Source organism: Coregonus lavaretus (genome assembly GCF_964263955.1).
Source record: "Coregonus lavaretus genome assembly, chromosome: 27".
Lineage (NCBI taxonomy): Eukaryota > Metazoa > Chordata > Actinopteri > Salmoniformes > Salmonidae > Coregonus > Coregonus lavaretus.
Genome location: NC_140014.1, coordinates 38,396,274 through 38,501,558, shown reverse-complemented (window position 1 = coordinate 38,501,558; position 105,285 = coordinate 38,396,274). Strand labels below are relative to the sequence as shown.

Below are 105,285 nucleotides of genomic sequence, written 5' to 3'. Positions count from 1 at the left end.
CTTTCAATAATGTGTTCCAATGGGCGACTTTGTCCTGTTGGCCCGGTGTGTCTAAGTACTGTAAGTATGACAACCAAATATGTTTATAATAATAATAATAATAATATGCCATTTAGCAGACGCTTTTATCCAAAGCGACTTACAGTCATGTGTGCATACATTTTTACGTATGGGTGGTCCCGGGGATCGAACCCACTACCCTGGCGTTACAAGCGCCGTGCTCTACCAATTGAGCTACAGAGGACCACAGGCTTCCTCTCCTCAGGTTTAAACAACTATTGAGACCTTTTCATTGTTTTGAAAATGAGAAAAACATTGTTCATAGTATTTCAGGTTTCACAGTCCTTACTGCTGCTGATAATAATGTATTTATTTGAAAGTCTTTCTCAATTCGTTTTTAATTAGTTAGTAATGAGTTCACTCATAGCTTTAGTGTAAACAGTTAGTATTGAGTTAGTTCATTCATTAGGTTGGCAGAGGAGGGCAGTGCCCCTGAAGATCCAGTGAGTAGGACACTCTGAGGTGGGTAGAGACACAGCTGTGATGAAGTTAGTAGAGATGCCTGAGGAGGAGAGGAAGCCTTCCCGCTTGAAGGTACGGTACAGGGGACAGTCATAGAACTGGAGATCCCCAGGAGACTCTGTAGTAGGCACAGCCACAGCATCATCAGATACCTGGCCAACCAAACACAACATAGGGATGGTCAAATAAGCTACTTTAAATAAATAAAAATCATCCTCTGATATCCCGAGAATAAAACTCAAAGTTTATGTCATGAACATATAGGAAATCGTTCTCACCAGAGCTCTCACAACAAAAACAGCAAGACGGTCCAAGACAAATATGCAGACAATGCTAGATCCACTGTATGAAGAACGGTGGGTAATATGCTGAAGTGATATTCAGTGGATTGAACGGTTAAATGAGAAGGTGAGCCCTCTACCTGGCAGGGTAGGAAGTGTATCTCAGGCACAGGGCAGTGTTTGATGTTGTGTTGGAGCTCCTGCAGGGTGTGGGAGACAGGGTCCCAGCTGGCTCCGTCAAGGTACAGCCCATACACCAACACGCCCTCATCTGGTGGAGCTGGGCCCTGGGAGAAAGATGGTATACCAATTCTCACCGTGGATCTAACGTACAACGTTAGAGGGATAGTTCACCCTGATTACAATGTCAGATGTTTCCTGACCCTGAAAATAGTAGTAGACCATCTGATTAATGTTGTCTTTTGGGTGCGCTATCCCTTTAATTGCTACCAACTATTTCTAGATTGGTATTACTAAATTATGTACCCAGTCAAACTTTTAGCTACTGTAGTTACCTCAAAAAGGAGCTTAGTTTTGTCTGCCACTTTGCTCCAGTTGATGGAGCGCTCATCCATGGGTTGAACATGATAGGTGAAAGACAGAGAGTCCACAGGCACATTCTTCTGTCGAGCACTGTTCTGGAGAACAGCTGTCAGAAAACCTATAGGGAAGATGCATTAACTAAATAAGTCAAAACGCCTCTTTCAGAATATTACAGAAATTAAGTTATATTATTAGAATTTCGAACTCAAATATGTAAGGCCGATATAATTCAAAGTGTGGTAGCCAGGGCATCAAAACAGTGGAGAAGAACGCTCTTAGTTGTTGCAGAAATTGGCCCACTATGCGGTTTATTTTCTGCATCTAGTTCTTAGTAGCTAGCTAACTAGCTTAGTATCAATCAATCAATCAATTTTATTTTATATAGCCCTTCTTACATCAGCTAATATCTCGAAGTGCTGTACAGAAACCCAGCCTAAAACCCCAAACAGCTAGTAATGCAGGTGTAGAAGCACGGTGGCTAGGAAAAACTCCCTAGAAAGGCGAAAACCTAGGAAGAAACCTAGAGAGGAACCAGGCTATGAGGGGTGGCCAGTCCTCTTCTGGCTGTGCCGGGTGGAGATTATAACAGAACCATGCCAAGATGTTCAAAAATGTTCATAAGTGACAAGCATGGTCAAATAATAATCAGGAATAAATCTCAGTTGGCTTTTCATAGCCGATCATTAAGAGTTGAAAACAGCAGGTCTGGGACAGGTAGGGGTTCCATAACCGCAGGCAGAACAGTTGAAACTGGAATAGCAGCAAGGCCAGGCGGACTGGGGACAGCAAGGAGTCACCACGGCCGGTAGTCCCGACGTATGGTCCTAGGGCTCAGGTCTCTCAGTTGGCTTTTCATAGCCGATCATTAAGAGTTGAAAACAGCAGGTCTGGGACAGGTAGGGGTTTCGTAGCCGCAGGCAGAACAGTTGAAACTGGAATAGCAGCAAGGCCAGGCGGACTGGGGACAGCAAGGTGTCATCATGCCCGGTAGTCCTGACGTATGGTCCTAGGGCTCAGGTTCTCAGAGAGAAAGAGAGAACGAGAGAATTAGAGAGAGCATACTTAAATTCACACAGGACACTGGATAAGACAGGAGAAGTACTCCAGGTATAACCAACTAACCCCAGCCCCCCGACACATAAACTACTGCAGCATAAATACTGGAGGCTGAGACAGGAGCGGTCCGGAGACACTGTGGCCCCATCCGAAGAAACCCCCGGACAGGGCCAAACAGGAAGGATATAACCCCACCCACTCCGCCAAAGCACAGCCCCCGCACCACTAGAGGGATATCTCCAACCACCAACTTACAATCCTGAGACAAGGCCGAGTATAGCCCACAGAGGTCTCCACCACAGCACAAACCAAGGGGGGGGCGCCAACCCAGACAGGAAGATCACGTCAGTAACTCAACCCACTCAAGTGACGCACCCCTCCCAGGGACGGCATGAAAGAGCACCAGCAAGCCAGTGACTCAGCCCCTGCAACAGGGTTAGAGGCAGAGAACCCCAGTGGAGAGGGGAACCGGCCTGGCAGAGACAGCAAGGGCTGTTCGTTGCTCCAGCCTTTCCGTTCACCTTCACACTCCTGGGCCAGACTACACTCAATCATATGACCTACTGAAGAGATAAGTCTTCAGTAAAGACTTAAAGGTTGAGACCGAGTCTGCGTCTCTCACATGGGTAGGCAGACTGTTCCATAAAAATGGAGATCTATAGGAGAAAGCCCTGCCTCCCGCTGTTTGCTTAGAAATTCTAGGGACAATTAGGAGGCCTGCGTCTTGTGACCGTAGCGTACGTATTGGTATGTACGGCAGGACCAACTCGGAAAGATAGGTAGGAGCAAGCCCATGTAACGCTTTATAGGTTAACAGTAAAACCTTGAAATCAGCCCTTGCCTTAACAGGAAGCCAGTGTAGGGAAGCTAGCACTGGAGTAATATGATCAAATTTCTTGGTTCTAGTCAGGATTCTAGCAGCCGTATTTAGCACTAACTGAAGTTTATTTAGTGCTTTATCCGGGTAGCCGGAAAATAGAGCATTGCAGTAGTCTAACCTAGAAGTAACAAATGCATGGATTAATTTTTCTGCATCATTTTTGGACAGAAAATTTCTGATTTTTGCAATGTTACGTAGATGGAAAAAAGCTGTCCTTGAAACAGTCTTGATATGTTCGTCAAAAGAGAGATCAGGGTCAAGAGTAACGCCGAGGTCCTTCACAGTTTTATTTGAGACGACTTTACAACCATCAAGATGAATTGTCAGATTTAACAGAAGATCTCTTTGTTTCTTGGGACCTAGAACAAGCATCTCTGTTTTGTCCGAGTTTAAAAGTAAAAAGTTTTCAGCCATCCACTTCCTTATGTCTGAAACACAGGCTTCTAGCGAGGGCAATTTTGGGGCTTCACCATGTTTCATTGAAATGTACAGCTGTGTGTCATCCGCATAGCAGTGAAAGTTAACATTATGTTTTCGAATAACATCCCCAAGAGGTAAAATATATAGTGAAAACAATAGTGGTCCTAAAACGGAACCTTGAGGAACACCGAAATGTACAGTTGATTTGTCGGAGGACAGACCATTCACAGAGACAAACTGATATCTTTCCGACAGGTAGGATCTAAACCAGGCCAGAACTTGTCCGTGTAGACCAATTTGGGTTTCCAGTCTCTCCAAAAGAATGTGGTGATCGATGGTGTCAAAGGCAGCACTAAGGTCTAGTAGCACGAGGACAGATGCAGAGCCTCGGTCTGACGCCATTAAAAGGTCATTTACCACCTTCACAAGTGCAGTCTCAGTGCTATGATGGGGTCTAAAACCAGACTGAAGCATTTCGTATACATTGTTTGTCTTCAGAAAGGCAGTGAGTTGCTGCGCAACAGCTTTTTCTAAAATTTTTGAGAGGAATGGAAGATTCGATATAGGCCGATAGTTTTTTATATTTTCCGGGTCAAGGTTTGGCTTTTTCAAGAGAGGCTTTATCACTGCCACTTTTAGTGAGTTTGGTACACATCCGGTGGATAGAGAGCTGTTTATTATGTTCAACATAGGAGGGCCAAGCACAGGAAGCAGCTCCTTCAGCAGTTTAGTAGGAATAGGATCCAGTATGCAGCTTGAAGGTTTAGAGGCCATGATTATTTTCATCATTGTGTCAAGAGATATAGTACTAAAACACTTAAGTGTCTCTCCCGATCCCAGGCCCTCGCAGAGCTGTGCAGATCCAGGACAGCTAAGCCCTGGAGGAATATGCAGATTCAAAGAGGAGTCCGTAATTTGCTTTCTAATGGTCATGATCTTTTCCTCAAAGAAGTTCATGAATTTATCACTGCTAAAGTGAAAGCCATCCTCTCTTGGGGAATGCTGCTTTTTAGTTAGCTTTGCAACAGTATCAAAAATAAATTTTGGATTGTTCTTATTTTCCTCGATTAAGTTGGAAAAGTAGGATGATCGAGCAGCAGTGAGGGCTCTTCGGTACTGCACGGTACTGTCTTTCCAAGCTAGTCGGAAGACTTCCAGTTTGGTGTGGCGCCATTTCCGTTCCAATTTCCTGGAAGCTTGCTTCAAAGCTCGGGTATTTTCTGTATACCAGGGAGCTAGTTTCTTATGACAAATGTTTTTCGTTTTTAGGGGTGCAACTGCATCTAGGGTATTGCGCAAGGTTAAATTGAGTTCCTCAGTTAAGTGGTTAACTGATTTTTGTCCTCTGACGTCCTTGGGTAGGCAGAAGGAGTCTGGAAGGGCATCAATGAATTTTTGTGTTGTTTGAGAATTTATAGCACGACTTTTGATGCTCCTTGGTTGGGGTCTGAGCAGATTATTTGTTGCGATTGCAAATGTAATAAAATGGTGGTCCGATAGTCCAGGATTTTGTGGAAAAACATTAAGATCTACAACATTTATTCCATGGGACAAAACTAGGTCCAGAGTATGACTGTGGCAGTGAGTAGGTCCAGAGACATGTTGGACAAAACCCACTGAGTCGATAATGGCTCCGAAAGACTTTTGGAGTGGGTCTGTGGACTTCTCCATGTGAATATTAAAATCACCAAAAATTAGAATATGATCTGCTATGACTACAAGGTCTGATAGGAATTCAGGAAACTCAGAGAGGAACGCTGTATATGGCCCAGGAGGCCTGTAAACAGTAGCTATAAAAAGTGATTGAGTAGGCTGCATAGATTTCATGACTAGAAGCTCAAAAGATGAAAACGCCATTTTTTTTTTGTAAATTGAAATTTGCTATCGTAAATGTTAGCAACACCTCCGCCTTTGCGGGATGCACGGGGAATATGGTCACTAGTGTAACCAGGAGGTGAGGCCTCATTTAACACAGCAAATTCATCAGGCTTAAGCCATGTTTCAGTCAGGCCAATCACATCAAGATTATGATCAGTGATTAGTTCATTGACTATGACTGCCTTTGAAGTGAGGGATCTAACATTAAGTAACCCTATTTTGAGATGTGAGGTATCACGATCTCTTTCAATAATGGCAGGAATGGAGGAGGTCTTTATCCTAATAAGATTGCTAGGGTGAACACCGCCATGTTTAGTTTTGCCCAACCTAGGTCGAGGCACAGACACAGTCTCAATGGGTATGGCTGAGCTGACTACACTGACTGTGCTATTGGCAGACTCCACTAAGCTGGCAGGTTGGCTAACAGCCTGCTGCCTGGCCTGCACCCTATTTCACTGTGGGGCTAGAGGAGTTAGAGCCCTATCTATGTTGGTAGATAAGAGGAGAGCACCCCTCCAGCTAGGATGGAGTCCGTCACTCCTCAGCAGGTCAGGCTTGGTCCTGTTTGTGGGTGAGTCCCAGAAAGAGGGCCAATTATCCACAAATGTTATATTTTGGGAGGGGCAGAAAACAGTTTTCAACCAGCGATTAAGTGCTGAGACTCTGCTGTAGAGCTCGTCACTTCCCCTAACTGGGAGGGGGCCAGAGACAATTACTCGATGCCGACACATCTTTCTAGCTGATTTACACGCTGAAGCTATGTTGCACTTGGTGACCTCTGACTGTTTCATCCTAACATCGTTGGTGCCGACGTGGATAACAATATCTCTATACTCTCTACACTCGCCAGTTTTAGCTTTAGCCAGCACCATCTTTAGATTAGCCTTAACGTCGGTAGCCCTGCCCCCTGGTAAACAGTGTATGATCGCTGGGTGATTCGTTTTAAGTCTAATACTGCGGGTAATGGAGTCGCCAATGACTAGGGTTTTCAATTTGTCAGAGTTAATGGTGGGAGCCTTCGGCGTCTCAGACCCCGTAACGGGAGGAGTAGAGACTAGAGAAGACTCAGACTCAGACTCCGACTCGCTACATAATGGGGAAAACCGGTTGAAGGTTTCTGTCGGCTGAATGAGCGACACCGGTTGAGCATTCCAACAGTATTTCCCTCCAGAAGCCATGAGAAAGTTGTCCGGCTGCGGGGACTGTGCGGGGGGATTTATACTAACGTTACTGTCTGTACTTACTGGTGGCACAGACGCTGTTTCTTCCTTTCCTACACTGAGATTACCCTTGCCTAACGATTGCGTCTGAAGCTGGGCTTGTAGCACAGCTATTCTCGCCGTAAGGCGATCGTTCTCCTGTATATTATGAGTACAGCGACTGCAATTAGAAGACATCATGTTAATGTTACTACTTAGCTTCGGCTGTTGAAGATGTTGATGAACCATGTCCAGATAAAGCGTCCGGAGTGAAAAAGTTGAATAAGGGAAAAAAGTTGCGATGGAAAAAAGGAAAATAACGTAAAGTTGGCAGCTAAAACGCACAGGAAAATGACTCTTCTGTCTCGGGATAAACGTCCGGGGTGAAAAAGTTTAACGAAAAAAAGATGAGTGAGGACAAAACTAAAAAGTTGGTAAATTTGTTGAACACAGAGATTGATTAAACGTTTATTAAAAGTAAAACGTGAATAGTTTGGCAGGTAGCCAAGTAGCAACAAACAACACAGCAGCACGGAGACAATGCGGAAGCGAGACGGAAGTCTCAACTGGCAATTAGTAGCTAGCTAACTTTTTGGTTTGGATCCCGCGACACAGTTGGCATCAGTTGCTGGGATTGCTAGTCTCTGTCCAGTGATCCTGCCGACCAAGGACGGGTCTGAGGAGCTATTTGGCGTTGCAGCTAATCTAGCTGCTAGCTAGCAGCATATCAAGGGCTTGAATGCAGCCCGCGACATGGTTAACCATTGTGGCTGGGACCGCGGATTGTCCTGTGTTTGTGGCTGTCTAGATCCCTGCTGTTTGTTGTTTTCAATTATCCTTGTGACCTGCCCTATCTGGAACTGCGAGGAGTAACAGCGTAACCTACGTTGCTAGCTACCATGATAAAGACCAAAGCCGGTGGGAGTGCCGTTGTCAAGGACAGTGGTGTCTCTATCACACGTGAAGCATCTTTTAAATGAACAAAAATAGTTCTACAAGCAGTTGTTACAACAACAAGAAAATCGCTTCAAGTGCTTTGTCCAAATACTGGTGCATTCGACAAATAAAATAATGGACGACCTGACCAGAGAGGTCCAGGACCTAAAGAACAGTTTGCAGTTCTCCCAGGGTCAGCTCGATGAGCTGAAACAGGTGAACGGCAAGATTACAGCAATCTGTAAGTCATTGAGAGAGGTCAGTTCTGTGTGTGAATCCATGATAACAATGACGGATAAATCAGATTATCTCGAGGGACAAACAAGGCGGAAACAGCATGGTTGTGGACGGAATTGCAGAATCTCCACATGAGACCTGGATGGAGTCTGAGGACAAAGTGAGGGAAAGGATCTCTGAGAAATTGAAGATGGACCACAGGAAGATTGAGGTGGAGCGGACCCGCAGGACTGGAAAACTCAACACCGGCCCAGGTGACAGGCCCAGACCGATAGTGGTCAAGTTCCTGAGGTTCAATGGCAGGATAGCTGTTCTGGAAAGAGCCATGAACTTGAGAGGAACGTATATCTTTCTCAACGAGGACTATCCTGAAGCTGTGCGCCAGAAGAGGAAAGAACTTATCCCAGCCATGAAAGCTGCCAGAGCGCGTGGGGACATTGCTTACATCCCCTATGACAGGCTCATTGTCCACCCTCCTTCCCAGAAGCCTGGAAGGGATGAGAGAGCCAAGCCTATGGATTCGTAGCTTCAACCCCGCAGCACACACACACACACCAATTGATTAATGGACTGCTGAATGTACAGTTGAATTTGGAAGTTAACATACACTTAGGTTGGAGTCATTTAAAACTCGTTTTTCAACCACTCCACACATTTCTTGTTAACAAACTATAGTTTTGGCAAGTCGGTTAGGACTTTGTGCATGACACAAGTCATTTTCCAACAATTGTTTATAGACAGATTATTTCACTTATAATTCACTGTATCACAATTCCAGTGGGTCAGAAGTTTACATACACTAAGTTGACTGTGCCTTTAAACAGCTTGGAAAATTCCAGAAAATGATGTCATGGCTTTAGAAGCTTCTGATAGGCTAATTGACATCATTTGAGTCAATTGGAGGTGTACCTGTGGATATATTTCAAGGCCTACCTTCAAACTCAGTGCCTCTTTGCTTGACATCATGGGAAAATCAAAAGAAATCAGCCAAGACCTCAGAAGTTGTAGACCTCCACAAGTCTGGTTCATCCTTGGGAGCAATTTCCAAACGACTGAAGGTACCACGTTCATCTGTACAAACAATAGTACGCAAGTATAAACACCATGGGACCACGGAGCCATCATACCGCTCAGGAAGGAGACGCGTTCTGTCTCCTAGAGATGAAAGTACTTTGGTGCGAAAAGTGCAAATCAATCCCAGAACAACAGCAAAGGACCCTGTGAAGATGCTGGAGGAAACAGGTACAAAAGTATCTATATCCACAGTAAAAACGAGTCCTATATCGACATAACCTGAAAGGCTGCTCAGCAAGGAAGAAGCCACTGCTCCAAAAGCGCCATAAAAAAGCCAGACTACGGTTTGCAACTGCACATGGGGACAAAGATCGTACTTTTTTTGAGAAATGTCCTCTGGTCTGATGAAACAAAAATATAACTGTTTGGCCATAATGATCATCGTTATGTTTGGAGGAAAAAGGGGGTTGCTTGCAAGCCGAAGAACACCATCCCAACCAAATGGGTCTTCCAAATGGACAATGTCCCCAAGCAGACTTCCAAAGTTGTGGCAAAATGTCTTAAGGACAACAAAGTCAAGGTATTGGAGTGGCCATCACAAAGCCCTGACCTCAATCATATAGAACATTTGAGGGCAGAACTGAAAAAGCGTGTGCGAGCAAGGAGGCCTACAAACCTGACTCAGTTACACCAGCTCTGTCAGGAGGAATGGGCCAACATTCACCCAACTTATTGTGGGAAGCTTGTGGAAGGCTACCCGAAACGTTTGACCCAAGTTAAACAATTTAAAGGCAATGCTACCAAATACTAATTGAGTGTATGTAAACTTCTGACCCACTGGGAATGTGATGAAATAAATAAAAGCTGAAATAAATCACTTTACTATTATTCTGACATTTCACATTCTTAAAATAAAGTGGTGATCCTAACTGACCTAAGACAGGGAATTTTTACTAGGATTAAATGTCAGGAATTGTGAAAAACTGAGTTTACATACACCTTAGCCAAATACATTTAAACTTCCAACTTAAACTGTATATTTTTTTATCTTGCTTTGTTTGCTCTTTTCAGTATTATGTCTATCTCTGATAAGCTACCCAGGAAAGGGCTGAAAATATCCCATATTAATATATGTAGCTTTAGAAATAAGGTTAATGAAATCAATAACTTGCTAACATCAGATAACATTAATATATTAGTCATTTCTGAGACTCACTTAGATAATTCATGTGATGATACAGCAGTAGCAATACAAGAATATAACATCTATAGAAGAGACAGAAATGCTTACGGGGGAGGTTTTGCTGTATATATTACGGGCAAGGTTCACTTGCCACATCTAAAGTCCTTCCTTTTGGGGTGTCGCTATAGGCCACCAAGTGCAAACAGTCAATATCTAAACAATATGTGTGAAATGCTTGATAGTGTATGTGATGTAAACAGAGAGGTCTACTTTCTTGGGGACCTGAATATTGACTGGTTTTCATCAAGCTGTCCGCTCAAGAGGAAGCTTCTTACTGTAACCAGTGCCTGTAATCTGGTTCAGGTTATTCATCAACCTACCAGGGTGTTTACAAACACTACAGGAACAAGATCATCCACATGTATCGATCACATTTTTATTAACACTGTAGAACTTTGTTCTAAAGCTGTATCCGTACCCATTGGATGCAGTGATCACAATATAGTGGCTATATCCAGGAAAGCCAAAGTTCCAACAGCTGGGCCTAAAATAGTGTATAAGATACAAAATATTTTTCTATGGCTCATATGTGGATGATGTAAAACATATTTGTTGGTCTGATGTGATTAATAAGGAGCATCCAGACGCTGCACTCGATGAATTTATGAAATTGCTTCTTCCAATTATTGATAAACATTCACCTGTTAGGAAACTGACTGTTAGAACTGTTAAGGCTCCATGGATTGATGAGGAATTGAAAAACTGTATGGTTGAAAGAGATGGGGCAAAAGGAGTGGCTAATAAGTCTGGCTGCACATCTGACTGGTTGACTTAATGCAAATTGAGAAATTATATGACTAAACTCAACAAAAAGAAGAAACTGTATTATGAAGCCAAGATCAATGATATAAAGAATGATGGGAAAAAACTTTGGAGCACTTTAAATGAAATTATGGGCAGAAAGACAAATTCAACTCCATCTTTCATCGAATCAGATGGCTTATTCATCACAAAACCATTTGATGTTGCCAATTATTTTAATGATTACTTCGTGTGCAAACGTAGGCAGGAAATGCCAACAATGAACAGTGAGCCATCATATTCATGCATAAAAAAACAAATAATGAAAGAAAGCATTGCAAGTTTGAATTTTGTAAAGTTAGTGTAGGAGAGGTGGAAAAATGATTGTTATCGATCAATAATGATAAACCTCCTGGCATTGACCATTTAGAGCTACTGAGGATGGTAGCTGACTCTATAGCCACTCCTATCTGTCATATCTTTAATCTGAGCCTAGAGGAAAGTCTTTGTCCTCAGGCCTGGAGGGAAGCCAAAGTCATTCCGCTACCCAAGAATGGTAAAGTGGCCTTTACTGGTTCTAACAGCAGACCTATAAACTTGCTGCCAGCTCTTAGCAAACTGTTGGAAATAATGGTGTTTGACCAAATACAATGCTATTTCTCTGTAAACAAATTAACAACAGACTTTCAGCATGCTTATAGTGAAGGACACTCAACATGTAATGCACTGACACAAATGACTGATGATTGGTTGAAATAAATGTATAATAAGAAGATTGTGGGAGCTGTACTGTTAGAGTTCAGTGCAGCCTTTGATCTTATTGACCATAACCTGTTGTTGAAAAAACGTATGTGTTATGGCTTTTCAACCTCTGCCATATCGTGGATTCAGAGCTATCTATCTAATAGAACTCAAAGGCTTTTCTTTTAATGGAAGCTTCTCTGTCAAACATGTAAAGTGTGGTGTACCACAGGGCAGCTCTCTAGGCCCTCTACTCTTTTCTATTTTTACCAATGACCTGCCACTGGCATTAAACAAAGCATGTGTGTCCATGTATGCTGATGATTCAACCATATACACATCAGCAACCACAGCTAATGAAGTCACTGAAACACTTAAAGAGTTGCAGTCTGTTTTGGAATGGGTGGCCACTAATAAACTGGTCCTGAACATCTCTAAAACTAAGAGCATTGTATTTGGTCCAAATCATTCCCTAAGTTCTAGACCTCAGCTGAATCTGGTAATGAATGGTGTGGCTGTTGAACAAGTTGAGGAGAGTAAATTACTTGGTGTTAACTTAGATTGTACACTATCATGGTCAAAACCATATAGATTAAATGGTTGTAAAGATGGGGAGAGGTCTGTCCGTAATAAAGAGATGCTCTGCTTTTTTGACACCACACTTTAAAAAGCAAGTTCTGCAGGCTCTAGTTTGGTCGAATCTTGATTATTGTCCAGTCGTGTGGTCCAGTGCTGCAAGGAAAGACCTAGTTAAGCTGCAGCTGGCCCAAAACAGAGCGGCACGTACATGTACTCTTCATTGTAATCAGAGGGCTGATATAAATACTATGCATGCCAGTCTCTCTTGGCTAAGAGTTGAGGAGAGACTGACTGCATCACTTCTTCTTTTTCTAAGAAACAATGTGTTGAAAATCCCAAATTGTTTGCATAGTCAACATACACACATCTCTGACACACATACTTACCCCACCAGACATGCCACCAGGGGACTTTTCACAGTCCCCAAATCCAGAACAAATTCAAGAAAGCGTACAGTATTATATAGAGCCATTATTGCATGGAACTCCGTTCCATCTCATATTGCTCAAATAAACAGCAAATCTGGTTTCAAAAAACAGATAAAGCAACACCTCACAACGCCTCTCCCCTATTTGACCTAGATAGTTTGTGTGTATGTATTGATATGTTGGCTACGTGTGCCTTTAAAAAACAATGTGTGTAGTTCTGTTCTAGTCTATTAATGTTCTGTATTATGTCATGTTTCATGTTTTGTTCGGACCCCAGGAAGAGTAGCTGCTGCTTTTGCAACAGCTAATGGGGATCCTAATAAAATATCAAATACCAATTGTAAGCCAAAGACAAATGTCCCTTTCACTAAAGATTGACATTGAAGTTTTGAACTTGAAGTAGTGTCTCTATTATGGCTGCTAGTTTCGGTATGTTTATTCTGGCTGTTATGTACAATACCTTGTGGAAAGAAGAACCCAGAGAGCCAGTAGGAGCGAGGCTTCCTGTTCTTGAGGCTCTGCTGCAGGTCAGTCTTAGGTGGACGGTTCAAAGAGTAGACTCCTCCACTAATCATAGGTATCCTGAATACATAGAGGGCATATACAGGGAATATTAGGGGTTAGGAACATAAGTACTTTAATAACTGATATTTTTTCCATTCACCATGAATGTACAATACTGTATTCAAAAGAAAATTAAGATGCCCATTACATAATTATGAAGGTTTACATTGATTAGAGTTTAAACAATACAAGCTTTAAGTATTTGTATGTCAACTTAGTTAATGTTTTCTACTTTTCTATAAGGTTGATCTTGATGTTGTCTGCCCAGACTCTGAAGAACCACACTCTCTGTTCCAGGTCCAGGATCCACGAACCCAGAGCCTTGCACGACTCATACGAGCAGTGCTACCAAGGCAACAACAAAAGACCGAGAGATTACTTCTTATCCAAGTTGAATCAATTGCTTTTCATTGCTTTGTTTACTTAGAGTATAATGATACCTTGGGCTTGGAGGAACATTTCAAAATGTCTAAACTAACGTGAAGCATGGAATTGGGTTAAAAGATCGAGTTAGATTGAGTGCAATGAGAGCTGAGCTGTGGAGAGTGTTTACTTCAGGGTTGAGCAAACTAGAGCGCATCCAATCCAGCCCGCGGGAGGTTTGAATAAAAAATTATTATTTTGGGTAAAAAAATAAATAATAATCTGTGCAGTTTTCCATTTAATTTTGATATCCTGATGTGGCCCTTGAGCCAAAAAGTTTGCCCACCTGGTTTACTAATATACTGTCCCTTCCAGTCTGATGATGGAGAGCAGGTCAGTGTAGACCTACCATCTAGACTCATGATACTATCATGGTGAGCAGGGCAGTGTAGACCTACCTTCCATTCTGATGGTACTATCATGGTGAGTAGGGCAGTATAGACCTACCTTCCAGTCTGATGGTACTATCATGGTGAGCAGGGCAGTATAGACCTACCTTCCAGTCTGATGGTACTATCATGGTGAGCAGGGCAGTATAGACCTACCTTCCAGTCTGATGGTACTATCATGGTGAGCAGGGCAGTATAGACCTACCTTCCAGTCTGATGGTACTATCATGGTGAGCAGGGCAGTATAGACCTACCTTCCAGTCTGATGGTACTATCATGGTGAGCAGGGCAGTATAGACCTACCTTCCAGTCTGATGGTACTATCATGGTGAGCAGGGCAGTGTAGACCTACCTTCCAGTCTGATGGTACTATCATGGTGAGCAGGGCAGTGTAGACCTACCTTCCATTCTGATGGTACTATCATGGTGAGCAGGGCAGTATAGACCTACCTTCCAGTCTGATGGTACTATCATGGTGAGTAGGGCAGTGTAGACCTACCTTCCAGTCTGATGGTACTATCATGGTGAGTAGGGCAGTGTAGACCTACCTTCCATTCTGATGGTACTATCATGGTGAGCAGGGCAGTATAGACCTACCTTCCATTCTGATGGTACTATCATGGTGAGTAGGGCAGTGTAGACCTACCTTCCAGTCTGATGGTACTATCATGGTGAGCAGGGCAGTGTAGACCTACCTTCCAGTCTGATGGTACTATCATGGTGAGCAGGGCAGTATAGACCTACCTTCCAGTCTGATGGTACTATCATGGTGAGCAGGGCAGTGTAGACCTACCTTCCATTCTGATGGTACTATCATGGTGAGTAGGGCAGTATAGACCTACCTTCCAGTCTGATGGTACTATCATGGTGAGCAGGGCAGTATAGACCTACCTTCCAGTCTGATGGTACTATCATGGTGAGCAGGGCAGTGTAGACCTAACTTCCAGTCTGATGGTACTATCATGGTGAGCAGGGCAGTATAGACCTACCTTCCATTCTGATGGTACTATCATGGTGAGCAGGGCAGTGTAGACCTACCTTCCAGTCTGATGGTACTATCATGGTGAGCAGGGCAGTGTAGACCTACCTTCCATTCTGATGGTACTATCATGGTGAGCAGGGCAGTGTAGACCTACCTTCCAGTCTGATGGTACTATCATGGTGAGCAGGGCAGTATAGACCTACCTTCCAGTCTGATGGTACTATCATGGTGAGCAGGGCAGTGTAGACCTACCTTCCATTCTGATGGTACTATCATGGTGAGTAGGGCAGTATAGACCTACCTTCCAGTCTGATGGTACTATCATGGTGAGCAGGGCAGTATAGACCTACCTTCCAGTCTGATGGTACTATCATGGTGAGCAGGGCAGTGTAGACCTACCTTCCATTCTGATGGTACTATCATGGTGAGCAGGGCAGTGTAGACCTACCTTCCAGTCTGATGGTACTATCATGGTGAGCAGGGCAGTGTAGACCTACCTTCCATTCTGATGGTACTATCATGGTGAGCAGGGCAGTGTAGACCTACCTTCCAGTCTGATGGTACTATCATGGTGAGCAGGGCAGTGTAGACCTACCTTCCATTCTGATGGTACTATCATGGTGAGCAGGGCAGTATAGACCTACCTTCCAGTCTGATGGTACTATCATGGTGAGCAGGGCAGTGTAGACCAACCTTCCATTCTGATGGTACTATCATGGTGAGCAGGGCAGTATAGACCTACCTTCCAGTCTGATGGTACTATCATGGTGAGCAGGGCAGTGTAGACCTCCTCCAGAGCCTCACTCATCAGCACCTCTCCTCTGATGGAGGCGGAGAAGGCGAGGAGGCTGGAGCGCACCACACATAGGAGGTGGTTGAACCGGTCAATCTCCTGTCGCAGGATCACCAGCAGGGCAGAGGAGGCCAAGGCTGTGCGTCTCTCACCTTCAGAGTACACACACATGCACGGATGCACCCGCACGCACGCATGCACGCATACAGACAGACAGATGTCTTTCGGTAAGAACTATGAACAAAACTGGACACAAAGATAGATATATAGAATCTTGCAATGTCACTCTCACCAACTCTCTCACTAACTCTCACTCTTAGGAGTCAAAATAAGAAAAGGTACAACCTGTGAAAAATAATTTCCTTTTCGGAGGACAATAAATCTATTATATTCTAATCTATTCGTAGCCCTTTACACTTGTACCCGTATACGGGTTGAAAAAATTGCTGATAAACACCTAAATTGGAACGCAGTGGCTGTACAGTAACATGCTATAAATGGCGTCAGAGCTCAGGCTCTGAGCTTCACAGCTCTGTATGGGTTTTGACCAACAGCCGTTCTGAACTTGAGCACCACACGTTACAAGAAGTTGCCCCCATCCGTCCCGCTAATTGGACAACTTTTGCTAATGTTTTGTTGCCTGAGTGAGGGAAATGCTGTAAATTAAAATGACTATGTATTTTGAAAGATGAGACGTTGAGGATTATCGAAAATACCGCTTTTATATCATGCAAGTAAGCCAAACACCTGCGAGTCCAAATGTGCACTTCACGTTTCCAAATCATAAAACTCAGGGATGCAGGGTTGTGTTCCAAACAAAACAACTACAAGTGCGCTTGCTCTAGTTCCTCAATGGCTTGAAGACTCTTCTTTGAGTCATAAAAGTGCATTGAAATGACTTAGGAACTGTGCACACTTTGAGAGGTAATTGGCCACTTGGAGACCAGTTAGTCCTCTCACTCAAACTCTTGTCATTTATTTTGTCTTATGGTGCTCCTACCCCATATTTTCTAGGAATATTGTTATTGAATATATCCAGAGTTTTTTCAGATTTTGTAATCAACAAATGCGGTGAAAAGTACAGTAAATGTAAAATGCACATAAAATCAACAGTGTAATGTTTGGATTCAGTCTTGTGTCAGGTGAACTGTTGTGTCCTCAACTTTGGTCTAATCATTTCCCCATAATCTCCAAACTATTCCCTTTCAATTGCTACCATGCATTTGCATATGCTTTTCATGTTTATTCTGTAAGCCCTATCCATATAGGCCAATCCTAACAAGGGTTGAGTATGTAAATTACCCTGGTCACAGGAAGATGATTCAACAAAGTTGACTTTGGCGATGATGTCTCTGAGGAACAGTGTTTTCTCTGTGACACTATCAACCTCCACTGTCTCTGGTAGTTTCTTCAAGATGTTCATGGCCATCTTCAGAACTACACCATCCTGGCACTGTCTGTCTCTGCTCCGCACAAACAAACAGAAGAAGAACAATTCAGCATTTCATTAAGATTTCTTACACTACATAACACAACCAACACCGTTTTTCTAATTCACGTGCCGAAATGAACCATATTGTGCTGCCTTGGATAGTTTATTTTCACCTTGTCCTTTCCAGCACACTGTGGCGGATGCTTAACCATGCCAGCTCTGTACAGCTCCGCTTGGCTCGGCTCAGTATTGTGAAAAGGACATAATGAATACATCTATTTGTGGGTTGTATTTCCCCTGGGAGACCCACCTGACCAGCAGGCTGCTATCAGAGAGCCTGGGCTGCAGCTGGACTATTGTTTGTAGCAGCTGCTGGGTCTGGTTCTGCAGTATCACCATCTCTGCACTGCTGTCGATGCCAAACACCTCCGCCAGGTCCTTGTCTGGCATGTTCTCTATGTAGGCTCTACACTGGGGCCAGCTGGCGTCTTTAGGGAAGGGAGGGTAGCCCTGCCAAGAGAAATACAATATAATGCTCTCAATGAAGACATCAATAATAACAGAAACATACATGTTTTGCTTGAGGATTACGCTTAAGTATTGTCTGTTGTATTTCATCATGTAATGCTTTCACAAAGTATTCATACCCCTTGACTTATTCCACATTTTGTTGTGTTACAGCCTGAATTCCAAATTGATTAAATATATTTGTTTCTTACCCATCTACACACAATACCCCATAATGACAAAGTGAAAACAAGTTTTTAGAAATGTTAGCAATTTATTGAAAATGAAATACAGACATTTTTAATTTACATAACTATTCACACCGCTGAGTCAATATTTTGTAGAAGCACCTTTGGCGGCGATTACAGCTGTGAGTTTTTTGGGGTAAGTCTCTAAGAACTTTCCACACCTGGATTGTGCAACATTTGCCCATTATTCTATAAACAATTATTCAAGCTCTGTCAAGTTGGTTGTTGATCATTGCTAGACAGCTATTTTCAAGTCTTGCCATAAATTTTCAAGCCGATTTAAGTCAAAACTGTAACTAGGCCACTCAGGAACATTCAATGTCGTCTTGGTAAGCAACCAGCATAGATTTGGCCTTGTGTTTTAGGTTATTGTCCTGCTGAAAGGTGAATTTGTCTCCCAGTGTCTGTTGGAAAGCAGACTGAACCAGGTTTTCCTCTAGGATTTTGCCTGTGCTTATAGCTGTATTCCGTTTCCTTTTATCCTAAAAAACTCCCTAGTCCTTGCCGATGACAAGCATACCCATAATATGATACAGCCACCACCATGCTTGAAAATATGAAGAGTGGTATTCAGTGATGTGCTGTGTTTGCCCCAAACATAACACTTTGTATTCAGGACAAAAGTTAATTTCTTTGCCACATTCTTTGCAGTATTACTTAAGTACCTTGCTGCAAACAGTATGCATGTTTTAGAATGTTTTACTCTGTACAGGCTTCCTTCTTTTCACTCTGTCATTTAGGTTAGTATTGTGGAGTAACTACAATGTTGTTGATCCATCCTCAGTTTTCTCATATCACAACCATTAAACTCTGTAACTGTGTTAAAATAACCATTGGCCTCATGGTGAAATCTCTGAGCAGTTTCTATGGTATTATTTTATGTATCATAAAGGCAAATGTAGGGAGAGGTCAAAGGTAAAAAAATTATATTAGTAATAAGCATGGATATGTTGTAAAATTAAAAACCTATATGCCTTAAAATGTTTACGGATTGAGAACCAGTTGAAAGGTTAATACAGAGCAGAGACATTTATGTGTTTTTCATAAAACTCCCTGCAGCTGGTCTGGGAATGTCAATGACGTGATGGCTGTGTGGAGATTGGAGTAACAATGGAACTAGTGTTGTCATTTCTTTATGCTTATGACCTTATGACCTGACACATGGCCACATGCACATAATCTCAGGGGCTGGGGAGGATGATGAATGATAAATGTTTTATAATGTGTTATGAAATGATAATGGTGAAACAGAATGAACATGTTTGATATTTTATAATCCAGATACATGCTTAAATAAGGAATATAGACGTGGAGTATATGCTGTGTTTTAAATGAATGCATGTGTTCTTTCACAGGGGCTCTTAAACTGTGGCCCATGGGCTTGTTATAGACACATGGTATGCATTACATTAGTTTTTTTAAGAAGGGGCCTAAGCATGCAGCCAATAGAATGATAGAATGAGAGGGGTGGTACAGAATTTTAAAAAAGTTAGGAATGTACGCATGTTTTTTCATTTGTGTGGATATAAGAGATCTCTAAGCCAGAGGGAGACAGTTTTGTTCCATGGAGCAAGCTGGGCTTTGTTATGCAATAAAGTCTAATTCTTGAATTCACAAGCTCCAGTGTCTTGAGAGATATTTTTGAGTTGATTATCTATTACTCAAATATTTCTACCACGACATTTCCTTCCTCTCCAGCAACTGAGTTAGGAAAGACACCTGTATCTTTGTAGTGACTGGGTGTATTGATACACCATCCAAAGCCTAATTAGTAACTTCACCATGCTCAAAGGGTCTTTATGGTTGAATGTGCATGAAATGTACTACTCGATTGAGGTATGTGTGGGGTACAGAGATGGATTAATTATTAAAAAATCACGTTAACCACTATTATTGAACACGGAATGAGTCCATGCAACTTATTATGTGACGTGTTAAGTACATTTTTACTCCAGAACTTATTTAGCCTTGCCATAACAAAGGGGTTGAATACTTATTGACTAAAGACATTCCAGATTAATTTTCTTTATACATTTCAAAAATTTCGACAACAAAATTCCACTTTCTTCCAAATACTTTGTTTTTTTTATTACATTTTTGTCATGTAGCAGACAGAGGCAAAGTAGGTAAAAAAAAAACATATGATTTCACAATGACCCTATTCATTGCTTTACCAGTATGTTGAGATGGATCCTGTGACTGTGAATTGTGATGCCAGTGTTAAGTGGAGGGGTGTGTCTGACTCCTACCTGAGCCTGACAGAAGCTGTGTCCGTCCTGCAGGACCAACGGGGTATAGCAGCGGTGGAGAATGGTAAGCAGGCAGCGGCGGTCCCAGGGGTCGGTGACACGCCCGCCGTAGATCACCTCACCTGTCAGGTAGCGCAGGGCCGCCCAGGGCAGCTCCGAACCTTCCGCAGCCCGCAGGAGACGCTCCTGATTCAGCATGGACACCTAAGACACACAGACAGAGCCAAGATCTATGTCATTGTCTTGTAAGCTGAGAAGCTCTGTTGAGTTGGAAACAGTACAGGATGTGTTACGTCATAATGTACCTCCAGATCAGAAGAAGTAAAGGTGTAGGGTATGTTCCACCCCAGAGGGCCGTATTTCTTCCTCTCCTGCACAATGGCGTTGAAGAAGCAGAGGCTGAAGAGCAGAGTCTTCCAGGCTGGGCTGCAGTCCATTTTACAGAAGCTCCTCTCGGTCACCTCTCCACTGGGACTGAAGGTGTGGAGGAGCTTCTCCTTCAGACCCCGAGGAGGCTCCACTGCTATCTACAGGACAGGAAGTGGAATTACTGTATTAGTATCCAAGGCTCCACTGCTATCTACAGGACAGGAAGTGGAATTACTGTATTAGTATCCAAGGCTCTACTGCTATCTACAGGACAGGAAGTGGAATTACTGTATTAGGAACTAAGGCTCCACCGCTATCTACAGGAAGTGGAATTACTGTATTAGTATCCAAGGCTCTACCGCTATCTACAGGACAGGAAGTGGAATTACTGTATTAGGAACTGAGGCTCCACTGCTATCTACAGGACAGGAAGTAGAATTACTGTATTAGTAACTGAGGCTCTACCACTATCTACAGGACAGGAAGTGGAATTACCGTATTAGGAACTGAGGCTCCACTGCTATCTACAGGACAGGAAGTAGAATTACTGTATTAGTAACTGAGGCTCTACCGCTATCTACAGGACAGGAAGTGGAATTACTGTATTAGTAACTGAGGCTCTACCACTATCTACAGGACAGGAAGTGGAATTACTGTATTAGTAACTGAGGCTCTACCACTATCTACAGGACAGGAAGTGGAATTACTGTATTAGTAACTGAGGCTCTACCACTATCTACAGGACAGGAAGTGGAATTACTGTATTAGGAACTGAGGCTCTACCACTATCTACAGGAATGGAATCATTGGCAATGGATTTGTAACAACAACAGACATTGTTGTGTTCTGAAATATAATCTCTAGAAGAGACAAAGCCCCTCAAACGATGGCAATTTGACTGGTTCACTCATGGGTACACCATAGAAATAAAATCCCTAATTATACTTCTATAGGTGCATGGCCCTCTAATGGGGAGCTGTGGTAATGAAGGCCTGGCTGACCTTAATGGCTCTCTGCAGGATGGAGGCAGGGAACACTGGGTCTGGTTCAGAGGACAGCCACAGACGGAAGTCAGGGTCCAGGTCTGAGCCTTTCCACTTTAACCTGAGCAGTAGGGATGACAAACACTCAACACACTCAGGTCTGTGGAGAGGCATCCGTCTCCAGCTGGATCCTGTGGGTAGCGGCACCTGACAGGACAGCACCTAAAGGCATCTCACAGGACCCTCTGTGCTTCAACATGGTGTCAAACAAACGTACTACATCGTATAGTTGTCTCACACGACATTACCCATCAGCATAAAGATTATATTAAGACATAAAAACATGCTAAATAAAAGCTCAAAAGAGCACAACAATATGTGCTCACGAGTTGACGACAGTCTGCAATCTGGGCATAAAGGAGGCAGCCAGGTGGCAGTTCTGCAGGAAGACCCAGCGGCCCTTGAGGACCTGGGCCTTGTAGATGAGCTCCTCTGCCCTGGGGCCCTGGCCCTGACCCAGAGACACCATGTCCAGATGCAGGCTGCTGCCCCTCAGCTCCTGGGCCAGACGCACCAGGTGGGAGGCTGGGTCCATGCCTGGACAGACAGGGGAGAACAAGGACATCAGACATTACCTAAAGCTGCTTGTACACTACACCATATTCTCCAGGAATTTCAAAGGTGTACAATAAGCTTTGAGTGTCCCGGTGTCCATACCAAATCCTACTAGTGGGAGAGAGGGTGGAAAAAGCAGCCTAACCCCCAAGGTTATTGCACACCAGTTTAGGGAGGATGTTTAGTACACAAGACTAGCAGTAGTCTTACCAGGGGAGAGGAGGAATATGATGGGCATGTTGGCAGAGCGGCGTTCATACACCTCTCTCAGGGAGATCTTTCTAACCTCCAGGTACTTAGAACCCATCTTCTCTATGACAAAGGCTTTCACTGCCGTGTTCAGACACTCAGGCCTCAGGATCTTAATCTGGGAGATAAAGACAGCCTCAATAGTTCACAGCTTTTTTGCTTTTGACAGAGTTCATCATATTTATCAAGGAGAATGTTTTGAGTTCTCACAAAGCTGTAACCCACATGCATGCGCACGCACACACCCACCCGCCCGCACACCCAACCACCTAACCCAACCACCCACACACACACACACACACACACACACACACACACACACACACACACACACACACACACACACACACACACACACACACACACACACACACACACACACACACACACACACACACACACCAGGATGATCTTCTGGAAGCCTGAGAGGCTCTCCCAGGGGAAGATGCAGACAAACTTGGTGAGATGTCTGTCCTTCGAGGCTTCTGCTGACTGGGATGACTCTCCTGGACAGACAGACAAACCACATCATGATGTCACACACACATTCATTCATGACATAGGAGGTGAGCTAGAATGAGATTCTATTGGTGAGGGGGAACGAGCTAGAATGAGATTCTATTGGTGAGGGGGAACGAGCTAGAATGAGATTCTATTGGTGAGGGGGAACGAGCTAGAATGAGATTATATTGGTGAGGGGGAACAAGCTAGAATGAGATTATATTGGTGAGGGGGAACGAGCTAGAATGAGATTCTATTGATGAGGGGGAACGAGCTAGAATGAGATTCTATTGGTGAGGGGGAACGAGCTAGAATGAGATTCTATTGGTGAGGGGGAACGAGCTAGAATGAGATTCTATTGATGAGGGGGAACGAGCTAGAATGAGATTCTATTGATGAGGGGGAACGAGCTAGAATGAGATTCTATTGGTGAGGGGGAACAAGCTAGAATGAGATTCTATTGGTGAGGGGAAACAAGCTAGAATGAGATTCTATTGGTGAGGGGGAACGAGCTAGAATGAGATTCTATTGGTGAGGGGGAACGAGCTAGAATGAGATTCTATTTCTGTTGGTGAGGGGAATGTGTATGGCTTGTCATTACCATGAAGAGGTTCTGTGAAATAAGTCAAAGAAATGATACGCTTCAAGGAATAAGTCAAGTAACCCAATGTTCAACAGGGAAGCTTAACATTCCAGTGCAGCAACACCAACCTTCAGTATCAGAACCAGCGTCTCCAGCGTAGGGTTCACTGAGGAACTCATAGAGGTTCCTAGCATGCTGGAACAGTTCCCACTGCACACAGTTGGTCTGGATGGACTTGTAGAGGTTGGTGAAGCAGGGTAGGTGGGCACTCAGGTATTGGCACTGAGCCCACATGCTGTCTGTCAGCCACAGGTGGTCCGGACGCTCGCCCAGGAGCTCCCCTATTGACACAATCACACACAGATGCACTCAGCCATTTTACGGTGGTCATCTCTAGCTAACTTGCATCCATTTCCCCCCTCATACAACACTTTGTTTACACTGTGACGTAAAAGTGAAATAGGGTTATTCATTACTTAGGGTTATTCTTTCAGAGTGAGATTGATAGGTAATGAAATCAATGTCTTAATTACTCAAATGCTCACTCATTCATGGTCTACTTATTTTCCAGCTGAAAGACAGTTTGGAGCCTTTTAAAGACAATCTCTGATTCAATATGTGGCCTCATGTTACTGACAGATGCCTGACACAGCAGGTATATTCTACCTTCCTCCTGCTCAGGTCTCTTTGAGTCCATCATGCTGGCCAGGACAGCAGAGTGTAGGAAGATCTTCCACTCTTCAGCAGGCAGGAACTCAGTGCTGCCCACTATCATGTTGTGCTTGTTGGTCTTCATGATGTTACAACACATCAGGAAGGAGAAAACCACCTGGTGGTCCACAAACAGGGCCAGGGATACTTCCTGGAGGGGAAGGGGGAGAGAGAGAGGGGGAGGGGAGAGGGGAGAGGGGGAGAGAGTAAGGAGGGGAGAGAGGGAGGGGGAGAGAGAGAAGGGGGAGAGGGGAGAGAGAGGGGGGAGAGAGGGAGAGAGAGAGGGGGGAGAGAGGGAGAGTGAGGGGGGGAGAAAGGGAGAGAGAGGGGGGGGGGGGGAGGGAGAGAGAGAGAGGGGGAGAGAGGGAGAGGGGGGGGGGGGAGGGAGAGAGGGAGAGAGAGAGAGAACAAGGAGGGGGATCCACAGCAGAAAGACAAAATAACATTGAGTATTTTACTAGTCTCGCATTTGCACACTTCAAGTTTCATTTTCACAGTGTTTTTAGAACTAACAAATGAAAGCGTGAAAGCCGCACATTTCACCAGTGATGGATTTTACAACAAATATTTCCAAAAGTGGTATATGTTCTTATAAACCTGTCAGCCTGGATACCTGCCACAAAACTACACTACCGGTGAAAAGTTTTAGAACACCTACTCATTCAAGGGTTTTTCTTTATTTTTTATTATTTTCTACATTGTAGAATAATAGTGAAGACATCAAAACTATGCAATAACACATATGGAATCATGTAACCAAAAAAGCTTCAAATAGCCACCCTTTGCCTTGATGACAGCTTTGCACCCTCTTGGCATTCTCTCAACCAGCTTCATGAGGTAATCAGCTGGGATGCATTTCAATTAACAGGTGTGCCTTCTTAAAAGTTAATTTGTGGAATTTCTTTCCTTCTTAATGCGTTTGAGCCAATCAGTTGTGTTGTGACAAGGTGGGGGGGGGGGTACACAGACGATAGCCCTATTTGGTAAAAGACCAAGTCCATATTATGGCAAGAACAGCTCAAATAAGCAAAGAGAAACAGTCCATCATTACTTTAAGACATGAAGGTCAGTCAATACGGAACATTTCAAGAACTTTGAAAGTTTCTTCAAGTTCAGTCGCAAAAACCATCAAGCGCTATGATGAAACTGGCTCTCATGAGGACCGCCACAGGAATGGAACACCCAGAGTTACCTCTGCTGCAGAGGATAAGTTCATTAGAGTTACCAGCCTCAGAAATTGCAGCCCAAATAAATGCTTCACAGAGTTCAAGTAACAAACACATCTCAACATCAACTGTTCAGAGGAGACTGTGTGAATCAGGCCTTCATGGTCGAATTGCTGGAAAGAAACCACTACTAAAGGACACCAATAGACAGAGTGGTGCAGCGGTCTAAGGCACTGCATCTCAGTGCTTGAGGCGTCACTACAGACACCCTGGTTTGATTCCAGGCTGTATCACAACCGGCCGTGATTGGGAGTCCCATAGGGCGGAGCACAATTGGCCCCACGTCGTCCGGGTTTGGCCGGTGTAGGCCGTCATTGTAAATAAGAATTTGTTCTTAACTGACTTGCCTAGTTAAATAAAGGTTAAATAAATAAAAATAAAAATAATAAAAAGAGACTTGCTTGGGCCAAGAAACACGAGCAGCGGACATTAGACCGGTGAAAATTTGTCATTTGGTCTGGAGTACAAATTGGAGATTTGTGGTTCCAACCGCCGTGTCTTTGTGAGACGCGGTGTGGGTGAACGGATGATCTCCGCATGTATATTTCCCACTGTAAAGCATGGAGGAGGAGGTGTTATGGTGTGGGGGTGCTTTGCTGGTGACACTGTCTGTGATTTATTTAGAATTCAAGGCACACTTAACCAGCATGGCTACCACAGCATTCTGCAGCGATACGCCATCCCATCTGGTTTGGGCTTAGTGGGACTATCATTTGTTTTTCAACAGGAAAATGACCCTCCAGGCTGTGTAAGGGCTATTTTACCAAGAAGGAGAGTGATGAAGTATTGCATCAGATGACCTGGCCTCCACAATCCCCGACCTCAACCCAATTGAGATGGTTTGGGATGAGTCGGACCGCAGAGTGAAGGAAAAGCAGCCAACAAGTGCTCAGCATACGTGGGAACTCCTTCAAGACTGTTGGAAAATAATTCCAGGTGAAGCTGGTTGAGAGAATGCCAAGAGTGTGCAAAGCTGTCATCAAGGCAAAGGGTGGCTATTTGAAGAATCTCAAATATAAAATATATTTTGATTTGTTTAACACTTTTTTGGTTACTACATGATTCCATATGTGTTATTGCATAGTTTTGACATCTTCACTATCATTCTACAATGTAGAAAATAGTAAAAATAAAGAAAAACCCTTGAATGAGTAGGTGTTCTAAAACTTTTCACCGGTAGTGTAAATAGAAAAACTCAGTCAAGCTCCACTTAAGATGTGTAAAACCCCGGAAAAAAAATAGCATGTTACCTGTCCATGATTGTGTTACTCTCAATACTGTTACCTTGTATATACTCTCAGTGATGGCGTTCATCATCTTGAGAAGACGAATGTTAAAGTCCCCCATGTTGGGAGCACATGTCCCAGGCACCACCACAGCCCTCCTCAGGCTTTTAGCTCCAGCCGGGCGCAGGGTGCCCGTCACGGGCATGGACACGTCCAGGGTGGGCCACTCCTGGCCCTCTGTAGCCACCTGCAAAGCTTTCACATACATGTCATTGAACCAGTCCAGGGAGAACTGGTACATGTAGTTGATCTGGGTGAGGTCGGCCAGGACAAAGTACAGGTCTGCCCCCCGGTTAGCGATAGGGAGGTACTTCTTGCGGACCTCGTCGATCTCCTTCTCCTTGTCCTTAGCCGTCTCAACCCGCACGGAGATCTCGTTGGAGGTGACTTTGGACTTTTTCAAGTTATCAACAAGGTCCTGGTCGTCCAATATGTGTCCTGAAGCAAGACAATATGTCACATTTTATGTGAAGGGAGAGAATGTGGTCAACTCTTTCCTCTCTTCATCCTCTTGGTAAAAACAATCGTGAAAGAGAAGCTAGAAGCAAAGCCAACAGTCGATCTTGATCAAGATTTTCACGTTACATTTAGGGATAGGTAGAACGGCACAAAATCCATCCATCCTCCTCCCTCCCTCCCTCCCTCCCTCCCTCACCCTGGGTGTCCTGTAGCAGCAGCAGGGATCTGTTCTCCAGCTCGTGGAGGCTGAACAGGTCAGCAGTAATAGTGTGGAGGAGCTGGTTGTGTTGCAGTTCTAGTTCCGGCTGCTGCAGAGACACCACGCTGGACAGCAGCCGCTCCTGCAGACACTCGTACTCTACCGAGAAGTTGATCAGCTTCACCAGGATACACACCGCCGGGAGGAAGTGGGGGTTGGGCAGACAGGTTGCCAGGTAGAGCCTTCAGTGAGAAAGAGAAGAGAGGAGGAGGAGAAAGGAGGAGATGAGGAGGAGAGGAGTTGTGACAACTTATAAGACCTATTGCTATTGCTTCAAATATGAAAATGTAGATTTTTTTTAATGCATGGTAATTTTAAGAAAATAAGGGCTCAATTTAATGTACCTAAAGTTGGGATTGTACTCAATATCAGTGTCTCCAATTTTGATGAATGATTGACCCTCACGTATTGTAAGGTTCTTGATCAGGATTGGCTGAAGACAGGGATCTATGTTCTCAAGAACATCCTGAAAACAGAAGAATGGTCAAAGGGGAGGATCAATAGCATTAAGGACATACTAATAATCCATCTTGATCTCATTTATTACATCAGTCTCATTTAAGCAAACCACTAGCTAGGTTTCCATCCAATTGGCGATAGATTTTCATGCGAATATTCACAAATCTGCATAAAAACAATCCGCATTTTCCCACCAGAGATGTTTCCATCAAACGGACTTGTTGCAGATAAAAGGCTGTGCGCGATGACGTAGTGCACATAAAAATACATTTTGTGGTTAAATTCCTGTGTACCCAATAAAAATTGTTAAATGGGTATCCATCACATTTTCAACTCTACTGATGATTTTGTCACAAAAACTGTTGCGTTATATAGAGAATGTGCCCACTCTGGTTTTGGCACGCGTGCTCTACAACAGTTCGCAGATCCAATGTGGGTATAGCCTACATCAGGGGTGTTCAACTCTTACCCTACGAGGTCCGGAGCCTGCTGGTTTTCTGCTCTACCTGATAATTAATTTCACCCACGTGGTGTCCCAGGTCTAAATCAGTCCCTGATTAGAGGGCAATAATGAAAACACTCAGTGGAACTGGCTTCCAGGTCTAGGGTTGAGTTTGAAAGGCCTACATGATTAAATTATTATGGACAAAATAGCGAGATTATTTTTATTTGTCAAATGGCCAAGCAAGCATCGATCAGAATAAGACCCTGGATATTTATTGGAAACGAGCAAGCTTATCACCGTGAACGTTCACCATCCTGTGAAGTTCATCATAACTTATTTCATCTGTAATCTAATAAACTGCATGTTTTCCCGAGTCGTAGTGGGAGGACCACACAACGTCATCGCGTGACTCCAAGTTTACTTCCATATGATGGTTATTATATCAATATTTGAGCATAAAAGCGTTTCCACCTTGTCTAGCGTATTTTGTTTAGTCGATATTTGGAAAGTTTACAGACAAATTTGCTATTTCCATTCACATGTACTTTACTCGGATGAAAAGGTTGGCTGGAAACCTGGTTACTGTTGGGAATCACAATCTTTGATTCTAAGTTGTAGAATTAAAATCAATCAAATTTGTATATTCTATATTGTATATTTTATAAGGCAATACCTGAATAAGAGATCAACACAGAGGCCGCTGGAGGAAATCTGTCAAATGCTCCCTAAAGAGCAAAAGGGTTTAAGTAGCCTAAGCAAGTACCTGAATAAGGACAGCGTCCCCCATGCGAATGGCCCTCTCCACTGTCTTCATATAGTTGGGGTCTGAGGCCAGCATCTTCCTGAGCCTGACCCCCTCCATAGAGCAGATCCACCTGGTGGCCTGGCCCTGGGGGTCGATCAGCAGGGGCCAGTGGGGACCATTCTTCACGATCACAGCATTCTCTGTGGAGTTCTGATCTGGTGGCAGGCCTGTGTTCTGCCAGTGTCTCACCTGAGGGAGATAAGATTTCCCGATATCATTAAAATGATGAGAAAATAGTTACATCTGCGGCATTAAGGCAATACATGCTAAAACAAAATGTGTGTGTTGTTGTTTGTACATCTAAGAAATATTCTGTGAACATTCACATGAGAATGAGCAGTATGATCCTTCGAGCCGGATATTGCCCCAGAACGCTTTGAATCCACTATTGTGCGGAGCTATAGCTCTGAATTAAATGAGACTAACATTAAGGGATGACTTGCACCACTGAGCGTTGATCAGTGCATTTATGTGTCACTGTCTCTCAATGCTGACAGTTTTCTAAATTGCTTTGGATTAAAAATGCCTGCTAAATGACCACATTACCTGGTTCTTCTCAGTCATGGCTGAGATGAAGGTGTACTGAGGAGAGACAGGGATCTCCATGTTGTGGCAGAAGTCCAGCCACTTCTTCACCATGGCTTTACGGTAGTCAGCCGTCAGAGGTCCACAGTACGTGATGAACGCTGAGGAAACCATGACGTCACCCACTATGTGCTGCAGCTTGTTGTCCAGGTCACACACTGCTTTCTCCCAGCGATCCTGATACACGGAGATACACACAGACATACACAGGGAAACAGGCAGGTCAAATCAACAGAAAGCATACATGTGGCCTCCCGAGTGGCGTAGCGGTCTAAGTGTCACAACAGACTGTGACCGGAAGTCCCATATGGTGGCTTTACTTGGCTCATTGCGCTCTAGCGGCCCCTTGTGGCGGGCCGGGTGCCTGCAGGCTGACTTCGGTCGTCAGTTGAACGGTGTTTCCTCCGACACATTGGTGCAGCTGGCTTCCGTGTTAAACGAGTGGGTGTTAAGAAGTGCGGCTTGGCGGGTCATGTTGGGGAGTTGCAGCAATGAGACAAATTGGGGAGAATAAGGGATACAAATTATTTAGAAAATGCATACATGTAAGAAATCAGCATTCAAAGTATCATTGTAGGGCTGCATCTCTTTCAGAGCTCAATTTGTAAGGACAACAGTGAACTTTTCATCGTATCGGCAGAAATATCGGAATCGGTGTATTTTGACTCGCAAAGTCCCATAACGGTCTGGCTTTATGAAATTCATCAATATTTTACTACTGTATATAAAATGTTTGTTGGGACCTTTTCATTAGACAGGGCTGATATGAGTGAAGCAGCTCTCTGCACTCTGTTTGTGGGACCTTTTCATTAGACAGGGCTGATATGAGTGAAGCAGCTCTCTGCACTCTGTTTGTGGGACCTTTTCATTAGACAGGGCTGATATGAGTGAAGCAGCTCTCTGCAGTCTGTTTGTGGGACCTTTTCATTAGACAGGGCTGATATGAGTGAAGCAGCTCTCTGCACTCTGTTTGTGGGACCTTTTCATTAGACAGGGCTGATATGAGTGAAGCAGCTCTCTGCACTCTGTTTGTGGGACCTTTTCATTAGACAGGGCTGATATGAGTGAAGCAGCTCTCTGCAGTCTGTTTGTGGGACCTTTTCATTAGACAGGGCTGATATGAGTGAAGCAGCTCTCTGCACTCTGTTTGTGGTCAGCTCTTTACGTCTCCCCAGCTCCTGTCTCCCAGACACACTGGCATTATAGAGGTCCTCCAAAGCTTTCTGATGCTCCTCGATCTAAACAGACGGCACAGAACATTGAATCATCAACCAATTAATCAATCAATCAATTAACTGATGAAGCATAAACAGAACGGAGAAACGAGCCCTTGTCATTTGTGTGAATTAAGTATTGCCTAACAGTAAATATCTTACCTTCGATAGTCTTTTCTGCTTTTTTATCAGATTAGATTCTGCTTTTACCAATGCTTCTTGAGCCACGTTTACTTTTTTCTGTTTGGGCTCAATTATCTGGGGAAAATAGGACATCAATATAACACTGTTGCATACATAAATAACAATAATGTAATATTTCCTTCTGGAGAACTAAAGGTCTACAACAGTAAAACGGTACCTTGTAGACATTATGGTAGTACTCCAAAGCCAGTACCCAGAGGCATAGAGAACGACAGGCTATAGACACCATGCCCACCTTGGCAGGACACTCAGAATACCTCCTCAACTTCAGAAACACCTACAGCAATTCAAACATAGTATCATAATATAATATATGCCATTTACCAGACGCATTTATCCAAAACTACCTACAGTGATCTGTGCATACATTTTCCCTGGCGGGAATCGAACACACAACCCTCGGTGTTGCAAGCGCCATGCTGTACCGAATGAGCCACACAGGACCACCGGATGGTTATAGACAAGTATAATAAACAAGACAACATACAGCTAGAAGATAAGCACAAACACATGCAGATCTCAAGGTATGATTGGGGCCTAAATACTGTACCTTCTCTGGCAGGCTGTCTTTGTCCAGGCTGACCAGTCTCTTGAGGAAGCCAGGGTCTCCTAGCAGCTGTTTAGCTGTGGTCCAGTTAGGTTTCTGCTGTAGCAGGATGCAGACTGCATGCATTACTGTCATAACCAGGTCTGGAGGGTTGGTATACACTCTGGATAAAAAGAATGAACAGGAGATCTGCATCAATACATTCAACTGATAATTAATTCAGTATTACAGTGCCTTGCAAAACTATTCATCCCCCTTGGCGTTTTTCTTATTTTGTTGCATTACAACCTGTCATTTAAATTGATTTTTATTTGGATTTCATGTAATGGACATACATAAAATAGTCCAAATTGGTGAAGTGAAATGAAAAAAATAACTTGTTAATAAAAAATCAAAAAAATCAATATTGGAAAATGGTGCGTGCAAATGGATTCGCCCCCTTTGCTATGAAGCCCCTAAATAAGATCTGGCGCAACCAATTACCTGTATATATATGAGATCATGTCACATAATTAGTTAATTAAAGTCCACCTGTGTGCAATCTAAGTGTCACATGATCTGTCACATGATCTCAGTATATATACACCTGTTCTGAAAGGCCCCAGAGTCTGCAACACCACTAAGCAAGGGACACCACCAAGCAAGCAGCACCATGAGGACCAAGGAGCTCTCCAAACAGGTCAGGGACAAAGTTGTGGATAAGTACAGATCAGGGTTGGGTTATAAAAAAATATCAGAAACTTTTAACATCCCACGGAGCACCATTAAATCCATTATTAAAAAATGGAAAGAATATGGCACAACAAAACTGTCAGGAGAGGGCCGCCCACCAAAACCCACGGACCAGGCAAGGAGGGCATTAATCAGAGAGGTAACAAAGAGACCAAAGATAACGCTCTGGATAAGAGCGTCTGCTAAATTACGTAAATGTAAATGTAATGTAAATGATAACCCTGAAGGAGCTGCAAAGCTCCACAGCGGAGAATGGAGTATCTGTCCAAAGGACCACTTTAAGCCGTACACTCCACAGAGCTGGCCTTTACGGAAGAGTGGCCAGAAAAAAGCCATTGCTTAAAGAAAAAAATAAGCAAACACGTTTGGTGTTCGCCAAAAGCCATGTGGGAGACTCCCCAAACATATGGAAGAAGGTACTCTGGTCAGATGAAACTAAAATTAAGCTTTTTGGCCATCAAGGAAAACGCTATATCTGGCGCAAACCCAACACCTCTCATCACGCCGAGAACACCATCCCCACAGTGAAGTATGGTGGTGGCAGCATCATGCTGTGGGAATGCTTTTCATCGGCAGGGACTGGGAAACTGGTCAGAATTGAAGGAATGATGGATGGTGCTATATACAGGGAAATTCTTGAGGGAAACCTGTTTCAGTCTTCCAGAGATTTGAGACTGGGACGGAGGTTCACCTTCCAGCAGGACAATGACCCTAAGTATACTGCTAGAGCAACACTCAAGTGGTTTAAAGGGAAACATTTAAATGACTTGGAATGGCCTAGTCAAAGCCCAGACCTCAATCCAATTGAGAATCTGTGGTATGACTTAAAGATTGCTGTACACCAGCGGAACCCATCCAACTTGAAGGAGCTGGAGCAGTTTTGCCTTGAAGAATGGGCAAAAATCCCAGTGGCTAGATGTGCCAAGCTTATAGAGACATACCCCAAGAGACTTGCAGCTGTAATTGCTGCAAAAGGTGGCTCTACAAAGTATTGACTTTGGGGGGGTGAATAGTTATGCACGTTCAAGTTTTCAGTTTTTTTGTCTTATTTCTTGTTTGTTTCACAATAAAATATTTTGCATCTTCAAAGTGGTAGGCATGTTGTGTAAATCAAATGACACAAACCCCCCCCAAATCTATTTTAATTCCAGGTTGTAAGGCAAAATAGGAAAAATGCCATGGGGGATGAATCCTTTCGCAAGCCACTGTAGATATTGACAGTGTGGCATATTGATTCGTTGCCTCAAATCATTAATTCTACTTGGAAAATGTTTTGATCAGGTATATTTGACAACAATATTGTAACCCCCCCCACCCCCACCCCTTGAAAACTAAAGGCATGCTTAGGTGAAGAATTAAGCATGTTTTTGTTCACTTGCCTTATTTCTGAAATGTCGCTCTTTTCCAGAGCATCTAAAGCTGAAACTGCTTTCTCCAGCAGAGGTAAAACTTTATTCAAATATGCCGTGGCATCCTACAGTTTTACAACACGCAATGGGAACACATTATTTACATAAACAAAATGTTACTCACAGTCAACAGTCAACAGAGACCACATTTATCAAAGGGTATGTGTATGTAGTACTCTCACAAAATATATTTATGTTCACCTCACCTCTGCATATTCATGAACAATCTGTGTTTCTTGCATCATCATCTCTTCTTCCATTTTGACTATGGCTCGGACTTGTTCCACGGCTTGAGAATCCTCTTTTAGTTTTTCCATCAAGATCTCTATTTCCTGTCCAAAACACAATCAATCAGTCTCTCTGTCTCTGTCTCTGTCTCTGTCTCTCAAAATCTGAACACCCTATCTTGATATTCAATCTTCTGTTATTTACCTTTGACTTCTCCTCTATCTGTGGACCCAGAGCTAGCAGTTCCTCTTGCATGACAGTGACTAGAGATGTTGCCTCAGATAATATAGACAGTCCATTACTAAAGCGATCTCTGTGGGAAAAAACAGGCAATATACAGTATATTTAATATTACTCTCCACTCAGCAAACATAATTTCCAGTCACAACCAACAAATCAATCAATCAATAAATCAACCTCCAGCCTTTACCTGACATTATGGAGCTTAGAACCCTCTGAACGACACATCTTGGTGAAGGTGTCTATGTACTCGATGAAGGTGCTGGGCACAATGTAGTAGGGCCTTCTCATCTCCTGCAAGTACTGAGCTGCCATCTGGGTTGAGCTGTAGTGAATATCCACACACACTCTGGCTACCTTGTTCTGCAGGACCTGAAAGGTAGACAACTGGTGTTCCAGATTCTGGACCTAATCCTCATTCAATATGTAAAATTAACCTTCTTTTGTTTTGGGTTTATTTCATGTACATTTCATGTACACATAGAAGTTGAATTGTAGTACACATACAAATAGAGCTAATCTCATTATTATCTGGTGAATGGGGAACTACTGTACCTGTCCGAGCCAGTCAAAGTCGTCAGAGTTGATGTAGGTGCTGCTGGCTACCTGAAGCAGAGCCTCTCTAGACCACTCGCTGTACCAGTCTATGTTACAGCAGGAGAGCAGGGCCAGGTGAGCCCAACAGAACTGTCTCAGACGCATCCCAGCAGGGCTCAGGGCCAGGACGATGTGTAGTCTCTGCTGAACTTGCTAAAGAAGAAGAAGAAGAAGAAGTTGCTTGCAAACCAAGAAAAGTTGTTAAGACTTCATGGTCTGCATCGTGGCCTACATGGGGTCAAATGCTTCTTCTTAAACCATGACCTAAATCAACAAATCTACCGTGTAAATTCTACCGTACTGTACCTCTATGAAATAAGAGTACATCTCCTCTCTATTTTCACCCATAGAGCTCTCCATGGTTGACTTGAGATCCACAGTGATTGAATCAATCTCATCGTTGTCAAACAGGCCAGGGACATCTCCACATTTCAGAATGCAGTTCAGATCCTCAAGGACTGACTCCTTTGAACAAAAAAATAGAAAATATGTCACAGGTGATCAATGGAATGGACTACTTTTACTAACGATACTAATCTAGGGACCAGGCTAGCTAACGACAGTACGGAACAGATATGGACCAGGCTAGCTAATAATAGCACATCTGAACCAGGCTAGCTAATCTTCCTGACCTTGACGATGTCCGAGTCAGTGATGAGCAGCACGGTGTTTTTACGGTGGATCCCGGCCTGTCTGAACACCCTTTTCAGGTCATCTCTGAAGTCTGAGTAGCTGCAGTTCCGGCAGACAGACAGCCTGTAGAGATGGCTCCCAGACACATGACAGGCCAGAGTCACACACTCCTCCTTCCCTGTGCCATCCAGTCCAATCTACACAGAGGGAGCAAAGGGGTCAGTCATTATCACTAACCAATCAATTTATCAATCAATCAAATAGCAGGAAGGTGCAGTAGCCAATTGGGAACCTGAACAACATATTATTGAGCTATATGGTTTATCGTTCAGTTAGTATAGTATTGTTAAATTGTTAAAATGAAAACAGTTCTAATTCAAGTGAACAGGAGAGTCCACGCTACAACGATAACTACTAGAGTGGAGAATGGCAACGAGAGCTATCGTTTGGATCCCTTTCAGAGCCATTTTCCTTTTCCCTCCGACGATAAAACATTGACAACCAATCAAAAACAGGTTCTATTGAAGCGTTCTTGGCTGTAGGTGCACGAGGCTGCTCAGAGGGGAGAGAAGGCAGAGGGCATGGTAAGCTTGCCTGAATAACTGGGCATGTATGGGCGTACTGTTGGCCACATTAATTACATGTACATTGAAGTATTATTTGCAGTTGTCACTGTGACAATGAACACACCCTGAAGCACTGAACGATCTGTGTTACCATCTTATTACTGGGCCTACAGCTGCCACAGGATACGTTGATCAGTTGATTGACCGGTGTACTGCAGAATGATAAACGGTCCGCTGGTGTGGATGCTCGCCAACGTTTACAGTAATTTATCATTTATCGTTATAGTTATCGTCCTTGGTGTGAACGGCCCACTCTAAAAGAGAGCACACAGGCAAAGTGTCTCAGTGACATCAGAGGGCAGAGGTCTGAAAGGTGTGTACAGGACAGGTACCAGCATCATGTGTGCTCCCTTCAATCTGAAAACCCTGGCGGCTCTAGTGATGTGTTCCACTGCCTCCCTGAAAAACACCATGGGGAACTACACGCACACACACACACACACACACACACACACACACACACACACACACACACACACACACACACACACACACACACACGCACGCACGCACACACGCACACGCATCAGATTTACACAATACATTACTCTTATCGAAATTGCACATTGGTAGCTTACTGTACTGTAAAGCAATGTTCAGTGTGGCTAAGGTGAACTGTACCTGGGAGGCTTTTCTTCCATGTCTACCGTGACACTCCTCCAGTACAGCCTGTATCTTCTTAAACTCTGGCAGGTGCTTATAGATCCTAGAAGCAGTCGGGATGCTCATATCCAGGAAGTCTCCGAATGCTATGGGTTCTCTCATCAGTTCCTCCGGTAGCCAGGACACCTTAACAGTCATGCACAAACAATGGGTTCTCTCATCAGTTCCTCCGGTAGCCAGGACACCTTAACAGTCATGCACAAACAATGGGTTCTCTCATCAGTTCCTCCGGTAGCCAGGACACCTTAACAGTCATGCACAAACAATGGGTTCTCTCATCAGTTCCTCCGGTAGCCAGGACACCTTAACAGTCACGCACAAACAAGTTACAAGAAAAAGTCACTGTAAAGTCATTATACACTCAGTGGCCAGTTTATTAGGTACACAACCCCGTTCACGTAAATGGATCGCTCCTACAGACAGTGAGTCATGTGACCGTGGCATGCTATATAAAGCAGGCAGACAGGCATTGAGGCATTCAGTTATTATTCAATTGAACATTAGAATGGGCAAAACGAGTGAACTAAGCGACTTTGAGCGTGATATGATCGTCGGTGCCAGACGCGCCGGTTCCAGTATCTCAGAAACTGCCGGCATCCTGGGCTTTCCACGCATGACAGTGTCTAGGGTTTACCGAGAATGGTGTGACAAACAAAAAACATCCAGTCAGCAGCAGTCCTGTGGGCGAAAACAGCTAATTGATGAGAGAGGTCGAAGGAGAATGGGATGAATCATGCAAGCTAACAGGGAGGCCACAAACAGACAAATAACGGCGCAGTACAACAGTGGTGTGCAAAACGGCATCTTGGAAAGCACAATTTGTCAGTCCTTGTCACGGATGGGCTATTGCAGCAGATTACCACACCGGGTTTCACTACTATCAGCTAAAAACAAGAAGGCACACGATCACCAACACTGGACTATAGAGGAGTGGAAAAACATTGCCTGGTCCGACGAATCCCAGTTCCTGTTGCATCATGCTGATGGCAGGGTCAGGATTTGGCGTAAGCAGCATGAGACCATGGACCCATCCTGCCTGGTGTCAACGGTACAGGCTGGTGGCGGTGGTGTACTGGTGTGGGGAATGTTTTCCTGACACACCCTTGATACTAATTAAGCAACGTTTCCATGCACTGAAGAATTCAGGCTGTTCTTGAGGCAAAGAGGGGTCCGACCCGGTACTAGATGGTACCTAATAAACATATGTATTTGGTTGTCCCACCTATCTATCTGAAGAATGCACTAACTTTGAAAGTCGCTCTGGATAGGAGTGTCTGCTAAATGTAAAAACTAAATAATATAAAAACATGTAACACAGGAATCAAAACGTACATACGCTTGGCAGAAATGGATTACAGTAGAATGAAAAAGTACTCATTCTGAATGAGCTGAAGTATGTCTACGGTATACATTTCAGCATTTGAGTTACTGTGTACATGTGAGACCTCTCTGGACACATAGGCTACCAGTACCTTGAAATAACTGTGCAGCTCGTTGGACAGTATCTGATAGAACAGTTCTCTGTCCTGCTCATTGACCAGGGGGTCGTGGAAGACCCTGGAGGTCTCGTGGGAAAACAGGTAGGCTGCAGCCTCCTCTGAGTTCAGCTCAGAGTCGCTGGCCTGTATCAGGCCCTGAATCACCTATAGAGGGAACACAAAATGCATATCAGACAGTCAAGCACCTCTCTCCTCCGTACCTAAGCTAATCACTGTGTTTAATGAGTAAGGGGAGGTGCAGAATCACTCATCTTGATCACATAATGAGTAGTTATGTGCGGTGCAAGGTGACTTGTAGATCAGTGATTCTCCATCTGACTGTAATGTAGACGATCTTAAACACACACAATAATAAAAAGGCAGTAAAGAAGAGAAACCAAAGAGAATGTGTGTCTTACCTTGGACAGGTCTCTAAGGTTAAATGTGTAGTGGTATTTGGCTGGAGTGGGCATCATACGTTGACACATCTCATTGTAGACAGTGATGGAGGCGGAAACCAAGGCCTCTCTGCATTTACGCACCTCCTTGGAGAAATCTCTGATACCAAAGAACTTCCCGAGTTGGACCTGGTTGATATGGCAGACAGAAAGCATTGGTTTCAGGTACAAGACCTCCCCTAATTTGATATTACATAGCAACACCACTGCCACTTGACTGTCTCCACAGTCCAGAGACCCATATGACTACTATAGCATGTACTGCAGCTAATCCACTAAAGACTGAGGGGCAATGACCTGGAAGATGTGTTGCATGGTGTTGCTAGAGGGGTGTGGCAGCACCAGAACAGAGAAGTGTCTGAGAAGACGGGGGCTGAGGTTCTGACGGCCCCCACCCAGAGGGGCACAGGCCGCACACAGAGTCACATCCTGGATGCCCTGTAGAAACAGATATTTAAAAAATCATTGTTACAGTATATATTCATTATTAAGCGAGACCTGGGGCCTCCCGAGTGGCGCAGCGGTCTAAGGCACTGTATCACAGTTTTGAGGCGTCACAGCCGGCCATGACCGGGAGTCCAATAGGGCGGCGCAAATTGGCCCAGCGTCGTCCGGGTTAGGGGAGGGTTTGGCCGGGGGGCTTTCCTTGGCTCATCGCGCTCTAGTGACTCCTTGTGGCGGGCCGGGCGCCTGCAAGCTGACTTCAGTAGTCAGTTGAACAGTGTTTCCTCGAACACATTGGTGCGGCGGGTTAAGCAAGCGGGTGTTAAGAAGCAGTGCGGCTTGGCGGGTCATGATTCAGAGGACGCATGACTCGACCTTCGCCTCTCCCGAGCCCGTTGGGGAGCTGCAGCGATGAGACAAGATTGGATAGCAATTGGATACCACGAAATTGGGGAGAAAAAGGGGGTAAAAAAATAAAATAATAATACATTTGGGGGGACCTGGAGCTAACACACTGGCATACAAGTCATAGAGAGCACAAGAACATGGTTATGTGTACAGACTAGGCCTATTCATCACGGTTATGTGTACAGACTAGGCCTATTCATCACGGTTATGTATACAGACTAGGCCTGTCAAACAAGGAAGAAAATAAGCCTCTCTAGAACTCAGACAAACTCCATTTGCATCACGCATTACAGGGAAATGGTAGACATGAACTCTAATAACACCATGGCTAATGTATTGTACCTTCCAGGTGAGAGTCTTGGCATCAGATACTCCCTGGAGCTCGATGAACTGGCGAATCAACTCCATGGAAGGCTGGGCGCCATAACTATCAAGTGTTGGCATATTCAAATCATCTACAAACACCAAGACTTGAGGAGAGAAACATACAACATCCAAGCTGATTCTGCATCCATCTTTTGAATCATTTAGAGTACTTAAAATGTTAATTATCAGACATGTTTATGTAATGGCATTTTGCTCACCGACTTATTTTTGGGTGCACCAAGGTTATTTTTGCCTTTCTTGACGAGGTTTTGTAACACGTGTGCCTGTATGTAGGCAGTGCTTGTATGAGCGGTGCACTGGAGGGTACAGGTCAGGATTCCTGAGGATTCTGAGGTGTGGCTGGAACTACGCATCCCGCTCAACACTCCAAACGGCATGCTGCTCAACAAGCCACCTGGGAAATACCTACTTTTTAGCCAATTTCTCAGAAATTAGGTATCAATATTTATGGTTTTAATTATTAGGGCAACAGTAAATTGTTCAGATTAAAAGATTAAGTGTTTTTTCAGGCAAAGGGTTGGATTATAGTCAGACTACTAAGACTATTCACTAGTACTACTCACTAGTTAAGCTCACTACTACTAATGACTACTAGATAGTCCTGACTTATTGTACTGTACTTTGTCTTAACCTTACTTAATGAATCACCGCCTGTAGACTTATCTACATCTCCCCCAAAGACAGCTGTCAGCAAGTTAACATCCTCCAACAAGCTGGAGAAAAGATACAGTACATTAGGTTGCTGGTTCGCATCAGTCTCTCAGCCTCTCTGGGCCTTTCTTACACAATAATACTGTAGCTCACTGTCTTTCTCAACATACTTTTTACAAGATCAAAAATAGAGAATCATGTTTTACGCTAGCTTTACCTGGCTGTCTTGGCTTGGTTGTGTAGAAAGACTTGTCCCAGTATAGTCCCTTGTTTCACCATTTCTCCTCCGTCTTTCTGTAGTTTCTTTAGAATGCTTTGGATGAGAATTGTTTTTCCAACTCCAGAATCCCCTAACAGTCAATACAAACATCATTAACTCCAGAATCCCCTAACAGTCAATACAAACCTCATTAACTCCAGAATCCCCTAACAGTCAATACAAACCTTTTTAACTCCAGAATCCCCTAACAGTCAATACAAGCCTCATTAACTCCAGAATCCCCAAACAGTCAATACAAACCTCATTAACTCCAGAATCTCCTAACAGTCAATACAAACCTCATTAACTCCAGAATCCTCTAACAGTCAATACAAACCTCATTAACTCCAGAATCCCCTAACAGTCAATACAAACCTCACTAACTCCAGAATACCCTAATAGTCAAAACAAACCTCATTAACTCAAGAATCCCCTAAGTCAATACAAACCTCATTAACTCCAGAATCTCCTAACAGTCAATACAAACCTCATTAACTCCAGAATACCCTAATAGTCAAAACAAACCTCATTAACTCCAGAATCCCCTAATAGTCAAAACAAACCTCATTAACTCAAGAATCCCCTAAGTCAATACAAACCTCATTAACTCCAGAATACCCTAATAGTCAAAACAAACCTCATTAACTCAAGAATCCCCTAAATCAATACAAACCTCATTAACTCCAGAATCTCCTAACAGTCAATACAAACCTCACTAACTCCAGAATACCCTAATAGTCAAAACAAACCTCATTAACTCCAGAATCCCCTAACAGTCAATACAAACCTCATTAATTCCAGAATCCCCTAACAGTCAATACAAACCTCATGAACTCCAGAATCCCCTAACAGTCAATACAAACCTCATTAATTCCAGAATCCCCTAACAGTCAATACAAACCTCATTAATTCCAGAATCCCCTAACAGTCAATACAAACCTCACTAACTCCAGAATCCCCTAATAGTCTAAACAAACCTCATTAACTCCAGAATCCCCTAATAGTCTAAACAAACCTCATTAACTCCAGAATCCCCTAATAGTCCATTTAAACTTCATATGAGACCTGTTAAATCTCTTTAATGAAAAACAAGTTGGTTAAAGACAAAAACAAAATCTGTCAAGAATATGATTAGTAAGCAACAGGCATGTATTTGGGGGGGTGGTGGGGGGGTGATCCTATAGTCTTATATAATACAGAGTGAAATCTTGACTGAATCACCTGTGAGAAGTACTGGTTGTTTGTTGAGCAGCAGAAGGCTCATTAGAAATGAGTAGCGGACAGTGTCATTGCTGCAGATGGGGCCTGATCTCAGAAAGCTGGTGGTATATGTTGTGTTAGACTCTCCCAGGACTCCTCCCAACTGCAACGATTCAGAACCTGAGGATGTGTTCAGTCCTGAGGAAATGAACGTATACTGTACAAACACAGTCCCTAGCCTTTAATGCTGTTGTTTTAATGCTTTTGTTTTGAAAGCTGTTGTTTCAATGTGAGAGCTTTGGTGATTATGATTTCCAGTGAAATGACATATGGAAAATAAACTTGAAACTCATTGTAACACTCTTGAACTGTACGATTGAAAAGTGCATGTATGAATGCTTGATGCACTCCAGGGAAGGTAAAGGTGTGAGCAGACCTTTACGTATGAGACTCTCGGTGCTAGGAACCAACTCATCCCAGGAAACGAAGGCACCTGTCTGTAGATCCACAAAGTAGTTGAAGATCATACGATTCCCCGCCGGTAAAGACACACCTGAAATATTCAGAGACAAAATAGAAAATATAATGGACACTATAGCATTATTTATTTTTTAATTCGTCAGGGACCATGTACAACATGTCACTGCACCAGATTTAGCTAGATAGCTCTGTAGTCCCTGGACATTATTCATTATTATATTCACATACCGCAAGGCGCGCCTTCAAACAACTCGTGGATCAGGTTTTTGAATGCGTGTGCAACATTGACGAGGTGACAGCTTTTGTCTTTAGTAGTAAGTGGGGAATCTTCATAGTCATCTAGATGGTTTAGGACTCCTCCCACTGCCCAGGCGTATGAAAAGACAAACAGCTTCCCAAGAAGAATCGTGAGTTTTTCTGGTTTTTTCTGTAGAAACCACTTGTTATCCTCCCTACGACAGATTGGAAATATATAGTAACTTTACCAAAGCTGAACCAAGATAATATAGTAACTACAAACAGCAATAGATTTAATTTACACTTACCCTTTTCCCGTGGACTCAATGTCTGCAGAGGTCTTCCCAATGTCTTCCTCTGACAATGTCTCAAGATTTAGTCCTGTGACACCACAGAATGAAAATTAGATCAAAGTTATTGAAAGTCTACATAAGAAACAATACAACATCCACACGGACAGACAGAGAAGAAGAAGAAGAAGAAGAAGAAAGAAGAAGAAGAAGAAGAAGAAGAAGAAGAAGAAGAAGAAGAAGAAGAAGAAGAAGAAGAAGAAGAAGAAGAAGAAGAAGAAGAAGAAGAAGAAGAAGAAGAAGAAGAAGAAGAAGAAGAAGAAGAAGAAGAAGAAGAAGAAGAAGAAGAAGAAGAAGAAGAAGAAGAAGAAGAAGAAGAAGAAGAAGAAGAAGAAGAAGAAGAAGAAGAAGAAGAAGAAGAAGAAGAAGAAGAAGAAGAAGAAGAAGAAGAAGAAGAAGAAGAAGAAGAAGAAGAAGAAGAAGAAGAAGAAGAAGAAGAAACTGTGGACATCTCTGGGATCTGGATGTTGAGCAGCTTCTGGTGCTTCTTGACAAAGTTCAACCCCTGGGTGATGCTGTTGTCAAAGAGCTGCTGGATGTGGATCCTTCCCTCTCTGCTCAGCTGTCTGGGCAGCTGGGACAGCCAGCGCCTCACGTACGGCTTCCAGCCCAGGTCGACTGGATCCTGTAGTGGCGAAAAAAATAGTTTATATACTCAAAATATTCTAACTTAGTATAACAAACTACTGTAGTTAGTACATTAGATGAAAACCTATAACAGATTGGGGTCCAGTTTCCCAGACACAGATTAGGCCTAATCTTGGACCGGAGGACACTTGCAATGGAGATTCTCCAGGACGAGAATTCATCTGAGTCCGGGGAACCATTCTGAAGAGTAGGTTTGGTTGAACATAATGCATCTTGACACAGTACCATGTAGACCATGGCACAGCGGCTGATGGTAGCAGGGGTGGCCTGGCTGAGAGTATCCACTTCAAACAGGAACCTGATGCCATCTGGCAGGCTGATCCTCTCTCCGTTCGCCAGGCACAGTGTCTTGTTGTCGTCCAACACAGTGTTCAGGTTCTCGACCCACAGGATATCCACTGGGCCGTCCATTATGAGCCAACGCCAGTTGTCAACCATGGAGTTATCTAAGAAATAAGAAAGAGACATTTAAAATATATATATATTTCTGAATGATAACATGGTCAAATGTTGTGTGATACTATACTGTGTGATAAACACAAGCAGAGTTCATTAAGACATACGCTGATAACTGTTGGGTGTGATAAACACAAGCAGAGTTCATTAAGACATACGCTGATAACTGTTGGGTGTGATAAACACAAGCAGAGTTCATTAAGACATACGCTGATAACTGTTGGGAGGTGAGGGTGTAGTGGAATCACTCGAAACATCCTGAAAGGGAAGACAGAGAGCATGTGTGGCCAATGTTACCAGCGTAAATGACAGCATCCTTGGAATGAATGATTATGAACAATGAATAGCAATTAAAACAAATGGTGCTTAACTCTTCCTAGCAATGATTTTAAAGATGCCGGCTATTTTGAGATTTTATTTGCAAGGACTGTGATCGTTGTTTTACCTATTTCAGTTGAATGCCCAACTGAAAGGTAGTTTAGTCTGGATAAGAGCATCTTCTAAACTACTAAAATGTAAATGCAATTAGCACTCACTGAAGAGGAGGTGTTCCTCCTCTCGCTGTCTTTGGAAGTCTTGTTCTCTTGTTTGAAGAGTTGTTTAGCGTAGGTTCTGACTGCAGAGGCGAACAGGCCATCTGACCACTCCAGAGTGTTGGGGTCTATCTGGCCGTACAACTCTCCAAAGCTCACACACTTGGGGTTGATGGTGAAGCTTTCCACATGGACCTCTGAGCTCGGTGCCAACTACCCAACGGAAGTTAAGAGACACATCAAACAAATGAAAGAAGCACAGCAATCAATTACAGGGGTTGGCAAGACAGCACAAACATATTTGGGACCAGGCTATTCAATAAAGGCATAACCTATTTTTAAAGGTGCTATATGCAGAAATCGCTACGCCATTTCCTGGTTGCTAAAATTCTAATAATTTCAGTTTATGTGACAAAACAAAAAATGTATAGTGTAGATAATCATTGTACCATCTGAACCGCTGTGAAATATATTTCAATAACCAAAAATATTGTATTTTTAACTGTTTGAAGCTGGTGTACAATACCAAAAACAAAACTTAAGAACGGGAAGCATAGAAATAAAGCTCATAGAACAGATCTACCTCTTCTTAGACTTGCTTTCAATGAGAATGACAGATCTATAACTCACATTTCTATGTGAATTTGGTCGGGTCACCCAAAAAGTTACATATTGCAGCTTTAAACAACACACACAAACATACTCTCTAACACTTCCATTCTGAAAGGAATCAAATCTACACCAGTTGAGCTGCCGTGGCATGTTCAAACACACTTAAAAACATTCACTGACAAATGTTCCGTTCCCCAGTTTCTGTGTTGTGGTTTGTGTATTTTCATGTGAGCGGCAGGCGAGGTGAGTAGTCATGCTGTACTTCGCTCCGCAGGTAATATGACACATTACATTACAATGGAACGATTTGATTAGTGTAATGTTAGCTAGCTACATAGTTGTATTTGTATCAAAGATAAAGGTGTAGTATAGAGAAACTATCGAGGTTATTCGTTCGCAGCGACGCCGTTTTTCAAACAAAGTCAACACCGCAGCTAGCTAGCCAACACTACCAGCTAGCAGTACTGTAGCAACTAAATACAATATCCTTTTAGCCAGCTACATTCGTTCGCAGCGACGCCGTTTTTCAAACAAAGTCAACACCGCAGCCATTGCTAGCTAGCCAACGCTACCAGCTAGCAGTACTGTAGCAACTAAATACAATATAATTTTAGCCAGCTACATTCGTTCGCAGCGACGCCGTTTTTCAAACAAAGTCAACACAGCAGCCATTGCTAGCTAGCCAACACTACCAGCTAGCAGTACTGTAGCAACTAAATACAATATAATTTTAGCCAGCTACATTCGTTCGCAGCGATGCCGTTTTTCAAACAAAGTCAACACCACAGCCATTGCTAGCTAGCCAACACTACCAGCTAGCAGTACTGTAGCAGCTAAATACAATATAATTTTAGTCAATGAGAATTTTGCAACATAAAGCTTCCCTTTCTGAACATTCGAGATGTGTAGTCCACTTGTGTAGCTAGCATGACTGACTTTGTGCTAGCTAGCCAACGTTTAATTATTGCTGCGTTATGAAAGGAACTAGACACGGACACGAATTATCTGTTTAGTGTGTTAACACACTATTGGTAGTTTGTTGTAACCATGTATTGGTGCTAAACCGTGTGTTATTGGATGCTAGCATGCTAGTTAGCTATGGCGTCATAGGATACGGTGCCCTGGGCGGTTTTCATGGAAGAATACTGTACCAAGTTAGCTAGCTGAATAAAGTAAGTTAGAGTCTATTCCTAGAAACATTGAACCGCTGTAGTTTCCAACAATTATAATTTCTAAAGTGGAAGTTGGGAGAGTTATATTCGGGTGTTTCAGTGAAACAATTATAGTTTCTGAGGTGGAAGTTGGGAGAGTTATATTTGGGAGTTGTGGTGAGCTCTCTCCTTTCCCAGATGTTTAGTTCATTTCATTCCGATCTCCTCTGCATTATTGTAGCCATTTGCTGCAGCCTGTCAACTATGCCTCTGCCTATCCCTGTTCTCTCCTCTCCGCACAGGCTACACAAACGCCTCACACCGCGTGGCTGCTGCCTCTCTAACCTGGTGGTCCCTGCACGCACCACCCACCTGGAGTTCCAGGTCTCAGGCAGCCTCTGGAACTGCCGTTCTGCTGCCAACAAGGCAGAGTTCATCCCAGCCTATGCTACCCTCCAGTCCCTCGACTTCTTGGCGCTGACGGAAACATGGATTACCACTGAAAACACTGCTACTCCTACTGCTCTCTCCTCGTCTGACCATGTGTTCTCGCATACCCCGAGAGCATCTGGTCAGCGGGGTGGTGGCACAGGAATCCTCATCTCTCCCAAGTGGACATTCTAAATTTTTCCCCTAACCCATCTGTCTATCTCCTCATTTGAATTCCATGCTGTCACAGTCACTAGCCCATTTAAGCTTAATATCCTTGTCATCTATCGCCCTCCAGGTTCCCTTGGAGAGTTCATCAATGAGCTTGACAAGTTCCTTTCCTGAGGATGGCTCACCCCTCACAGTTCTGGGGGATTTCAACCTCCCTACGTCTACATTTGACTCATTTCTCTCTGCCTCCTTCTTTCCACTCCTCTCCTCTTTTGACCTCACCCTCTCACCGTCCCCCCCTACTCACAAGGCAGGCAATACGCTTGACCTCATCTTTACTAGATGCTGTTCTTCTACTAATCTCACTGCAACTCCCCTCCATGTCTCCGGCCACTACTTTGTATCCTTTTCTCTCTCGCTCTCCTCCAACACTACTCACTCTGCCCCTACACAGATGGTAATGCACCGCCGCAACCTTCGCTCTCTCTCTCCCGCTACTCTCTCCTCTTCCATCCTATCATCTCTTCCCTCTGCTCAATCCTTCTCCCTCCAATCTCCTGATTCTGCCTCCTCAACCCTCCTCTCCTCCCTTTCTGCATCCTTTGACTCTCTATGTCCCCTATCCTCCCGGGCCGGCTCGGTCCTCCCCTCCAGCTCCATGGCTTGATGACTCATTGCGAGCTCACAGAACAGAGCTCCGGGCAGCTGAGCGGAAATGGAAGAAAACTAGACTCACTGCGGACCTGGCATCTTTTCACTCCCTCCTCTCTACATTTTATTCATCTGTTTCTGCTACTAAGGCCACTTTCTACCACTCTAAATTCCAAGCATCTGCCTCTAACCCTAGGAAGCTCTTTGCCACATTCTCCTCCCTGCTGAATCCAATATAACTTCGTCAACCACTTTGAAAAGAAGGTTGACGACATCTGATCCTCGTTTGTTAAGTCAAATGACACTGCTGGTCCTGCTCACACTGCCCTACCCTATGCTTTGACTTCATTCTCCCCTTTCTCTCCAGATAAAATCTTGCGACTTGTGACTGCAGGCTGCCCAACAAACTGCCCGCTTGACCCTATCCCCTCCTCTCTTCTCCAGACCATCTCCGGTGACCTTCTCCCCCACCTCACCTCGCTGATCAACTCATCCTTGACCGCTGGCTATGTCCCTTCCGTCTTCAAGAGAGCGAGAGTTGCACCCCTTCTCAAAAAACCAACACTCGATCCCTCTGATGTCAACAACTACAGACCAGTATCCCTTCTTTCTTTTCTTTCCAAAACTATTGAGCGTGCCGTCTTCAGCCAACTCTCTTGCTATCTCTCTCAGAATGACCTTCTTGATCCAAACCAGTCAGGTTTCAAGACTGGTCATTCAACTGAGACTGCTCTTCTCTGTGTCACGGAGGCTCTCCGCACTGCTAAAGCTAACTCTCTCTCCTCTGCTCTTGTCCTTCTAGACCTGTCTGCTGCCTTTGATACTGTGAACCATCAGATCCTCCTCTCCACCCTCTCCGAGCTGGGCATCTCCGGCGCGGCTCACTCTTGGATTGCGTCCTACCTGACCGGTCGCTCCTACCAAGTGGCGTGGCGAGAAGCTGTCTCCGCACCACGTGCTCTCACCACTGGTGTCCCCCAGGGCTCAGTTCTAGGCCCTCTCCTATTCTCGCTATACACCAAGTCACTTGGCTCTGTCATATCCTCACATGGCCTCTCCTATCATTGCTACGCTGACGATACACAACTAATCTTCTCCTTTCCCCCTTCTGATAACCAGGTGGCGAATCGCATCTCTGCATGTCTGGCAGACATATCAGTATGGATGACGGATCACCACCTCAAGCTGAACCTTGGCAAGACGGAGCTGCTCTTCCTCCCGGGGAAGGACTGCCCGTTCCATGATCTCGCCATCACGGTTGACAACTCCGTTGTGTCCTCCTCCCAGAGTGCGAAGAGTCTTGGCGTGACCCTGGACAACACCCTGTCGTTCTCCGCTAACATCAAGGCGGTGACCCGATCCTGTAGGTTCATGCTCTACAACATTCGGAGAGTACGACCCTGCCTTACACAGGAAGCGGCACAGGTCCTAATCCAGGCACTTGTCATCTCCCGTCTGGATTACTGCAACTCGCTGTTGGCTGGGCTCCCTGCCTGTGCCATTAAACCCCTACAACTCATCCAGAATGCCGCAGCCCGTCTGGTGTTCAACCTTCCCAACCTTCTCACGTCACCCCGCTCCTCCGCACACTCCACTGGCTTCCAGTTGAAGCTTGCATCTGTTACAAGACCATGGTGCTTGCCTATGGAGCTGGGGAACGGCACCTCCGTACCTTCAGGTACTGATCAGTCCCTACACCCAAACGAGGGCATTGCGTTCATCCACCTCTGGCCTGCTGGCTCCCCTTCCTCTGCGGAAGCATAGTTCCCGCTCAGCCCAGTCAAAACTGTTCGCTGCTCTGGCACCCCAATGGTGGAACAAGCTCCCTCACGACGCCAGGACAGCGGAGTCACTCACCACCTTCCGGAGACATTTGAAACCCCACCTCTTTAAGGAATACCTGGGATAGGATAAAGTAATCCTTCTACCCCCCACCCAAAAAAAAATAACATTGTAAAGTGGTTATCCCACTGGCTATAAGATGAATGCACCAATTTGTAAGTCGCTCTGGATAAGAGCGTCTGCTAAATGACGTAAATGTAAATGTATGTATTTCAGGAAATGGGTTCCTGAAATTCCCCAACAAGCAGCTGATTGGTCAATGAACATTGATGATTGGAGAGCTGACCCCGCGCCCTCGTCAGGACGCAGCTGTCTCCAATTACCAACTCCTTCTGAAGCTATATAAGCCCCAGTTCTGTTGCTCAGAAGGGGGGGGGGGCAGAGATGAGAGAGATGGCTAATGGCTGAAAGTTATAGCATGTTGGTTGTTGCTAAGACATTTGGTATGTACTGTGTAGTTGTTGCTAAGACATTTGTTATGTACTGTGTAGTTGTTGCTGTGAGAGCTGATTGTAATGTTTTGTGTTAGTTTGTTGCTCAGAGAGTTTCTTTAATGTCCTGAGTTAGTTTTTTTCTCAGGTTTTGTTGTGAACCAGTTTGTGTTATTCTGTTTTATTTGTTCCCAAGGGGGGAAGGGGAAGGCACCTAGGGAGTGCTTAGGCAAGAGGCCCCGCGGGCATACATTACCCGTAGAAGTTGACTGTCTATGCACACTAGGAAAGACCTGGGCGGACCATCCCTTGTATTTTGGTTAGTGCACCAGGTGGTGCTAGTTAAGTAAGTAGTGGGTAGGCAGGTAAGGTAGGAGAGGGGGCTTTGATATTTACTTTCTTTGCTTTGGTTCCGTCCAGCCCTTTTTCCCCAAACTTACCGTGCGAAGGAATAAATTCACTGTTAACGGTATTCTCTGCCTTTTGTCATCCTTACTCACACCTACAGTTCCATACCTCTTTCACACCACGGAGAGTTGAGTTGTAGCAGGGGGTTGCGTTCCCTCTTCCGAGAGGAGTGCGTAACAACAGATGTTATCTTTTCAGTAAACGATCTGAAGTGTCTAAAGAGATGTGCAGTACCTGCATAAAGACGCTGGTCCTCCTGTGGACTTCAGACAGAGAGGGCAGCAGGTGTAGAGCGTGCTGCAGGATGAGTCTCACTGTTGTCTTCCCTCCTCCTGTAGGAGCAATCAACATCACCCCTCCTCGAGCCTGCAACATCAACATTTAAGTTGAATGATATTGTATTGTAATCACAATATCAACAGGTCATATTTGTGGGGTCCATACTTAAAAACTCTTGCTTAAACCTCAGGTGTAGTCCTTATGGAATAAAAATGCTAGGTGTTAGCTTTTCCCATCGGAAAACGTGTCACACTTAGCCACTAGCTGACCCGCATTATTATTTCCGTTAACAAATACTGCTTCAGCCAACTAAAGAAGAAGACGTAGTTGGACGTGATTTAACACTTTTTCATGAAAGAGTCCTTAACAGAAGTCATTGGTTGATTCGTTATTTGTTCCCGGAAATACAAGTAACTTGTGGTAGCTAGGCGGCTAATTCTGACATGTTTTCCAATGGGAAAAGCTAACACCTAGCATTTTTTGTTCCAGAAGGTTTACATCTGAGGCTTAAGCAAGAGTTTGAAAGTATGGACCCAGGATGTTTAAGAAACCAAATACTGACCAGAATCTGGCTATACAGCTGTGTAACCTTCTCTGCTTGATTTGGCCATTGTTGAAATCCAAGCATCTCTGTAGCCTTCGCTATGGCAATCTAGAGAGAAGATACAAGTATATTACATTAATTTATACCACAACAAAATTATTGTCAAGTCCAACCAAAACTACATGCAGCCAGGTGATCTAACCAAGTTCCATTTACTTTACCAGAACAACCACCAACTACACCGGACTGTGTGTGTGTACACGTGACAAGGAATTACCTCTAGTTTAGGATGGATCGTTTTGGGATTGACGATGCCAGGAAAGAGATCCTCCATGATGCTTTTAAACAGAGGAACGTCCTCAGGAACCAGCTTGGGTAAGTTAGAGTCTTGTAAAGCACAGATCAGAACGCAGCATTCCTCCTCTGGGGTCAGGCCACACCTGGAATATCACACCGCCTTTACTCACAACGTTTTCACAACAACAACAACAACTCCAGTATGGTTACTGGCAAGTTGAGATGAATGAGAGAAGCAAAGAGAATATGGTAGTGACCAGTGACACAGCCTTTTGGTTGTACCAATTCAAGGGAATGCCTTTTGGCCTCAAGAATGCAGAGGATTCTTGTTTCTTTAATACTTACGACAGCACTGCAAATCTTCTCTTCTGACCAGCGAGAACTAGCACTGACTTTATGGCTCTCATTCCAAAATCATAATGGTCCTAGAGTACAGTAGAACCACAAAAGGAAGGGAAAAAAACACAAAGACAAAATGGAGGACATAAGACATCAACCCAGGAGACTCATTTTGAGCAGGTAATTTTTTCGATTATCGAATCTGCTTTCCCTGTGGTATTAGGTATCCCTTGGCTAGCACTCCACAACCCCACCTTCTCATGGCCGCAGAGGGCTCTCACGGGGTGGTCGCGAGAGTGTCAGGGTAGGTGTCTAGATGCATTCCCCCTGAATACCTCGATCTGGCGCAAGCGTTCTCTAAAACGCAGGCGACTAAATTACCACCTCATCGGGTGGGGGATTGCGCGATAAACCTCAGGGTAGACGCTGTACCTCCCAGGAGACATATATACCCCCTGTCACAGGCTGAAACGGTGGCTATGGAAACATATGTCACTGAGTCCCTGCGCCAGGGGTATATACACGTCCCTCCACTTCACCCACCTCCTCGAGTTTCTTCTTTGTGAAGAAGAAGGACGGAGGTCTGCGCCCATGCATTGATTATCGACCACTGAACAGGGAGACGATAAGATTTAGTTATCCTCTCCCCCTCATTCCTTCGGTGATTGAATCAATGCATGGGGCGCGCTTCTTCACCAAATTAGATCTCAGGGTGCGTACAACCTGGTGCGTATCCGAGAGGGAGATGAGTGGAAGACAGCATTCAGCACAACCACGGGGCATTATGAATACCTGGTGATGCCCTATGGTTTGATGAATGCTCCCTCAGTTTTCCAGTCCTTTGTGAACGAGGTGTTTCGGGACATGCTTGGTCGCGGTGTAGTGGTCTACATCGATGACATCCTGGTGTATTCCTCTACGCGCGCCGAGCATGTGTCCCTGGTTCGCAAGGTGCTGGCCCGACTGTTGGAAAATTACCTTTATGCTAAGGCAGAGAAGTGTATGTTTTTCCAGCAGTCCGACTCCTTCCTTGGATACCGCATTTCCACCTCAGGTGTGGAGATGGAGGGAGATCGCATTTCAGCCGTGCGTAATTGGCCAACTCCAACCACGGTTAAGGAGGTGCAGCGCTTCCTTGGCTTTGCCAACTACTATCAGAGGTTTACCCGGGGCTTTGGCAAGGTCGCAGCCTTTGGCAAGGTCGCAGCTCCCATTACCTCCCTGTTGAAGCGTGGGCCGTCCCGGCTCCGCTGGTCTGCTGAGGCTGACCTGGCCTTCAGCAAACTGCGGGGTCTGTTCACCTCAGCCCCAGTACTGGCCCACCCAGATTCATCACTACCATTCGTAGTGGAGGTGGATGCGTCCGAGGTTGGGATAGGAGCTGTCCTGTCTCAACGCTCGGGTACGCCACCCAAGCTCCGCCCCTGTGCCTTCTTCTCTAAGAAGCTCAGCCCGGCGGAGCAGAACTACGACGTTGGTGATCGGGGGCTGTTGGCTGTTGTCCGAGCCTTGACCATGTGGAGGTAGGCTCTGTCGTAGCCGGCCGTGACCGGGAGACCCATGGGGCAGCGCACAATTGGCCCAGCGTCGTCCAGGATAGGGGAGGGAATGGCCGGCAGGGATGTAGCTCAGTTGGTTGAGCATGGCGTTTGTAACGGCAGGGTTGTGGGTTCATTTCCCACGGGGGGCCAGTAAAAAAATATATATATATAAAAAAATAATAATAATAATAATAATAATGATGTATGCACTCACTAACTGTAAGTCGCTCTGGATAAGAGCGTCTGCTAAATGACTAAAATGTATCTGATTTATCCATGATCATCTGATCTTCTGGGCATACACGTCACCCTCCTCTTGTCACCCAGGTATCGGCCGTACAGTGTGCTGCTTGAGCGGAAAGTACTGGTGGCCTACCTTGGCTAAGGACGTGAGGGTGTACGTCTCCTCCTGCTCAGTGTGCGCCCAGAGTAAGGCACCTAAGCACCTCCCAACGGGTAAGCTACAACCATTACCAGTTCCACAACGACCATGGTCTCATCTTAGTATTGATTTTCTGACTGATCTTCCCCTCTCCCAAGGTAACACCACCATCCTGGTCGTTGTGGACCGCTTCTCCAAGTCCTACCACCTCCTTTCTCTGCCCGGTCTCCCCACGGCCCTGCAGACTGCGGAGGCCCTGTTTACTCATGTCTTCCGGCACTACGGGGTGCCAGAGGATATTGTGTCCGACCGAGGTCCCCAGTTCACGTCCAAGGTTTGGAAGGCGTTCATGGAACGTCTGGGGGTCTCGGTCAGCCTGACCTCTGGGTTCCACCCCGAGTCAAATGGGCAGGTGGAACGAGTAAATCAGGATGTGGGTAGGTTCCTGCGGTCCTACTGCCAGGACCGGCCGGGGGAGTGGTCGGTGTTCTTGCCATGGGCAGAATATGCCCAGAACTCTCTCCACCTCTCCTCTACTAACCTAACGCCATCCTGGATTCGAGGCATCGGGTGGGGTGCCTTCAGTACCTTGTGGAGTGGGAGGGGTACGGTCCGGAGGAACGGTGCTGGGTTCCGGTGAGGGATATCCTCGATCCCTCCTTGTTCGGGCAGTCTTCGGCATTCGTCGTCACTGGAGTACTAACCACTGCCGCCCGAATCATCATCACAATTGTCTTGTCTCGTTATCACACACACCTGGTTCTAATCCCCTAATTAGTCTGTGTATACGTGTTCCCTCTGACCCCTTGTCCTTGTGGGTGATTGTTTATTGTGAAGGTTAGTGAAGCTCGGTGGAGCTCGTGTATTTTGTTCGACGGGAGTATTTTCCTGTGTGCCTTGTATTTTCCAGTGCACCTGTTTTGTGACCTGGAGTGTGTTTGACGCAGTTCTGCGTAAACCTGTATTTTGCGGATTAAAGCCTGTTATTCTGTGATTTACCCTCCTGCGCCTGACTCCTTCAACACCACCTCATCACTGTTCCAGGTAGACCCTCTGTAGAAAGGGTTCTACATGGAACCCAAAAGGGTTCTACCTGCAACCAAAAATAGTTATTCAAAGGTTTCTCCTATGGGGACAGCCAAAGAACCCTTTAAGGTTCTAGATACACTCTTAGAAAAAAAAGGTGCTATGTATGTAAGTCCAACCTGCTGAGACAGCTGCTTGCTGGCGAGCTGGTAGAGGTTGACGATCTTCCTGGACAGTGATTTGGCTGATTTGAAGCCCTCAGAGAACAACATGATCTCAGCAATCAGGTCAAAGTCAGGTACCATCATAGAGACAGGCCGGAACAGGGACTTTAGGTTGTCAGGTAGATCCACTCGACCTTTGCAACTGAAAGAGAGAGGTCAACTGTCAAGAATCCGTTTTCGTTCCTGTCATAAGGTGCTGAAGGTGGGTGTGGTGTAGGAATCAGGCGCAGGACGCAGAGGCTCAGTTCAAAGGCTTTAGTGCAAAATTCACACAAGCAAACGCACAATAAGCCTGAAGGCGAATACCAGGCGCACACAGGCGACAAAATAAACTGCGCACAAAACATGTGCAAAGAAACTACTCCAAACACTGGAGGGAAAATGTAGCTCCAACACGTAACAGAGGCGCAATCACACACAAACACAGACACACACAACGAGAACTAAATAGAACACTAACGAGGACTAACTAGACACAGGTGTACAACATTAAGACCAAACCAAACGAACATGAAACATAGATCGGTGGCAGCTAGTACTCCGGGGACGACGACCGCCGAAGCCTGCCCGAACCAGGAGGAGGAGCAGCCTCGGCCGAAACCGTGACAGTACCCCCCCCCCTTGACGCGCGGCTCCAGCCGTGCGCCGACCCCGGGGACGACCTCGGGGACGACCAGGAGGACGCGGAGCAGGGAGCGCGGGATGGTCCCGGTGGAACTCCGACAGGAGAGATGGGTCTAGGATGTCCCTCCGCGGCACCCAGCACCGCTCCTCCGGGCCGTACCCCTCCCACTCCACGAGATACTGGAGACCCCCCATCCGGCGTCTGGAGTCCAAGATGGACCGAACGGTGTATGCCGGAGCCCCCTCGATGTCCAATGGGGGCGGAGGAGTCTCTCCTATCTCATTGTCCTGGAGTGGACCAGCTACCACCGGCCTGAGAAGAGACACATGGAACGAGGGGTTAATATTCTTATATTCAACAGGTAGATATAACTTATAACACACCTCGTTCAATCTTCTCAGGACTTTAAAGGGCCCCACAAACCGCCGACCCATGTTTCCGGCAGGGCAGGCGGAGGGGTAGGTTTCTGGTAGAGAGCCAGACTCGATCTCCGGGTGCGTACACCGGCCCCTCACTGCGGTGGAGATCGGCGCTCGCCTTGTGACGACGGACGGCCCGCTGCAGGTGGACGTGGGCAGCGTTCCACGTCTCTTCCGAGCGCCTCATCCAATCATCCACCGCAGGCGCCTCGATCTGGCTCTGCTGCCACGGTGCCAGAACCGGCTGGTAACCTAATATACATTGGAAAGGGGTTAGGTTGGTAGAGGAGTGGCGGAGAGAATTCTGGGCCATCTCGGCCCAGGGAATGTAACGCGCCCACTCCTCAGGCCGGTCCTGGCAATAAGACCTCCGAAACCTACCCACATCCTGGTTGACACGTTCTACCTGCCCGTTACTCTCCGGGTGGTACCCCGAGGTAAGGCTAACCGAGACCCCCAAACGCTCCATAAACGCTCTCCACACCCGGGAGGTGAACTGGGGGCCTCGATCAGACACTATATCCTCGGGGACCCCGTAATGCCGGAAGACGTGGGTAAATAGGGCCTCAGCAGTTTGTAGGGCAGTAGGAAGACCCGACATAGGGAGAAGACGACAGGCCTTAGAGAAACGGTCCACAACGACCAGGATGGTGGTATTCCCCTGAGAGAGGGGAAGGTCTGTTACAAAATCCACCGAGAGGTGGGACCATGGTCGTTGTGGAACGGGTAGGGGCTGTAACTTACCCCTGGGCAGATGTCGGGGCGCCTTACACTGGGCGCACACCGAGCAGGAGGAGACATAAACCCTCACATCCCTAGCCAAAGTGGGCCACCAGTATTTAGTGCTAAGGCAATGCACTGTCCGGCCGATACCCGGATGTCCAGAGGAGGGTGACGTGTGAGCCCAGTAAATGAGTCGATCCCGAATCTCGAGCGGAACGTACTTCCGACCCTCAGGACACTGTGGAGGGCTGGGGTCGGTACGCAACGCTCGCTCGATTTCGGAATCGACCTCCCACACCACCGGTGCCACAAGGAACGACTCCGGTAGTATGGGAGTGGGCTCAACGGACCTCTCCTCCGTGTCATACCGCCGGGACAGCGCATCTGCCTTACCATTCTGGGACCCAGGGATGTACGTGATTTTAAATACGAACCTGGTGAGAAACATACTCCATCGAGCCTGGCGAGGGTTCAGTCTCCTCGCTGCCCGGATGTACTCCAGGTTCCGATGGTCAGTCAAAATGAGGAAAGGGTGTTGAGCCCCCTCAAGCCAATGCCTCCACACCTTAAGGGCTTGAACTACAGCTAACAGCTCCCTGTCCCCAACGTCATAGTTACGCTCCGCCGGGCTGAGCTTCTTAGAGTAAAAAGCACAGGGGCGGAGTTTAGGTGGCGTGCCGGACCGTTGAGAGAGAACGGCCCCTATACCAGCCTCAGACGCGTCTACCTCAACCTGAAAGGGTAATGCGGGATCCGGATGCGCCAGCACCGGAGCCGACGTAAACAGGTCCTTCAGTCTCCTAAAGGCCCTGTCCGCATCGGCTGACCACTGCAGTCGCACCGGACCCCCCTTCAGAAGGGACGTGATGGGAGCTGCCACCTGTCCAAAACCCCGGATATACCTCCGGTAGTAATTCACAAAGCCCAAAAACTGCTGCACCTCTTTTACAGTAGTTGGGGTTTGCCAATTACGCACAGCGGACACACGATCCACCTCCATTCTCACCCCTGACGCGGACAACCGATAACCCAAAAAGGAGACCGACTCCTGGAAAAACAGACATTTCTCTGCCTTGACATATAAGTCGTGCTCCAACAGCCTCCTCAATACACGACGCACCAGGGTTATATGCTCGGCTCGGGTAGACGAGTACACCAGAATGTCATCAATGTACACGACCACCCCTTGTCCCTGCATATCCCGGAAAATCTCATCTACGAAGGATTGGAAGACTGATGGAGCATTCATCAACCCATATGGCATGACGAGATATTCGAAATGACCTGACGTGGTACTAAACGCTGTCTTCCATTCGTCACCCTCCCTAATGCGCACCAAGTTATATGCACTCCTGAGATCCAGTTTTGTGAAAAACCGCGCTCCATGCAATGACTCCGTCATGGTCGCAATCAGAGGGAGTGGATAACTGTATTTCACAGTAATCTGATTGAGACCACGGTAATCAATGCACGGGCGCAACCCTCCATCCTTCTTTTTCACAAAAAAGAAACTCGAGGAGGCGGGAGAAGTGGAGGGCCGAATGTATCCCTGTCTCAAAGATTCGGCTATGTAAGTCTCCATAGCTTTTCTCTCCTCTTGAGACAAAGGATACACATGGCTCCGTGGGAGCGCTGCTCCTGCCTGGAGATCAATCGCACAATCCCCCTGTCTATGAGGAGGCAACTGCGTCGCCCTAGTTTTGCTAAACACGAGAGCTAAATCCCCATATTCAGGCGGAATGTGCAGTGCGGGCACTTGGTTTGGACTCTCCACCGAAGTCGCCCCCACAGAAACACCCAGACATCGCCCCTCGCACTGAGCAGACCACCCATCGAGAGCCCTCTGTTGCCACGAAATAGCAGGGTTGTGGGTGCTTAACCAGGGAATCCCCAGCACCACTGGGTACGCAGGAGAGTCGATCAGATACAGCTGTATAGTCTCCTCATGACCCCCCTGCGCACACATCCGAAGTGGCGCTGTGATCTCCCTGATCAACCCCGACCCCAACGGACGGCTATCTAAGGCATGAACGGGAAAAGGTTTGTGAACAGGTAGGAGAGGGATCCCTAACTCAAAACAAAACTTCCGATCAACAAAATTCCCAGCTGCGCCTGAATCTACGAGCGCCTTATGCTGGGAATGAGGTGCAACCTGTGGAAAACACACAGGTATACAAAAGTGCGCAACAGAAAGCTCTGGGTAAGTGGGACGTCTACTCACCTGGGAGGCCCCCCCAGTGCGTGGCCTGTTGTCTTCTCCCCCGGAGAACCCTCCCCAGCACCTGGCCGCAGTGTGCCCTCCACGACCGCACTTGGTGCAGGAGACAGGCCCCCTCGGGCTCCTCCTACTCCGTTCTCTAGCGCCGGCACCCCCGAGCTCCATAGGGCTCGGCTCGGAGAGGCCGGAGAGCGGAATGGACGGACTCCCCTCGGGACGTCCACGGGTGGCCAGCAGGGTGTCCAGACGGATGGACATATCGACCAACTGGTCGAATGTAAGATGGGTATCCCTGCAGGCCAACTCACGTTGAACGTCCTCTCGTAGGTTACATCGAAAATGGTCGATGAGAGCCCGCTCATTCCACCCTGCATCAGCCGCTAGAGTCCGGTACTCAAGAGCGAACGCCTGCGCGCTCCTCCTCCCCTGTCTCAACTGGACTAGACGCTCCCCCGCCGCTTTGCCCTCAGGTGGATGGTCGAACACGGCCTTGAAGCGGCGGGAGAACTCTGCGTAGGTCACGGTGTTGGCGTCCATTCTCCTCCACTCGGCGTTAGCCCACTCCAACGCCTTGCCCGTGAGACAGGAGATGAGGGCGGAAACGCTCTCGTATCCCGAGGGCACCGGGTGTACAGTGGCCAGGTAGAGCTCCACCTGCAGGAGGAACCCCTGACACCCGGCAGCTGTTCCGTCATACGCCCTCGGGAGCGAGAACCGAATCCCCCTGGGTTCCGAACCTAGGACTGGTGGACCGACCGATGGGGTGGACAGAATAGGTGGAGGTGTGGGTACCCGGCTGGCCTCCCATCGGTGCAAGGTGTAGATTACCTCCTGTAGAGCGGTCTCCAGTTGTCGAATCTGGCCATCTTGTCCACGGATATGCTCCTCGAGCGACACAGGCGTCTCTGCCGATCCTGCTGATTCCATTGGGGTGTGTGATTCTGTCATAAGGTGCTGAAGGTGGGTGTGGTGTAGGAATCAGGCGCAGGACGCAGAGGCTCAGTTCAAAGGCTTTAGTGCAAAATTCACACAAGCAAACGCACAATAAGCCTGAAGGCGAATACCAGGCGCACACAGGCGACAAAATAAACTGCGCACAAAACATGTGCAAAGAAACTACTCCAAACCCTGGAGGGAAAATGTAGCTCCAACACGTAACAGAGGCGCAATCACACACAAACACAGACACACACAACAAGAACTAAATAGAACACTAACGAGGACTAACTAGACACAGGTGTACAACATTAAGACCAAACCAAACGAACATGAAACATAGATCGGTAGCAGCTAGTACTCCGGGGACGACGACCGCCGAAGCCTGCCCGAACCAGGAGGAGGAGCAGCCTCGGCCGAAACCGTGACAGTTCCTATTCTGTGGTATTAGCTACGATGTTTTCGAAAGGTTATAACAGGTTATAAAATATTATTAACAGTTATAAAATGTTTTTAAAAGGGTATGAACTTAAACTAAACATGACAGATCATGTTACCCTGGATTCATCGTGATGAAGAATCCACATGAGGCGTTCAGTCGTATATCTCTTCCCTCGAACACAAACCTTTGGTAAAAACAGAGTAAATATCAAATATATTTGACTGCTCAAACTAAACTATTCACCTGTTCAGTTAAATCAATGTAAAATGAAAAACTTCCCAGCCATAAAAATACAAATCAGTCTAAAGAACACAGTAAGTTCCAGAGGCATACCGTAAACTGTGACTATGCATGGCAGCCTTAATGGACTGAAGCTGAGCAGCGATGACTGACAACACCTCCACGTTGATACAGTTAAACTCATCAAAACAACACCAGGAACCAGACTGCACCATGCCAGAGTACAGCTTCCCCATCATCTGGTAAGGGAATGTCACAGAGACATGAAATAAATTACACAACTACTTTATTGATTTCTACATTTGTGCAACTAACTCACAGTATACAGTAAAATGTATACATACTTCCACTCCACTTCTTCAGTCTCTACAACTGATGCAATGAGCTAGAACAAACATATTTCAATGCATCAAAAGTACAATAGCTATAGAGTTATAATGAGAATAGAAATGTCCATGGCTACCTTATAGTCCAGACTGTCAAAACAGTTCAGTACTAAACAGAACTTTCCAAGCGCCTGCAGAGGAAAACAACATCAACATGGTTTTACTTCCTGTAAATACAGTATCAGTTTGAATACAGAGCTACAAGGATGCCAGTGATGGTGGTTTCCCAAGAGTGTGGACATTCTCTTTTTCTACTACTGGCATTTTCAGGTCCACACACCGACTAACTTACTAAAGAAAAATACTTCCCAGGTTTTTATCCTACTTCAGTGACAGGTCCTTACCTTGGCCAGGTCCTTGACCGTCTCTGTCTTGCCAGTCCCAGAGGGTCCGGCGGGCGCTCCCCCCAGATGGAGGCTCAAGGCCCCGGTGAGGGTCAGCCAGCATCGGTCAGTGAGCGGCGTGATGACCAGTCGAGGGGAACAGCCCAGGTACTCATAGCCATACATGAAGGAGGCCTGGGCATGGACCACGTAACACAGAGAGGTGCTGTCATGCCAGTCATAATGGAGCTGCCTGAAACCAACAGAACCAATGACAAAAAAGTGACAAAAAGTACAAATGTTTCATCTGGAGATCTGTTTTGGTTGGCTTACTAGCCAACATTAAGTTGTTCATGTAAGTAAGTCTTGTGCAGCTCTGAAGCTTACCTAAATTATCAACAATCATCTCAAACTCAGTAAAATTGAAAAAACATGCTCAGAAGTCCTAGCCTGATCCTAGATATGTTTGGCCTAACAATAGGAGTTATTCTGATCATAGACAACACAAAAAGATTTGGAACTAGTCTACATAAGGCCAGGTATTTCAAGAAAAATCAATACTAGGAGTAGCAACTATGATCAAAGCTGTGACCTTGTCCACTCAAAGTCGTCGGCACTGGTGATGCGGTTCTGGAGGAGATGGCGGAGGACGTCTCTGCAGTGGACCAGGATGGTCAGCAGGGCCTCTACGGTGGCCTGCTGGTGACAGGGCAGGGGCTCGGACACCAGGTCAGCCAGCTGCTGCTTCACCCCCACCATGCTCTCCAGCTGCCTCTCACTGCTGAAGCTTTCCTGGCAGTTCTTAGTGAACATGATCTGGGTCTAGGGGACAGAGGGAGAAGGAGGGTTTTGGTAGCTTGGGTACTAGTCTGTTTCTGCTCTCTTACCAACTCCTTATGGAAATGTCATGCCAAAATGTTTGGTTTGACAATGACAGCAATGGAGTTGGCAAGAGCACAAACAGATCTGGGACCAGGCTAGTGTTTGGAACACATGTTGGACACAACATCTTAAGATTTACTTGGCTAACAGCCACTCTACATTCATCAGCCTAGTGAACAGGAGCCGGAGGAACTTGCTACACTGTTCAACACATGTTGGGGTTTCTCCAATTGTGTAGATGGATAGTAATAGGTCCCGTCATATTCCTGTTAAACCTTGCAATGGTAACTTAACATGGTGAGAACGGTCATATTCCTGTTAAACCTTGCAATGGTAACTTAACATGGTGAGAACGGTCATATTCCTGTTAAACCTTGCAATGGTAACTTAACATGGTGAGAACGGTCATATTCCTGTTAAACCTTGCAATGGTAACTTAACATGGTGAGAACGGTCATATTCCTGTTAAACCTTGCAATGGTAACTTAACATGGTGAGAACGGTCATATTCCTGTTAAATCTATTCCTTGCAATGGTAACTTAACATGGTGAGAACGGTCATATTCCTGTTAAATCTTGCAAAGGTAACTTAACATGGTGAGAACGGTCATATTCCTGTTAAATCTATTCCTTGCAATGGTAACTTAACATGGTGAGAACGGTCATATTCCTGTTAAACCTTGCAATGGTAACTTAACATGGTGAGAACGGTCATATTCCTGTTAAACCTTGCAATGGTAACTTAACATGGTGAGAACGGTCATATTCCTGTTAAACCTTGCAATGGTAACTTAACATGGTGAGAACGGTCATATTCCTGTTAAACCTTGCAATGGTAACTTAACATGGTGAGAACGGTCATATTCCTGTTAAACCTTGCAATGGTAACTTAACATGGTGAGAACGGTCATATTCCTGTTAAATATATTCCTTGCAATGGTAACTTAACATGGTGAGAACGGTCATATTCCTGTTAAACCTTGCAAAGGTAACTTAACATGGTGAGAACGGTCATATTCCTGTTAAATCTATTCCTTGCAATGGTAACTTAACATGGTGAGAACGGTCATATTCCTGTTAAACCTTGCAATGGTAACTTAACATGGTGAGAACGGTCATATTCCTGTTAAACCTTGCAATGGTAACTTAACATGGTGAGAACGGTCATATTCCTGTTAAACCTTGCAATGGTAACTTAACATGGTGAGAACGGTCATATTCCTGTTAAACCTTGCAATGGTAACTTAACATGGTGAGAACGGTCATATTCCTGTTAAACCTTGCAATGGTAACTTAACATGGTGAGAACGGTCATATTCCTGTTAAATCTATTCCTTGCAATGGTAACTTAACATGGTGAGAACGGTCATATTCCTGTTAAACCTTGCAAAGGTAACTTAACATGGTGAGAACGGTCATATTCCTGTTAAATCTATTCCTTGCAATGGTAACTTAACATGGTGAGAACGGTCATATTCCTGTTAAACCTTGCAATGGTAACTTAACATGGTGAGAACGGTCATATTCCTGTTAAACCTTGCAATGGTAACTTAACATGGTGAGAAGGGTCATATTCCTGTTAAACCTTGCAATGGTAACTTAACATGGTGAGAATGGTCATATTCCTGTTAAACCTTGCAATGGTAACTTAACATGGTGAGAACGGTCATATTCCTGTTAAACCTTGCAATGGTAACTTAACATGGTGAGAACGGTCATATTCCTGTTAAATCTATTCCTTGCAATGGTAACTTAACATGGTGAGAACGGTCATATTCCTGTTAAATCTATTCCTTGCAATGGTAACTTTAACATGGTGAGAACGGTCATATTCCTGTTAAACCTTGCAATGGTAACTTAACATGGTGAGAACGGTCATATTCCTGTTAAACCTTGCAATGGTAACTTAACATGGTGAGAACGGTCATATTCCTGTTAAATCTATTCCTTGCAATGGTAACTTAACATGGTGAGAACGGTCATATTCCTGTTAAACCTTGCAAAGGTAACTTAACATGGTGAGAACGGTCATATTCCTGTTAAATCTATTCCTTGCAATGGTAACTTAACATGGTGAGAACGGTCATATTCCTGTTAAACCTTGCAATGGTAACTTAACATGGTGAGAACGGTCATATTCCTGTTAAACCTTGCAATGGTAACTTAACATGGTGAGAAGGGTCATATTCCTGTTAAACCTTGCAATGGTAACTTAACATGGTGAGAAGGGTCATATTCCTGTTAAACCTTGCAATGGTAACTTAACATGGTGAGAACGGTCATATTCCTGTTAAACCTTGCAATGGTAACTTAACATGGTGAGAACGGTCATATTCCTGTTAAATCTATTCCTTGCAATGGTAACTTAACATGGTGAGAACGGTCATATTCCTGTTAAATCTATTCCTTGCAATGGTAACTTAACATGGTGAGAACGGTCATATTCCTGTTAAATCTATTCCTTGCAATGGTAACTTAACATGGTGAGAACGGTCATATTCCTGTTAAATGTATGCATTGCAATGGTTTTTGGTTTACCACGGTGAGAACGACCTGTCCGGGGTGAGAGAGGACCCATTTCTTAAAGTTCTTCGGATTCCATTCGGACACTCCTAACTTCAAGCGCCTGAAATTATTTGAAACATGATGACGGTATCAGGCTAAAAGTTCACTTGGATATACAGTAGGGGTGTAACGATTCGTTTTAACAACGATTCGATTTGTATCACGATTCGTGGTTGTCGATACGATTCAAGGACGATATTGGTTCATTTAGAACGATACGATCCGAAACGATTCAGTGACTTGAAATCGATTCAGTAACCTTTTAGCCAAAAATTCAACCAGTGTGACTGAAATAAATACCTGGTAACCAGTTGCATTTTAATGGCTGGCAATAGTCTTGATATTTTTAACAGTGTTTCATGCCTCCATGCAGACCATCTGGTATTATGAAACTTACCCATACCTACGTTGACAGCAGCCCCGTCTGTGTCATCCAAGCCTGTGTCCTGGAAAAGTCTCACAAGTCCGTCTGTTATGGCCTGTGCGGTTCGGTCAGCACCCAATTCAATCAGTCCAATAAAGTCCGAAGTAAACTCTCCGTTGCTGGACACAGACACAATGTAAACTATTTCCTGCTCAGTTTTTGTGATGTCCTCAGATCCATCAAAAAGCATTCAGTAAAGGAACATCCTCAGAATAGGAAGACATGGGACGTGCGTGTTTAGCTTTATGCATTTATTCTCGGCTAGCTTTTAGCAATGGCTTGCGCCACATTCGTGTGCTCCTTGCTCTTTTCATGTTGGTCAAATAAAGGATGGTTGAAATTCTTTGAGCCTTTATAAAATGCACCTGTTTTGTCTGCTAGATGTGGATTTGAGCGGCAAATCTTGCACCACATTTCAGTGCGCTCATCGTTAGCTTCAAGCCACTGCACATCTTGGAGCCACTTTTCCGAAAAAAGTATTTTCTTCGGCTCTGGCTCCAGTTGGCGTTTCTTTGTAGGTGGCGAAACACCAAAAAGGCTGCTTAATGTCTGTTGCTTTTTGGACATCCCTGACAGTAGTTGACAAGCAACATGTCATGTGTAAGGTTAGATGAGAAGATCGGTCAAGTACGCAAAGGCGCGTAGTAATTTGTCGCACTTGCGTATCTGCGTACCAGTTATGTGCACCCCTGCATATAAAGTCTGACGTGCTTAAATCCAATGGGTTATTTCCTAGTATCGATACAATCGATTTATTACATTTTAAAACGATATTAGATCGATATATGTTGTCCAAAAGGCCAACTCGCCGCGCACAGATCGATGTAGTTGGATCATATGAATATAAATCGATACATCGATGTAGTAGATGAATCGTTACACCCCTAATATACAGTATCAACACGTTTTGAACAGGAAAGAAAAAGCTGCATGCAAAATGGTTACTGTACCTTTTCACTGTGTTGTACATCGCTGTTTCCACGTTTCCCATCCATTGCTCCACAGGCCCACGTATTTGAACATTTCTAAAGAATTCAAAGAGAAGAAAGAGTTGTTTTGGGATTCTCGGTAACAGAAAAAAAACATGAATTAGGCCTAAATGTAAATGTTTCCATTTGGTTGACTATCAATGATTAGACTATTTACTTTGGCATGGTCACAGTTTCGCCCTCGGCTGAACGTATGGTTGCCACTACGTGGTGGATCGTAGCATGTTCCTGGATGTCCAGGTGACGGATGTTGCTGAAGCATTTTGCAAGATGAGGCTTAAAAGTGTTGTAGAGAATGGATTGAATTAAATTGATTGAATTAACATAAATGTTGTTTGAAAGTTCTGAATAAAAATGTCTGAACGTTTTGTACAAGCTTTTAAAGCCCAGCTAATCTCGTCCACCAGCCGGCTCTCTCTCTGTCGAACCGTCTGGTTTCACAGCGCCTCAGAATGGAACTTCAATGAAAGCCTATGGCAGGACGAAACAGCCACTGGTTTTAATTGGCTGATGTCTCAATTCATCACCATCTAGCATAACCCTCAGAATAACCTTGCACTACATTCTGGACTTCAGAGCACAAGCAGCACAAGGATATAAACAAGGAAGTGAGTTGAGAAAAGCTGTAGGTACGCATCTTAGAAATAGTTTTCACATATACGTTTATATGCTCGAACTCAGAATCAAATTGGGCTTCCCAAAAATAATATGGTCAATGTTCATCATTTTTCAAAGTCCCATCTAATACAACTGTACAGATGTAGGATCTTAATTTGATCACTATTTTGTTGCTGAGAAATTTCCAGTGTATTTGAGGTTTAAACAGGCTTTTAAAGTTTGTAATTTTCACTTAAATATGTCAGACTTCATTTGACATAAAAAAATTTTTAGCAACACCTACAAAAAATTTCCATTAATTACAATCCACATAATAATTCAATATTTTCCTTAAGTAGTAAACTGGCTCAAATTAAGATCCTACATCTGTAGCAGGCTCGCTCCATCTCCCGCCTCGATTCTAACCACACCCCTTTCCCATTTTGAAGCAGTGTTACCCGTCTCTATATGCGGTAGCAATTGAGCCTGGGGACGACGTTACAGCCCAGCTGACCCTACAGACAGGAAATTAAGTGCATTGTGCTTTTGAGAGTCTACTGTATAAAAGTGAAATACTAACTTTCAGCTGCTGCTTATGGTTGGAAACAAAATAGAGTAATTTCCTCTTGGATGGTTAGCCTATAATATGAGATGGGAACCTGAATGGCGTTGGGGTTTTTGCTCTGTGACAGAACATCCAGCAGCTCCTCATTGCTGAGGAAGTAGAATCTTGCGAAAACTGTTCTTTTGGATTCAAGATAATCCTGCAGAAAACGAAACAAACAGTCAAGTGTTGAAATAAACGGCAACTCTGAAAGTAACTAGGATAACATAAATGTTGTTTGAGAGTTGCGAATGAAAATGTGTGAGGTTTTACAGCCCAGCTGACCCTACAGACAGGAAATTAAGTGCATTGTCCTTTTGAGAGTCTGCTGTATCGTGTGGTATGCTAGCCTGGGTTCCAGTCTGCTGTATCATGTGGTATGCTAGCCTGGGTTCCAGTCTGCTGTATCATGTGGTATGCTAGCCTGGGGCCAGTCTGCTGTATCATGTGGTATGCTAGCCTGGGGCCAGTCTGCTGTATCATGTGGTATGCTAGCCTGGGCGCCAGTCTGCTGTATCATGTGGTATGCTAGCCTGGGTGCCAATCTGTTTCTACTCATTATGGAATTGTCATGTTTGAGATGACAATGAATGACAAGGAGTTGACAAGATAGCAAAAACATTATGGCACCCAGGCACCCTAACTCCCTCCAGATAGCAGAAACAGTCTGGCACCCAGGCACCCTAACTCCCTCCAGATAGCAGAAACAGTCTGGCACCCAGGCACCCTAACTCCCTCCAGATAGCAGAAACAGTCTGGCACCCAGGCACCCTAACTCCCTCCTGATAGCAGAAACAGTCTGGCACCCAGGCACCCTAACTCCCTCCAGATAGCAGAAACAGTCTGGCACCCAGGCACCCTAACTCCCTCCTGATAGGGTGCCAGACTGTTTCTGCTATCAGGAGAGAGTTAGGGTGCCTGGGTGCCAGACTGTTTCTGCTAACTCCCTCCAGATAGCAGAAACATTCTGGCACCCAGGCACCCTAACTCCCTCCAGATAGCAGAAACATTCTGGCAACCAGGCACCCTAACTCCCTCCAGATAGCAGAAACAGTCTGGCACCGAGGCACCCTAACTCCCTCCAGATAGCAGAAACAGTCTGCCACTCAGGCACCCTAACTCCCTCCAGATAGCAGAAACAGTCTGGCACCGAGGCACCCTAACTCCCTCCAGATAGCAGAAACAGTCTGGCATTCAGGCACCCTAACTCCCTCCAGATAGCAGAAACAGTCTGGCACCCAGGCACCCTAACTCCCTCCAGATAGCAGAAACAGTCTGGCACCGAGGCACCCTAACTCCCTCCAGATAGCAGAAACAGTCTGGCATTCAGGCACCCTAACTCCCTCCAGATAGCAGAAACAGTCTGGCACCCAGGCACCCTAACTCCCTCCAGATAGCAGAAACAGTCTGGCACCGAGGCACCCTAACTCCCTCCAGATAGCAGAAACAGTCTGGCACTCAGGCACCCTAACTCCCTCCAGATAGCAGAAACAGTCTGGCACCCAGGCACCCTAACTCCCTCCAGTACCTCCAGACACTTCTGTATCTTCTCCAGGTGGATGTTGCCAGCCTGCAGCATCTCCAGGACCCCAGGGGCAGTAGCTGCTCTCAGGGCATTAGGCCTGTCATCTGTCCTCCGCATGATCTCCTTCCATGATTGATCCACCTGCAGGAACACCTTGGCCTCCGCTGGGAGCTGTCTAGTAGAAAGAGGTTCATTCATTTCAAGTCAGAAAATTACATATTTTGGATTACATTAAATCATATTTTTTGTACTATATTTTGAGTCTTCTTAAAGGCCAAGTGCCCTCAAAAACGTGATTTTCCTGTGTTTTATATATACAGTATTTACACACTATGAGGTTGGAATAATACTGTGAAATTGTGAAAATTATAATAATGCCCTGTAAGAGCTGTTGGAAAAGACCGACTGAAATTTCAGCCTGTTTTGGTGGGATGGAGTTTTGGCCTGCCTGGTGACATCGCCATGAAGTAAATTAGTTAATAGACCAATAAGAAAGAGAGTTCCAGTTCACCCCTCCCCACTCAGATCACTCACAGAATTTGCCCTTTGCTAAGAAGCAAAACATTTTGGGGGTACCATTTTAATTGAAAACAATCACAGTAAGGTGCTTAATTGTTACGAAGAAATGATTAGATATTGAGATAGAAACGGCCTCATTGGACCTTTAACCTACTCCAGGTAGATATCTACCCCACATTATATCAGATTAGATGACTACATGTGAAAGTTATGTCTTCAAAGTGCAGTCAAAAGAACAATTTCCAAAATCATCAACCAGAAATATACTGAACAAAAATATAAACGCAACATGTAAAGTGTTGGTCCCATGTTTCATGAGCTGAAATAAAAAGATCCCAGAAATGTTCCATACGAACAAAAAGCTTATGTCTCGCAAATGTTGTGCACAAATTTGTTTACATCCCTGTTAGTGAGCATTTCTCCTTTGCCAAGATAATCCATCCACCTGACAGGTGCAGCATATCAAAAGAAGCTGATTAAACAGCATGATCATTACACAGGTGCACCTTGTTCTGGGGACAATAAAAGGCCACTTAGATGTGCAGTTTTGTCACACAACACAATGCCACAGATGTCTCAAGTTCTGAGGGAGTGCACAATTGGCATGCTGACTGCAGGAATGTCCACCAGAGCTGTTGCAAGAGAATTTAATGTTCATTTCTCTACCATAAGCCACCTCCAACGTCGTTTTAGAGAATTTGGCAGTACGTCCAACATGCCTCACAACCGCACACCACGTGTAACCACGCCAGCCCAGGACCTCCACATCCGGCTTCTTCACCTGTGGTATCTTCTGAGGCCAGCCACCCAGACAGCTGATGAAACTGAGGAGTATTTCTGTCTATAATAAAACCCTTTTGTGGGGAAAAAACGTATTCTAATTGGCTGGGCCTGGCTCCCCAGTGGGTGGGCCTATGCCCTCCCAGGCAACCCCATGGCTGCGCCCCTGCCCAATCATGTGAAATCCATAGATTAGGGCCTAATGAATTTATTTAAATTAACTGATTTCTTTATATGAACTGTAACTCAGTAAAATCATCGAAATTGTTGCATGTTGCGTTTATATTTTTGTTCAGTATAGATGAATTGTCAGCAGCAGATGAAACACAGACAAGACAACACAATAAACAATACAAACCAAAGTGCCATTATACACATCATCTGTAACTACAACACACACAGGTTAAAAAAGCGTCATACACAAGGTCAAACAACAATAGCTGCCTTGCCTCTGAATCCCTCCGGCAGAGAAGATAGGCTCCAGGTGGAGCCATCTCTTCTGACACATGACCCACTCCTCCAGAGTATGAGAGAACTGGTTCAGCTTCCTCTCCCATTCATCTATCAGATACTAAACAAGAGAGAGACCAGACTGACATCACACACAATAATACAAGACAATGTCCATAGGAGTTGGCAAGACAGAACACACAGATCTGAGAACAGGCTAAAGAATACCACCTCGTCCCCCAACAACTGACAAAACTGCAAGATTGAGAGAACTTAACTTGTTTATTTTCTTGAAATAACAGAGTGATTTCATTATTTCCCAAATTCTGCATGAATGGGTTTTAAAGCGAAAGACTAATTTCTAGAATCTATGATATGAAAAGGGGCAATATTTATTCGAATCATGTAATTTTTTTAACGAATCATGACGTCTCTCCAGTCAGATTTGAATGACACCTCACCTTGATAGGCTCAGCATAGCGGGATGCCTTGATGCTCATGATAGTGGTCTGGCTCTCTTCCAGCTGTGCCATGATGTCGTCTGCCGAGGCGATGATCTTCACCGTGGACGTGTCAGACTGGTGGGTGATCAGACGGAAGTCCGTGCTCCTCCACAGGTCAATCACTTTGTACAGGATGCTCTCTAAAGTGGCCTCATTGGTGGCAGTAGTGGAGATGTCCCCTATCAAACCACTTTGCTGAAGAATCTGCATACATGTCACAGAGGGAAATGTAGAATATAATGTTACGTTCAGATTATAGTCATTTAGTAGATGCTATTATCCAGAGCCACTTACAAATAGCGGATTCAACTAAAGTAGATTTAAAAAATAACATATCATGATCGCAATGTTAGAACTTAGAAATGGCCCTGAATGTGATTTCTGAAAGTTTTGCCAGAAATTATCAGAAAAGCTAGGTAGATACAGTGAGGGAAAAAAGTATTTGATCCCCTGCTGATTTTGTAAGTTTGCCCACTGACAAAGAAATGATCAGTCTATAATTTTAATGGTAGGTTTGTTTGAACAGTGAGAGACACAACAAAATCCAGAAAAACGCATGTCAAAAATATTATAAATTGATTCGCATTTTAATGAGGGAAATAAGTATTTGACCCCTCGGCAAAACATGACTTAGTACTTGATGGCAAAACCCTTGTTGGCAATCACAGAGGTCAGATGTTTCTTGTAGTTGGCCACCAGGTTTGCACACATCTCAGGAGGGATTTTGTCCCACTCCTCTTTGCAGATCTTCTCCAAGTCATTAAGGTTTCGAGGCTGACGTTTGGCAACTCGAACCTTCAGCTCCCTCCACAGATTTTCTATGGGATTAAGGTCTGGAGACTGGCTAGGCCACTCCAGGACCTTAATGTGCTTCTTCTTGAGCCCCTCCTTTGTTGCCTTGGCCGTGTGTTTTGGGTCATTGTCATGCTGGAATACCCATCCACGACCCATTTTCAATGCCCTGGCTGAGGGAAGGAAGTTCTCACCCAAGATTTGACGGTAAATGGCCCTGTCCATCGTCCCTTTGATGCGGTGAAGTTGTCCTGTCCCCTTAGCAGAAAAACACCCCCAAAGCATAATGTTTCCACCTCCATGTTTGACGGTGGGGATGGTGTTCTTGGGGTCATAGGCAGCATTCCTCCTCCTCCAAACACGGCGAGTTGAGTTGATGCCAAAGAGCTCCATTTTGGTCTCATCTGACCACAACACTTTCACCCAGTTCTCCTCTGAATCATTCAGATGTTCATTGGCAAACTTCAGACGGCCCTGTATATGTGCTTTCTTGAGCAGGGGGACCTTGCGGGCGCTGCAGGATTTCAGTCCTTAATGGCGTAGTGTGTTACCAATTGTTTTCTTGGTGACTATGGTCCCAGCTGCCTTGAGATCACTGACAAGATCCTCCTGTGTAGTTCTGGGCTGATTCCTCACCGTTCTCATGATCATTGCAACTCCACGAGGTGAGATCTTGCATGGAGCCCCAGGCCAAGGGAGATTGACAGGTCTTTTGTGTTTCTTCCATTTGCAAATAATCGCACCAACTGTTGTCACCTTCTCACCAAGCTGCTTGGCGATGGTCTTGTAGCCCATTCCAGCCTTGTGTAGGTCTACAATCTCTTTGGTCTTGGCCATGGTGGAGAGTTTGGAATCTGATTGATTGATTGCTTCTGTGGACAGGTGTCTTTTATACAGGTAACAAACTGAGATTAGGAGCACTCCCTTTAAGAGTGTGCTCCTAATCTCAGTTCGTTACCTGTATAAAAGACACCTGGGAGCCAGAAATCTTTCTGATTGAGAGGGGGTCAAATACTTATTTCCCTCATTAAAATGCAAATCAATTTATAACATTTTTGACATGCGTTTTTTTTAATTTTTTTTTGTTATTCTGTCTCTCACTGTTCAAATAAACCTACCATTAAAATTATAGACTGATCATTTCTTTGTCAGTGGGCAAACGTACAAAATCAGCAGGGGATCAAATACTTTTTTCCCTCACTGTATTTCATTGCTACCATTCATCTAAAGATGCCCTACCTTTATGTCCAAGAGGTTTCCAAGGGTGAAGTTATCCTCTTTGGTGAAGAATCGTCCGATATAGCTCTGGATGTCTTCCCAGTGTCTCTGACGGAGATAAGGGTTCCTGAGAGCTACGATGATGGGCAGACAAAGCTTGAAGTCCATCACCTTCTGCTTCAGAATGGGAACTATGTTGTTTTCAGGTAAACCTGAATGACAAAGAAAACAATGTTTATCAGTTGTTTCACATAAATTAATTCCTTTACATTCACACGTCATAATTTAACACAGAAATACTTGTGATAACAGAGAACAACCTGAAATGACACGGTGGTGAATCCCAACGATAATGATCCTAAAATATCACTCAGAGACCTGAAAGCCCCACCTTTCTCTAACATGTAGATGGTCTGTGTAAAGCGGCTGACATCATTCTGCAGGTCGTCCACATTGAGCAGCTCGAAGGTGGTGGCTCTCCAAAGGCCGCACTGTTTATCCCACTCCTCCTGCATCCCCCAGAGCATCTTCCTCAGCGTCAGAGCACAGTCCACCTCAGACAGCTCTGCCTCCACTTCGGCAGCGTTTGAACCACGGCCCTGCTTCATGCGGACCACAGTGGAGATCTTCTTCATAGAGAAAGAGTTTCTCAGGAGCTCTCCGTAGCTGGTGTAGCTGTATGCCTTACTGGAGTAGATGGCCACCTCCTCTGAGAGAGCCTGGAGGATCTCATTGGCCACTTTGGGAGACGTGTAGGAGCAAAGCAGGATGGGATTGTTCACCTGAGAAATAAGAGATTTGTGACATCTTTTAGCCCGGTCCTAAATATGTTTGCGGTGTCTTGCCAACTCTTATGGTAATCATTGTCAAACCATTGGCAGTTTGAACAGGTGTGAGACCAGGCTAGGCAGCTTTGTCAGGAAGAGGAAATCACAATCAAGAATAATGACTCTTATTGAGTATTAAGGAGGGGAATAAAGCACAATAACTTCTAGAAGATCAACCGTACCTTCATTTTGACCAGAACAAGCTCAAATCTGAGTTGATTTAAGTGTTTGCCCAGATCAACACTGAACTTGAAGATGTTGTCATCCCTCTTGGTTTCACAGATCATGACAGTGGATTTGAGATGCTGGAAGCTGGGGACGAGGTGCTGGTACAAAGCCAGCTCCTCAGGAGAGATAGCGATCTGGTACTCTTTAGCCATACTATAGAGCTGGATGAGGAGCTGATACTGTCTCTGCAGAGTGGGAATCTGCACAGATATCCGACTCAGGAAGGTCAGATGCTCCACAAACTCTTCCACTGTAAAAATGTCTTTATCCAGCTTCTTAAGAGCTCCTCTGATCACCTGATTGAACAGATGGAGAGGAAAGTATAACCAAAAAGTAGTACCGGTCAAAGCTCCTCAACGCAGTTACAATAACTTCAAAATATGAATAGCCTGAGCATGAAATATGCATGAAGTCTAAAGTTTACTTCATGACTGTAGGTAGAGTATCTGGTATTTACACGAGCTTAAAAAACAACAACAAAAACTATGGTATACTAATGTTCTATTTAACAAACCTCCATCAGTTCGAGGTTCTTCTTCTTAACGATGGAGGGGAGCCTGGAGTGAATGGTAAAGATGAGAGCCTGTGGGTAGGGCAGGCAGTTTGTCTGGTAATGGTGACACCTGACCAGGATCATGTTGACGCGGGTCTCAGTCTCTATCCTCTTCATCAGCCTGATGCTCTCTGTGTGCACCGCCAAGATGGTGTCACGATCGTCTGAAGGAGGAGACCAAAGCGCAGCGTGTTGAGTGAACATGATGACTTTATTTATAAAAGCAACCACGAAAAAACAACAAAAGACGATACGTGAAGTTCTCTATGACACCGACTGAACATAGCACAAGGAAACAAAAACCCACAAACACAAGGAGAAAACACACAGAATATATATGGCTCCCAATCAGAGATAACGAGCCGACAGCTGACACTCGTTACCTCCGATTGGGAGTCATTAACCAATCACCAAAAACACAAACAAATGAAACTCACCCAACCCAACCCCACCAAATGAAATACACCCTGGCTCTAACACACAGTCACGGAGCCAGAGTGTGACAGTACCCCCCCCCAAAAGCGCGGACTCCGACCGCGCCTAACCCAAAAATGGGGAGGGCTGGGTGGGTGTTACTCCACGGAGGCGGCTCTGGCGCTGGTCGTGATCCCCACCCCACCATAGTCATTACCCACTTAATTAGCCTCCTACACATTACCACCCCCCAACTACACCCCACTGGGTTAAGGGGCGGCACCGGACTAAGGGGCAGCACCGGACTACGGGGCAGTACCGGACTAAGGGGCAGTACCGGACTAAGGGGCAGTACCGGACTAAGGGGCAGTACCAGGCTAAGGGACAGCACCAGGATAAGGGACAGCACCAGGATAAGGAGCAACACCGAGCTAAGGGGCAGCACCGGACTAAGGGGCAGCACCGGGCTAAGGGACAGTACCTGACTAGCTGGCGGATCCTGGCTGGCTGGCTCAGGCGGATCCTGGCTGGACGGCTCTGGCGGATCCTGGCTGGCGGAAGGCTCTGGCTGATCCTGTCTGGCGGAAGGCTCTGGCGGATCCTGTCTGGCAGAAGGCTCTGGCTGATCCTGTCTGGCAGAAGGCTCTGGCTGATCCTGTCTGGCAGAAGGCTCTGGCTGATCCTGTCTGGCAGAAGGCTCTGGCTGATCCTGTCTGGCAGAAGGCTCTGGCTGATCCTGTCTGGCAGAAGGCTCTGGCTGATCCTGTCTGGCAGAAGGCTCTGGCTGATCCTGTCTGGCAGAAGGCTCTGGCTGATCCTGTCTGGCAGAAGGCTCTGGCTGATCCTGTCTGGCGGAAGGCTCTGGCTGATCCTGTCTGGCGGAAGGCTCTGGCTGATCCTGTCTGGCGGAAGGCTCTGGCTGATCCTGTCTGGCGGAAGGCTCTGGCTGATCCTGTCTGGCGGAAGGCTCTGGCTGCTCCTGTCTGGCAGAGAGCTCTAGCGGCTCCGGTCTGGCGGACGGCTCTGAAGGCTCATGGCAGACGGGCGGCTTTGCAGGCTCAGTACAGACGGGCAGTTCCTGCGGCGCTTGGCAGACGGACAGTTCAGACGGCGTTGGGCAGACGGGCAGTTCAGGCGCCGTTGGGCAGACGGGCAGTTCAGACGGCGTTGGGCAGACGGGCAGTTCAGGCCCCGTTGGGCAGACGGACAGTTCAGGCCCCGTTGGGCAGACGGACAGTTCAGACGGCGTTGGGCAGACGGCAGACTCTGGCCGTCTGAGGCGCATCGTAGGCCTGGTGCGTGGTGCCGGAACAGGAGGTACCGGGCTGAGGACACGCATCTCAGGGCTAGTGCGGGGAGAAGCAACAGGGCATGCTGGACCCTGGGGACGCACCGTAGGCCTGATGCGTGGTGCCGGAACTGGAGGTACCGGGCTGAGGACACGCATCTCAGGGCTAGTGCGGGAAGCAGCAACAGGGCATGCTTGGCCCTGGGGACGCACATAAGGGCTAGTGTGGAGAGCCGGAACAGGGCATGCTGGACCCTGGGGACTCACATTAAGCCTAGTGCAGAGAGAAGCAACAGGCCGGGCTGGGCTGGCGACGCGCACCGTCTCCCTGGTGCGGGTGGCCGGAACAGGCCGGGCCGGGCTGGCGAAGCGCACCGTATCCCTGGTGCGTGGAGCAGGAACAGGCCGGGCTGGGCTGGCGACGCGCACCGTATCCCTGGTGCGAGTGGCCGGAACAGGCCGGGCCGGGCTGGCGAAGCGCACCTTATCCCTGGTGCGTGGAGTAGGAACAGGCCGGGCTGGGCTGGCGACGCGCACCGTATCCCTGGTGCGAGTGGCCGGAACAGGCCGGGCCGGGCTGGCGAAGCGCACCGTATCCCTGGTGCGTGGAGTAGGAACAGGCCGGGCTGAGCTGGCGACGCGCACCGTATCCCTGGTGCGAGTGGCCGGAACAGGCCGGGCCGGGCTGGCGTAGCACACCGTGGACCTGGTGCTTGGAGTAGGAACAGGCCGGTCCGTACCGGGAACACACACCACTGGCCTCAACCGAGGATCAGGAACGGGCCGGACCGGACTGGCAACACACATCAGTCTTCCACGCCGTGCCACAAACACTTCCCTTCCTCTACTCGCCAATGGCTCCCGTACTCCGTTAGCCTTCTCTCCTTTTCTCCCTGTGGCAGCCTCCTGCTGCCCAGCCGCCCAAGCCATGTGCCCCCCCCAAAAAATTTCTTGGGGTTGCCTCTCGTCCCTCCGACGAAAAACCTGCTGCCGCCGATGCTCCTCTCTCGCCAGGGCCTTGATCTTCCCCCAAGGTCCCTTGCCCCCGAGCATGTCCTCCCAGGACCACGATTTGCCCACCTGGGCCATCGCCAGCCTCTCGATCTCCTTACCCGGCGCCTCCACCCATGTCCAGTCTCTTTGCTCCTGGACACGCTGCTTGGTCTTCTTATGGTGGGTTTTTCTGTCACGATCGTCTGAAGGAGGAGACCAAAGCGCAGCGTGTTGAGTGAACATGATGACTTTATTTATAAAAGCAACCACGAAAAAACAACAAAAGACGATACGTGAAGTTCTCTATGACACCGACTGAACATAGCACAAGGAAACAAAAACCCACAAACACAAGGAGAAAACACACAGAATATATATGGCTCCCAATCAGAGATAACGAGCCGACAGCTGACACTCGTTACCTCCGATTGGGAGTCATTAACCAATCACCAAAAACACAAACAAATGAAACTCACCCAACCCAACCCCACCAAATGAAATACACCCTGGCTCTAACACACAGTCACGGAGCCAGAGTGTGACAGATGGCTTTGATATCCTGGGGAGACCATTTCTCCCCGGCCAAGAACGTATCGATGTCAGTCAACATGGCTGTCTCCACCATATCACAGAACTTCTCTATCCTCTGACAGTGCTTCTCCACTCCCTGCATCCCTCGCTGGACGGTACTGAGGATGTCCGATAGCTGGAAATCAACAAACACATCAGATGTGTATCATCTGTGTCAAGGTCCATGTCATATGTCAACAAACCATATGTAGAATATAGAAAAACATGTCGAACTAGTAATAGGTTAGCGACAAACAACGACACTCTGTACAGTTCTATGGAAAATACCTCTTCAAAAAGTATCTCAATTCATCCCACAGTGATCCCCACAGTGACCCCCCCAGCACTTTGGATTTTAAATGATACAATGACTATGAAGTAAAAGTTAAAGACTTGTGAATAATGATGAGTGGAGAAAGTTACAAAGGGTCAAAGATCATACCCCCCAAAAATGCTAACCTCCCCTGTTATTGTAATGGTAATGTTGAGGGGTTAACATGTCTTGGGGTTATGATATTTGTGCATCTGTAACTTTCTTACTTATCATTACTCACGATTCATTCAGGATTATCCGTAATCATGGTAGCATCCACATGAATGTAGAAGTGTTTAGAAAACATATTCTATTCTTATTTACAATAAAAGCCACTCCAAAATTACACAATACATTATTTACCATTAATTTCTATTGGACACAAAATAATCTGAAACACAACCAACACAACAGCAAATGCATCCAACAAGTTGTACAGTCACAAGCTTAATGTAGCCATTGCGTACTAGGAAAATGGGACCAAATACTTAACTTTTTACTACTTGAATACACATAAGTGAATTTATCCCAATACTTTTGGTGTTGTGAAGATGGCACGACAGCGTCTCTTCCCCCTTCAGGTGGCTGAAAAGATTTGGCATGGGCCGTCAAATCCTCAAAAAGTTCTACAGCTGCACCATTGAGAGCATCTTGACTGGCTGCATCACCGCTTGGTATGACAACTGCAAGGCACCCGACTGCAAGGCGCAACAGAGGATGGTGAGTACAGCCCAGTACATCACTGGGGCCGAGCTCCCTGCCATCCAGGACCTCTGTGTCAGAGGAAAGCCCACGGCAAGCGGTACCAGTGCACCAAGTCTGGAACCAACAGGACCCTGAACAGCTTCTACCCCCAAGCCATAAGACTGCTAAACTAGGCTGCTAAATAGCTAATCAAATGTCTACCTGGACTACCTGCATTGACCCTTTTTTGAACTAACTCTCTTGCACTGACTCTATGCACACACACACTGGTCTCTACCCATACACTCACACATACTTACACTGACACCCCAATACACACACACACACACACACTACTTGTACATACGCCTACACACACATAACATACGCACACATGCACACTGACGACACACACTCACAACATACATTGCTGCTACTGCTCCACATATACTGCTGCTACAGCTCAGTCTATTATCTATCCTGTTGTCTAGTCCCTTTACCCCTATCTACAGTATACTGCTGCTACAGCTCAGTCTATTATCTATCCTGTTGCCTAGTCACTTTACCCCTACCTACAGTATACTGCTGCTACTGTCTATTATCTATCCTGTTGTCTAGTCCCTTTACCCCTACCTACAGTATACTGCTGCTACTGTCTATTATCTATCCTGTTGTCTAGTCACTTTACCCCTACCTACAGTATACTGCTGCTACAGCTCAGTCTATTATCTATCCTGTTGCCTAGTCACTTTACCCCTACCTACAGTATACTGCTGCTACTGTCTATTATCTATCCTGTTGTCTAGTCACTTTACCCCTACCTACAGTATACTGCTGCTACTGTCTATTATCTATCCTGTTGTCTAGTCACTTTACCCCTACCTACAGTATACTGCTGCTACAGCTCAGTCTATTATCTATTATGTTGTCTAGTCACTTTACCCCTACCTACAGTATACTGCTGCTACTGTCTATTATCTATCCTGTTGTCTAGTCCCTTTACCCCTACCTACAGTATACTGCTGCTACTGTCTATTATCTATCCTGTTGCCTAGTCACTTTACCCCTACCTACAGTATACTGCTGCTACTGTCTATTATCTATCCTGTTGTCTAGTCACTTTACCCCGACCTACAGTATACTGCTGCTACTGTCTATTATCTATCCTGTTGTCTAGTCACTTTACCCCTACCTACAGTATACTGCTGCTACTGTCTATTATCTATCCTGTTGTCTAGTCACTTTACCCCTACCTACAGTATACTGCTGCTACTGTCTATTATCTATCCTATTGTCTAGTCACTTTACCCCTACCTACAGTATACTGCTGCTACAGCTCAGTCTATTATCTATTATGTTGTCTAGTCACTTTACCCCTACCTACAGTATACTGCTGCTACTGTCTATTATCTATCCTGTTGTCTAGTCCCTTTACCCCTACCTACAGTATACTGCTGCTACTGTCTATTATCTATCCTGTTGCCTAGTCACTTTACCCCTACCTACAGTATACTGCTGCTACTGTCTATTATCTATCCTGTTGTCTAGTCACTTTACCCCTACCTACAGTATACTGCTGCTACAGCTCAGTCTATTATTTATCCTGCTGTCTAGTCACTTTACCCCTACCTACAGTATACTGCTGCTACTGTCTATTATCTATCCTGTTGTCTAGTCACTTTACTCCTACCTACAGTATACTGCTGCTACAGCTCAGTCTATTATCTATTATGTTGTCTAGTCACTTTACCCCTACCTACAGTATACTGCTGCTACTGTCTATTATCTATCCTGTTGTCTAGTCCCTTTACCCCTACCTACAGTATACTGCTGCTACTGTCTATTATCTATCCTGTTGCCTAGTCACTTTACCCCTACCTACAGTATACTGCTGCTACTGTCTATTATCTATCCTGTTGCCTAGTCACTTTACCCCTACCTACAGTATACTGCTGCTACAGCTCAGTCTATTATTTATCCTGCTGTCTAGTCACTTTACCCCTACCTACAGTATACTGCTGCTACAGCTCAGTCTATTATCTATCCTGTTGCCTAGTCACTTTACCCCTACCTACAGAAGCACCTTTGGCAGCGATTACAGCCTTGAGTCTTCTTGGGTATGATGCTACAGGCTTCGCACACCTGTATTTGGGGAGTTTCTCACATTATTCTCTGCAGATCCTCTCAAGCTCTGTCAGGTTGGATGGGGAGCGTCGCTGCACAGCTATTTTCAGGTCTCTCCAGAGATGTTCGATCGGGTCAAAGAGGCCAAAGAGTTCAATCTTTGTTTAATCCGACAAGAGAATCTTGTTTCTAATGGTCTGAGTCCTTTAGGTGCCTTTTGGCAAATTCCAAGCGGACTGTCATGTGCCTTTTCTGAGGAGTGCCTTCCGTCTGGCCACTCTACCATAAAGGCCTGACTGGTGGAGTGCTGCAGAGATGGTTGTCCTTCTGGAAGGTTCTCCCATCTCCACAGACGAACTCTGGAGCTCTGTCAATGTGACCATCGGGTTCTTGGTAACCTCCCTGAAAAAAACGCTTCTCCCCCAATTGCTCAGTTTGGCCGGGCGGCCAGCTCTACTAAGAGTCTTGGTGGTTCCAAACTTCTTCCATTTAAGAATGATGGAGGCTACTGTGTTCTTGGGGACCTTCAACGCTGCAGAAATGTTTTGGTACCCTTCCCCAGATCTGTGCCTCGACGCAATCCTGTCTCTGAGCTCTACGGACAATTCCTTCGACCTCAAGGCATGGTTTTTGCTCTGATATGCACTGTCAACTGTGGGACCTTTTATAGACAGGTGTGTGCCTTTCCAAACCATGTCCAAACAATTGAATTTACCGCAGGTGGACTCCAATCATGTTGTAGAAACATCTCAAGGATGATCAATGGAAACAGGATGCACCTGAGCTCAATTTCGAGTCTCATAACAAAGGGTCTGAATACGTTTGTAAATGTGATATCAGTTTATTTTATTTTATAAATTAGCAAACATTTCTAAAAACCTGTTTTCACTTTGTCATGATGTGGTATTGCTTGTAGATTGATGAGGGGAAAAAAACAATTTCATCAATTTTAGAATAAGGCTGTAACGTATCAAAATGTGGAAAAAGTCAAGGGGTCTTAGTACTTTCCGAATGCACTGTAGCTACCTCAATTACCTCGTATCCCTGAATATCGACTCGGTACTGGTACTCCCAGTATATACAGTGGCTTGCGAAAGTATTCACCCCCCTTGGCATTTTTCCTATTTTGTTGCCTTACAACCTGGAATTAAAATGGATTTTGGGGGGGTTTGTATCATTTGATTTACACGACATGCCTACCACTTTGAAGATGCAAAATATTTTTGGGGTGAAACAAACAAGAAATATGACAGAAAAACAGAAAACTTGAGCGTGCATAACTATTCACTCGTCCGAATCCACTCGTCCACCGCAGGGGCCTCGATCTGGCTCTCGTGCCACGGTGCCAGGACCGGCTGATAACCTAAAACACACTGGAAAGGTGTTAAGTTGGTGGAGGAGTGGCGGAGAGAGTTCTGGGCCATCTCTGCCCAGGGGATGAACCTCGACCACTCCTCCGGCCGGTCCCGGCAATAGGACCTCAAAAACCTACCCACATCCTGGTTGACACGTTCCACCTGCCCATTACTCTCTGGGTGGTACCCCGAGGTAAGGCTTACCGAGACCCCCAACCGTTCCATGAACGCTCCCCAAACTCTGGAAGTGAACTGGGGACCTCGGTCAGACACAATATCCTCGGGGACCCCATAGTGCCGGAAAACATGGGTGAATAGGGCCTCAGCGGTTTGTAGGGCAGTAGGGATACCCGGCATGGGAAGGAGACGACAGGCCTTGGAAAACCGATCCACAACGACCAAAATGGTGGTATTCCCCTGGGAGGGGGGAAGGTCGGTTACGAAATCCACCGATAGGTGGGACCATGGTCGTTGTGGAACGGGCAGGGGATGTAGCTTACCCCTGGGCAAATGTCTAGGCGCCTTACACTGGGCACACACCGAGCAGGAGGAGACATAAACCCTCACATCCCTGGCTAACGTTGGCCACCAGTATTTCATGCTAAGACAGTGCAATGTCCGGCCAATACCTGGATGTCCAGAGGAGGGTGATGTATGAGCCCAATAAATAAGTCGATCACGAATCTCGAGCGGAACGTACGTCCGCCCCACAGGACACTCGGGGGGAGTAGGGTCGGTACGCAGTGCCCGCTCGATTTCTGAATCGACCTCCCACACCACCGGAGCCACCAAACAAGACTCCGGCAGTATGGAAGTAGGCTCGTTGGACCTCTCCTCTGTGTCATACCGCCGGGACAGGGCGTCTGCCTTACCATTCTGGGACCCAGGGATGTATGTGATCTTAAAAACGAACCGGGTTAGGAACATGTTCCACCTAGCCTGACGAGGGTTCAATCTCCTAGCTGCCCGGATGTACTCCAGGTTACGGTGATCCGTCAGAATGAGGAAAGGGTGTTGAGCCCCCTCAAGCCAATGCCTCCACACCTTTAGGGCCTGGACTACGGCTAACAGCTCCCTGTCCCCGACATCATAGTTACTCTCCGCCGCGCTGAGCTTCTTGGAGTAGAACGCACAGGGGCGGAGTTTAGGTGGCGTGCCGGACCGTTGTGATAGAACTGCCCCAATACCAGTCTCGGACGCGTCTACCTCAACCTGGAATGGTAAAGAGGGATCCGGATGCGCCAGCACAGGAGCCGAGGTGAACAGGTTCTTAAGTTTGACAAATGCCCTGTCCGCCTCAGCCGACCACTGCAAGCGAACCGGACCCCCCTTTAGCAGGGACGTAATGGGAGCTGCAACCTGTCCAAAACCCAGAATAAACCTCCGGTAGTAATTAGCAAAACCCAAGAACTGCTGCACCTCTTTTACAGTGGTTGGAGTTTGCCAATTACGCACGGCCGATACCCGGTCTACCTCTATCTCCACACCAGACGCGGACAACCGATAACCCAAAAAGGAGACGGACTCCTGGAAGAACAGGCATTTCTCTGCCTTGACATACAAGTCATGCTCCAACAGTCGTCTCAACACTCGGCGTACCTGGGCTACATGCTCGGCTCGAGTAGCAGAGTACACTAGGATGTCGTCAATGTAAACTACTACTCCCTGCCCATGCATGTCCCGGAAAATCTCGTCAACAAAGGATTGGAAGACTGAAGGAGCATTCATTAAACCGTATGGCATGACGAGATACTCGTAATGACCCGAGGTGGTGCTAAATGCTGTCTTCCATTCATCCCCCTCCCTAATGCGCACCAGATTGTACGCGCTCCTGAGATCCAACTTTGTGAAGAACCGCGCTCCGCGTAATGACTCCGTCATCGTCGCAATCAGTGGAAGTGGGTAGCTGTATTTAACTGTGATCTGATTGAGACTGCGATAATCAATACACGGGCGCAATCCCCCGTCCTTCTTCTTCACAAAGAAGAAACTCTAAGAGACTGGGGAAGTAGAGAACCGTATGTATCCCTGTGCCAAGGACTCGGCTATGTATGTCTCCATAGCCGCAGTTTCCTCTTGAGACAGGGGATACACATGACTCCGGGGAAGAGCCGCTCCGGTCTGGAGATTTATCGCACAGTCCCCCTGTCTATGAGGAGGTAGCCGTTCTGCCCTCGATTTGCTAAACACAAGTGCTAAATCCTCATACTCGGGGGGAATGCGCAGTGCGGGCACTTGGTTCGGACTCTCTACCGAGGTCGCCCCTATGGAAACAACTAGACATCTCCCTACACACTGGGCAGACCACTCCATAAGAGCCCTCTGTTGCCACGCTATGGTAGGATCATGGGTGCTTAACCAGGGAAGGCCCAACACCACTGGGTACGCAGGAGAGTCAATCAGATAGAACTGAATGATTTCCTCATGACCCCCCTGCGTCGTCATCATCAGCGGTGCTGTGACATCCCTGATCAGACCCGACCCCAACGGCCGGCTGTCTAATGCGTGGACAGGGAATGGAACTTCTACCGGCCGAAGGGGAATTCCTAACCTAGCACAAAATGCTCGATCAATAAAGTTCCCAGCTGCGCCTGAATCTACTAGCGCCTTATGCTGGGAATGAGGTGCCACCTGTGGAAACCTCACAGGAATACTCATGTGACCAACAGAGAGCTCTGGGTGAGTGGGGCGCCTACTCACCTGAAATGACTCCCCAGTGCGTGGCCTGTTGTCACCTCTCCCAGGAGACCCTCCCCAGCACCTGGCCGCAGTGTGTCCTCCACGACCGCAGGTGGTGCAGGGGATGGCCCCCCTCGGGTTCCCTCTCCTCCTCTCTCTAGCGCCAGCACCCCCCAGCTCCATGGGAATCGGCTCGGGGGTGCTAGAGGGTGGACTGGACGACCCCCACTCGGGACGTCCGCGGGTAGCCAGCAGGGTATCCAGACGGATGGAAATGTCCACCAACTGGTCAAACGACAGGTTGGTGTCCCTGCAGGCCAGCTCCCTACGAACGTCCTCTCGTAGACTACATCGGTACTGGTCGATGAGGGCCCTCTCATTCCACCCCGCATCCGCCGCTAGTGTCCGGAACTCCAGTGCGAACTCCTGTGCGCTCCTCTTCCCCTGTCGGAGGTGGAATAGACGCTCTCCCGCCGCTTTCCCCTCAGGGGGATGATCGAAGACAGCCCTGAAGCGGCGGGAGAACTCCGCGTAGGTGATGGTAGCGGCGTCTATTCCCCTCCATTCGGCGTTGGCCCATTCCAACGCCTTGCCGGAGAGACAGGAGATGAGGGCGGAGACGCTCTCGTATCCCGAGGGCGCCGGGTGTATAGTGGCAAGGTACAGTTCTACCTGCAGGAGGAATCCCTGACACCCGGCTGCAGAACCGTCATATGCCCTCGGGAGTGAGAGCCGAATGCCACTGGGTTCCGGTACTGAGAGAGGAGGACTGGCCGTTGGTGATGCGATGTTGTAAGGGTCCTTGGCCACCTCAGAGTTCACCAATCGGCGCAGGGCGTTGGACACCTCGTCCATGACGGTCCCGAGTTGCTGGATCATGGCGTCATGGAAATTGATCCGGTCCAGCAGGGATTCGGGTGCCGCCGCTGATCCTGCTGACTCCATGATGGTGTGTTGTTCTGTCATAAACCGTCGTGGATGTGGTGGAGGAGTCAAGCGCAGGAAGCAGAGGTTAGTCCAACAAGACTTTTAATAGTCTCAAAAGCAAGATTACAAACCCCGACCTCGATAACACGAAGTGGCGAGGGATAATTACGCACACGCGTAAAACACTAAACAAGGAAAAATGACACGGAAAACAAACACGTATATCTACAAAGTGGCAACGGAAAATAACAACACACAATTACCATAGAGCAAAACAAGGAACTTATAAGACACATAATCAACACTCAAACAGACACAGGTGTGACAGACAGACAAAAGCAATCAAACACAGAAACATAGAGCGGTGGCAGCTAATACTCCGGGGACGGCGAACGCCGAAGCCTGCCCGAACCAGGAGGAGGAGCAGCCTCGGCCGAAACCGTGACAGGGTCATTGTCCTGCTGGAAGGTGAACCTCTGTCCCAGTCTCAAATCTCTGGAAGACTGAAACAGGTTTCCCTCAAGAATTTCCCTCTATTTAGCATCCATCATTCTTTCAATTCTGACCAGTTTCCCAGTCCCTGCCGATGAAAAACATTGGTGTTCTCAGGGTGATGAGAGGTGTTGGGTTTGCGCCAGACATAGCGTTTTCCTTGATGGCCAAAAAGCTCAATTTTAGTCTCATCTGACCAGAGTACCTTCTTCCATATGTTTGGGGAGTCTCCCACATGCCTTTTGGCGTACACCAAACGTGTTTGCTTATTTTTTTCTTTAAGCAATGGCTTTTTTTCTGGCCACTCTTCCGTAAAGTCCAGCTCTGTGGAGTGTACGGCTTAAAGTGTTCCTATGGACAGATACTCCAATCTCCGTTGTGGAGCTTTGCAGCTCCTTCAGGCTTATCGTTGGTCTCTTTGTTGCCTCTCTGATTAATGCCCTCCTTGCCTGGTCCGTAAGTTTTGGTGGGCGGCCCTCTCTTGGCAGGTTTGTAGTGGTGCCATATTCTTTCGATTTTTTTAATAATGGCTTTAATGGTGCTCCGTGGGATGTTCTAAGTTTCAGATATTTTTTTATAACCCAACCCTGATCTGTACTTCTCCCCTTGCTTAGTGGTGTTGCAGACTCTGGTGCCTTTCAGAACAGGTGTATATATACTGAGATCATGTGACACTTAGATTGCCCACAGCTGGACTTTATTTAACTAATTATGTGACTTCTGAAGGGAATTGGTTGCACCAGATCTTATTTAGGCGCTTCATAGCAAAGGGGGTGAATACATATGCACGCACCACTTTTCCGTTATTTATTTTTTAGAATTTCTTGAAACAAGTAATTTTTGTTCATTTCACTTCACCAATTTGGACTATTTTGTGTATGTCCATTACATGAAATCCAAATAAAAATCCATTTAAATTACAGGTTGTAATGCAACAAAATAGGAAAAAACGCCAAGGGGGATGAATACTTTTGCAAGGCACTGTAGCCATGTTATTTTTACTCGTTATTGTTATTCGTTATTCACTGTGTATTTATTCCTCATGTCACTATTTATATTTATATATTTTCTTTTTAACTCTGCATTGTTGGAAAAGGACCTGTATAGTGCCATCAGAAAGTATTCACACCCCTCGACTTATTCCACATTTTGTTGTGATACAGCCTGAATTCAAAAGGGATTTAATAAATGTTTTACACACAATACCACATAATAACTAAGTGAAAACATGTTTTTAGAAATGTTAGCAAATTTATTGAAAAAGAAATACAGAAATATCTCATTTACATAGGTATTCACACCACTGAGTCAATACATGATATAATAACCTTTGGCAGCGGTTACAGCTGTGAGTCTTTCTGGGTAAGTCTCTAAGAGCTTTGAACACCTGGATTGTACAATATTTGCACATTATTATTTTTTAAAGTCTTCAAGCTCTGTTAAGTTGGTTGTTGATCATTGCTAGACAGCCATTTTCAAGTCTTGCCATAGATTTTCAAGACGATTTAAGTCAAAACTGTAACTAGGCCACTCAGGAACATTCAATGTCGTCATGGTAAGCTACTCCAGTGTATATTTGGCCTTGTGTTTTAGGTTATTGTTCTGCTGAAAGGTGAATGTGTCTCCCAGTGTCTGTTGGAAAGCAGACTGAACCAGGTTTTCCTCTAGGATTTTTCCTGTGATTAGCTCTATTACGTTTTTTTATCTTAAAAAACTCCCTAGTCCTTGCCGATGACAAGCATACCCATAACATGATGCAGCCACCACCATTCTTGAAAATATGAAGAGTGGTACTCAGTGATGTGTTGTGTTGGATTTGCCCCAAACATAACGGTTTATATTCAGGACATAAAGTTAATTTCTTTGCCACATTTTTTGCAGTTTTAATTTAGTGCCTTATCGCAAACAGGATGTATGTTTTGGATTTTTTTTAAATTCTATACAGGCTTCCTTCTTTTCACTCTGTCATTTAGGTTAGTATTGTGGAGTAACTACAATGTTGTTGGTCCATCCTCAGCTTTCTCCTATCACAGCCATTCAACTCTGTAACTATTTTAAAGTCACCACTGGCCTCATGGAAATCCCTGAGCGGTTTCCTTCCTCTCCGACAACTGAGTTAGGAAGGACGACTGTATCTTAGTAGTGACTGGGTGTATTGATATACCATCCAAAGTGTAATTAATAACTTCACCATGCTCAAAGGGATATTCTTTTTTTTACCCATCGACAAATAGGTGCCCTTCTTTGCGAGGCATTGGAAAACCTCCCTGGTCTTTTTTGGTTGAATCTGTGTTTGAAATTCACTGCTCGACCTTACAGATAATTGTATGTGTGGGGTACAGAGATGAGGTAGTCATTAAAAAAATAATGTTAGACACTATTATTGCACACAGAGTGAGTCCATGCAATTTATTATGTGACTTGTTAAGCACATTTTTTTATCCTAAACGTATTAGGCTTGCCATAACAAATGGGTTGAATACTTATTGACTCAAGACATTTCCGCTTTTCTTTTTAAATTAATTTGTAAATAAATGTCTAAAAATGTAATTCCACTTTGACATTATGGAGTATTGTGTGTAGGCCAGTAATAAAATATCTCAATGTAATCCATTTTAAAATCAGGCTGTAACCCAACAACATGTGGAAAAAGTCAAGGGGTGTTTCTGAATGTACTGTGAGTCAGCATTTCACTGTTAGTCTACACCTGTTATTTATGAAGCATGCGACAAATACGTTTTCATTTGACATGTTGTGTGGTCCTCCCACTACGACTCGGGAAAACATGCAGTTTATTAGGCTACAGTTCTGATGAACTTCACAGGGTGGTGAAAGTTCACAGTGATGAGCTTGATGCTCCTTTCCAATAAATATCCAGGGTCTTATTCTGGTGACATGATGATCGATGCTTGGCTGCCATTTGACAAATACAAATAATCTCCTTTATGGACAATAATTTGTCCATTAAGGAATCTCATCATGTAGGTAGCCTTCCCGCACTGTCTGCGAGATGTTGGCTAGAGCACGCGTGCCAAGACCAGAGTGGGCACATTCTCTATATAACGCAACAGTTTATGTGACAAAACCATCAGTAGAGTTGAAAATGCAATGGAAACCCATTTACTTGTATTTTTTATTCGGTACACGGGAATTTAACTGCAAGCGTTCTTTTTATGTGCATTATGTGATCACACACAGCTTTTAAGTCAATTTGATGGAAACACAATTTGATGGAAAATGCAGATTTTATGCAGATTATTTTTTATTTGCATGAAAATCTGTTGCCAATTGGATGGAAACCTAGCTTATAACTGTGATATGTGGTTGTCGTACCTAGCTACCTTAAATGCACTAACTGTGTAAGTCACGCTGGATAAGAGCATCTGCTAAGAGCATGTAACGGAGAACAGCTCCGCCTCCGACGCGTATAACACGTGATTAGATTATGCTAATGTAGGGTGTGACATGTCATACAGGTGACGTGTGTACGTGTGAGATGTCATACAGGTGACGTGTGTACGTGTGACATGTCATACAGGTGACGTGTGTACGTGTGAGATGTCATACAGGTGACGTGTGCACGTGTGAGATGTCATACAGGTGACGTGTGCACGTGTGAGATGTCATACAGGTGACGTGTGCACGTGTGAGATGTGTATATGTGTCACTGGGAGTGCTGCACAGTTACGTACATCAGATTGGAAAGCGGGATCTGTCCCCAGTAACAGCTCCAGTTCAGGCCATGGTCGGAGGTGTTGGTCTCTTTCCTTCTCCAGCTCCTCGTCAACAGACAGTTTCAGGTCAAACACAGGAGGCGAGTGCAAATCCAGGAGGTTCGGGTCTTGGTTGAAGGATGTCTGTTTGGCTGAGTGAAATCAATGTAATTAATATATAGGGCAAATATGTAACTGTAAAACAGTTAGGGATAATTGTTACTATACAGTGCTTATTACATTTCTGTAGATTACTAATGGCAGTTATTCATTGGGGTGTCCCAAATGGCAACAGATTCCCTATATACTGCACTACTTTTTGACCAAAAAAATACAAGTAAATGGGTTTCCATTGCATTTTCAACTCTACTGATGGTTTTGTCACATAAACTGTTGCGTTATATAGCGAATGTGCCCACTCTGGTTTTGGCACGCGTGCTCTAGCCAACATCTCGCAGACAGTGCGGGAAGGCTACCTACATGATGAGATTCCTTAATGGACAAATTACTGTCCATAAGGGAGATTATTTGTATTTGTCAAATGGCAGCCAAGCATCGATCATCATGTCACCAGAATAAGACCCTGGATATTTATTGGAAAGGAGCATCAAGCTCATCACTGTGAACTTTCACCACCCTGTGAAGTTCATCATAACCTACAGTAGAGTGCATTCGGAAAGTATTCAGACCCCTTGACTTTTTCCACATTTTGTTACGTTACAGCCTTGTTCTAAAATTGATTAAATTGGTTTTTTCCCTCATCAATCTACACACAATACCCCATAATGACAAAGAAAAAACAGGTTTTAGAAATTTTTGCAAATGTATTACAAATAAAAAACTGAAATATAATATTTACATAAGTATTCAGACCCTTTACACAGTACTTTGTTGAAACCCCTTTGGCAGCGATTACAGCCTCGAGTCTTCTTTGGTATAACGCTACAAGCTTGGCACACCTGTATTTGGGGAGTTTCTCCCATTCTTCTCTGCAGATTCAAGTCCGGGCTCTGGCTGGGCCACTCAAGGACACTCAGACACTTGTCCCGAAGCCACTCCTGCGTTGTCTTGGCTGTGTGCTTAGGGTCATTGTCCTGTTGGAAGGTGAACCTTCGCCCCAGTCTGAGGTCCTGAGCGCTCTGGAGCAGGTTTTCATCAAGGATCTCTCTGTACTTTGCTCTGTTCATCTTTCCCTCAATTCTGACTAATCTCCCATTCCCTGTCGCTGAAAAACATCCCCACAGCATGATGCTGCCACCACCATGCTTTACCGTAGGGATGGTGCCAGGTTTCCTCCAGACATGACGCTTGGCATTCAGGCCAAATAGTTCAATCTTGATTTCATCAGACCAGAGAATCTTGTTTCTCATGGTCTGAGAGTCCTTTAGGTGCCTTTTGGCAAACTCCAAGCGGGCTGTCATGTGCCTTTTACTGAGGAGTGGCTTCCGTCTGGCCACTCTATCATAAAGGCCTGGTTGGTAGAGTGGTAGAGTGCTGCAGAGATGGTTGTCCTTCTGGAAGGTTCTCCCATCTCCACAGAGGAACTCTGGAGCTCTGTCAATGTGACCATCAGGTTCTTGGTCACCTCCCTGACAAAGTCCCTTCTCCCCCAATTGCTCAGTTTGGCCGGGCGGCCAGCTCTAGGAAGAGTCTTGGTGGTTCCAATCTTCTTCCATTTAAGAATGATGGAGGCCACTGTGTTCTTAGGGACCTTCAATGCTGCAGAAATGTTTTGGTACCCTTACCCAGATCTGTGCCTCGACACAATCCTGTCTCAGAGCTCTACGGACAATTCCTTCGACCTCATGGCTTGGTTTTTGCTCTGACTGCACTGTCAACTGTGGGACCTTATATAGACAGGTGTGTGCCTTTCCAAATCATGTCCAATCAATTGAATTTACCACAGGTGGATTCCAATCAAGTTGTAGAAACATCTCAAGGAGGATCAATGGAAACAGGATGCACCTGAGCTCAATTTCGAGTCTCATAGCAAAGGGTCTCAATACTTATGTAAATAAGGTATTTCAGTTTTTTATAACTTTGCAGAAATTTCAAAAAAACTGTTTTCTCTTTGTCATTATGCGGTATTGTGTGTAGAATAATGAGTAAAGATTATAATTTTAGAATAAGGCTTTAACGTAACAAAATGTGGAAAAAGTCAAGGGGTCTGAATAATTTCAGAATGCACTGTATGTAGGGAATAGGGTGCCATTTGGGACGCTGTCCATGACTGTCTGGCAAAGCTCTGCACTTTAAAACAGCATAATACTTATGAACCTACACTATTTACAAGACAACAAGGCTGTGAGTTTAAATCTTTAGAGAATGTCTTACCAATGACTTGTTCAAATCCCTGTAGCACCTGTTTAATGTGCAGTGTGAAGTCATCAAGGCAGGGATAGATGGTCAGCTTCACTCGTTTGCTGGGCGAGCTTGGAGAAAGAAAACAACAGCATCCGTGTAATATCATCACTTCACTGACTGAGGTGACAGATTATCAGAAAAACACTAGCTGATGTTTGTGGAATTCATGCATTTTTCTAATAGAGGAACATGGAGCGATATAGTTTATTGTAATATATAAATGAAGCCATACCGCCATGGAGTCTCCTCACGGGAAACCTCTTTATCCTTCTCCGTATCTGGGATGAAGAAACTTTAAGCTTCCGCAGACATTTAAGTTGAACACTTTAGTTCATAGAGTTATAATCTATTTTAGTAGTTTCTTTACTATAAATGGGATTCACCTTTCCTGTCGACTTCAGAGTGGAGCTCTGTTGTACCTTTGGTTGAGACATCATCTGTCATTGGCTGGTTCACAGGTGTGACTGTAAGCAGGACGTTCACTTCAAATACAGCCTGGATCTCTTCTTCAGGCTCCTCATTTTTAAAATCTGGTAGCATCTAGAAATGTAATCTCAGTTAACCCAGAACTAAAGTCTGTCCACAAGAGATTACTAGAAAATGTGATCATGTGAAAGTCAATTTAGTATTACAAATTGACACATTGTTTAGTGATGTTTACATGTTTCTGACCACATTGGCACAATAGATAAAAGCTGATCTACCTTGTTAACTAGCTATGGTTGGCCTTGGCTGTGTGAATAAAGTCTATACGCTGCATTACGACCAGTTGGCTCTTTGATAATATTTCTGTAAGGTCCACTTGCATCCATCCTTGCCACTTTTCTAGGGAGTACACAGACAAATATTTCAACATCGCAAGCATGCTAATTAAACTCATTGACAAACAAATACCATAACCATACTAAATTATATCTCCCTTAAAAACCACTTACTTTGTCTCTTGTCTTCTCTCTTTCACTCCATTAGTGTTACAGGACTCTCGGAGGAAAGACAGAAGGAGTTGAACTGCAGATCTGACCAAGACACAGAGCATCTCTTCAAACATTCTGTCTATCATGTTGAGGAAGTGGCTAAAGCGACACAAGAGGATCCTCCACTCAGCCACCTCAGCATACAGCGGCCTGTTGGTCGACAGAGAGGACAGAGGGAGGAACAGTCTCTCTGCACCCTGGACCTCTGCTGCCTAACAAGAAAAAAGACAGTACAATGATATATTCAATATATCTTATTCAATATAAAGTGTCTCAAGAGTGCTGATCTGGGATTAGTTTAGCCTTATAGATCATACTGAATAATATTCCATGGATCTGATCCTATATCAGCACTCTTACTCTGGGGTTCTTTATGAATTAGGACTCAGATCTGTTTGTGCTGTCTTGCCAACAACTATGGTTGTTGTCATGCCAAACATCAAAACCAGGGTAGATCAAATCAAATCAAATCAAATTGTATTGGCCACATGCGCCGAATACAACAGGTGCAGACATTACAGTGAAATGCTTACTTACAGCCCTTAACCAACAGTGCATTTATTTTTAACTAAAAAGTAAAAAATAAAACAACAACAAAAAAATGGTTGAGAAAAAAAGAGCAGAAGTAAAATAAAATAACAGTAGGGAGGCTATATATACAGGGGGGTACCGGTGCAGAGTCAATGTGCGGGGGCACTGGCTAGTTGAGGTCGTTGAAGTAATATGTACATGTGGGCAGAGTTAAAGTGACTATGCATAAATAATTAACAGAGTAGCAGCAGCGTAAAAGGATGGGGTGGGGGGGCAGTGCAAATAGTCCGGGTAGCCATGATTAGCTGTTCAGGAGTCTTATGGCTTGGGGGTAGAAGCTGTTGAGAAGTCTTTTGGACCTAGACTTGGCACTCCGGTACCGCTTGCCGTGCGGTAGCAGAGAGAACAGTCTATGACTAGGGTGGCTGGAGTCATTGACAATTTTGAGGGCTTTCCTCTGACACCGCCTGGTATAGAGGTCCTGGATGGCAGGAAGCTTGGCCCCAGTGATGTACTGGGCCGTACGCACTACCCTCTGTAGTGCCTTGCGGTCGGAGGCCAAGCAGTTGCCATACCAGGCGGTGATGCAACCAGTCAGGATGCTCTCGATGGTGCAGCTGTAGAATATTTTGAGGATCTGAGGACCCATGCCAAATCTTTTCAGTCTCCTGAGGGGGAATAGGCTTTGTCGTGCCCTCTTCACGACTGTCTTGGTGTGTTTGGACCATGATAGTTCGTTGGTGATGTGGACACCAAGGAACTTGAAGCTCTCAACCTGTTCCACTACAGCCCCGTCGATGAGAATGGGGGCGTGCTCAGTCCTCTTTTTTTTCCTGTAGTCCACAATCATCTCCTTTGTCTTGGTCACGTTGAGGGAGAGGTTGTTGTCCTGGCACCACACGGCCAGGTCTCTGACCTCCTCCCTATAGGCTGTCTCATCGTTGTCGGTGATCAGGCCTACCACTGTTGTGTCGTCGGCAAACTTAATGATGGTGTTGGAGTCATGCCTGGCCATGCAGTCATGGGTGAACAGGGAGTACAGGAGGGGACTGAGCACGCACCCCTGAGGGGCCCCTGTGTTGAGGATCAGTGTAGCAGATGTGTTGTTACCTACCCTTACCACTTGGGGGCGGCCCGTCAGGAAGTCCAGGATCCAGTTACAGAGGGAGGTGTTTAGTCCCAGGATCCTTAGCTTAGTGATGAGCTTTGAGGGCACTATGGTGTTGAATGCTGAGCTCTAGTCAATGAATAGCATTCTCACGTAGGTGTTCCTCTTGTCCAGGTGGGAAAGGGCAGTGTGGAGTGCAATAGAGATTGCATCATCTGTGGATCTGTTGGGGCGGTATGCAAATTGGAGTGGGTCTAGGGTTTCTGGGATAATGCTGTTGATGTGAGCCATGACCAGCCTTTCAAAGCACTTCATGGCTACAAAGTCAGTGCTACGGGTCGGTAGTCATTTAGGCAGGTTATCTTAGAGTCCTTGGGCACGGGGACTATGGTGGTCTGCTTGAAACATGTTGGTATTACAGACTCAGTCAGGGACATGTTGATCAGTAGAGGATAGCGACAGAGATGTTTTTTCAGGACTGTAATTACATGTCCTCATAACAATCTAAAGGACAAATGTAGTGTACCTTCAGACAAGCGGCGCGAATCAAAGTGGCAACTTTGTGGTGAAGGCACTGAAGTTGTCTCAGTGCTACAGCACATTGTTGGGTCTGGGCCTCACAGAATCCTATCAAGGAGTATGTGGTGGATTTATCCAACTAGGTAGAATAAACAAAAACATGTTATTAGAAAGGAGTTGAAAACAATATTATCAATGAAGATAGTTATCCAAAAAACATGGTCCTACCTTTGTTAAAACAATGGCACCGTCAGAATCCCCATATCTTGTTTTGTCACTGGCCGTCTCAAAAAGTCCTTTGATTTCAACCAGACATCTCAAGAAGATGTCATCAGCAAAAAACAGACCTTTGGATAACATTTCCCTAAAAAAAAAAAGCTCTTAACTTTTATTTGGAAGATAAGTCGATTTGGATAAAAGCGTCTGCTAAATGGCATATTATTATTTAATAGTGTGGAGACAAAGAGAAGAAGAAGAAGAAGAAGAAGAAGAAGAAGAAGAAGAAGAAGAAGAAGAAGAAGAAGAAGAAGAAGAAGAAGAAGAAGAAGAAGAAGAAGAAGAAGAAGAAGAAGAAGAAGAAGAAGAAGAAGAAGAAGAAGAAGAAGAAGAAGAAGAAGAAGAAGAAGAAGAAGAAGAAGAAGAAGGCAGGAGACATATAATAAGACAAATGAAATATCATGTGGCAGCAAATACTTGATCAACACTCACTTAGCCTTCTTGGTCTTTGAGTGGCATACTGTGACCTTCCAGATTGTAAAAGCCTTCCAAATTCTACAGAGAGCAAAAAGTGCATTGTAAAACTGAATTACAGTATTTTACAATATTATATTTACATTTTAGTCATTTAGCAGACGCTCTTATCCAGAGCGACTTACAGTTAGTGAGTGCATACATTATTTTTTTATTTTTTCATGCTAGCCCCCCGTGGGAATCGAACCCACAACCCTGGCGTTGCAAACGCCATGCTCTACCAACTGAGCTACATCCCTGCCAGCCATTCCCTTCCCTACCCTGGACGACGCTGGGCCAATTGTGCGCCGCCCCATGGGTCTCCCGGTCGCGGCCGGCTACGACAGAGCCTTATATTACATACATTCCACATACACATATCAGATACACACTTTTCATCATCCTTCTAAACTCAGCAAAAAAAGAAACATCCTCTCAACTGCGTTTAATTTCAGCAAACGTATCATGTGTAAATATTTGTATGAACATAACAAGATTCAACAACTGAGACAGAAACTGAACAGGTTCCACAGACATGTCACTAACAGAAACTGAATAATGTGTCCCTGAACAAAGGGGGGGTCAAAATCAAAAGTAACAGTCAGTATCTGGTGTGGCCACCAGCTGCATTAAGTACTGCAGTGCATCTCCTCCTCATGGGCTCTTCGCTGGCCATGGCAGAACACTGACATTCCTGTCTTGCAGGGAATCACGCACAGAACGAGCAGTATGGCTGGTGGCATTGTCATGCTGGAGGGTCATGTCAGGATGAGCCTGCAGGAAGGGTACCACATGAGGGAGGAGGATGTCTTCCCTGTAACGCACAGCGTTGAGATTGCCTGCAATGACAACAAGCTCAGTCCGATGATGCTGTGACACACCGCCCCAGACCATGACGGACCCTCCACCTCCAAATCGATCCCGCTCCAGAGTACAGGCCTCGGTGTAACGCTCATTCCTTCGACGATAAACGTGAATTCGACCATCACCCCTGGTGAGACAAAACCACGACTCGTCAGTGAAGAGCCCTTTTTGCCAGTCCTGTCTGGTCCAGCGACGGTGGGTTTGTGCGAATAGGCGACATTGTTGACGGTGATGTCTGGTGAGGACCTGCCTTACAACAGGCCTAAAAGCCCTCAGTCCAGCCTCTCTCAGCCTATTGAGGACAGTCTGAGCACTGATGGAGGGATTGTGCGTTCCTGGTGTAACTCAGGCAGTTGTTGTTGCCATCCTGTACCTGTCCCGCAGGTGTGATGTTCAGATGTACCGATCCTGTGCAGGTGTTGTTACACGTGGTCTGCCACTGCGAGGACGATCAGCTGTCCATCCTGTCTCCCTGTAGCGCTGTCTTAGGCGTCTCACAGTACGGACGTTGCAATTTATTGCCCTGGCCACATCTGCAGTCCTCGTGCCTCCTTGCAGTATGCCTAAGGCAAGTTCACGCAGATGAGCAGGGACCCTGGGCATCTTTCTTTTGGTGTTTTTCAGAGTCAGTAGAAAGGCCTCTTTAGTGTCCTAAGTTTTCATAACTGTGACCTTAATTGCCTACCGTCTGTAAGCTGTTAGTGTCTTAACGACCATTCCACAGGTGCATGTTCATTAATTGTTTATGGTTAATTGAACAAGCATGGGAAACAGTGTTTAAACCCTTTACAATTAAGATCTGTGAAGTTATTTGGATTTTTACGAATTATCTTTGAAAGACAGGGTCCTGAAAAAGGGACGTTTCTTTTTTTGCTGAGTTTATAAGAATAACCATAGACTATACAAACCTGAATTTTGCAAACAATGGCAACTTGAAGATTTTGAAGAACAGTTCTCTTTCAGAAAGCCAGTCTATTACAGACATGATTTCACCACTTCTGTCTTCCAAAACAGACACCTATAAAATAAAACAGAGTGAGGCGGACTCTTTGGGATGGTTTTCCTGGACACAGATTAAGCGTAGCCCTGGACTCCATTGAACATGCTTGCTGCAACAGATCCTAGATCAGAACTCTTGCTTTGAGATGCTTTATGGATACGGGCCCAGGACTTTATTTGTGTCTGGGAAACCTGCCCCTAAAATATAAGTAAATTATGCGAGTGTCCCAAATGGCAACCAAATCCCTATATAGTACACTACTTTTGTCCCTTGTCAAAAGTTGTGCACTATACAGGGAATAGCAATCGATGTATTTTCACCAACGTTTAACAGTTCAACGGTGAACTGGTTGAACTGACCTTGAATATGCATGAAGCGCTGACAGTCCAGTACTGACAGCTCTGTTTAGCTGTCTGGACAGAAACCACCTGAAGATCATAGGGGTTGGGCTGGATCTTGAGGTCACCTCTGTTCCTCATCAGACAGTATACATACTCTCCAGGATCCTTTTTAGTCTCCTCAGGGATTTCCTGCACAACATCCACAAGGGAGTTAGATTTGCATTGATTAAAAGATTATGTATTGATTATGAAGACCTATCCCAATGATTACAAAATCTCTCTAGTGTATTTAAAAAAATAACATACAATTTAACTATTTTTTAAACATACAAAACCATGGATCGTAGAGACTCAATGATAAGGTTCACATCAATTGATCATATACAGTTGAAGTCGGAAGTTTACATACACCTTAGCCAAATACATTTAAACTCTGTTTTTCACAATTCCTGACATTTAATCCTAGAAAAAATTCCCTGTTTTAGGTCAGTTAGGATCACCACTTTATTTTAAGAATGTGAAATGTCAGAATAATAGTAGAGAGAATGATTTATTTCAGCTTTTAATTATTTCATCACATTCCCAGTGGGTCAGAAGTTTACATACACTCAATTAGTATTTGGTAGCATTGCCTTTAAATTGTTTAACTTGGGTCAAACATTTCGGGTAACCTTCCACAAGCTTCCCACAATAAGTTGGGTGAATTTTGGCCCATTCCTCCTGACAGAGCTGGTGTAACTGAGTCAGGTTTGTAGGCCTCCTTGCTCGCACACACTTTTTCAGTTCTGCCCACACATTTTCTATAGGATTGAGGTCAAGACTTTGTGATGGCCACTCCAATACCTTGACTTTGTTGTCCTTAAGCCATTTTGCCACAACTTTGGAAGTATGCTTGGGGTCATTGTCCATTTGGAAGACCCATTTGCGACCAAGCTTTAACTTCCTGACTGATGTCTTGAGATGTTGCTTCAATATATCCACATAATTTTCCTTCCTCATGATGCCATCTATTTTGTGAAGTGCACCAGTCCCTCCTGCAGCAAACCACCCCCACAACATGATGCTGCCACCCCCGTGCTTCACAGTTGGGATGGTGTTCTTCGGCTTGCAAGCTGTCCCCTTTTTCCTCCAAACATAACGATGGTCATTATGGCCAAACAGTTCTATTTTTGTTTCATCAGACCAGAGGACATTTCTCCAAAAAGTACAATCTTTGTCCCCATGTGCAGTTGCAAACCGTTGTCTGGCTTTTGTATGGAGGTTTTGGAGCAGTGGCTTCTTCCTTGCTGAGCAGCCTTTCAGGTTATGTCGATATAGGACTCGTGTGTATATAGATACTCGTGTGTATATAGGACTACTGTGGATATAGATACTTTTGTACCTGTTTCCTCCAGCATCTTCACAAGGTCCTTTGCTGTTGTTCTGGGATTGATTTGCACTTTTCACACCAAAGTACGGTCATCTCTAGCAGACAGAACGCGTCTCCTTCCTGAGCGGTATGACGGCTGCGTGGTTCCATGGTGTTTATACTTGCGTACTATTGTTTGTACAGATGAACGTGGTACTTTCAGGCGTTTGGAAATTGCTCCCAAGGATGAACCAGACTTGTGGAGGTCTACAATTTTTTTCTGAGGTCTTGGCTGATTTCTTTTGATTTTCCCATGATGTCAAGCAAAGAGGCACTGAGTTTGAAGGTAGGCCTTGAAATACATCCACAGGTACACCTCCAATTGACTCAAATGATGTCAATTAGCCTATCAGAAGCTTCTAAAGCCTTGACATAATTTTCTGGAATTTTCCAAGCTGTTTAAAGGCACAGTCAACTTAGTGTATGTAAACTTCTGACCCACTGGAATTGTGATACAGTGAATTATAAGTGAAATAATCTGTCTGTTAACAATTGTTTGAAAAATTACTTGTGTCATGCACAAAGTAGATGTCCTAACCGACTTGCCAAAACTATAGTTTGTTAACAAGAAATTTGTGGAGTGGTTGAAAAACAAGTTTTAATGACTCCAACCTAAGTGTATGTAAACTTCCGACTTCAACTGTAGCCTAGTAGCTAAAATGGTGGAAACCAACCTGTATGTTTTGTGGGTATGCTTTTGCTATTCTCCTGTCAGGAATCTCAGTGGACCAGCCCAGTTTTTCTCTCAATCTGATTATGTGGCCCACAACACAGTCATTGTCAGGCTCTGTAGAGAACCAACAATGTACAATAATTATGCTATGTCTAATGTACTCACCCTGACATGTAGGCTATGTACAGAATAGCCTACATAAAAAAAAGCTAAGTGCAGCAAAAAACTCAATGAACCAGTTCTGTGTAACTGTTTCGGGGTAATCTATCTTTTGCATCAAAGCGGACGTCTTTCACTCTCTTCCCTTTATAGTTCCATGTGGCGGGGATCATTGAGGCTTCACACATGTGTTTAATTGGTTCAAGGACCCCTCTTTTCAGACACAGTGGCTCCTGCTTGCTGGGCTGGAACATGCAGCCACCTATAGAAACAGAAATGTTGTGCACGCAATGATTTTGCTTACAAAATGCATTAAAATACCACAAATGGGGATGAGACTCACTTTTCTTAATGCTTCTTCCATGTACAGGAGACCTGGACACATTTGATAATAGTGCATTTTCAGTGGGAGATTCTCCCACACCTGATAATTTACTCAATTGTATACAAGATCTGTTGACAGGTTCGTTTTTCTTTAGTAACCTGTAAAAATGACAAAAATGTAAAATCCATACTGACAAGTACCTAAGTTTCTTATTGAATTCAAAATACCACTTTGCTATATAACTGACAACTTACATAGAAATGTAACTCTCTTCTTTTTCTTCATCTTTACTATTGATTTTCTTCCTGTGAAGTAAAGTATCAATCCTTGCTGGAAGTTCATCTTCTCCATTTCCTGAAGAAGAGCCTGAAGACTGCTGAAAGTTTGAAACCGTGAAAATCTCACATTAGCTAGCTAATTTACCTATCATTATAATGGCATAAACTAGAAGAATATTGTATTAGCTACGCCAGTTCCATGGGATACATGTTACAGTATCATATTTTATATACAGTATAAGGGTAACGCAGTTGCTAGCTAAATGTGTCATTCATCATGGATGAAAACATTAGCATCAGCTAACTTTAGCTGGCTAGCTAAGCTAACTGGCTAAGCTGACTGACAGCTCGTGCTAGCTACTTACCTCCATTATCGACTGCCAGGCTCAACTTGCAGGCTCAACATCAAACTGTCAGAAATTGATATTCTCAAATAATTCGATCATTTTCTGTATGAACTGTTCAAGTGGTTATCTAGCTATCTTATTGTTCATCAACAGTGCTACAAGAGATCCCTTGGCTTGAAGGCACTGGCAGTTGTTGTATCAAGTTGCTCGGCAACGTTCTGATGTGTGAAAAAACAGGTGATTCGAACCCAGAGGCTTGGAATGTCTTCTTCTTCGGTGTGGTTTATCGGCGGCTGGTATCCAACGTTATGGTGCAGGCCTAGAATGTGTAGTCCTCTCACAGACTTGTTTAACCGATTTGCCAGAATATTGGTTAAACATGACGCACGGTTTCAGTATATATTTGGCATATATTGTGAGAATCATTGCGCCCCCATTGATCAGTTAAACAAGTAGTCCTAAATAAAGGCCAATCATCTAGTGAATAATAAAAACCTGATCTGTATCATTCACTGTGTTATTTCAATGAAGAGGAAATTCAGCAAGTCTTGGACAGTGGAAGTTGATAAAAGAGCTTCTTTATAATTAATGGTAAGACAGCCTTCATCCAGGTTTTGTCTTGTCATTGAGATTGGTCCCTAAACCCATAGAAAGCCTGTTTGTGTGTGTGTGTTGTGTGTGTGTGTGTGTGTGTGTGTGTGTGTGTGTGTGTGTGTGTGTGTGTGTGTGTGTGTAAAATCCAGATGAAGGCCATTGCTCTGGGCTTATAAAAAAGCTATTTTATCAACTTCCACTGTCCTCCAAGAGTTGCTGAATTTCCTCTTCATTGAAATAACACAATGGTCAAGGGCCTAAATGCGTTGGATTTACATTTAACACTTTCATCTCTTTTATCAACTTCCACTGTCCTCCAAGAGTTACTCAATTTCCTATTCTCCTCAATTCTTGCATCTTGGTTGGAGAACGAGGTATAAAGTAACGGGCCTAAACGCCCTCCGCCAGTGGTCACCAAGCGTTCGATCTTCAAGGCATTCCTAGTTTATCACCAGTTCTGTAGAAAAGCCAACGATAAAGGCTTGCACTACTTTTTTTTATTCGTGTTGCGCTATTGCCGGTAGGTTCACTTAATTCAGAAGCCCTGCGACCCAGGTAGGCAAAGTGTTCCAATTTTGAACCTTTTCATTTGTCTGAAAAGACAAACTCCGCCTAACCGCCGGACCGGGAGATCTGTGGCTAAATCGAGTGCTCCTACCGCGCTGGCCAATCTGATATCTAAAATCACCGTGCGTAAGGCTTTAAGCAAAGTGTAACCTACATGAAATGTCATACCTTAAAAATAAATAAAGACATGACCAGAGAGAAACTGTCAAAGAATAAAGCAAAGCGCTGCTGTTTTCATGAGTGAGTTCATGATTACGTTTTTATTCAGCACTGTCAACAAGGTTTTTATTCAACAGTATAACCAAACATAAAGCACACTTCTCCATACTTCCACTCGCGCTGTAGCTGCAATGAATTAGTAGCCACGTGTATCGACAGCCCTGCGTTTTTATTATTAGCAGCTCGTCGTGCCTATTTTAATATCGAGCAATATTTCCCTTTCTCTGGTCATAGGAACAACATGAATTTGTGCATGAGACAGATGCGGATGCGGTGCGACTCGAGTTTCGCCATCAGGTGGAAGACGTTGTCCCCTCTCTCTGGTCAGTCTCACCGGAGGTAAAGAAGGAAAGAGCCGGGACCGTGAGAGGCAAACCCTCTGCTGCTCTCTCCCGCCCTCCGCTGAGACTAATGCCGTGTTCAAAACAACTGGGAACTCGGACTTCCGACGTCAGTGCGTTCAAAACATCTCGGAACTCTGAATAAAACGAGGTTCGGCTGGGAAATATCATTTTGAATGGTCTTCCAATTTGGAAGTCCAAGTCCGAAACTCGAGCATCTCTCTAGAGCCGCAGGTAGCTTAGTGGTTAAGAGCGTTGTGCCAGTAACCGAAAGGTCGCTGGTTGTAATCCAAGAGCCGACTAGGTGAAAAATCTGTCGATGTGCCCTTGAGCAAGGCACTTAACACTAATTGGTCCTGTAAGTCGCTCTGGATAAGAGCGTCTGCTAAATGACGTAAATGTAGAGCTCCGACTTTCCGATCTAAAGATCACTGGTCATGATTTTACCTCGTTTTTTTTCCCCCGAGTTCACAGTTGTCTTGAAAGCACCATGACCATCAGATGCAGGTATCATCAGTCCAGTAAAGTAAAAAGCACATTATTTGCACATTATTTCAATTAATGCTCAGCTGTGCATCGCACGTGCTACACCAACTGATCTATTTTGTTATCAAACCTCGAGTTTTGAAATATAATATGGTCTGAGAATAACAATACAAACAGCCCAGCCATATAGCCAATATGATGTGACAGTGTATTAGGAATACCGCACAAAACCCATTCCTACAGAACTGTTTTTATTAGGTTAATGTAGAAAAATGTAAGTCATGTTACATTTTATTTTTGAGCGGTAGATCTCGGCTTGCTTTTTGACTGCGAAAGTGATCTTGACTCAGAAAAGGTTAGACCTACTGCACTTCGTGTGGTTTATGCAAATTGCAGTTTGCTTCAACAAGCACAGGGTTCTTTAATGACAAACATATTAGGGAATGATGCACGTAGGCCTCCATCATCACTTTGCATATCTACTTTTCATAATGTGACCTCTTTGATGCAAATGGACAGGGGAAGATTTGGTTTACAGTTTTCTATAGGCACCGTTGTTTTCTATGGCTTTCAAGAACAACATATCAACCTGAAGTTACTCAGACAGACAAGTCTGCTCAGGAATGGATGTGTGCTTCACCTCGCTTGCGGAATTCATATTTTGATGATACTTTCAAGGGAGACAAGGAAGAGAGGTAGGTATTCTTCATATTCTCAACTGCTTCTGCATTTTTTATATTCTTCAAATATTCATGTTCATATTTTGATGATATTTATCAGGGGAATCAAGGAGGAGAGGTTGGTATTAATCATTCTGTATTCTCAACTCATTCTGAATTATATTCAGTGTAACTGCTTCTGCACTTTTTATATTCATCAAGAATATATGTTATATTCGTAGAGATCATA

General features: G+C 45.1%; 1 protein-coding gene across 1 annotated transcript; it reads right to left on the bottom strand.

Moving 5' to 3' along the window:
- Positions 1 to 15,025: 15,025 nt before the first annotated feature.
- Positions 15,026 to 102,193, bottom strand: LOC311102996 (dynein axonemal heavy chain 6-like; the record flags this gene model as incomplete). Its single annotated transcript, XM_084144494.1, has 57 exons — positions 15,026 to 17,312; positions 17,592 to 17,791; positions 20,286 to 20,489; positions 20,591 to 20,812; positions 21,656 to 21,758; positions 22,024 to 22,234; positions 22,463 to 22,619; positions 22,904 to 23,007; positions 23,714 to 23,926; positions 24,252 to 24,447; positions 26,807 to 27,246; positions 27,464 to 27,708; positions 27,871 to 27,992; positions 29,194 to 29,424; positions 29,782 to 29,997; positions 30,963 to 31,058; positions 31,197 to 31,292; positions 31,396 to 31,515; positions 31,789 to 31,948; positions 34,585 to 34,766; positions 34,950 to 35,144; positions 35,298 to 35,456; positions 35,624 to 35,821; positions 36,872 to 37,039; positions 38,386 to 38,556; positions 38,811 to 38,978; positions 39,147 to 39,287; positions 40,044 to 40,156; positions 42,220 to 42,396; positions 42,641 to 42,751; positions 43,224 to 43,272; positions 43,708 to 43,890; positions 44,139 to 44,359; positions 44,579 to 44,627; positions 44,906 to 45,115; positions 50,832 to 50,963; positions 51,698 to 51,860; positions 52,063 to 52,142; positions 55,185 to 55,371; positions 60,708 to 60,776; positions 60,926 to 61,071; positions 61,296 to 61,349; positions 61,563 to 61,794; positions 62,134 to 62,363; positions 67,658 to 67,762; positions 69,131 to 69,302; positions 70,876 to 70,997; positions 71,338 to 71,583; positions 73,411 to 73,601; positions 73,781 to 74,171; positions 74,399 to 74,740; positions 74,959 to 75,161; positions 78,236 to 78,398; positions 93,935 to 94,099; positions 96,053 to 96,184; positions 98,998 to 99,168; positions 102,188 to 102,193. 57 exons carry the CDS (start codon positions 102,191 to 102,193, stop codon positions 17,045 to 17,047), a joined length of 9,801 nt encoding a protein of 3,266 aa, XP_084000620.1. The 3' UTR covers positions 15,026 to 17,044.
- Positions 102,194 to 105,285: the final 3,092 nt, after the last annotated feature.